Source organism: Saimiri boliviensis, chromosome 15 (assembly GCF_048565385.1).
Source record: "Saimiri boliviensis isolate mSaiBol1 chromosome 15, mSaiBol1.pri, whole genome shotgun sequence".
NCBI classification, from domain to species: domain Eukaryota; kingdom Metazoa; phylum Chordata; class Mammalia; order Primates; family Cebidae; genus Saimiri; species Saimiri boliviensis.
In genome coordinates, this window is record NC_133463.1 from 45818904 (window position 1) to 45963082 (window position 144179).

General features: G+C 38.8%; 1 protein-coding gene across 2 annotated transcripts; it reads right to left on the bottom strand.

Moving 5' to 3' along the window:
- Positions 1-41348: 41348 nt before the first annotated feature.
- STMN2 (stathmin 2) lies at positions 41349-97006 on the bottom strand. Of its 2 annotated transcripts, none has more exons than XM_003940189.4 (5): positions 96808-97006; positions 71334-71429; positions 66501-66673; positions 52422-52613; positions 41349-42676 (listed from the first exon to the last, which is right to left on the bottom strand). In XM_003940189.4, the coding sequence occupies exons 1-5, from the start codon at positions 96824-96826 to the stop codon at positions 42617-42619; spliced, it is 540 nt and encodes a 179-aa protein (XP_003940238.1). In that variant the 5' UTR covers positions 96827-97006; the 3' UTR covers positions 41349-42616. The 2 variants fall into 2 exon arrangements, with proteins under 2 accessions (XP_003940238.1, XP_074243067.1); XM_074386966.1 differs by lacking the exon at positions 96808-97006 and adding an exon at positions 96587-96778 and having other exon boundaries at positions 41847-42676.
- Between the last annotated feature and the right edge of the window lie 47173 nt (positions 97007-144179).

The following is a 144179-nucleotide window of genomic DNA, read 5'->3' on the forward strand; positions in this document are numbered from 1 at the left end:
TATAATATGTTACTTTAAAACATACTTTCTGGCCAGGTGCGGTGGCTCCGCCTGTAATCCCAGCACTTTGGGAGGCTGAGGTGGGTGGATCATTTGAGGTAAGGAGTTCGAGACCAGCCTGACCAACATGGTAAAACCTTGCCTTTACTAAAAATGCAATAATTAGCCAGACATGGTGGTGCATGCCTGTAGTCCCTGCTACTCAGGAGGCTGAGGCAAGAGAATCACTTGAACTCAGGAGGTGGAGGTTGCAGTGAGCCAAGATCGCACCAATGTATTCCAGCTTGGGTGACAGAGTGAGACTCTGTCTCAAAGAACAAAAACAAAAACAAAAACAAAACATAAACAAACAAATAGATAAACAAAAACACACCATAGTTTCTAATGGCTGTATAGTAGTTAGTCTTTCAGTAAATCATAATTTTGGAATATTTAGGATGTTTATGTATTTTGGTACTATAAAGAATGTGGAGGCAAACATTCTTGCTCACATTATTCTTTGAATCTCTCATTATTTTTTGAAATAGAATACTAGGAGTATTTGACGGGGTAAGTGGTATGGACCATGCCAAAAGTTTTCAATGCATAGCATTGCATTGGTTTTTGTAAAAAGTTTACTATTATATTTCTACCTGTAGAATAAGTGTTAATATTTGAACAGATCTTTACTAATCTGATATGCAGGAATAGCATATCTCTGCCCATAAGTGGACTTCCTTCCATCTGATAGCCTCTGTCTTGTTCTGATTCTGCAGTAAACCTTCCTGTGAAAGGCTAGATCCAATCCTTTCCTGTCTTTTTTGGCCTCACACTGTACGTACACAGGGGATGTTTCATTAAGGGAACATTTCAGGTTACTTATAGTAAATAACTTGGCTTTTCTAGCCATTTCCAAAGTGAGAGACAAAAAGAATCTTTTTCCTAGAGAAAAGTGTGTTGGTTACTCTTTCCTGTTGCGGGTGAGATGGACTGTTTTGTGTTTCAACTTGATCAGGCTATAGTACCCAGTTTTCCAATCAAACACTAAGCTAGGTGTTGCTGTGGGTAGATGTGATGAACATCAAACCTTTGGCTCAAAGAGGTAGTCATCTCTTTCTGCCACATTTGAGTGAGCTTGCATTTACTTATAGGTACTCCTCACAGTCCGTGAGTCCTTGAAGGAAGCCAGCTTGAGATGAGGGAAATTTACAGAGCATGGCAGAACCAAGACCAATTATAGAGAAATTGAGTCTGATCCCTGATAGAACTGTGCCTTGGTCTCTTCTATCTCCAGATTTTTACATGAAGCAATGTATCTATTTTACTGTTTAACCCAGTTTGAACTTTGAAACAAACTTTCTAAATAATACACTAAAAGAATCAAACCCCTAATTATGACTTTTTTCTGATTTGAAACTTTTCAATATCTCCTATTGTGCTCAAGATAAAGTCCAGGACACTGCCTCTCCAGCCGTGTCCCACACTGCAGCCTCTAGTTGCACCTTACCTTTAACTACTTAGAAATCTATTTATTTCCCAGGTTGTGTTATGCTGTCTGTCATTTTCAGATCTTTGCACATGTTGCTTTCTTTGCTTGTAATACCTACACATTTTTCCTGACTGATAGCTCTTTTTCTGTGGCAGACATTGTTGATGCTTAAAGTCACCATCTCCGCTTGCCATTTCCCACTCCGGAAGTTAAATTATTTAATGTTTATACTCCCAAGTTTCCCTTGTGGCTAAGGGAAGTCATGTACTCTTATTATGAGCTATGGATCATATCAAAACATTTATTGGGTGGGGGGTGCTTCTGGGAAAGATTTTCATTAACCTGATGAAAATGGGACAGATATAGCTGCCTCAGTTCTTTCCCGTGCTTCCTTGGTGTGATGCCTGGAGCTGGGGCAGCCTTTCTCGACCATGGGGCAAAAAACATTAAAAAAAGGTCAAGAAACACACAAGATAGCTTGCAACTCATTGTCAACCTCTCACCAAATGTAGCAGCTACTTACCTCCAGACTTCTTACTATTTGTTAAAGTTGCTGTAAGTTAAAGTTTCTGTTACTTGCAGCTGAAAGCATTCCTAACTTCAGTTTACCTGCTTACATGCCATTTCCTCTTCCCAGGGCCCCAAGATGGGTTTAGGAATCTTTTCTGAGCTCTTATAGCAAGCTCTGCCCACTTCCACCTTACCACTCAATTGTTTACTTGTTCGTTTTTCTCTCAACAGCTCATAAAGTCCCCGGAGATAAGAGTTGTGTTTAATACACACTTACATCTTCAGCACTTACACAGTAGATGCTCTGTGATAGTTATTACACAAGTTAACAAATGTTTCTTATCAACTTATTCCCTAGAGAAAAGGTAAAGCAAAAGTTTGAAGGTATCTCTTTTTATATTCCTTCCCTCTAGCCACACTCTCCTTCTTTACAGCTTATTTATTAAGGAAGTACCCTTTGAAAGGGAGACCACAACTTTCATGGGCCCTTGAGTAAACAAGTCCACCTTTGCTCTCGAGAGCTCTGTTCACAAACATCTTTGTATCCAGTGGCCTAAATTGACCTGGAATTTTTTCACGTAATTTAAATCTTGCTTCAAAATTTTATTGAGTCCAAGTCTGCAATCTCATCAGTGAGGTGGATCTCGCTTTTAAAGTACTCAGCTGTTCTGCATCTCAACCCCAACCCTGAATACTAAAACTCCCATTGCTGCCTTTTTTTGATTACTAGTGCACCATTTGATATAATGTATTTGCATCTGTTATGCAATATTACATGAGTATTGGGAAGCATAATCTTTATCTACAAAACCCATGTTAACTATGAATTAAGATAACTTAAAAGGGAAAATACAAAATGCTTTCTTGTTTTAAGCTTTATTTTATTCCATTCTGTTGTAAGTAATGTGCAGAGGAGTAAAAAGAGGAAATAGAATGTTGCTGACAATTCTGTGAGCAATGAGTGACATGCTGTGTCACCAGGGAGAAGAGAATTTGCAAAGTAATGTGTCACTTCTGGGGGCTTATTGGGCGTTGCTACTCTGCCTTGGACATCACTGACCGGACAGCATTATTTGACCCATTTTCTAATAACCCATATTTTCCTTAAATAATCCATTCTGTCATCTTTCAGTGGAAAACATTCTGCTATAGAATCAAGACATGCGTTAGTTTCAATTGCGAGAGGGCAACACCTTAAGTATTTCTGCAGTTTCTGGTCTGGTAAATGTGTCATGCAGTTTATTTTTCAAAAAGCGACACATAAAACACTTAATTCAATTTAACAACAAAGTTTGGCTTCTAGGCAGTTTCTTGTATGTGACTTCAACAGGTTTTCTTCAGTTGACTAGAGGCATTTCTGAGGGGTATTGCATGAATTAACAATGGTTACACAGAGAAAATTAAGTGTTACTTTGCTATTTATACTGCTATATCCCTTGGTGCAAATCCCAATGGAAGACCTGCTTCTCCATGAGCTATTCCTAGCAGAATACCTTTCCAGTTCCATGATACTGGAGACAGAACTTAAAACATATGGAGGGAAAATGCACACTTGGGCTTTTCATTCTTTATTTTCTCGGTGGAGTGGTCATGCACTCCTTTTTCCAAAGCCATAAAGCTTTTGCTGCAGTGAAAATCCTTCCTGCTAGGTTGCTCAGTAACAGCTGCACTTCAGTAAATGAGGACTATTTCATGCTGGTTACAGAAAAAAATCCTGTGTAGAATGGGATGGTGCACTTAAGAATCCTCGATTTCTTGTGTCTTTTCAGATTAGTAGCTTCAACGTGGCCCTGGCTTATTGGGAGGCAGGAGGCCTTGGTGTATGCAGCTAAGGCCTTGGTGTTGCCTGATCTCTAGCTCTGACTTGATTGAGGTGGGACATACGTGGGAGCTTGGTCAGTGCTGCCGTAGAAGCAAAACTGCGAAGTGGGCTGAATTTGTTTTCAGATCCGATCTGTTTTAATTTGTGATCTCATCTCAAAATTAATTTTAAATTACACAGTAGCACCCAAATACATTCTTCTTATGAAAATGGACTGTTAGGAAGAGTCTGAGGTCCCCTTGATCATTCTTCCCAGTTCTGCCCACTCCCAAAGGTCACTGTTATCATCTGTGCATTGAGGATCCTTCTGAGAACATTTTGTGTTCATTTACTTACCTGCACGTGAACTTTGGGACATCACTTGTGTGTATGTACTTGTGTTTCTTTTGCAAAAAGGAAGATTATCTGTTTTGTTTGGCAACTTGCTTCTTTCAATCAATGATATTTCCTGGAAATACATGTATATAATTTGTATGTATTCATTCCTTCCTTTTAAACGATTGTGTTATTTTCTTGGTGTGGTGTATACTCAATGGTTGACTTAGCCCTTCTGGCTTTGATGAACAGGTATGTTGTTTCTAGTTTCATTTCTCTCTCCTGCCTCCTGAAGTTGGTGATTTCCTTCTAACCCCTGTGATTCTGGTATCCACACATTGTCCCTGCAATGCCGTAAAGGACTAAATGAGCCCACCCAGGCCACCTCTTTCCACCCAAGGAAGGAAAACATCAGGTTAAACTAACTTATTATGGGGTCTTCCTCCATTTCAGAACTTGGGATGGCTTTCTGATTTCTGCAGTAGTGGTTCTCAATCTTTATTAAATGTAAACGTTGTCTGAGATGCTTATTAAAATACAGATTCCCAGGCTTTACATCCAGGAGGTCTGGAGTGAGGCCCAGGAATCGGCATTTTAACACATACCTCAGGTGATTCTGTTGCAGGTGGCACCTACATTTTGAGAGCTAATGTCCAATTACAATTTCTTCTTGCTTCCTGCACTCTCCCACCAGGCCTACCCTGTCCCTCTCCTCTGCTCACAAATCCAACTCCTCTCCCCACAAATCCGACTCCTCTCCCCGGTCTGTGGATGAGCTTATGCTCCTGAACTTTACTTACTTTGTTTCCTCTGCTTGTATTTCTCTTTTCATTCCCCCATTCTCAGTTCCACTTGGTAAATTTCTACTCATCCCCCAAGGTCCAATTTAAACGTCACTTTTTCTACAAAGTCTCCTTCATTCTTTCCCAGTGCTCCCCTTTCCCTTGGTTCTTTATTCTGTTGCTAATAAAATGTGAGATTGTGCACATGCATGCATTTTAAATGTACAGTTATATAAGGGCCCCTTATGTGGCTGTTAAAGCTGGGCACTGCACAAGTCTGGGGAGCAACATTCATACAAATAATTATTGGACATTTATTTTGAAAATTTCTGGCAAATGACAGTAAAGTGTCTTAGTCAATAATAACTTAATTGTACATTTAAAAATAACCAAAAGAGTGTAATTGGATTGTTGTAACAAAAAGGATAAATGCTTGAGGGGATAGATACCCCATTCTCCATGGTGTGATTATTACACATTACATGCCCATATCAAAACATCTTATGATCCCCATATATATATATATATATATATATATATATATATATGTATATATATACACACATATACACACACACACACACACACACACACACACACACTGATTACATACTCACAAATATTAAACATTTTTTAAAAAGTGTCTTGAGAGAGGGGTAGCTTTTTCAGATCTGCACAGTGCATGATGTGGGGTGGCCCCAAAGCTGGTTATAGAGTCTGTTGTCTTCCTAGACTGTGAGCCCTTCAGGAGAAGAACTAGGCTGGCATAACAATCTGTGAAGATCTGTGAAGAATTAGGCTGGCATAGCCATTGGCACACAAATAAAATAGCACTTACTGAACATATACTATGAGTTAAACATGTTCTAAGGACTTTTCACTGTTTAATTTATTAAAGTTATTTAATTCTCATAACAGCCATATAAGACTGCTGTAATTGTCATCCCATTTTAGAGAGAGCAAAACCGAAGCACAGAGAGGTTAAGTGACTTGTCTGAGGTCACACAGCTGGGATTTAACCTAAGAAGCCTGATTCCTTTTCTAAGCTCTTGACTATTCAAATACATTTATTTGAATTGTTGTTTCTGACTTCAAGACAACTTATTTACTTTTAGAAGGTAATACATTTAGGCATTCCACTGCCTTGGCATCCTAAGGCATGGTGGAGGAAAAGTTAAATTAATACTAACTGATATGTCTATAACCTTGTATACAGTTACAAGATATATTTACATACATGGCATGGCTCTGTGTTCCCACCCAAATCTCATCTCGAATTGTGATCCCCGTGTGTCAGGGGAGAGACCTGGTGAGAGGCAATTGGATCATGGGGGCAGATTCTCCTCCTTCTGTTCTCATGATGACGAGTTCTCATTAGATCTGATGGGTTAAAACTGTGGCACTTTCCCACATTACTCTTTCTCTCCTGCCACCATGTAAGATGTGCCTTGCTTCCGCTTCATCTTCCACCATGATTGTAAGTTCCCTGAGGCCTCCCCAGCCATGTGGAACTATGAGTCAATTAAACCTCTTTCCTTTATAAATTACCCAGTCTCAAGTAGTTCTTCATAGCATTGTGAAAATGGACTAATACAATGACAAAAATAACAATGGTGTCCATTTGCTAAGTGCCTCCTATATGCTAGGTATCTCCCTACAAGAGTCCTTATATGTGTTCATCATTCCATTCAAAAATCACAATTACATGCAAAAATAGATAATATTAGTATCTCTGAAGAGTGAAGGAAACTGAGGCTTGGCGAGTCTAAGTGATTTGCCTAAGGCTACCAAGTGCAAGCTGCTTGTGAACCAAAGCTTCCTGACTGACCACCTTTAATTCACATTACCCATATGAGAGAGGCAGAAACTGAAGCTCACAGCCACTGAGAGCCTTATCTGTGTCTTACGGTTCAAAAGCCTATATACTTTGCACTATATTATGTTGACTCTTAGACTGGCTTATTATTGAAACCAAACTGCTCCAATTGCTGTATTTTTTTTTTTTTGAGATGGAGTTTCGCTCTTGTTACCCAGGTTGGAGTGCAATGGCACGATCTCGGCTCACCGCAGCCTCCGCCTCCTGGGTTCAGGCAATTCTCCTGCCTCAGCCTCCTGAGTAGCTGGGATTACAGGCATGCACCACCATGCCCAGTTAACTTTTTGTATTTTTAGTAGAGACGGGGTTTCACCATGTTGACCAAATGGTCTCGATCTCTTGACCTCGTGATCCGCCCGCCTCGGCCTCCCAAAGTGCTGGGATTACAGGCTTGAGCCACCGCGCCCGGCCTCTGAAAGCATTTCTTAACTATTGATATGATTGTTCTGATGAACTAAAGAATATAATCCATGGTAGGAAACTTCCTATGGGCTTTTGCTACTAAAATTACCTAAGTTATCCCTGACTCCTCTGTTGGGAAATGTGTTGTCAACTCAGTGAAAATCTTATGTCATAGGCAGTTAGGCAGTTTGTTTCCACTGTTTTATCATGGGCAGAGACCAATTTGGAGATACATATGTTTGAGGCACAAAGAGCTTTCCCAGCATAAGTTATTTATGCTCAAATTCCTCAATGTCTAATAACAAAGATGTCTTTTCCCATTAGGAATGTCAGAAACAAAGAGTTTTCCCCAGGAGTCTAAATAAAATCATACATTTGGATTGGGAGTTAAAGAAAATTGTCAAGATACGCCTACGTAGTCAGAAGTTTAGCATAACACAAACATCAAGAGCCAGCTTTACCTCTCCAGTCACAGTTATTCCTGTTCCTTTGTAGAGAAATTATTTTATGCTATTACAAGGTAGAAACTCCAATTGTGAAGATGAATTCTGAACGATTAAGCCTTCGAGACTTCATTCTGTAAGAGTTAATTCTAGAGAGTTCTTGATGATCAGGTTGCAGAGCAATGCATTCAAAAGTCATCAAGTGAATATTCATATGGCCTGGCTATACCCAGGATCAATTATTCACAATATTGGGAGAGACTGCTATATCAGTAATTTTGTAAAAATTCATTGAGTGACTTCATCATGAAACTGAGACTGAGACTCATTGGCATCTAAACCATGTTACATGTGTGTTGGGATATTGATCTTCTCAGCTCTTAGGGGGCTACAGCCCCTGCACAGCAGCAGGTCACCTCTGGCCCTCAGTCCTGCTTATCTGGGGTTGGGAAGAAATATGATTATTTTCTATGTGAAATAGGCTGAGAGCACCTGGTGGTTTCAAATCAACCCTTACATTTATAGAAAGTGCTATGGTCTGAATGTGTCTCCAAACTCATGTGTCGGAAATTTAATTTCCAGGGCAACAGTATTAAGTGGTGGGGCTTTTTGGGAGATGTGTAAGCTAGCAGGTTCTGCCCTCATGAATGAATTAATGCTGATGTAATAAGGGCTTGCAGGAGTGGAATCACTCTCTCTTGCCCCTTCTACCTTCTGCCATTTGAGGACACAGCAAGAAGACCCTCATCAGATGCTGGCACCTTGATCTTGGACTTCCTTGACCCTAGAACTGGGAGAATTAAATTTCTGTTGTTTATGAGTTACCTAGTCTCAGGTCTTTTGTTACAGTGGTACAAAACTGAGTAAGTGGGTCGTCAGCCTGAGTGCCATGAAGTCAGCATAGGCAGCCATTAGGTCCATCAGGTGAACTGTCAGCTTCCAACAGAGGGTGCCTATTATTGATATGCTTTGTCTCTCTCTCTCTCCAGCCCCCCATCACCTTTCGTTTCCTTTGTCTAGTGGCCTACTTACCTGTTAATCAGTTTACTTACTTATATTATTTTGCCAACAGTTTTCAGAGGAGAGCCTTAGGAAAACATCATTATAAATCTTTAATAAGTGTAAGTCCCTTAATCTGTAATTCCCTTTTTCACACACTTTCTTGTGTCTTGAGATTTGCTTACTTGATCTCTCACTGGAATCCCCTATCTATATTTCCCCATATACACACCTTTCCCATACATCATGGCTCACTACAAATACTGTCTTCTCTGCACACCCCTGCAATCAGAAATATAATCGTTTGCATTTTTGAACTGTTGCAGCACTTTGCATGCTTTTTAATTTTATTATTATTTTAAACTGACAAAACTATATATATATAAATGGTGTATAACATGATGTTTTGACATATTTCTGTATTGTAAAATGGCTAAATCAAGGTAATTAACCTAAGCATTACTTTTCATACTTAGATTTTTGTGGTTACATCTTATCCCTTAAAGCACCTATCACTTTGTACAGCATGCAGGTCGGTGTTTGTATACAGGACTCATCACTGTTGTTGAATATTATTGGTGGTCTATCAAGCTCCCATTTTCCTTGTGGCAGATTTCATTTTCCAAAAGAAGTTGCAACAATAATTCTAGTGTACGTATTCTTCCAGAACCTTGACACCAAGCCATCAATATGTGGAATTTATGTTTCCTTCCCTTGGCCCTGGGTGGGCCTTTGTGACTGCTTCTAGAAATATATGTATTGAAAGTGAAGCCAAGTTAGAAAAAGCAAGACAGCAGCACTCCCCTGAGTGTCTTGGGACATGTGCCTCCAGAGCCCTGAGCTGCCATGGGAGAAGTCTGGTGACTCTGAAGCCACCAGGCTGGAAAGGCCACAGAGAGACCACATAGAGACATAGAGTGAGGCATGAGGAGCCCCTGCACTGATCATCGAGCAACCCATCTTTCCTAGCTCATGCTGTGTAGAACAGAGATGGTTGCCCCTGTCCAAATTGCAGAACTGTAAGCTAAATAAGTTGTTGTTTTTAGGCCACCACGTTTTGTGTGGTTTGTTAGGCTGATCATTACTTTTCCTCTTTTCTATCACAATTTCAGATTTGCTCAGCCATCTGGCCCTCTTTCACCAGCTTATAAGCTTATAAGGAATTTCTATGAGTGGTTCTATTTGGTCAAAGGGTAATCCTGTCCACTTGCTACTGATGGTTTCAGGATTCGATTCAGGCTCAAATACAAGAGGAGAGGTTTGTTGGGGAGTCCTTAGTTTGTCTTCTGTTTTCTGGGAAAACTTTTGGAAGCAACATTTACCCTCTTCTTTTAGACTTTGTCATGTGCAGACATGGGGTCTAGAACCACTACACCTATATCACTACCAGCCTGAGATGAGTCTTGCTCATGGAGGAGAGCAGAGGCCAAGAGTATTGCAGAGGGAGCTACAGTCACTAGAGCACATTATTTTCAAAGCCCACCCTACCGCAGGACTTCCCATCAGGTGAATGTATCATTAGGGCCAGGCTTCCCTGTGAGTTGTGCAGACAGACCTAAAACAACCATAACAATGACATAAGTGGGATAGATCCTTAATTCTTTTTCATGTAAAAGTCTGGAGGAACTGAGGGCAGGGCTGGTGTGGCAGCTCCACTTGGTAAAGTCCTCATAGACTCTGAATTCTTCCAAATCATCACTCCACCATCCCTAGGGTATGACCTTTATCCTCAGGTCCAAGATAATGGCCTCTTTTCCAGGCAGCTGGAAAGAGGAAGACATAAGAAAGAAGAAGGTGAAGTGTATGTGTACTTTGTCTCTTGAGGAAGATTCTTAGAAGCTGCCAAATAGACTTCTATTCATATCATATTGGCTAAAACTTAGTGTGAAAGAGGCTTGGAAAAGTAGTTTTTATTCTAAGTGGCCAAATGCCCAGGTAATAATTAGGAGTTACATGATTATGAGATATTGCGGGACAGCTCAGTCTCTGACATGGTGAAGCAATAAATTTCTTTCTCATTTAAAACAAGTGTATATTGGACTTTCTATTAACTTGTAGCCAAAGAGGTCTTGACTAACACACCCTCTACCTAGCACATAATCTAGAATACTTTTATTCTTCCAGTTTGTTGACCTAGAAGTTCAAGTCCTGGATCCTGGAATTTATAGACAGTATAGACAGATTATAATAGCACGAGACAGTCTAAGTCAGGGATGGGAAAACTTTTGTATTAAATGCCAGCCTCATTTCACAAACCCTCCAGGAGGGTAGGGACCAAATTCTATATTGTCTACTGCTACAACGCAGCACCTATGATGATGCCTGGCACATAGTAAGAGAGCAATAAATATTTGCTGAGCAAATGAATGACTAGATAAACTCTGATTGATTTGCGTAGGTTTCCTAAGGAGTTGTGTTGGGGAGGATTCCAGGGCTTTGTTTGGGCTGAGCCATGATCCATTCCTGATATCTGCTGTGAGCTCAGTGTGGGGAATGTCAGGTATTTGCTGGTGCTTGAGACGGAGAAATACCGCTGGTGATTCTTTATAGTAGGTCTGTTCTATGCATCTTACACCTTGTATATAGACTTATATTTCAATTAACAACCATCTTTTCCCATGAAATTACATTTTTTTCCACATAAGAAACCTGCCATAACAACTTGCACGTGGTAGAATCAATAAATATTGAGTCTCAATCGTGTTTTTCAAAAACAGCACTCTGTGTTCACTGAGCAATCAATGAACTGGCCAGATGTGTTTTAATTAAATATTTCTACAGATGCCTTCATACATATTTACTCCAATCAGTGCCTTTTAATTCTCAAAAAAGAAATATAATCAGTACATCACAACTTGTTGGTAATGCTAAATTGAAGGAGAAGCAAATACTAGTCAAGGACTTGAACCAACCAAAACTCATGTGAAGAGGGTTTTTGTTTGTTTTCAAGGAAAGTAATTCAAAGTATGTATTAAGCCTCTAGGAGCAATGACAAGAACAGAAATGTCAAAATAATCATGGTGAACGGAATGCTAATGAGACCCACGTGTGAAATGTGATTTCCCGGTGGGAAACGGCAGGGCTATTTTGGCTGGAATGTCTCATGGAGGAGGGAGGGCCAGTCTTTCTCTTGAGTCTTTTAGGTGCTGTTGCATAGAGAATGCCAGGTCCAGTCTTTAGACTAATTTGTCCCGATCCTCAAAAGATGCTCATATGGGTGGAATAAAGAGAAATGCACATAGATATATAATAGTTAATAATAGTTGATAATGGTAGAGGTCTTCGTATGTCATGCCTACCACACTACATACTTTTCATTTATGCTGAATTTCGTCCTCACTGCAAACCCTTGAGGTACTGCTAATACTTTAGGGAATTAGGGATTGATTTATCATGAGAAATATAAGGCGAGAATCATGCATAGTTCAGCTGGGAAGAAGCAAGAAAGATGTCAGCAATAAGACCAAGCCAGGAGGCACTTGTATTTGACCTAGAACATGAAGAGAAGAGATGTATTTCAGAAAAGGACCTCAGGCTGCATGCTGACACAACACTTTTGTGGTAGTAGGATAGCTGAGATTGGGCCACAGGGTCATCCCCTTTTGAGATGCTGGACTGTATCGACATGGAAGGGATGCCCAGCTCCGTGGGTGTTGCCTCCTTCTTCAGTAGCAGTCACACACAAGACATGGGCCTTTGGGTAGGAAGATGGCAGAAGACATGTAAGTACAAGTGTGATGTTCTTTGAGGAGATACTTTTGATACTTTTTTGTTTTTTTTTGAGATAGTGTCTCTCTCTGTCACCCAGGGTGGAGTGCCGTAGTGCTATCTCGGCTCACTGCAACCTCGGCCTCCAGGGTTCAAGTGATTCTCATGCCTCAGCCTCTCAGCCTCCCAAGCAGCTGGGATTACAAGCATGTGTCACCATACCTGGCTAATTTTTTTTTTTTTTTTTTTTTTTGTATTTTTAGTAGAGACGGGGTTTCATCAGTTGGCCAGACTGGTCTCAAATTCTTGGCCTCAAGCGAACCACCTGCCTTGGCCTCCCAAAGTATTAGGATCACAGGTGTGAGCCCCTGCGCTCAGCTGAGGAGATACTCTACGCTCATTCTGAAACTTAGAGGTTATAAATATGTAGATTAGGAAATATCCAACTCTGGATATTTTAAAAAGATATCTCCATCTCTTTTTTTTCTTTTTTTCCACTATAGTTTCTTCCTTGAAAAGAATTACATTACAAGGCCAAATGTGATAGCTCATACTTGTAATCCCAGCACTACAGAGGCTGGGGCAGGAGGATTGCTTGGGCTCAGCCTAGGCAACATAGCAAGACACCATCTCCACACAAAAAATACAAAATTAGCCAGGCATCTGTAGTCCCAGCTATCCAGGAGGCTGAGGTGAGAGAATTGTTTGAGCTCAGGAGATCGAAGCTGCAGTGAGCTGAGATCACACCACTGCGTGAGACCCTGTCTCAAAAAAATAAAAAAAGAAAGAAAGGAAAAGAGAAAAAAAGAAAAAGAAGACAGGAAGAAAGAAAAAGAAAGAAAGAGAGAAGAAAGAAAGAGAAAGAAAAAAAATTAGGGCCAGGCATGATGGCTCACTTCTGTAATCCCAGCAATTTGGGAGGCTGAGGTGGGTGGATCACTTGAGGTCAGGAATTCAAGACCATTCTGGCTGACATGGTAAAACCCCATCTCTACTAAAAATACAAAAATTAATTGGGCATGGTGGCGGGTGCCTGTAATCCCAACTACATGGGAGGCTGAGGCAGGAGAATCGCTTGAACCCAGGAGGCAGAGGTTGCAGTGAGTGGAGATTGTGCCACTGCACTCCAGACTGGGCGACAGAGTGAGACTCTGTCTCAAAAAACAAAAACAAAAACAAAAAAAGAAAGAGAGAAAGAAAAAGAATTAGATTAGTGCTGTGCACAGCAATGGAGAAAAGAGCATGTCAGGCAGATGTGCTATGGCTGTTTTATAATTTTTTGTGGCCTAAGAGTTACTGGGAAGGGCCAGAATGTTGGAGAGTTCACTGTAACTTTGTCTTGGTCATGGTGATGAAGGGGAGAGAGTAAATAGTTGAAAGAGTCTCATAAATCCCCTCATGAATAGTTGCTCATTCATCGCCTCCAGACCCCATACGCCTGGTCATCTTGTCATCTGTCTGCCTGGAAACTTGATGGGGAACTCAGAATATATAATGAGCAAAGCTATAATACCGAACTCTGTGCTGGAGTACTTCTGCCCAACAACCTGGGAAAATTCCTAACATGACTGTAAGTGGGGCAAGACTTACAAGGTTTGTGTCATCAGAGTTGAGCTGTGATTAAAGGCAGGGTAGGGGTGCTGTTTGAAGCCCAGTTGCCTTTCCCAGGGTGGCTCTGGGTTACTCTAGGCCAAAGTCTGCAAGTCATTTAAGGATATCTAGTTTAGTGCTGCCCACGGTATGTTAGATTATGGAGGAAACTTTGGAGAGCAATTTCAATGGTGGAAGAAAACAAAGCATATATAATGAGGAGTAGAGGAATCACATAATATTGAGGAAGTAGAGCATGGGGTAAGAAGTTAAACTGACTGGACACAGTGGCTCACTCCTGTAATCCTAGCACTTTGGGAAGCCAAGGCAAGAGGCGCGCCTGAGCCCTGGAGCTCGAGACCAGCCTTCATAACATAAGGAGACACTATCTGTACCAAACAAAAACAGAATTAGCCAGGAGTGGTGCCACGTGCCCACAGTCCCAGCTACTTGGGAGGCTGAGGCAGGAGGATTGCTTGAGTTCCAGGAGTTTGAGGCTGCAGTGAGCTATGATTGTGCCACTATACTCCAGCTTGGGCAATAGGGCAAAATCTTGTCTCAAAAAACCAAAAGAAAAGAAAAGAAAAGAAAAGAAAAGAAAAGAAATAATAATAATGAAAAAATAAAAAAAAAAAGAACTTAAATTCTACTTCATCCTTGGCTATTTCTCTTCAGTGTCATAGCGCCTGCTAAACTCACCTGACCAAATAAGGGATTTGGGTCCCTCTCATATTAAGAACTGATGGTTTTCACTTGCAGAGATATTAAAAAAAAACCAATAATGTGGTATTTGCTCTATACTCTCATAGGTATTTGAACTAAAATTTCTAGAAAATGAGAGTGGTTGAATGATTCATGCTTTATGGGATTCCTAAATAGTTAGATTGAGGCTAACAGGAGGTGGTAACACAGAGTGGTGGAAGCTGGAGCCGAGGCGGTAGCAGTACCTCCCGCCGCGTCACGTGAACTCAGGAACCCTGTGAGAAAACAACTGGGTGCTTACAAGGTTTGCCAGCCACCAAACACACATTGGGATCTCTTCCCCCTCTGCCTTTAGGACCCTAATTATTCAAGATCAATATTTCCAAAGAAAACAAAATCATTCACTGACATTTAGGACTCTGTGGCTCTCTGATCACTAGTGGTACGGTCACCAGAGACTAACAGTGATCTTTGGCGATTGGTCAAGACTGTGATGAGCTCCTGTGCTTCAGGTGCCCATCTGCAAACCTACATGCTCTGAGGGCAAGAATTCAGGAGTTAGAATGGCCAAGGGATTCAATTTGTCAATGAAAATGCTTCCATTTCCTGGAGTTTTTACTCTGGAGTTCCTGTATATTTCAGCAGACTTTTTTGTGACTTGGACATTGGGAATGAAATCAGCTCTTGAGATCGGCAGTATCGTGCCCAGAGATCTCAGTCCTATGCCTGCCTCTTCATTCTTTCTCTCGTCCCTCCTTTATCTTCAGGGCCAGGGTGACACAGGCATTTTAGTTTTAGGAATACTTAGCCTGCCTAAACTGGACTGATGTGTGAAGTGTCAGGGTGCCCAGGAGAACGAAGTGCTGACTGACAGCAGCTTGCAGCCCAAGCTGCAGCCTGACCCTGCAGCAGCCTTCATTAACAGAAGCTTCTTTGAAGAGCCAGCTGTGCTCACTTCCAGATTGTCCCTTAGGCCCAGCTATGGTTCTTCAAAGTCTAAATGTCAGGGCTTGTTCTGCCTCTAGCCACATGCTAGAAATGTTTTCTGTTTTCCTCAGTCGGTTTTGTCTCTGGTGCTATGGAAATCCTCAACACATTCAACCAGGAATTTAGTTTCCCATCCTTTTTTAGTCATATGGTCAGTAACTTTCAAACAGGATTAATACAGTCTCTGAGTTTCACCAGGTTTCCGGATTGAAATCTGACACTGATTCCATCACACAGGTACAGAAGCAAGGGATGGGAGGCCGCTTCTGTGAACAAATTCAGGGGCAGAGAGAAGTAATAATGAGTTTGGGGACTGGGGCTCTTCTCGTGGAAGGAAGGAGCTTGTGAATCCAGCAACAAAACCATTGTGGCTCCAAAATAAGCAGAAAGATGATCCAGTGACTTCATTTCTTCTAAGAATCAATATAATTTTTTAAAGAAAGAATTGATCCAGTTTTCAAAACAATAGAAAGATTTTTCTATTGTTTTCTTTCTTTTTTCTTCCCTCCTCTGCTGCCTGTCTTTCTTCTTCTTTTTTTTTAAATTTTGGTTCTCATGTCCTAGAAAAGATACAAGGGAAGTTATTTCTTCATTGAAAAGTAGGAGGTCTGCACAAATTATTCATTATACTGTATGATGCCCAAGTGCTCTGTTTACACTGCATTGCTCTTTTGTGATGTGTATCAAGGATTATCGATCTGGGGATTAGGAAAAATGGTGTTTGGCTTTTATTCATTTCATAGCTGTGTCATCCATTGCCTTGGCTGGTGCATTTGGTAGGCAAGAAATAAAACTTGGAAAGGTGTGGTGTACCAGGTATTTAAAACTAAATTTAACCATCCATGGAGACCCTAAAGCAGAGGCTTTGCTTAATACACTTTCATGACCCAGGGGCTCATATAGTGTCTTACATAGAGTGGATGCTCATTCAACTTTCACAGTGGACATACAAGATATTAGTTTCAGTGACTTGTCTCCTTCACCCTTCTGTGACCTCCTGGAAGAAAGGAACTTGTGTTTTAGAAAAGCAAACAATCCTGAAACCAACAAACAAGCAACCCCTCCAAAACACGCTAGGTCCCACGTAGTCAAATAATTAACCCACAGTACATGTCTTGGGCTCAATAAGTAATGAGAAGGTTGATTTCTATGTGTATAAACACCTCTGGATTGCTTTTGAGTGTGTATATAATTAGAGAGGCATAGAATGTCAGGTAATCAATTTATGTTACTAATTTTTTTTTTTAAAGTAAGGACCCTTACTGTGCTTGGGCTGTAATCATCTAAATGTGTGCTACCAGTGTGGGTAGCATTTTAGCTATAATCCATATGTTATAATTCAGTGTCTGCCACTTGTCGGTTTTCTTCTGTAGAATGTCCAAGAAATCTTTCAACCGTGAACACCTAGCATCAGAATGTCAGTGTTGAATGAACTTCTGTGTGCAAAGCCCTGCCTCAGACACCATGTGTGAGGAGTGGGCAGGGCAGGAGGAAGAGCAGACACCAGACACCACATAGACCATCATAAGAAAGGTCTTTAGGTTTCAGGGGCTTACTGTCTTGGTGGCTGAATAGGAAATACACACAAACTCTTCATCTCTCAACACCTATGATACCATGTATGGTTGTTTACTCATTCTTAGCTTTTCAGTAACCCCAAAGAAGGTGTTTTGAGGCTGTTACTATTTGTTTTCCGGAATCAAGGAAAGATAAATGAAGTTTCCCAAATGGAACTAGTATCCATCTGCATGACTGTATTTTATACACACACACACACACACACACACACACACACACACACACACACACAGTTTTCTTTGGTTAAGGTGGGTCGCCTTTGGCCTTGGCCTTGGTTTGTCACAGTCTTTCACACAAATGGTGACTACTAAAGATAATGGGTTTTTCTGACAGCTTCTGGAACTCAGCAGCTTTCAGCAGGCATGCTTTCAATTTATATTTAGTCTCTCAGACGCCCTTAGCAGGCTCATTTGCACCGTGAGGTGAATGAGGGTGGAATGGCCAGGCCGTAAATCATCTTCCTAAACGTGTTCTCGAGGAGTCTCTTCTAAAGGAGCAGGATCAGGCAACCCGTGTAATACTTTCTACTAACAAGTTCAAAGCTCTTGTAGACAAAGGCCAATTGATCTCAGCACACTGTCTCTTAGGAGGAAGACAGGGTATTCCATTTAGAGAGAGAGAAACTGAGACACAGAGGTGAAGTTACTTTCCTGAGGTCATGGGGAGCTTGTGGCAGAAAGGAATAGAAGCTCCAGCCGGCTGCCTTCTCCGTTACAGCCCCCTGCCTCAGCTTGAGTACAGTGAAGCTAGTTTTGATTCAGATCAGATTCCCCTGATCGAATCTTTATCCAGCAATGGAAATGAGCTTTTCTTATTCCAGCCTGCTTCCCTTGGTGTCCAGAAAGAACGTTTGCACTTTGGGGCTTCTGCTAAATGGAATACAGAGGTTTGATCCAGGAGAGCTGATTGATGGGTCAGCGTGGGCTCTCAGCAGCTGTGTGTCTTGGGAATGTCACTGTATTGTCTGTCATTTGATTTTCCTATGTGTAAAATGGGAAGGCAATCCTGACGACAGGGCCAGGTTCCTGTGAGGGCCAAACGGGATAGCGTGCCGGAAAGCCTTTTGAAGCTTTTAACAAATTATTGTGTACGGTTTATTTATTTTTATTTTTATTTGTTTGTGAAATCTGCCACAAAGCATGTTTTTATTTTTGTAAATTGGAAAACTTTATGCAAACAGAAATATATATATACTAAGTATTCAACCCCCATGGAAATATTAACTTTCTGTAAGAATCTATCTGCTACTCACTTCTTTTGGAATATTTTGAAGCCAGGATCCTTCCTGCTGTCTGCTTCACCTACTGAACCTTACTCTCCTAAGGAGCTTCCTAAAGAACTTTGTCTCCCTAATGCTATGGCCGGTGACTTTGTCTTTGTGTCGAAACTGCTTTTACAAGGATTATGACAGTGAGAGAAGGCTAGCATGGCTGACTCCATCTTGCTTCTAGCCTCACAGGCTGGCTGTCCTTGCTCATTCCTGGGCCTAGGCCAAGCTAACCGTGGGAGGAATTTAGTTAATAGTTCAACTGGAAAACAAGAATGATAATAGTTCCTCTCTAAAACTAACTTTCTTCTTTCTCAGGGACCCAAATTGCCTTTATAAAACTAACAAAAGGCCATGAGATTATTGAAGGGGCCCGAATTTTACTACACCATAGGTATAGTCTCTCTAATTCCTTACTGCTCAGGTCACAAGATTTGTGACTTCCTCAGTTGCTCCTATAGATAACATCAGTATTGTAGAAGCTAAGATTGGTCTTTTGAGATGTTTTTCAGGCAGATTTCATCTGGACTCATGACTCATGACTCAACTGGTCCCATGGTCAGTCCCCCACCCAGAGGTGGACTCAGTGCATGAGGATGGTTTTCCACACCCTGTGACTGCATCCCCAGTCCATCAGCTGCACCATTCCCTAGTCCCCTGCCCACCAAATTGTCCTAACCTCTGAGCCTTCAGAAAGACTGATTGGAGTAGTAACTCCATCTTCCATGTGGCCGACCGTGAATTGATAAAACTCTTTCTCTACTGCAATAGCACAGTGAATTGATTTTGTCTGTACAATGCACAAGAACCTGTCTGGCCATTATAGTGTGCATCCTTCTAGTAGAATGTGGCCTCTGATACTTTTCACGTCTTCTTGATTGCAGTTATTTGGATTTTACCAAAAACTCCACAAAATATATGTACATGGTGACAGATCAAACTGTATCCAGAAGTGTACAAAGAAAAAGTTAATCTGGTTTCCTTTCCCTCCAATCCTGTCCAACTTCAGTAATCAATGTTATTAGTTTGGTGGTATGCATCTGCTCTTTTCTCTGTGCTCATGCAAACGCTTTTAACTATGCATGCATACCTATGGGTTTCTCTCCCTTATTTTTTACAGAAAGGGAATCATATTATAAATACTACTTTGCAATTTACATTTTGCTTTAAAAATATAGCACATCCTTTCAGGACAAAACATATATTATTTTTTAATGGATACACAGTATTTCATAGTATGGATATACCATAAATTATGCGATTATTTTCTTGTCTGGATTCATTGTTTCAAGTTATTCCCTCCACTCTCCACTAACAAAAAATGTTGTGACCAACATTCAAATACAAGTATCTTTAAATATATTGGTGCTTTTATTTCTACGTGACAGTTTTTCAAAGTTGAGGTGCATCATTGGGTCAATGCATTTTGGAATGTATTAGGTGCCACAAGAAAACTGTTAAAAAGATGGCAGCCATTTCCACTCCCACCTGCAACATATTAAGGAGCCTGGCTCCTCACACCCTGGCTGCCACAGATGCTGTCAATGCTTTTGACAGGTTTTAATTTACATTTCCTTGATTACTGAAGGTTATGAGTATTTTTTCAGACATAAACTGGCTGTTTTCAGTTCTATTCCTGTGAATTATTGTTCATATTCTTTGGTCTTTTTCTATGGCAGATTTTTTTCATATTAATAGTAACTCATCTACTATATGTAGTTTAGATGTGTTATGGTCTGAATATTGGTGTCCCTTCCCTCCAAATTCATATGCTGAAACCTAATCCTCAGTGCAATAGTATTTATACTATAAGAGGTGGGGACTTCAGAAGGTGATTAAGGCATGAGAGCTTTGCCCTCGTGAGTGAGACTAATTCTCTAAAACAGGCCCAAGGGAGCATGTTTACCTTCCACCATGGGAGGACACATAGAAGGCACAATGAACAGACCCTCACCAGACACCGAAGCTGCTGGCGCCTTGGTCTTGGACTTCCCAGCCTCCAGAACAGTGAGCAATAAAGTTCTGTTATTCATACATTATCCAGTCTAAGGTATTTTGACATTGTCCAGTCTAAGGTATTTTGTTATAGCAGCTCAATAGGACTAATTCAAGATGTCTTCTCCTAGTCTATTGTTTATCTTCTATTATTTATGGCATCCCTTGCCACATGGGAATTTTTGTCACTCACTCTCTTTTCAGAAATCTTTTAATTATCTGTGCTGCTTCAATATTTCTGTTTCCCCCCTCTTTCCTTCACTCTTCCTTTATCATTTATCTCCTGGTTTCTTCTTCTTCTTCTTTTTTTTTTTTTTTTTTCATTTTATCTAGTAGCTATGAGTTCTGCATGCTTGGTATTTTTTTTTCTTCTCACAAAATGTGGACCAGTCCTTTGTCATTTCTCACCTTGATGCTGACGACATCCTGATCTGTAACTCTAGCACCAAACTCTAGTCCTAGGTGTCCAGTTCCCCATGGGGCATCTGCACTTGGATCTTTCTCCTTCACCTCGCAGATGACTTGGGTAAGAACAAATTCTGTTTAACCTCCGCTCAAAGTACTTTTTCCCACCAACTTATCTGACTTTCACAATATAATTAGTTCTCTGTCACCTGGACTTGCGATTTTGGGTTCTTCAACTCTTGTCCAACTCAATAAGGTTTTTCAAACCCAGTTCTTATCTCTGCCCATCGCCTCCTCCCTGGTCTAACACCTGGCACTTTGGGAGAAAATACTTCCATTTTTAAGGTGTGCAATTCCTTCTCCATGGACACAATGTTTGATGCAGTGTATTAGGAAATGCTCTGGTACTTGGAAGAGTTAAAAACGTGGTTCAGGGTGAGAGTTGTGGGCATGGGGATCCTGGACAGGAAAGCTCACTGGAAGAATGAGGTAATGTGTGATGCCAACCACTTGGTGAGCGGGTGAGTCCTAGGTACGTCCAGGGAAATGAGAAAGAACTTCTGCTAAGAAGGAACTTCTCTAAGTTAGATATCCAGGTAGTTGCTCCCATTTTGCATTTTTAAAGATGGTTTTACCACATGAAAAAGGCCAGAAGGTGAGGGTATCAGGCAAGAAGCATTCAGGAATATCAGTCCTTGGAGTGAGTACAGTGTTCTGAGACCATAAGGAACAGGGTAAGCGAGCTAGAAAAGGAGTAGAGATTTGTGTTCCATAAGTCAAATTTGTTTTCTTAATATTCTTCCTGTGTTTTCACCTTATTCTCATTTATGAGGTTTTTTTTTTGTTTTGTTTTGTTTTGTTTTTTCTTTTTTGAGACCAAGTTTCTCTGTTGTCCAGGCTGGAGTGCAGTGATATGGCCTTGGCTCATTGCAACCTCTGCCTACCTGGCTGAAGCAATTCTCCTACCTCAGCCTACTGAGTAGCTGAGATTATAGATGCCTGCCACCACGTCTGGCGAATTCTTTGTATTTTTAGTAGAGATGGGGTTTCACCATGTTGGCCGGGCTGGTCTCGAACTCCTGACCTCATGATCTGCCCGCCTTGGCCTCCCAAAGTGCTGGCATTACAGGTGTGAGCCACTGCACCCCACTGTTTTTTTTTTTTTAAACAAGTTTTGGCTTGTTTCAGCACTGCTAAGGGGACAGGGCAGCCGACCACTACTGAAATCAGCGTGGTAGTGTCAGCAAACATGCTGATGGATGAGCTCAAGAAAAAAGGGAGGTATTACCTGAGAGAGCGAAATCCTTGGGAGGCAATGCAGCGAAGCTGTGGAGGATGCGGGCTGTGTGGCTAGACTCCAGCTCCACCACTTGCTAGCTGTGTAACTGACATGGTTTGGTTGTGTTTCTACCCAAATCTCATCTTGAATTGTAGCTCCCATAATTCCCACATGTGGTAGGAGTGACTATGTGGGAGATAATTGAATCATGGGGTGGTTTCTCCCATTCTGTTCTCATGGTAGTAGGTACGTCTCACGAGAGCTGATGGTTTTATAAGGGGTTTCTGCTTTCGCTTGGCTCTCATTCTTTCTTGCCTGCTGCCATCTAAGACATGCCTTCCACCATGATTGTGAGGCCTCCCTAGCCAGGTGGAACGGTAAATCCAGTAAACCTCCTTTTTTTTTTTTTATTTAAATAAATTACCCAGTCTTGGGTATGTCTTTATCAGCAGTGTGAAATGTGAAAATGGACTAAAACAGTAACCTTCAGCCGGTCACTGAACACTTCTGTTCCTTAGTTTTCTAATCCATAGTTGACAGTAATAATAATATCCACTTCATGGTTCCTGGGAAAATTAAATGAATTAGTATGTCAAGTCCTTAAAACACAGTGACCAGCATATAGTAAATATTAGCAAGTATCATTATTGTATCGCCTCTCCTTTGTAACAGAAGACTATGCTTTGGGTACTAAATTTTGGAGACTCTGCAGTTGACTTTGATAGGGAAGATGACATTCTTTTCTATCCTTTGTGCCCTGAAAAATATACTAACCTCCCTCCTATTTATCACCCTCATCTAGATTTTCTAGGCTTTAAACCAAGCTTGTCCAACCTGACTTATTTTGTTGCCATTGTTTTGTTTTGCTTTGGGCTTTTAGCAGCCCGGAGCCATGGTTTATAGTTTCTGTCTCTAGTGATAAGCAGAAAAGAGGGATGAGGAAGGGGCTTTATTGGCCAAACCGGAAACAGAAACTAAGAACCCACGACTGTGTTCTCTTCCTTAGACACCCCTGCATCTTATCACCAGAATATCCTTCCGCAGAGTGTACTATATCGTGACTCTGGATTCCTTCTATCTGCGAACATCATCTTTTTCCTCACAATTGGCTTTGTTGGGGTTGGTCTCATATGCTATTTTTGTTGCTATCTCTTTGACTTCCTTAAGAATACAGGACTATTCCCTTACCTGAAATGTTCTCCTTTGCCAGCCGCCCTCCACCTCCACCCTTGCACCTCCCTCTACAACCTCTGCCTAGTCTTCTGGACCTGGTGTAATCCAAACTTTTCCAGCAAGTCTTCCATGGCTACCTTAGTTTTCAACTAGGGGGTCATCTCTACTAGATGTTTCACATGCACCTTGAGCTTGACGTATTTAAATCTGAGGACTTTACCCTCCACTTTTCCATTCATTTTCCTATAGTTTTCGCCTGTTGAGGCCAGCCAGGGTGCGAGTTGAAGATGGCACCCAATCACGATCCAGTAGAAATTAAGACCCAATAGAGATACATTGTCCTTGGCACTCTCATTCCATATTCTCAACATTAATTGGCTACCATGTCATCTTGGTTCTACATCCGAAGTAATTATTCCATCCCTCTCATTGGCTTTTGTTTGGTCTATGGAATTACTTCCTAATTATTTCCTTTCCTATAATCATGTTCCACTGCAAACAATCCTTCCTGCGGCGCTTACAATAATTTTTTGAAGATGCAGATCTGATTGTCCTGGTCTCTTCTTTTGATATTCAAAGGCTTCTTATTGTGTAAAGCTGAAACCCCCTCCTTTTTGCTATCTGGTCTCTACCCACTACTGTGATTATGTCCCATGATTGCTCAGCTTTGACTGTGGTTCAGCGATGACTGAAGCGCGATGCCGTTTCCTTACTTTGTATTTTGCACACTAGTTCTTTCTACCTAGAAGACCTTCACTCATGAGTCTGCTTGGAAGATACCTTCAACGCCCTCTTCAAATGTCACCTTTTTGTGATATTTCTCCTAGTTCTCATGCCCACCCTAATGACTATCATCTATCTATCTACCTACTTGCCTACCTATCTATAAACAGATAGTCCAGTGTTCACTCTTGTTAAAATATACGTATTTATTTTTTTCACCTCGTCTACTTCCCTGTAAAAATATATGTATATATGACTACACACACACACACACACACACACACACACACACACACACTGCATTGAAAGTAAATGATTTGGGTTGGGCATGGTGTCTCGTGCCTGTAATTGCACCACTTTGAGAGGCTGAGGTGGGTGGGTCACCTGAGGTCAAGAGTTCGAGACCAGCCCAGTCAACATGATGAAACCCCATCTCTATTAAAACCACAAAAATTGGCCAGGCATGGTGGCTTGTGCCTGTAGTCCCAGCTACTCAGGAGGCTGAGTCAGGAGAACCGCTCAAACCTGGGAGGCAGAGCTTGCAGTGAGCTGAGATTTAACCATTGCATTCTAGCCTGGGCCGCAGAACAAGACTCCATCCCCAAAATAAATTAAAAAATGAAAGAAAGTAAACAATTTGTTGGCCGGGTTTGGTGGCTCACACCTATTATCTCAGCATTTTTAGAGGTTGAGTGGGAGGATCACCTGAGGTCAGGAGTTTGAGACCAGACTGGCTGACATGGTGAAACCCCATCCCTACTAAAAATGCAAAACATTAGCGTAGCATTGTGGCATGCACCTGTAATCTCAGCTACTCGAGAGGCTGAGGCAGGAAAATCATTTGAACCCAGGAGGCAGAGGTTGCAGTGAGCCGAGATTGAGATCGTGCCACTGCACTCCAGCCTGAGTGACACAGCAAGAATCTGTCTCAAAAAAAAAGAAGAAAAGAAAAGAAAGTAAATGATATGTTTATAGGTCTACCCTGCCAGTCCCCAACCAGACCATGAGTTCTTGTGGGTAATTGTGGGTTATTCATATTCTTCTTATCTAGCATGTGCTTTACATGTTGTAGGTGGTTCATTGATATTCATTGAATAAGTTAATAAACAGAACAAACATAGTCTTTACAACTGGAGTATAAAGTCTGCAACGACAACCACAGTGCCTTTTCTATATTCTTTCGTCTCACTCATGCTTTACACTTAGCAGGTGATCAATAAATATTTATTGACAATCTCTGTAAAATTCTGCCACACAGAAAGTACTTTATATTATTATTTGCAAATGTTTTAATGCATATATGCCATGCTTTCATAATTAGATTTACATTCTTTCAGGATAGGAGCAATTTATATATATGAGTGAGATGGAGTCTTGCTGTGTTGCCCAGGCTGGAGTACAGTGACACAATCTCGGCTCACTACAACCTCCACCTCCTGAGTTCAAGCGATTCTCCTTCCTCAGCCTCCCATGTAGGTGGGATTACAGGCACATTAGCACACCTGGCTAATTTTTGTGTTTTTGGTAGGGACGGGGTTTCACTATATAGGTCAGGCTGGTCTTGAACTCTTTGTCTCAAGCGATCCGCCTGACTCAGCTTCCCAAAGTGCCGGGATTACAGGAGCGAGCACTACACCTGGCCAAGAGCAATCTTTAATACATTGCTATCCCCACAGTGACTCATGCAGTGCAGCTGAATGAATGGCCACTGATTGAATAACCAGGTAGCAAAGCTTGGATTCTTTCCTTTCAACTTTTATGGCATTTTACTTCCTGGAACAGTATCTGGCCTCTCCTATTGATGGTTTCTGGTGAAAACGTTGCCAAGCCCTCTGGGAACACTCCTCTTTGGGCCAAACACAGGCTCTAAGCTCTTTATACAGGTCACGATGTGCTCTGACAGGAGTAACATCTCTGTGTCTCAAATATCACTGACAGCACCCTTGACTTTTGCCAAGAAATGGCAGTGCTCCAGGGCTTGCTCACTCTGGCTGGTGGTGAATCAAAGGAACTCCCAGGGAGCCTGTCAAACCTGGGTGGCCGTGTTCAATTCTGCCTTAACCAGCAGAGCGCTCCTTGGTGTTTCCTTATCTGCCAAACCAAAATTATAATTGCCTCTTATCTATCTGAATGAGTTATGATGAAGCTAAACAAGACTATTCAATATGAAGGAAGCACAGGTTGGAAGTGCTTGAACAGCATAAGTACTGAATAAAAACAGGAAAATTCCTTCTCATCCAGTATTAATACCTGCTGTGACCTATAGCTGAGTGATGGAAATTATAAATGATTAGGAAGTGGAGATTTGTTCCATTAGATAAGGATACTTATACAATGATGAAACGCCTTTTATTCTTCCATTTTAATTCATTTAAATCCAAACACAGTGTTTGTCGTCTTCGAGGATTGTGTGTTTGTTAGTAATGTAAAAGAAATGAATAATATTTTAGGTCTGAGTCCTCTATTTCCTTAACGCAAGAGTGCCTCCTTACAAAGTGATTGTTGAGTAAAACGTGTAGTTGTCACCTGTGATCAGACATTGCCCCCTGGTGGTCTAAAGTGACCTCACATTTTTCTCAAGAGAGAACGAATCCAAAGGAAACAGACCAATCTCTCTCTTTTTCTCCCTCTCTCCTCTCTTTCTCTGTCCCAGCACAACTTCGTTTCCTACTTATTGTTCTTCCTCTATCCACCGTGTTCTTTTACACCATCATATCTGCCATGTACTTCTGTCATTCATTCCTGTATAGACTTATTTGTTTAGTTTATAGGTAAGGAAACATTTATTGAGTACATGAAAACTTAAGAGTCCAGCACAACAATTTACAAATATTCTGGATTTTGTAAAACTCTTAAGGAATGATCTGTTTTTATCGAGGTTTTTTATGTTCTTAAGTGTATTGAATTCTTCATTGATGTCACAGTGAGAGGAGCCTGGTGTGAGGCTTGAAAAGAAGTCTGATTTGAATGTAGACGCCAAAGAGTTTCTCTTCATGAAAATATTTTTTTGGGTAGCATTTAAATAAATTTCAAGTAGTTATGGCCTTTAAAAAGGCCAGGTGTGGTGGCTCATGTCTGTAATCCCAGTATTTTGGGAGGCCAAGGTGGGTGTATTGTTTAAGCTCAGGAGTTTGAGACCAGCTTGGGCAACATAGAGAAACCCTGTCTCTACTAAAAAAATACAAAAATTGGGCCAGGCACAGTGGCTCACACCTGTAATCCCAGCACTTTGGGAGGTCGAGGTGGGTGGATCATGAGGTCAAGAGATTGAGACCACCCTGGCCAAGATGGTGAAACCCCATCTCTACTAAAATACAAAAATTAGCTGGGTGTGGTGGTGCATGCCTGTGGTCCCAGCTACTCGGGAGGCTGAGGCAGGAGAATTGCTTGAACCCAGGAGGCAGAGGTTGCAGCGATCTGAGATCGCACTACTGCACTCCAGCCTGGTGCCCGGTGACAGAGTGAGACTCTGTCTCAAAGATAAAACAACAACGACAAAAAAAAAAACCCAAAATTAGCTGCGTATGGTGGGGGGCACCTGTAGTCCCGGCTACTTGGGAGGCTGAGGTGGAAGGATTGCTTGAGCCCAGGAGGTAGAGGTTGACGGAGTGAGACCCTGTCTCAGAAAAAAAAAAAAAAAAGAAAAGAAAAGAAAAAAAGAACTATTAGCAATAATAATAATGTCAGAAAGTATGCTAATTATGTCAAACAGAAAGAGATTAGAAGAAATTAGGTGCTTTACCAGAACTTTGAAAGTGCCGAAAGGGTGAACATCAGAAGGCAACCACTTTAACTGTGATCCAGAAAATCAGGAAGTTCCTGCTGCCACCCAGGAACCAGGAGATGGTAGGAAAGGCCACTACCAGGGCACCATCATCCTAAAATGACAGATTGTCAGGGAAACAATTACCTAAAACAAGCTTGGTCCAACTTGTGGCCATGGGCTGCATACAGCCCAGGACAGCTTTGAATGCAGCTCAACACAAATTCATAAACTGTCTTAAAACATTGAGTTTTTTGGTAATTTTTTAAAAGCTCAGCAGCTATCTTTAGTGTTAGTCTCTTTTATGTGTGGTCCAAGACAATTCTTCTTTCAATAAAACCCAGGGAAGCCAAAATATTGGACATCTCTGACCTAAAAGACCATGTTTGCTGAAATCCATACATACACTGCCAATTACAGAGAAAGGCCTCTGCTTCCCTTCCATCTTCCAAATCTGACCCAGGTACATGTCATCGTAAGAATCTGTAGAGTGTCTGAAACTGCAGTAGCAAAGAAGACAAGGAAATGCAGTTCACAGACTTTTAGTCCCTGGGAAGACTATGGGAGGAAATGAGAATGCTGCTGAATGCCATTACATAATATCTGGCATATTCATCAATAATAATTAAAATAGTTATAAATCTTACATATTTTTATATTGACAGAGTATATCCTTGGCTAATTTTTCGGAAATTGAAAAATAACTTTTATGAATTCTTATATTTTTAAAAATATCTTTATTTTGAACTCACATATGATTGATTATTTGGTTGCATACAGGATCTTAGATTCAAAATTATTTTTTCAAGACTTTAAAGATACTGCTCCATTATCTTTTAGCTTTCAGAGTTGCCAAAAGAAGTTCAGAGGCAATTTGATTTTTATTACTTTGTAAGTAAGTTATTTTTACCTCTGGTGGCATGTAAAGGATTTGAAGCTTCAGACGTCAGCATTTGTATCGGTATAGTCTTTCTTCGGTTCATCTGTTTGGCACATGGTTGGTTCTTTCTATTTGCTGACTCACGTTGCACTAGTACTAGACCATTTTCTTCTGTTATTTCTTTATTTTGTATACGAACTTCCCCTCTCCCATCTAAGTAATCTGGAAGAGCTTTTAGTTGAATGCTGGAGCCCTCCACCCGTCCTTCTTTCTTCTTAACTTTTCTTTTAATGGGAGTGATACGTTCTGTTCTCCATTTGAGGATATTAGCTATTCTTATTTCAAAGCCCTCTGTTTTCTCCATTAAGCCAATCTCAACTTTTCTGTTCATTTGTTTTTGTTTCTGTTTGTTTTATTTTAGTGTCTCTATTTTATGGCATTTGTTTTTCTCAAACATTGTGATTCTCTGTGGCATGCTCTTCTTTATTTCTGAGTTTTTGTTTGCCAGCATTTGAATGCTATTTCTATTTAGCATAAACTTCGTGTGGTGAATATAGAGAGGGGAATGGTAGACTATGTAGAGAGAGGGTTTGTTTTTGGGTATGTGGACTCCTATCCTTTGGTGTGAGTGGCTATCTGAGGTGCCACTTTGCCTCTGTGTCCTTGGGACTTACACTCTTAGGACTGCTTTAGTGTGAGTCCAAAGAGTGATCACTGCCCAATGCTCAGCAAAACCTGGAAAGGAGAAAGGAGTCAGCTGGGCAGGATGCTCAAGAAACATGCTCTCAATTAAATATGTACTCTGAGATCTGATTGCTATAGCATCTGCTACCTCTTGACTCTGGGCTTAGGGCTCCCCCAAATCGGATATACCTGTGCAATACATGGCTTCCTCCAGCTGGGTTTCCCTATAGATCTGAGTCCATCTCTCTTTCAGAGGTTGCTCAAAATTTCTGGCCTGGTTATAGAACTTTTGTTTTCCATTACTGCAATAGAATTATTTTATCTTTAAATATCTTTAATGCCATTTCCCAGGTATTGAGCGGAGGCAGTGATAGATGAGTATATCCAACCTTACATCTTGATCCAACTGGTGACTTCTCGATTGTGATTTTTAAATTTATTTTCCTTAAATCATTTACAGTCTCACTGAAATGAAAGAAACTCACCACCGACTTTTAAAATTTTAATTAAACAATTAGATTTTAAAACATGTATATACAAAATTAACATCCTTGGCTTATAGCACCAAAAATACAAAGTTATTATTCTATCTGCATTTGTGTGTTACAAGGTGCAGACCTGCCCAGTGACTAAAAATCAACTTGTGAATCTGTTGCGATTACTTTTGAATCTGGGTTTTTGATTGTTTTGTTTTTTACTACCCAGACATTTAAAAAAAATCTGTCATTGGCTATGGTTGTGGGCTACAGCCATGAAAAGAAAAGATGCATATCAAAATCATTAAAAAAATTTATGTATTCCCTTTATTTTATCCATTCATTCATTCACTCCATAAGTATTTATAAGGCTCCTGTTATAAACTAGGCACTTCGTTAAATGTTAGGAATAGCAAATCATAGTATTTTCCAGAAATTCAAGGAAATGAAGCTGCTGTATAGGTTACGAGGCTCTAACTGGTAAGAGATGAAAGCAGTGAGATCACAAGTTTGTAAATTATGCCAGGGAATTTAGATTATCTTAAGGGCAATGAGAATTTCCCAAGATATTTTAAGTGGAGAAGTGACACAATCAGATTTCAATTTTAGACACCTCCCTCCCTCCCTCCTTGGCTAGAGAGTGTAGAACAGATTGGAGGTGGGTAAATTTTTTTTCCCCCAAAATACTGCCTTGTTTCTAGCACCTTTTTCTTGCTCTTCTCTTACATTTGGTGTTAGCATCTTTTTACAAAAATGAAAACCTAGCCAAAAAACATAGACCAGTTTAATTAAGAAGGTTACATTTGATTCTGTAATACATATTCTGTAACAGTAGACATTGCTCATGTTTAATAGATATTTTCCCATCTCTTTTGTGGTAATATATAACTATGCTTGGTTTATAGCCTTGTAGTAGAAATTATGTTTCTTTCTCCTGTAACCATTAATTTTATACTGAATGTATTAACATTAACAGTTTCCAAGATAGATATTACTCAAGATGTGAAACTTTGGGAGAATTGTTGAGTCAGTCTGTTACTCCCACTGTTTCCGTAGAGTATATAATTTGCCATTAGTTGTTCATCTTCCAGTTGATAATGAAAGAACTATAGAAGCAAAATATTGCTTCTGAGTGAGTGCTTGTTAGTGAGTAAATAAATGAATTACACAGTAGAAAGTTGTTGACAACAGCTCGAAGTTGTAACTGATTCTTATGTTTTGTTGGGTGATGTAGTCCTTCATCAGAGTAAAAGTATGTGACTAATATGTTTTCTCTTTGTGGTTGCAAAAACTGTAAGAAGACATATATTTACTTATACCCTACTTATGTTCCAAAAATAGTCCTGGATATATGTATATAAATATAGGTTCTCATTGCAGGTGAATATATGTTTGAAAATTAAATCTCTAATAAAACTTCTAAGACAATGTAAGTTGTCCAGGTACAACTAAAAAAATTCTTTTGAATAGCTATTTGGAATGAATTTAATATAAAGTTCATGAAAGAAAAGCTTATATGTCAGCACTATTCATGTCAAGCTACCAATGTCATTTTTCACATAATTAGAAAAAACTTTTCTAAAATTCATATGGAAACAAAAATACCCTGAATAGCCAAAGCAATCTGAATCAGAAAGAACAAAGCTAAAGGAATCATGCTAGTCAACTTCAAATTATACTATAAAGCTATGATAACCAAAACAGCATGGTACTGATACAAAAACAGATATGTAGATCAATGCGACAGAAGAGACAACCCAGAAATAAACTACACACCTACAGCCACCTGATCTTTGACAAAGTCAACAAAAATAAGCAACGGAGAAAGGACTTTCTATTCATTAAATGGTGTTGGGATGGCTGGCTTTCCAGATGCAGAATGAAGCTGGATCTCTACCTTTCATCATACACAAAAATTAATTCAAGATTGATAAAAGACTTAAATGTAAGACTTCAAACTATAAGACTCCTAAAAGGAAACCCAGGAAACACCATTCTGGACATCAGTTGTGGGAAAGAATTAATGACTAATCTTCAAAAGCAATTGAAACGAAAACAAAAATTGACAAGTAGGGACCTAATTAAACCAAAGAGCTTCTGCACAGACAAATAAACTATCAACAGATTAAACAGACAACCTACAGAATAGGAGATAATATTCACAAACCATGCATTTGACAAAGGTCTGATATCCAGAATCTATAGGAAACTTGAACAATTGAACAGGTAAAAAACAAACCCATGAAAAATGAGCACAAGACATGAACAGATAGTTCTCAAAAGAAGACACACAAGTGGCCAAAAAACGTGAAAAAATGCTCAGCATCACTAATCATCAGTGAAATGCAAATTAAAACCACAATAAGATGCCGTCTCACACCAGTTAAAATGGCTATTTTAAAAAAGACAAAAAATAGCAGATGCTGGTGAGGCTGCAGAGGAGAGGAAACACTTACGTACTGTTGGACTTATGTACTATTGGTGGGAATGTAAATAAGTTTATCCACTGTGGAAAGCAGTTTAGAAATTCTTCAAAAAACTTAATACAGAGCTACAATTCAACCCAGCAATCCCATTACTGGGTATACATCCAAAGAAAAATAAATTCTTCTGCCAAAATGCTGAGTGTGGTGGCTCATGCCTGTAATCCCGGCACTTTGGGAGGCTGAGGTGGGAGGATCACTTGAGCCCAGGAGTTCAAGATTAACATGATCAACATAGTGAGAGTCCATCTCTACGAAATAAAAAAAAAAATCATCTGGGCATGGTGGCACACCCTTGTAGTCCCAGCTACTTGGGAGGTTCAGGTGGGAGAATGGCTTGAACCCAGGAGTTTGAGGTTGCAGTGAGCTGTGATTGTGCCACTGTACTCAGCCTGGTCAGCAGATTGAGACTCTGTCTCAAAAGAAAAGCAAAACAAAAACAAACAAACAAAAAAACAAACAACCCCCCCCCGCCCACCTTGTAATAGTCCATTCTCACACTGCTGTAAAGGACTGCCTCAGAGTGGGTAATTTATAAAGAAAAAAAGGTTTAATGGACTCACAGTTCCATGTGGCTGGGGAGGCCTCACAATCATGGCAGAAGGCAAAGGAGGAGCAAAGTCATGTTCTTACATGCTGTCAGGCAAGAGCGTGTGCAGGGGAACTCCCATATAAAACCATCAGATCTTGTGAGACTTATTCACTACCATGAAAATAGTATCAAATCTTGTGAGACTTATTCACTACCATGAAAATACTATTGGATCTCATGAGACTTATTCACTACCATGAGAACCATGGGGGAAACAACCCCCATGATTCAGTTATCTCCACCTGGCCCCACCCTTGACACTTGGGGATTATTACAATTCAAGGTGAGATGTTGGTGGAGACACAGCCAAACCGTATCACCTTCCCCAAACCCAAAAAGACACATGCACTCGCATGTTCATCACGGTACTATTCATAATAGCAAAAACAGGAAATCAACCTAGGTGCCCATCAGTGGTGGACTAGATAAAGAAAATGTGGTACACATGCAACGTGGATACTATGCAATCGTAAAAAATAATGAAATCATGTATTTTGCAGCAACATGAATGTAGCTGGAGGCCATAATCCCAAGCAAATTAATGCAGAATCAGAAAACCAAATGCCACATATTCTTAATTATAAGTGGGAGCTAAACCTTAGGTACTCATGGACATAAAGATGGCAGCAGTGGACACCAGGGACTAGTCAGAAGGGGATAGAAGGGAGGGGGGAAAGGCCTGAAAAACGAAATATTGGGTAGTATGTGTGACGGGATCATTTGTACCTCAAACCTCAGCATCTTGTAGTATATCCATGTTACAAACCTGCACATGTACCCCTGAATCTGAAACAAAGTTGAAATTCTATTAAAAAGCTTATATCACAGTTCCTTTTAGATAAAAATAACAAAAATAATGAATACTTTACACTTTGTAAGTATAATAGTATGTATGACTCACTAAGGAACAGACATTGCTTTTAGTCCTTAAAGTTGCGAATACATTTAATTCTCAATAAATGTTACGAGGTTGGTACTGTTATTATCCCCTAATTTATATGTGAGGAAACAGAGGCCAAAGGGGTTAATCTATAGGTTTATTGTCACATGACTGCTAAGTAACAAAGGTCAGTTTTGAATCCAGCATTTTGTTCAAAAGTCCAAATTATTGTCTAGCACATCATGCTGCTTCCAAATAGCTATCTCAATAATTCAAACAAAAGATAATGGTAGATCAGACAGAGGCAATAGGGTCTGTATCTATATGCATATCTCCATCTGGATAGGCAGATTTTGAGAACAGAGGTGACAGAATCTTCTTATGTTTGTCTGTGGGGAATGTGGAGAATAAAGGGAATCAAAGACACTACAGGAATTTTGGCTGAGCAATTAGAAGAATGAAAATGCGAAATACTGGGAGGGAATACTGGGAGGGAATGTTGGAATATTGTTTTGGATGTGTTTTGAGATGCCACTTATGTATACAAAAGAAAATGTTTAGTAGTCAGTTGGTCACATGAGATGGGAGTTCAGGTAGGTGACAAATCTGGAAAAATGAGTTTAGGAACTAGCAGCATATATGTGATGTCTGAACTGTAGGAGGGATGTGGATCACCCAAGGAAGTAAGAGTAAGCATGGATACAGAAAAGAAGGAGATCAAAGACTGATCCCTGGGGCATGCCAACATGCAGAGTTTGGGTGGAAGAAGAGGCAGCAAAGGAGATGGAGAAGCAGCAACACTGAGATGAGAGGAAGGCCAGGAAAGTGTGGGGTAGGGAAAGCCAAGTGAGGAAAGATCTAAAAAAGGAGACTCCTCAGTTATGTCACATAACTGGTAGAGTAAGATGAGGGCTGAGAACTTACCGTTGGATCTAGCCCCATGGAGATCACTGGTCACCTGACAAGAATAGTGTAACGGCAGAGGAATGACGGTAAAAGCCTTGTTGGAGAGGGTTTATGAGAGAAGGAGAGGCAATAAATGAAAGACAACGAGTGGAGACAATGCTTCTGGAGGTTTGCCGGAAAGTGAACCAGAGAAGTATGTCAATAGTGGCTGGGAAATTGGAACCCAAAAGTTTTTTTAAGGTGAAAAAAACGCAGCGTATTTTATGTTGAATTTGTAGAAAGAGAAATGATGAAATGCGAGGGAGAAAAGATAATTTCTGCAGCAATATATCTGAGCTGGTGAGAGGAGATGGGATCTCGGGAGCAAAAGGGAGGACCGGCTTTAGATAGCTCGTCTGTAGTAGTAGTTGAACGGCAGAGCATAAGTGCGGTAGGTGGGTAGATGTGTTGGAAGCAGTCTATGGAAACTATCTTCTAATTGCTTCATTTTCTCAGTGAAGTAGGAAGAAAAGTCATTAGCTGAGGATAGGAGAGGAGGTGTTGGAAGTTTGAGGAGGTTTAAGAGAGTATAAGACTAGGGACACATGGTGTGATTGCCAGGAAAAATTAAGGGCTCACTTGAGGTTCCTGTTCATGAATTTAAAGAGACATCAGTCAGCATAGCTATTTGATTTCTACAGTTATGTTCATCTGTATGGGTGCAGGCATGGATTAGGTAGAGAGCTAATTTAGCTAGCAGCATGGGTTTGACCTAAAAAGAACACATTAAGAGAGGGAGTTACGGAGTTATATAAGAGAGATTATAATAATTGAATGACTGGAATTTAATCTGAGTAAGGAGGGAAGACTAAGGATAAGGGATGTGGAAAGCTTCTATAAATGGATGGGAATCCCAGTGATGTTGAAGGATAGGAGTCAAGCTACTGAAGAAATTTAGCTGGAAAGACAGGAGATGGTGGTCAGAAAGTGGCATGCATGGAATGGAGCTAATGAAAGGATTGTGATACTTAGTAGTGAACACCAGCAAGGAAGAGAGTAGTTGAATAGACTGGGGACATGAGCTTCAAGAGTAGGTGTCTTAGAAAGAACTTAGAATTACCTAGAAGTCACAAATGAGAGCAAGGAAGATACTCAGCATAACTCCTTGAGAAGACTGCAGAGGAGACAGTGTCCTCAGGGGAGAGAGAAGAAACTAATTCTGTGCCTCTGGATTCTCTCTCTGCTTCTCGTCATCCTGCTCGGCCTTAGAGGCTGAGTTCTATACACAGGATAAGTGGGCTCCCTGCTCTGTAATTTCTGGTTGGATTTGGCCAATATGAAACCTTGTCTCGAGATTGAAGGGTGAGGGAAGAAAGACATTCAGATATTTATTCCCAAATCCTTCCTTGCTAGGCTGCATTTGTTAGAGGCTGAGTTCCTCTCCTAAAGGTCATAGCTTCTGGTCAGGCAGTGCTTCATCATCCTCTGTTGATTTCTCTTAATCTGCCCACACCCTGATATAGTTTGGATGTTTGTCCCCTCCAAATCTCATGTTAAAATGTGATCCCCAGTGTTCGAGATAGGGCCTGGCAGAAGGTGCTTGGGTCAGCAGGGATCCCTCATGAATGGCTTGGTGCCCTCTCCATGGTGATGAGAGCGTTCTTGCTCTAATAGTTCATGTGCTAACCGGTTGTTTAAAAGAGCCTGGCAGCTCTCTCTTGCTCTTTCTCTCACCATGTAACAAGCCTGCTCCCCCTTTGCCTTCTGCCATGAGTGAAAGCTTCCTGAGGCCCCATCTCAAACTGAGCAGATGCTGGTACCATGCTTGTATAGCCTGAAGAACTGTGTGCCAAATACATTTCTTTTTTTTCAGAAGTTACTCAGTCTCAAATATTCCTTTATAGCAACACAAAATGTACTAAAACATACCCTTTTAATATAATTGTCATAAAATCCTCTTTGTTTACTCTTTTGTACTATGCCTTCTGTTTCCTGCTAGAATCTGACCCAACACGGTGATCAGTGAAAACCTAATGACTTTCGGGTCGTCAAGTCTGGTGGGCAGCAAGCAGGCCAAGAAATCTGCTTCCAAGGAGATTCAAATTCCAAGGAGGCATATTTCTCAATGTCCTTGCAGATATGACCAAGGAGAACAAAGAAACAGGAAGATTTACTTAGAGAACAGCCAAGAGCCATGAAGAACATAGGACTGAGGAGCTCCTTTCTGGGAGCATAATGGAGACAGTCAAGGAATGTGTTCTATCTCAAGGGTAAAGGGGCCTCACAATGTCTGGCCAGTAGAATGCCAGAATTTATACAATCAGTAAATGTGGTGTTGCTCCCATTCTTACCCTTTAGAATGAGCATGTTTGTTGTGATTATACTGTCCCATTTTGCCATATTGAATATTCTTAATTTATTTGTTTCTCAGGTCACAAGAACCCATGTCTAAGAGTGTATGTGTGTATGTGTGTGTGTGTGTGTGTGTGTGAGAGAGAGAGAGAGAGAGAGAGAGAGAGAGAGAGAGAGAGAACTGTGCATCATCCAAGACATTGACCTTGAACTTGATGCCATGATCAAATGATACTTTGAGGTTTATATCTTGTGGACAATGCGAGTGTACTTTACATGGAGGAAGGAGAGTGAGCTGAATATTTAGTCATCAGCAGGGTGACAGTCATTGGTATGACTCATCAAATAAATATTTCTGGCTTTCCTCCTGAGCTTATGATGAGAGTGCACTTTTGTGCCCATTACAAGTTAAATGAGGTCATATCACTTGCTTTGGCCAATGAGATGTGCTGTGTACTTCTGGGTAGAAGCTTTAAGAGGGCCAGTGCATGATTTGCCACGTGCACATTTGTTCCCTCTTCCATAGAGACCAGTAACGTTCCAGATAGAGGCAGCTCCATCGCCTTTGGCTCCAGAGTGAGGCCCAACATAGAGGAGAATCCACAGTGAGCAGGATGAACATGTAGCAGGAGTAGAAAATAAACCTTTCTGCTTTTAATTTACTGAGATTTGGGGGTTCTATGACAGCCTGACTTAGCCTTTCCTGTTGTACTGTAGTAAGATAATTCCATACCGAGTAAAGTGTGTGTGTGGAAGCCATTGGCATGTCAGAGTGAATAGTTTGGGGTTCAATGAGAGTAGTGTTTGTTTTATTTTTTTTTTTTTTTGAGACAGGGTCCCTTTGTGTTGCCCAGGCTGAAGTGCTGTGGCACAATCACGTCTCACTACAGCCTCGACAACCTGGGCCCAAGCAATCTTCCTGCCTCAGCCTCTCAAGTAGCTGGGACTGCAGGTGCATGCCACCATGACCAGCTAATTAAAAAAAAAAATTAATAGTCATGGGGTTTCACCATGTTGCTCAGGTTGGTCTCCAAATCCTGAGCTCAGATGATCCACTTGCTTCGGCCTCCCACAATGCTGGAATTACAGGTGTGAGCCACCACACCTGGCCAGCTAATTTTTTAATTTTTTGTAAAGACAAGTTTTTGCTGTGTTGCTCAGGCTAGTCTCGAACTCTTGGGCTCAAGTGGTTTTCCCACCTCAGCCTCTCAGAACTCTGAGATTATAAGTGTGAGCCACTGTGCCTGGCCAAGAGTAGTGTTCCTGAGGAAAGAGAGATGGTGGAACACTTTAATGTCATGTAGAGGAGTGCAGATTGCATTCTACAGATAGAGGGGAGGGGCAGTAGAGTCCTAGAGAGACTTGATCACTATGTGTGGGCGCTGTGAACTAGAGCAAAGGAGACTTGTCAGAAGGCTGTTGCAAGCGTCTACCAGGACCCAAACTAGGTGGTGGTTCTGGAAGTAGAAAAGAAGCAAGACTGTGGAACAGTGTGGAGGTCAATATACCATTTAATATTTAACTGGAGGTGGGTGGTGGGGGACAGTGAGGAATCCAAGACGACTCAGGTAATCTGGGGGACCTTAGAGGCCTTAGCTTTGCTCTGGGCTCTGTGCTTGTCTTAGCAGTTTCAGCAAATGGCCTGATGTCTTGTCCAGGAGTTGAGAACAGAGGGATGACGAGTTATTTGGCTGCTAAAGCCACAGAGGTCATGCCTTCCGCTTCTCGTCCTCTCCTTCAGTAGGAGGAGGGTAGGTGGGACAGAATACACCTATTGGCACTTTTTTCCCATTGCTTTCTCAAGTGTTGTGAAGGCTGATGAAGAGCACAAAGGTGGGACTCTTGCTAGAAAAGAGAAGGACCTTTGTCAACTTTCAGTTGTTCTGTACATTTTTGGGTGTAGAAGAGATAGGAGAAGAGGATGAGTCATCAAACCAAGGGAACGTTGTGAATTTTCACAGAACATTTCAAAGGCATTTATGCAATTTAAACACAGTACTGAAGAAGCCAAGCCTCTGTAAAAAAAAAAAAAAAAAAAAAAAAAAAAAAAATCTGTAAATGGAACCAGGCTAACAAACTGGGCAATTTACAGAATGGCAAATCCTCGCAAAAAGCACTCAGTTCATCTGTTAAAGGGTGGGGAGCGTCTTCAGATTTTTGAGCCTTACTGAAATCAAGTACCGGGTCATTGGTACTCTAATTCCACCTTAGCTCTATCCCAGCCCCTGGGTGCCCGATTGCTTCCATTGTTTCACTATCCTGCAAGCCACAGCTGTTCATCTTGCTTTTTTCTGGATTCCTTTACATCCTCCCACCCCCGAACTTTTTTGAATAAGAGTGAATGAGTTTCTTTTCATGCCCTGCCTCCAACCGAACATGCCCTGATTGAAACAGATGCTCTCTGTGGCAGCCACAGAGAACGCACACACCTGGGTCAGTTGCACTGTCGATAGCAGGACTTCTCAAGTGAGAGCTGCAGACAAGCAGTATTAGCATCTTCTGGGAATATGTTAGAAATACACATTTTCAGGCTTCCAGAGACCTCAGGAATCCAAAGCTCTGGAGGTGGGACCCAGCAATCTGTTTTTAACAAGCCCTTCATGTAACGCGGAAGCATACTAACATTTGAGGCCCCCTGCTCTAAGGAAGCTTCCTAGACATCATCCACCCTCACTGGTGTGGAAGGCTTGGAGGTGTTCTTTTTCTCCCCACTGTGAATTATGCTCTTTTATTTATTTTTCTTTAAAAAAATTTTTTTTTAACTTTTTATTTCCATAGGTTTTTGGGGAACAGGTGATATTTGGTTACATGAGTAAGTACTTTAGTGGTTATTTGTGAGAGTTTGATATATATATCCATCACCCAAGCAGTATACACTGCCCCTAATTTGGAGATGTTCTTCTGAGGAGCCTCAAATAAGGGGAGAAGTCATGAGATGTGGGCACTGTGGTCTGGAGCTGAGCACCCACTTTGCCCTCCTGCTTTTCACTTTCTTTCTTTCTTTTTTTTTTTTTTTTTTTTTGAGACAGGGTCTCATTCTGTCACCCAGGCTGGAGTACACTGGTGCCATCTCAGCTCACTGCAGCCTTGATCTCCCTAGGCTCAGGGGGCGGTTTTCCTATCTCAGCCTTTCAAGTAGCTGAGACTATAGGTGCTCACCACCATGCCTAGCTACTTTTTGTATTTTTTTTGTAGAAATGGCATTTCACCATGTTTCCTAGGCTGGTCTTGGACTCCTGCCTTCAAGTGATTGGCCTGCCTCAGCCTCCCAGAGTGCTAGGATTACAGGCATGAACCACCACACCCAGCCTGCTTCTTCATCTTTGAGATTAGGCAGTTGGACTGGTCAGCAGTTTCAGTTCTCATACAAAGTACTATGAAGCTTATTAACTATTTCTAATACTTTAAAACCTTCTTATAAAAGATTTATTTCCCCCAGTATGCTGCAGAGGCTGACCAACATATCGTGTTTGCTGTTTGGGGGCCCAAATAAGCTACTGGACTATGAGCTTCTTGTGGTCATTCATGTTCATGTTTCCAGGGCTTATTCTGATCCAATGAATAATTCAGGTAATGTTTTCCAAACTAAGTTATATAAAACGAGTATGAAGAGACAGCTCATTTCTTGCTAATTGGAAGCTCATGTGTATCACATCAAGCATGGGTGTCATCTATTGCAGTGTTAGATTCCCACAAATATTAAAGGATATTCAAAATAGAGGCCAGGTGGCCTGAACCCTAAACTTGGCTTGTTAGAGCTCCTGTGGACCATAGCTCACTGTACTTATTCATAAATCTGTGTGGTTTCAATTATTTATGATTTTCTGCTAAAACTGGATGTGGTTCCTTTGGTCCTGTAAGATCCATCTGGGTCACTGGCGGGACCCTGCTGCATCCATGTGTGCCGTGTGTTTATTGGCAGTAGAAAATTCGGCAGTGCGGCAGGGAATCACATCTTAACAGACGGCCTAGGCTCGGGGAGGCATTCTGTGGCCACAGGGGAGAACTTGAGATGATGCCAGGAACCTTCAGTGTTTTGAAAAGGGCTCTCTTCCTCAGAGTTATCAGTCTGATAACTCTTGTTCAGTCCTGCATGTTTTTAAGGGGAACAGATTGAAGACCTCTCCCACTGTGTTGGCCCATCGGAGGGCAAGAGAAGAGAGATGCAGCCTGCTGCTCCCAAAGGGAAATGGCTCAGTAGGGCACTGGCTTCCTTCAAACCCTCATTATTATCTCTTTGCTTATGAGATTGTCTCATTCAGTGGCCGCCTTTTTAAAATCTGTACTCCAGGGTCAGACACACGAGGTGGCAAGAGAACAGACCAAACCTTTATTAGTTCACAGAACTCCAATTCTTTATTAATCACAGCTTGCTCACAATGACATACAGGAAAATAGCACTAATGAAGAGTAAATATGCAGGCAGCAACCTTCAGGAGTTGGGAGTTGGGGAGAAATGACTTCAAAACTGCGATAGGTACTTATGGTGGGTATCTGGTGATTCTTAGTTGGCACAAATGCCCTGCCTAGCCCCCTTAACTGCATCAGCTTCACAGATGGAGTGTTTTGTTGTTGTTGTTAATAGGCAGGATTGCCTCACACTGGGGAAGAAAGACCAGCTTGAGTGAAAGTCCGCAGTGTTTTTGATTTTGTTTGTATGTGTGTTTTAATGCAACAACCAGCTCACAGTTTCCAAGTGGAAAAATATTCAGTAGCATCATGTACTATAGGTAAGAGCTTAAAATGAACATCATCAATCATGGCATCCACAAATAAGCCACCTGACACATTAATTAATTCATTCCATCAAAAGAACTTAAACTAGAGAATTAAGCCCACTTTATGAAGAGCGATTTCATGGCTGCTTGAACCATTCAAATTTGGATTTGTGTTGAGCGCTTTAAAAGGTTCAGCTTTTTGCCTCTACCCAGATTGGTTTCCGATCTGTCTTCTCATCCATCCCTTTCTAAAGCCAAAGCACATTTGTAGCACATAATCCAGGAGAAGAAGTAAATGCTATGACTGGTGGTATTTCTTAGCCTGGTTTTGTAGTTTCTTTTAGGCAGTAAGTAGATTATGAGCAAACAAATGTGAAGGTTCATGTGGAGTCATAATACCTGTGATCTAGGTATGGTCTTAGTCAAGCTCAGAGATAACAAAGCCTTGTAGGTCATTAGGCAATGGTGGGTTTCTAGCACCATAGACTGTCTACTGACCTCATTTTTCTTTTGGAATGGAGTTAGACATGGGGAGCTTCAAAAAGAACAGACCTAGCAAATTCATTTGAGTGGAAAGACACAACATCAAAAGCCTGTTACAGGACATGTAAGATTATGAAATAACTTGCATAATGCAATACTTGTATTTTTTAACAAAAATGTAAGTATTTACAAAATAAGATCCAAGGTTTTTTTTAAACATCAAGCAAAACATTCTGCAAAGAGACCGCATTGATTTTTTTAAATTTTTGATTTTTTTTTTTATAATGAGTTCTTTTTAAACCATGTCATACATTCCCCATCCTGATATCGCATGATCCATTATAATATAGGCAGGGGGATTCACTATTGGTGGGGCGTGCCAGACCCTCCCTTGCTTCAGCCAGACAGTTCAACCTGGAGTTCCTTGTTCCTGCGCACCTCCGCAGCATGCCTCTCCTGAAAAACACAAAGGAAGAAGAAATGTCACAGGCCCTTGTTGTCTGGTTCTTTGTGTACCATGCGCTTGACTAGAAGTAACCCAGTTTGGTGTTTTCTACCTTCAGGAATTTTTCTCATTTCAGCAGAGAGGAAAACATGGGCCCCAAGAAGTGTCATGTTAGAAGAGACCTTACAAGACTTACCATGCTTTAAAAAATATTTTTTACACTGTTTTTGTTTAAAACTGTGACCAAAAGTTCATGTTATTAAGATAATTTTGAATATTAGGACTACAGTGTAACTCCAGAGAAAGGCAATAAAACATCACATTATTGTTTCTCTTGTCATTTCTAATGATGTCCTTCCTTTTCACTAATATTTTAGGGACTTCGTAATCCTGATGGACACTTCAGGAGGGTTAGATCTAGGAAGAAGATTTTGTATATTGCTTCTTAAGCTCTTGACCTATTTGTCAAGTCCTTTCGTAACTGCAGTCCAAGTGACTTTTCCAGTCATAACCCCCATCTTTTTCTATGAACACTTGATGTTTCAGTTTAATGGAATTGTCTGATGCAGTTTTCACTGCTTGATAATCCTCGTCTTTCATCTCCACTGGTCAGGATTGTAAACTTACTCTTTAAGCCCTGTGACTGTTGTCCTTTTCTTTACAAAGATTTTTATGAGACTGCAAAGGCGAATCTGCAAACCTATCTCACTTTCCATTTGAACACCTGCATGCCTCTTTCCTTTTATTTGGCAGCTGTTTTATTCCAGCTTGTATTATGAGCCTCTCTGTTCTTGTCTCCTCTGTTGTATTTGACTGTAAGCTCATTGAGGGCCTGGACTGTATTTTCTCATTTTTCTTCGATTTGCAGAGCCTAGCAGAGTGCTTTGCAGGTAGCATGTGATTGGTGGATGTTTATTTACATGAGGAACCAAGGTACTGGCCTTGGGTTGTGAACTGACTTTCCTGAGGAGAGAACTGATGGAGGAAATGTGGCCCCAGTATTTTTTAGTACATGGTTATACATCAGATAGCCAGAATCACATTGTTTTGTATATATCATAGATGTTCATTGAACTGAAATTTTAAGATGTGAATTATTATTAGTATTATTTATATTTCTATTTAGAATGTTGCTTATATGGCTTCTCTCCCTCCCTTGAAGCCCCAGAAATTATTTGAGGCTCTATAGATTGTTCTAGTTCAGTTGCTTACAGCCATTATTGGATAGTGAAAAAACAAAGAAACAAAAACAACAACAACAACAAAAAACCAAAAAAGAAAAAAAAAATTTCTTTTAGTTTAGGAGAAATAAACTTGACCAGCTATAAAGTAAATCTTTTCATTAAACTCTATTAATAATCTCAAGGAGTCTATACTAATAGGATTTTTTATATTCTAATACTGAATATTTATTAGGCACTTAATATGCACCAGGCCCGTATCAGTACAGGTTTTAGCTCTATTAATTCTGGTAATCCTCACAATAATCCCACAGTAGACATTCTATTATTGTCCCCTCTTTGCAGATGAAGAAACTGAAACACAGGAAGGCTAAGTAACTTGCCCACATTCATGACACTAACAAGCGGGATTCAAACTCAGGGAACCTGGCTCTATAGCTCGCTCTCTGAATCACTGCTATACAATTTCAATGTTGAGTGAGGAGAACATATTATAGTTGTGTGGAAAAAATGTGTCTTTTCAAGTATGGGTTCTGAAAGAAAAGGCTTAGACCACCCTACACTTTTTTCAAAGATACAGAGTTAGAGTAAGCAGGAAGTTGACTCTATAGAAAGAGATTAAAAACAATTTTATTTAATTTATTTAAATTAGCTTTTGTGTATGTTCAAAAACCATGAAGAGAAGGAAAAAGGCATGCATAGAGAAATCAAATCCTGTTTGGAAATGTCACAGGGGAAATTAGCATGGATGCAGCTGATCCTTCTTTTCGTTCTGCTGTTACGAGGAAAAAGATGAAGCAAAATCTTTTTCTCATGCAGAAAGAAACTAATTAGTGAGAGCTGAGCTCTGGCAAAAATTGAGAAAAAGCCCAGACCATCACTATGCTAGGAAAAAAAGCCCTCAAGTCTAAGGATTCACATAAACTCAAATTTATAACATAGCAGGAAACATTATAATTAGTATTATTAGGCTACTTTGGAGTACACTTCTTGGTCAACTCAAAATTAGTGTTAACAAAATGGATTTTGCCATAGGAAAGAATAAATAGAATTTGTGAGCTTGAGATATTGTGGAAAAAGATAAAATGAATTATTATGAGTTTCTAAATAAAAATTATTTCTTTTCAGGCATTTTAGTCACTCTATTATTTGAACACTTTACATTCACATGATCAAATATCTACTCATGAAATGTTATTGTGACTTTATATCAAAACGTGGAGGAACCAAAGGAAGTTCATGCAGGAAGCATATAATTTCCCACACAGTCTGTTTTTCTTATCAGCTCTCTGTTTGCAATTATAAGACTGTGAGTCTGGAGGTTCCTAAGGCAGTTGAGATACTCAGAGAAGGTTCATCAGGAGACTACTCTTTGATGATTTTTATTTCATTATTGAGCTCCTGATATTTGCTAGACACTGCCAGAGGCCCAAGCATATCTAAATTTACAATGTTTTCTGCAATTTACCCCCTTCCTCCCAAGGAAATGTAATACAGTGTTTTAGCCTTGTATGCAACTATGACTTTTATATGAAAAAAATGTATGAAAGCTGATTTTAGGAAAAATTCTGGTTCTCTACTTCTTTCCTCTGATTTCATAGAAAGATTTCTCCACTGGAAGGTAAGAAATATGGGATATTTTCTTTCTTTACATTTTACTGTCCTTTTAATCTCACTAGGTATCCAATAGAAATGAGGGCTTGGACTACTATGACCTGGGATGTCAATTCCATCTATGGAATTCTGTCATATAAGCCTAATTAAATTCAAGATGAAGTCAATATCATCAAAATTCCTTCTTTTTACTAATGACTATGCACTCGCAATATAAAAGAGGGGTTAGAGTGAGTTGTGGGAGCTAAGAAAGCACATGTTCATACATTGAGATGATAGTGATCAGGGGTGATGGGCAGCTAGTAAAAAGGTTTGGCGTCAGAGACTTGCATTCATATCTAGCCTCTGTGGCCTATTTGTGATCCTGGCCAAGTGACTTAACCTTTCTAAAGACCAGGTTCCTTAGATATGAAATGGGGATAATCGCAGTATTTTATTTTAGGGTTGTTGTTTGGGTGAAATGTGATAGTACGTAGAAAAATGCCTGGCTTATAGCAAAGAATTAATAAAGGCTAGTTTTAATCCTGTTTCCTATTTCATTATTCATTCATCAGACATGTTCAATAGCAAATGGTTGCACAAATGCTATTTGTGAATCAGAATGACAAGAAAAGAAAAGATGAAAAGAATAGACATAAATTGATAATAGTTGAAATTATAACTAAAGGGTTAAGTATTATCAACATCAGGGAAATGCACATTAAAACCACAATGAAATACCATCTTATTCCTGCAAGAATGGCCATAATTAAAAAGTCAAAAAACAATAGGTGTTGGCATGGATGTGTCGAAAAGTAAACAGTTTTACACTGCTGATGAGAATGTAAATTAGTATGTATGACCACTATGAAAAACATGAAGAACTAAAAGCAAAACTATTATTTGATCCAGCAATCCCTCTACTGGGTATCCACCCAAAGGAAAGAAGTCATTATATGAAAAAGACAGTGCCATGCCTTCTTATAGCAGCAGCACAACTGGAAATTGCAAAGATATGGAACCAAAAGTGTCCATTGACCAACAAGTGGATAAATAAAATGTGGCATATATACACCATGGAATACTACTCAGCCATAAGAAGGAATGAAATAATGTCTCTTGCAGCAACTTGGTGGAGCTGGAGGCCATTATTCTAAGTGAAGTAACTCAGGAATGGAGCACTAAACATCATATGTTCTCACTTATAAGTGGGAGTTAAGCTATGAGGATGCAAAGATATAAGAGTGATATAAGGGACTTTGGAGATTTGCAGGGGAAGTTTGGGAGTGGGGGTGAGGGATAAAAGACTACACATTGGGTACAGTATAAACTGCTTGGGTGTCAGATGCACTAAAGTCCCAGAAATCACCACTAAGGAACTTATCCATGTAACCAAACACCACCTGTACCCCCAAAACTATTGATGTTTACAAAAGAGTTACATATTACCAAAATTACCTCTTAGGGAAAGAATCACAGAATCTTATTCTCTGAAAACATTTTTATCATTTTAAGTTACATCATATTATGTGCTGCTATTGCCACTAAAATAATAGCTATGTTTTCATTTAATATTTTCTAGATATCAGAAGTGAAATGATAAATTACAGTGAAATGATTTCTTTTATTTCCTAAGCACTGTACCGCATGGTTGGATAGGGTAAAGCAGCTGTCAGGTGTGTCTGGGTTACTTAACTTCTCTCACTTCTCTCCTTTCTGAACCTTACTGAAAGCTCCTTTGGTATTTGTTACCATGTTACGAGCTCGGAAGTCTTGGCATTGACTAAGATGATACAGTAGAATTACAAAAGAAAGAAGACACAAAACAATCTGGATTAAGTGGGGAATTCAACAAGGTTCAGTAGAAGTCCTCTTCAGTGACTTGCCATGTTGACCCTCTCTATTCCTTCCATTGTCCCGCTGTCTGACGGCTCCTAAATGCTGAGTTGTTTGAGAGGAGAAGGCTCTTCCCTAGTATTGCCACATACTTTCCCCCTCATCCGTTGTGTTATATGCTTGATTATAGCCAATGGTATTTCCACAACTGTTTAGCAATTTGCATTTGAAAATTTAACTATCTAATTTAATTCAATACTACATTAATGGAAAATTGTGAGGGTGGAGAGAACCTTTGGAAATACTCGAGAAAGTGAAATATTTAGTAGATATTGGGAGAATCAACTATAAAAGCTATGGAAAAGTTGTAAAAAGTCTATGTCCAGGTTATTTTGCAGGTGTCTTTAGTCCCTACTCGATTTTAAAGAAATTAAAACTGTAAATCATAGCTTATATGAATAGGCGTGAATAATGACAAGAAAAGAAATTCCCATGGAACTCCCATTAACCTATCAATTTTTTGAAAAGGTATTGGGCCCAACTACATCAGAGATTGGTCAATAAGTTTACATTTACATATTTGACATTAAAATTATATGTTTAGTGAATAGATGTACTGTTGTTAAAATGATTATATCTGCTTTAACTGATTTTTCGAAACTGTCTCACTGCAATTCCTGATTGGGTCTCAAAGGGTCAAGTGGTGGATTTTCTGCAGGATGCTGTGTAGTGCGTTAGGAAGAAAGGGATGTGTCAGGGGAGGAAGGAAGTGTGTCTTCTATCACTGTATGGCAAGAACAGGTGTTTCCCCCCCTTTCCCTTCTCTCCTCTTCCTTTCTTCCTCTCTCCTCCCCTTCTTTGTTTCTCTTTCTACTTCTCATACCACTCCAAGAATAAGAACATTTTGAATTTCACTAGTGTGTCAGTCATAATCCACAGACTCCTTGTTTGAGTCCTGGGTATGACATAAATAGATCAGCCTAATGCAGGGCTTTGTGGCATGGGCATCCCTTCTCCCACATCCTTTTCCACATTTGATTCTTTTCTAGATAATAGCCTGGAGTGTTAAGATGAGGTGTTATGAAAACAGGAAACCGAAATAAAAAGTAAGTGTAACGTTCTTTTTTGGAGGAAGAAAGAACACTTATGCAACAAAGACAAAAAATACTAAAATATAATTTATAATGACATAACAAAGTATACTTAAGCAACCTTTAGCATAGTGGTTCTCAACAATGGCTAAATATTAGAGCCTATTAGTGATACAAGGTTCTTGGCCCTATTCCAGACAATTAAATCAGAATCCCTTAAAGAGCCGTCCAGTAGATTCTGAAATGCAGCCAGGGCTGCTTTTGCTTTAGGCTTTCAGTTTTAGTTAGAGGCTTTGAGATAACATGGCTGGGGCTCTGAGGGCTTTCTGGGAATTTATCAGTCAGCGACATTGAAGATACCATTATGGGCATCATGGTGAAAATACGCTTGAATGCTCAGTTCTCTTAATTGAAGGGAAGAGGGACTGAGGGCTGAACGGTAGGCAGATAGTGGAAAAGCTTGCACAGAGTTGTATCATGTCTCTTGCCTAGTTGATAGGGGCAGTGAGGGTTGTCAAAAGGGTGGGTGCATGGTGTAGTGAATTTACTTTTACCGATATTATTCAGCGTCTTTGTATTTATTGTCTATATTGGACCGTACTACATGTTGTCTTATTCTCTAATTGTTGGTGCTATATTATTTATTGCTGAATTTTGTATTGCCTGTATTGGGAATGACATGGTTGGTAAATACCTTTCATATTACATCCCCTTCTAGGTTCCTAAGCATATAGCAGGGACTCAATAGATATTCATCGAATGATTGACTCATTAATAGGTGTCATTTCAGAAGTCGTCATCTTTTTTTTCTCTTTTTGTTTTAGAGACAGGGTCTCACTCTGTTTCCCAGGTTGGGGTGCAGTGGCATGATATTAGCTCACTGTGGCCTCGAACTCCTTGGCCCAAGCAATCCTTCCACCTCAGCCTCCTGAGTAGCTAGGACTACAGGCCTGTGCCACCAGTCCTGGCTAATTCTTAAATTTTTGTTTGAGACAAGGTCTCGTTCTATTTCCCAGGCTGGTCTTGAACTCCTGGCTTCAAGCAATTCTCTTGCCTTGGCTTCCCGAAGTGCTGGGATTATAGGTGTGAGCCACCATGTCCAGCATAATCATCTTTTTATATGGTAGATTTCAGGACAGCTTATGTTACCTTGGCAGTTTCATGCCTTTCACCTTTACTGTTATTACTGACCGTCTTTTAAATTTCTAATTTTATAGGAGTAACTTCATTCAAACAAAAGGCTAAATATTGATTACAATGTAAAATTTTGTCTTATTTTAGGAAAAAGCAAAGCAGTTTTAGTATACACAAACACATGCACAATATGTAAACAATTTTGTACTAAATCTATGTGATAGACATCAAATCAAAGTAAATTTGGTATTTCCTCTTTTTTGAGGAGATAAAAGATCTTGACTGACACTGCCAAAGATCGTATTAGATTTGAAAAGCACCTCATTAGCTATGAAACACCAGAAAAAAATGTGGTCCTAGAAATTATCTGGGCTGCATTATTTGACATGGCATAGAATGCTGACAGCTGAGATTTAAATCAGAACAGGCAACAAACCACTAGCTCTCAAATCTGGCTGCATATTGGAATCGTACAGAGACTTTTCAAAACGTATGGTTGCTGGGTCCCATCCTTGGAAATTCTGCGGGTTGATGCCAGGAATTTTAAGCACTCTTTAGGTTCATTATTTCCAGGAAAAGTGGTGTGCAGGTATGCATGTATGTATGTATGGGGGAAGTCACTAAAGTTGGGTGGGAGTGGAAAGAGTGCAAAAAGGAGCTGAGCATGGCTGGGCTGGGTGAAGAGAAAAAAACACAGAGAAAAAAATGGCCTATTAAAAGCTAGCTAGCACTTCTGGAAATACTAGATAAAATATGCAAATTTTATGAACTATTTTACAATTGAAATCAAGAAGGAAATCAATTGGGATATGGTGGCTCACACCTGTAATCCCAACACTTTGGGAGGCCGGGGTGTGTGGATCACTTGAGGTCAGGAGTTTGAGACCAGCTTGGCCAACACGGCAAAACCCTGTCTCTACTAAAAATACAAAAATTAGCTGGGTGTGGTGGTGTATGCCTGTAATCTCAGCTACTCGGGAGACTGAGGCACGAGAATCACTTGAACCTAGGAGGCAGAGGCTGCAGTGAGCTGAGATTGCACCACAGCACAACAGCCTGAGCAACAGAGTGAGACTCTGTCTCAACAACAACAAAAAAGGAGGATATGCCTTATGTGTGTGTATGTGTAATTTGAAAAATAAAAATGCTCTGGGACTGCCAATGATATAAATCTTGCATTGGAAGCTAAAGGCCTAATTGAGGATGTTGCAATAAGATCAGCATGTACCGTTGTTAGCAACTTCACTTGTTTTTTTTAGGGTATAGGATGTGAGATGCAGGTTGAGTCACAGTGATCTCAAAGAGAACACACAGTGTCCCTCTGCTGTCCATGTTATGAGCACTGGTCAAGCGGGAAAGTTCTTAGTTCTCTAGAGAAGTGCAAAATAGGGACAGATGGAGGAAGACTGACTGGTTCAATGTCTGGGGAGTAAACTTTAGCAAATGGAACTTTGCTCTGAGTAAAACATGTGTTCCTATACTGCCATAAGTCACCTGCAAATTCTGTTGCTGCTTCCAAACCCTGACTTGATTCATTTGGGTGAAACGCAATGGCATTGTTCTGAGGTATGGAAACACCATCGTATAAATACAAATTTAATCTGAACTTTCAAGTTTTGGATAAGGCATCAGGTGGCTATTCCAGCTCTTGCCCAGGTCAGCAATACTCATCCACGTACCTCTGAGAGCCTCAGTGTCTTACTGCTGCATCAGATCCCAGACACCCCTCCCCAGCAATGCTTTTAAAAATTCCTTAAGAGCACAAATGAAATCTTCATGCAATTATACCTTTAAAGGATTTCATGCCTGATTTTTTTTTGTTGTTTTGTTTCTCGCTGGATAGTTGCAGTCAGAGACTAAGAATGTAAACAGAATCATCAGAACTTCAAGATAAGGTTGTCTGAAACTTAGATGAGATGGGCCATCTCTAATAGAAGACATGACACTCTGAGAAATAGTCAGAAAACAGGAGGCTCATCTGACTAAACTCTCAGGGCTCTGATGACAGGCACAGTCCGTTTTACTCTGCATCTGCAATGTCTATCACACAAAGGCGCTCACTGTTGGTGGGAAGGGTGACTGACTGCTCAGAAAAGGATTGAGGCATCTTCCTCAAACATCCGATTTTCAATGCTTAATCCAGTTTCTGGAAATGGATACAGATAAACTATTCACAGCTAAACTGTATATTTTCAAAGGAAATAGGTGGGAGACAGCATAGAAAGTGCAAAAGTGAAGGAGAGCGTTTTTCAAAGGACCTCCAGCACAGTGCCTCCTGACTCATGGGAATGAGTGTGTGTTTAGGTTGTTGAGGAGAAGGGCATCAGGATACTAGAACTGGACAAAACATCCTCTATGAGCTAATCTTTGCTATGGTCCTATGTGATGTTATTACACCCTAGTTTTCCAAGTAGAATTTCTATATGGAAAGAATGGGTTTTCCAGTGTTCATAAATATCCTGGCAAATATATTTTCCTAATATTTTAATTAAATATATATTTAATGCCACATATTAATTATTAAGTCAAATGTTATTTATATTTTATAGCAATATAATATATTAATATTAGTATTTCCAATGTAACATTTTTCCAGTAGATTGCCTCTTGCGGTTTGTATAGAAGTTACACATTTCAAAAGCATGAATCGGCCTCCCTGAATCCACTCACCATGGGAAAACCTGACAAAATTCCAGCTGTAGTGTTAGATTCCCATTCCTATACTATGTTGCACCTCCTGCTAAGTCAATGCTACACTATGAGACCCTGCCCATGGGAGTTAGTTGTCCTCACACCTGCAGCAAATTTTGACTTAGTCTCTGGCGCTTAGGCATATGAGAATTCACCCAGCTGTGTTGCATATGAATATATCCATCTTGCATATGAATATATCCATCTGCACAGGACTCTGCTGAGATTACCTTTTCCTGCAGACGTTCAATAATAGCAGCTAGATTAGCCTCACGGTTTTCCTTAATTTGTTCCATTTTCAGGATCAGCTTTTCCTCCGCCATCTTGCTGAAGTTGTTGTTCTCCTCCAAAGCCTTCTGAAGGACTTCTCGCTCGTGTTCCCTCTTCTCTGCCAATTGTTTCAGCACCTGGGCCTCCTGAGACTGGGGAAGAAAAACATAGCCATCTTACAATTATCCAAACACAAACCTAGCAGAATAATGGCCCACCAATTGGAGGGAGCGTTCTTTTCAGATGAATAGTACTTCCAGCCTTGAGCACTATTGTCAAGTCTGTATTCATCTGCATGGCTTAGAGTTTTCTACAGAATGTGGCTAGTTGGGAAATGCGGTTAGCTGAATTTTCAGCTGTGAATATATTTCAGACTGTCTTAGAAGAAGAAGCATTTAATCCTCATTGAGGTGGTAAAAAAGTTTTTTTAAAAGAAGTTTCTGCTAAACATCTATGCAACAGAAAATGCTATAATGAATTACTGGATGGCAATATTTCATTGAAGCCTGAGAAAAATGGTTGAGGATTGAGGCAAGTTCTGATCTTTCTGACCTATTTTTTTTTTTTTTTTTTTTTTTTTATAAAATCAACGGTAGGCTGGGCCCTACAATGAGCTTTTCAGCTTTCATCAATCAAATCATCAAATTCACTTTCTCCTTTTATTTCACACGCCCTTCCCCACCATCCCATCCTCCATACACGAAAGTCTCTTTGAAGATCTGAGAACAGTGCAAACTTAGTGTCCACTTGGCCACAGAGAGCAGAAAGTCCTTGTCTTGACCCTCTCTTGAAACCCTATGGTTGCTCAGTGATTAGAGCCAGATGTACACCCTGCCCTGCACTTTGAACACTGTAATTTTCTTCCGGTGTCAGGAAGTTGTATGGCTCTGAACAGTGGATAATCATTGGAGCACTTGACAACAATGCAGGTGCCTGGGTATCTACCTCCAGGGATTCTAATTTCAAGGTTCTTTGGTGAGGCCCAGTGATAAGCATCACCAGTGATTCAAATGCAGGTAGTCCAGTCTACCTTTTGTAAGTCATACTGGCATGGGCTTTGATGTCAGGCCTGTGTTCAAGTCTTACCTCTGTTTGTGACTCAGGATGTGTTACATAAGTTATTTCCACATTCATTTTATTCTCATTATGCATCTAAGAAAAATCCTACCCAATACTGACCTATCCAGGTTTAAGACTAAATTATTACACACTCATGGCTCCTGGATAATTCCTTAGGATCCGCTGATGCCCCGAGGCATTCCTTCACAAAAGTAATTATAAATGGGGACATCTAAACAATGATTGATTCAAAAATATTGCTAAGTGCCTATTAAATACTGATTACCATTGAAAGCATTAGTGGGGAAACAGTTGATGGTAGTAGTTGCAGGCATTTACTGGAAGGGCCTTGATGTATAAATAATATGGGGCCTGGAGAAACAGGAAACTTATCTTCAAATAAAATTCTACAGAAATGGTAAGGTCAGACAGCCTTACACATCTTTATTGATGTGTTTATTTTGAAGTTGATCAGAAATAGGTCTGTGGCTCACTGGAGGTTAAGCAGAAAATCCTGCGAACCAGCTTTGCCTCTTGCTTTAACCTCATAATGGTTTCAGAACATTTTGTTATTTATTTGTTTATTTTTTTAAACAGAGTCTCGTTCTGTCACCCAGGCAGGAGTGCAGTGGCGTGATCTCTGCTCACTGCAACCTCCACCTCCTGGGTTCAAGTGATTCTCATGTCTCGGCCTCCCAAATAGCTGGGATTACAGGTAGGTATGTGTCGCCACACCCTGATAATTTTTGTATTTTTAGTAGAGACAAGGTTTCATCATGTTGAACTCCTGGCTCAAGCGATCCACCTGCATCGGCCTCCCAAAGTGCTGGGATTATAGGTGTCAGCCACTGTGCCTGGCCGATTTCAGGGCATTTTTAGTGGACCAAACACATTCTTACTTTGTGTTAGTTTCAGGAAAACTAACACAAAAATAATAAGAAAATTATAACATAAACTGAGTTTAAACTCCAAAGGAGCCTTTCTGGAAGAAATATGAATAAAATATTTTCTAGCTGGTTCACTCTCCTGCCTCTAGGTGGGACTGTTGTTAAAGCATCCTACATAGATTTTGCTCATTTACTGTTACCGGGACTGCTGAATTGTTACAGGGAGAGAGGTGTGTATGTAAATATTTCTCTCTCTGGGAAAAGTCTTCATGAAATTAATTTTTTTTTGTATGTGGATAGGAATAGTACCTATCTCATGTGGTTGTCAGGATCAAATGAAATACTGTTTGCAAGTTATTTAATGCAGTGTATAATATTAAGTCAGTCAGTACTGAATGAATGGTAGTCATCAACAAAAGCAAAACAAACTTAGGACAGTTGTGACAAGGAGATGATGGCAACTGGACTTACTGGTACAACTCAAATGTAAAATTTTGGCAGTTTCATGTGTGTGAAGTATTTGTTTACACTTCTTTGATTACGGACTGTTAGTGGATTTGGGGATCCTGAGGGTTGATGAGAGTCCAAGTCCTTCCTAACTTCCTCATCCCCACCTCACACCTGTCTACTGACTTGGGCTATATGGATAAGAAATCTCACAGTGAAGTGGGCACCATAAAGAAATAAGAGGAGACAGCTTTGCACCTTCATTTCGGAAAAGTCCACACATGTAACCTCCAGTGCAGAAAGCCATCTAGAGGAAGAAGGCTGGGTTATCACAACACAAGGGTGCAATGGGTCCAAGAATTAGGAATTGGATTGGAGCCCTAGGTTTCTCTTGTAATGAGCAGAAATCTGTGGGGCATGCTCCAGGAAGCAAAGCCAAGTCAAAAAAATCAAAATAAAGCAAAATAAAACTTCAACATCCTCTAAATGCAGTGCTTTAAAATCAGTTTTCTATCTTACCACACAGTTAGATAATGCTTTTCTGAGCAATTCGTGCCCGTCAGCCACAGCTGCTAAAGGCAGGTAGCAATGGAACATTGCTGCTCATTGGTTTAACAGTTCCTTCCTGCTCCTTCCCTCATAGATCAGTGTTTCCAGCACTGCCCTAGATAGGATCCACCTGGATTTTTAATGGCCACTTTTTCCAAGTAGCCTTTCTACAGAGATTTCTGTGGCACAGTGACACGAGCCCCAGCCTGGTATTCGGAAAGCCTGGGTTTGCATCCTGCTTTGCTGACCCTGGCACCTTGAGATGGACTTCACGGCCGGGGGCCGTGGCCGCTGCTCTTCACACAGGGTCCCCTTACAGAGAGTTACTGTGCAGTATTGTCAAGAGGCCACTGTTAACTGCCAAATGTTTCATTTTCAAATGCTCCAATTAACTTTGGCACTTTGTTCAGTTGTGCTTTAACTTAATGTTTATATTTGCATTCTTAATTTGCCTTTGTGAAAGAACGAGTCAGGAGGAAACAGCAGTGAAATAGGATTCAGACGGGAAGGCTTTGAAATGCCAAGGTAACACAGCAACACACACTTTTCCAAATTTCTTGCCTTGGTGGGACACATTTGATCTGCATGAACAAACTCCTACTGTTCCCATTATGAATAATGGAGAATTCCCATTATAACCAATGCCTACTATATTTACTGGAGTGCAACGTTTGGCTCAGTTTGAAATGCTTCAATTTAATGGGGTTAGTACTTTTGTAGCTATTGGGGCTAAATGAGATTACACAGCATAGGTGTCAAGTGCATTTCTTTGGCACAGTTAATGGGGTGAAACAGAAACAGAAGGCAGTACAGAGCGTGGTGGTGTGAGTCTGCTGCTAACTCACAGAGACCTGCCAAACGGGGCCAGGCTGTGCTTTAGGGCTGCTCGCTGCTGTGGTGCCTTTTCTTACACCCTGGAAGGGAATGTTACATCCGCTATTATCTCAACTCATACATCTGCAGGACCTAATACTTGTCTGAGTTTCAAATATTTAAAGCTGAAGTCCACACATACAAATAAAGGATGTGAAGTCAATTATGGTGGAAAGCATTCTACACCAAGGAAATACTTATGGCTTCCTATATTTGTGTCTGTTCATAAGCACTCAATTTTAAAATAAATTTAGTGACAGGGCCTTGCTTTGTTGCCCAGGCTGGAGTACAGTGGTGAGATCTTAGTTTACTACAGCCTCAGATTCCTGGCCTTAAGCGATCCTCTTGCTTCAGAATCCCGGGTAGTTGGGACTACAGGCGTGTGCCTGACACCCTGCCAGCATTCAGTTTTCGAGCAAATTATTCTGTGGTGTTAATAACTATGGGGAATCTACCTCAGTTCCTAAGGTCTCTGCCACTTCATTGGGGCAGAAAGGCATAACCCCTCTTCCTTTTTCACAGTGTAGAATCCAGCTAGATACTGCTGCTTATAATTCCCCTAACTCAATTCCTAGGCACAAATTGATTCTCACGTGAACAGCGTTTAATCTTCTAGTCATACACTCAAGGAAGAAAATTGGTTCTAATTCCAATGAGCAAATAAGCAGTTTAATCAATGAAAAAATAAGCAGTTCGTTCAGAAAACTGCACTAAAACATGATGAGAAATGAGTGAGGCTGTAGGATAAACACATATGCTATACAAAAGTGGAAGCATTTTTCTTCATTTTTGGCAGAGAAGTAAAAGTTCTCACTACATGTTCAAACAGGCATTCTTACTTTATATCTTGACTGTGCAGATTAGCAGAAAGGAATTGTGATTGCGTGGACTGATAGGGAGGGTGGTGAAGTGAGATATTTGCTAAAAGTTGTTAAAAATAAATTGGTCAAGGAAAAAGTATCTGGCCTTGGCAGAACACTTCTAAATAACCTGTACCTAACATAGAAGGTCACTGAAATATTAAAATGGAAAATTAGGGCAAGACAATGATCAGCTGATATAATGCAAATGTCAAGGCAAAATATAGAACTGAGATGTTCAACGTGACATTCTGGAGACTAAAGAATCTTCTCCATCTTGCTATTATGGGAACCGAGGCGCATTATTGGTGAGCAGCTTTTCTAAAACCTCCTCTCACTGAACTCAATATCACTGAAATAATTACATGAGTGATATGCAAAGGGAAAAGCAATGAGAAGGGAAGGTGACTTATTGTGCATTTAGGAGCACCTTAACATTTTGCAAAGAGGTTAATTACCATTTTTTTGTATTACTGAGTATAACAGTTTAATTACTGTCCAAATGGAGTGTAAGATAAATTTGAGTAACTGGTATATAAAACTCATTTTACTTTATGTACACAGATGAGACTTAAGACTACATTTTAGATGGCACTAATTTTCCATTTATTTCTGAAGTAAACATATTTATTTTCTTGTTACTTTTCATTATTTGGGGGATATATTACTTGCTATCCAAGACCATTGATCAGACACTAAATTTCCTAGTACCAAAATGTCTTTACACTAGTAGGTTAGATGATGTGTCTGTAATTACTGGCTTTACTGCTAACAATGAAAAAACATTATCGACCCATCTAAAGTCACAAATAATGTCCTGTTGAAATATGACAATTGAATATAATTATGTAAAGCCAAAGAGTGCAATATTCGCTTTGTGTTGAGGAGCCTGAAGCATAATAGGAAATTTAAAATGATTAAAATCCAAAGACCTTCAGAATGAGCTCTTCTGCTGAAGTGTGTAATGGGTTTACTGTGGTTAGCTCCTAGGAAAAGAGATGTGGGAGTGTTCTTCCCCAAGAAGGCAGCACACAGGAAGATGCTGTGGCCCATGTGCCAAATTCTGTAAGGAGCAGAATGTTTCCTGAATGTCAAGTTGTGAATAATCCAGTACTTTATTTCATAATCCACTGCTATACAAACCACCCCCTTTCCCTGGATTCTATTTTAATTGCCATCACCGATGTGAGATGCCAACAAATGGAAAAGGCAAGTCTATCATGTTTGGTGACTAACGTTCTACTTTTATGCCATTTTATTAAGAATAAGCAACACCTCTTCCTTTCAGAGCCTTAGTGACTTTGAAGCTGATTATACCAGTAATGAGAGCATGCTAATGAATGAAATCTCACTGGACTGGTTGGAGTAGGGTGCTTTTTAATTGAATCTCTTTTAGGGTGAGATTTTTATCAATGTCATTAAGATCCTTTTGTTTTCACAATATTAATTGTTTTAAGACACTTTCAGTTGTCTTGATCTATTTATGTATCTATTACCTATCAAACTGTTTTTTCTTCTATGCAATTTGATAAAGAATATTTTATAATATTAAAAAATATTGGCTGGAGGGCTGGATGCGGTGGCTCAAGCCTGTAAAACCAGCACTTTGGGAGGCCGAGGTGGGTGGATCACGAGGTCAAGAGATCGAGACCATCCTGGTCAACATGGTGAAACCCCGTCTCTACTAAAAATACAAAAAATTAGCTGGGCATGGTGGCACATGCCTGTAATCCCAGCTACTCAGGAGGCTGAGGCAGGAGAATTGCCTGAACCCAGGAGGTGGAGGTTGCGGTGAGCCGAGATCGCGCCATTGCACTCCAGCCTGGGTAACAAGAGCGAAACTCCGTCTCCAAAAAAAAAAAAAAGAAAGAAAAATATTGGCTGGGCATGGTGGCTCATGCCTGTAATCCCAGCACTTTGGAAGGCCAAGGTGGGTGGATCACCTGAGGCCAGGAGTTTGAGACCAGCCTGGCCAACATGAAAAAACCTTGTCTCTACTAAAAGTACGAAAATTAGCTGGGTGTGGTGGTGGGTGCCTGTAATCCCAGCTACTTGGGAAGCTGAGGCAGGAGAATTGCTTGAACCTGGGAGGTGGAAGTTGCAGTTAGCCAAGATGGCACCATTGTACTCCAGCCTGAGCAATATAGACTCCATCTCAAAAACAAAACAACAACAACAACAACAACAACAAAAACCCAAAAAAACAAAACAATATATTGTATGGTAGCATTTCAGTCTCTGTTAATGAGAAACATCTTTTCTTTATACAATCATGAGTTTCCTAGATAATCTCTGTAAGGTCAAAAACTGGATGCATCTTCACATAGTAATTGCCAACCCTTTTACCATGCCTGTTGTATGTCTTTATGTAGAGTAACCTTCCAATACTCACAATAACTTCATGACATAAGTTCTATTACTAGTCTCATTTTACAGATCATCAAAAGAAGACAGAGGATAAGGTGAGTTGCTTGACGTCACACAGCTTTTAAGCAGTGGAACCAGAATTTGAAATTTGAATACTGACATTCTCTTAACCATATGTTCTTTTTTTTTTTTTTTTTGAGACAGAGTCTCACTCTTTCGCTAGGCACCAGGCTGGAGTGCAGTGGCACAATCTCGGCTCACTGCAACCTCCGCCTCCTGGGTTCAAGCAATTCTTCCGCCTCAGCCTCCCAAGTAGCTGGGACTACAGGCGCACACCACCATGCCCAGCTAATTTTTGTATTTTTAGTAGAGATGGGGTTTCACCATGTTGGCCAGGATGGTCTCGATCTCTTGACCTCGTGATCTGCCCACCTCGGCCTCCCAAAGTGCTGGGATTACAGGCTTGAGCCGCCGCGCCCGGCCCAACCATATGTTCTTAAACACAATGTTTTAAAGATGCTTTTAAACACTGGGCCCTGCTAAGAATGACCATGTAATTGATTGTCCAAACTGGAACACTTATTAGAGTAAAAGAGAAATAATTAATAATGGTATCAAAACAACCGGAGTTAGCTGGAGTTGACCTGGGCCAACTGATAGTTAGGCCAGCTCTGCTGCATCTTGCTAAATAGGTATTTGTCGAATGAATGAATAAATGATAAATGGATGGTTATTCATGTCACTTCATCCTTGTGGGTCAGTTGCATTACAGAAACTTTGATTTCAAGAGATGAGCTTCAAGCTGACCACATGAGATTGATACAGCCTCATAGAGGTGATCACTGACTACCAGTGATAATCAAAGAATGGAGAAAAAGCAGGGAAAGGGCTTATTCTTTTTATGACAAGCTGCTTCTGCTAGCCAATCACTGGAGCATTAATTCTGGTTCAAAGAAGCCTGAGGGAGTATCCTCCAACCTAGTAACCAGATGGTCGGTGCTGCGATAGTGTCAACAGATGGAGTGGGGAAGTGGGGAAATGGCCAAAACATCGAACACCAAGTGAATCTGAGCCTAAATGGAGATGCCTCTGTGGCAGCCTTCCAGCTATAAATCCAGGAAGTCCCCCAAACACAGCCTAGGTCATCAGTTCCTTGAAGGGGTCCCTGAAGTCCCGGAAAGAGGCTTTCAAGGTATTAAGGGTAGGGGGAGGGAGGAGAATGCATAAGCATTTTATGTTTAAAAAGCCCTAAGAGAAATCATATTTCACATCTATATCCACATCTATCTTTATTTTTACTTTGAGTTAGAATTATGTCAATTTGGTGCAAAAATGCTTATCTTATAATAATTAGAAATAATAGGCAATTACATATTACTTTGATTATAATCATCGTAAGATAATTTATTAATACTTATTTAAAAGTAATATGTTTGCTAGGTAGAATCTTAAGAAACCTGCAACTTACAGGAAAGGAAATGGGTCCAGGGCAATGAAAATGTTGCAGACCCCTGGGCCAGGCAGAACATGCATGTATTTTTGGAGAGTCTGTAGTGACTGTTTACTGCTTATATAATGGAGTTTTCATACTAACCAGGCATTCACAGACCTCCCTAATCTCACCTCGCTACACTCCAACTCCCTATCCAAATCCACTAGTCCAAACCATTGGTCTACTACCCACTGCCCTAAAACACATACTTTCTGCATTCTCACCTCTGTGGATTCTTAGTTCTGGAATCACTGTCTTAGTCTAAAACGTTTTCATGTTTTCTCTATTTATCTAACACTATTTATTTTTCTAGTCATCTCCCCCTTTAAAAAAAATGGATACTTCTTTAAAAAGATGCTACGATTCACATAAAGTAGTGAAATGGCTTTATTATCCTCAATGATATCTCATTTCAGGTGAAGTCAAAGTCCTTAATTGCTACCTCTGACTTCAGTTGCTACGATTCTCCCCCTGCTCTCTCAGCTTCAGCCACGCTGGCCTCCATGTTATTTCTCAAACATTCAAAGCAATGAGATTAGCAGGGCCTGTGTACCTGCTAATCTCATTACTTTGAATGTTTAGAACCCAGAGAAGAGCTGCCTGCCTCACTCCCTTGCTACCTTTGTGCTTCTTTTCAAATGTTCTCTTATTCAAGAGGTTTTTTCTCCTGATTATCCAACAGTTGTATTATTATATAGTAATAATAATATATGACATTATACTATAGCTTCTCTCACCCCCGCTCCCCGGTTCTCTTTGTCCTGCTATATTTTGTATCATCTAATATACTGCATATATATTTATTAGCTATTTCTTCCCCACTGGAATGTAAGGTTGATGGGGATCTCCTCTGTGCCTAGAACAGGGCCTGCCAAATAGTAAGTGCTTGATAAATATCTGTTGATTTAGTGATTTTGCCTAGACTAGGAATTCCTTAGCACAGTTTCAGATATCATTTGGAAACTTAGTGACTACAATTGTTTTAGGATGGGAAGATGGGATAAAAAATCCAAACGAACTATATATTGCCACTTTCTCATTTGGTCCTGAAAGTTATTATTCATCTATTCACTTAAAAACATTTGTAATACTCAGACGATGATTAGCAGGAGTTGAATAAGAAAGAAAATAATTTTTGTAGTACTAACTGTTGCCAAGTACTATATACAAAAGGCAAGTTCTATCTTCATGGAGTTGATAATCTAGTGGGAGATACAGGGCGAAAAAAATAAATATTCATATAAATACTAAAATGTCAATAAATATTAATTACTTACTAATTGTGCTAGGTGCTACAAACGAAAACCTCGTTACTGTGAAAGACAGTAAGAAATGAAACCTGGGTTCAGAGAAGTTCCCTCCCCACGGTGAGGAATTGACATAGAAACTGAGAGTAGGCACCTAAAGAAAAGGGCGTGAGATTTAGAAGGTCCTGTTACTTAAGCACATCTTAAACCTCACACTTGCCTTAGTTCTGATAATGTAGAGATTAAAATCATAGAATGGAAATTTCTTTTGAACTTTGAGTTCCTATATCAATGTAATTTTTAAAGAATACATATATAAAAGTAAAGCTGAATCTGAAGTTATCTGTTATCAGTTTTAAAAACTTAGGCCTAAAGTTTCCCCGTTGTTCATTAGATGTTTTTTGGTTTAATATCTGTGTCTGTACTACTGGCTGCCTTTGGCTACTAGGCACTGGGAATATGTCTAGTCTGAATTGAAGTGAGTTGTAAATGTAAAATAAACACTGGATTTCAAATACTTAGTATGAATAAAAGAATGTGAAACAGCTCATTAATACTTCTATATTGATTACATGCATATTGAAATAATGTTTTGACTATATTGGGTAAAGAATATATTATTAAAATTAATTTCACATTTCTTTTATTTAAAAAATGTGGTTTCTAGAAAATTTAAAAATACACATATGGCTCACATTATATTTCTTTCTTTTTTTTTGAGACGGAGTCTTCCTCTGTCACCCAGGCTGGAGTGCAATGGCACCATCTCTGCTCACTGCAACCTCTGCCTTCTGGGTTCAAGCAATTCTTTTGCCTCAGCCTCCTGAGTAGCTGGGATTACAGGTGCCCACCACCACACCCAGCTAATTTTTGTATTTTTAGTAGAGATGGGGTTTTGCCATGTTGGCCAGGCTGGTCTTGAACTCCTGACCTTAGGTGATCCACCTGCCTTGGCATCCCAACGTTCTGGGATTATAGTGGTGAGCCACTCCATCTGGCATGGCTCACGTTATATTTCTGCCAGACAGTATTGTTTCATGGAGCTGCTTAGACTGATAATTTTTATTCTATCGATAATAAATTAATCGCAGCAGGGCAACAGGAGAGTTACACATTGAATAGTGTATGGACTAAATAATTATTCTAATTGTTATAGTAACACCAAACATTTGTAGACAAAAAAATGTGGACATCTATAGATTTGTTTACTTAAGATACATTATTTTTTCCTCTTGTGAGAACACCTCGATTTGTTTCTGGGAAACTACCCCTCCGCAATTCTCACCCCAGGGATCCTATCTAAACTCCTTTGCAGGTCAGTGGTGGGCATGTGATTCAGGCTAGCAAATCAAAGTATTACATCCTTTTGGCCACAACGATTGATTCTGGGTTGAGCATGTGATCCAGGTCAGCCCACTGAGACTCAATTTCAAGACTTTTGTTAAACTATTGGGAAAAAGAAGCTCTGTTTCTGCTGAAGCCTCTAAGTTGTGAGAAAAATAATTTGGAACTGACTACTGAAATTAGACTTCCTTGGTAATGAGACCAATTAAATGCAGGAAGATGTGGCAGGCATTGAAAGAACGTTTTCTGATAATTCTGTGACCCTTGGATCCAGCTGTTCCTGATGCTATAGCCACTCCTAGACTTTTTGGTTACATATTCACTCTTTGTTTTAGCTTGTTGAGTTTGGTTTTGGTTATAGGCATGTCCTTACTAAGATAATTACTGAGATATATGCACTTGCTAAAGGCTCTTTAAAGAGAATTAATAGTTCTTTAAATTAGTGCTAATTAAGTCAGTATAACCCAATAGAATAAAATAAATTAGTGATTTTTTAACGTTGGCACTTTCTTTAATTAGTTGTATTTTCTTTTAATTAAAATTCTGCCATTAACAAAAAAATAAAAAAAAAAAAAGGACAAAAATAAAACCCTACCACTGGGACATAATCTATGTGATGATTTTTGCATTACAAAATTTTAGCAAATAACTGGAAAGGTGATGAAATATGGCTTTTAAAGGGTTCCAAGGAATATTCTTTTCTGGGCATTGTAATACTGGATGATTACATTTCTAAATGTCTTTTAGCCATGTGGTCAGTTTCTAGTTCAATTCAGTTGTTTAAATGTACAATCATTGACAATTTCTTGCTGTCAGGGTGCAGGAGCTTTATCAAATTCATTAATTAGTAACCTCAGGGAGTTTTATAGGAACACCTAGTTAATTTTGATCATCTTAGTTCTTTTTTTTATCCTCAATAATTTCCTTCAAATTAAGCGTATTACCTAGAAACACCAGCAACATCTTAAATCAGGATGTTGAATTTTGGTTTCTTAGTTTTAATTTCACCTCAGTCACTGATTGTATTCTAATCAAGTCATAGCATCTCAATATATGTCAACCTATGACTCATATCTCTACCTATTACCTATAAGATGACAATGCTTGGGTCAGAACTTAAACTGCTTTGGGTGCAACATGCTCTCCACTGTTTTAGATATTGCTTATATCTGTTGGCAGCAAAGTTTTGATAACTTTGAATAATTTATTTTAGATTCACCATGAGAATAAAGCTATAAATAACACAAAAAAGCCAATAGAAGTGCTTTAAAGCAGCTTCCTGTAGTTACCTTAGTTGAGTTAGTAGCTCAGGTTCATGCTTTCTAAATCTAGAACAATTATAGCTAGTATCATATATATATCTATATATATATACACACACCCACAATATTAATATATAATTATGGTATATATATATATACCAACATTAATATGTAATTATGGCACATATAATATTAATATATAATTATGGTATACACATATACACATCACATATATACCAATTACCATTGTTATGTCTATATCTATAGTTGGTATATGTAATATGTAGAGGTAGCTATATATAATATGTCTGTAATATGGATATCTCTATATACCAATTACCATTGTAATTACATATATAAAAATTTATGTATGTATATGAAATACTCATCAGGCATTTGGAGAACATCACTCTTAGGTGAAAATTAAGATCAGTATGTTAGATATCATAGGAGGATTTTTTTTTAACCACAAAGATTGGTATTTTCTGGTTCAGAAAATTCAATCTAAGGATTTCTAATGTTTGAACCTCATTATTTGATAATACACATATCTGTGTAAATATATGTGTGTATAAATGCATATATATTATACACACATATTTGTTTTTGTTCCACATTCCCTCTTGGAGAATTCAATCTTTAAGAGGACTGTCTTCATTCTGTTTTTAATTATCCAACATAGACGTGTCTAAAGTGTTGGCTGACTTTTTATAGACAACATCATAAAATTGTGCAGGGAACATGTTCTTAGTGACTACCTAATTCTAAAAATATATCGTTAAAAGTAATGGAAAATACAACGTAGGGATGAATTACCTGAAAGCATTTCATTTTTGGATGATCAAGAATACCTTGATGGGATTAACTACCATAACCACATGGCTGGAACAGACACATTCAAATGACTTCTGTCTGTGTATAGAGTCCCTAGGATTTCTGAATGTTCTCAAATAATACCCTTGGCTCTTCTTAGGCATGTGATTATAGAAGATCAAAGATCTGGCAAAAGGAAAGCTCTTTAATACAATCAGGGACCAATGGCAAAAAGAGAACAAAATCCCATCAAGGCTTAGAAAAAGATAAAGAACATACTCAAAGATCTCAGTGAAGGTCCTGATGTTGGAAGGACCTTCTCAGGAGGGAAGGGGCAAGCTCTTGGCCCTTGCCCTTGCGGAGGACAGCATCTGGGCAGGAAAGATCTTGGAAGGAAGATCTTGTAATTTATAATTCCAAGGAAAACCCCTCTGACACTGGGGGTGACACAAATCCTCAGAGAGAGGTATCAGCACTCCTTCCCCTCCCCGCCACTGGAGTTGGCCAGGGCTGTGTTTTCTCTAACACAGTGCTTCTGCTTGATGGACTAGGGAAGGGAGATTTTTATAATAAGGGGATTCAATGCAGGGAAGGGACACCAGTGCATTGAAGCTCTTTTGGTTTCTGAGAGCTCTGGTTTGGCTAGCCTAAAATTAGCATTTATCTTACCATAATTGAGGCAAGATTTACCCCAACTAGCTTGGCTCTGTGTCTACTGAAAACCTATACATGTTGAGATGGTGCAGATTCAGATGTCATTGTTCTCTGTGTGTGTGCTCATATGCATTAGAGGGAGGAGCAGAAGGAGAGAGAGAAGAAAAACCTATGGAAAGAATTACCTTTCTTCTTTCCTCAGCAGCCTCCAGTTTCTTCTGGATCTCCTCCAGGGACAGGTCTTTCTTCTTTGGAGAAGCTAAAGTTCGTGGGGCTTCTGAGATAGGAGATGGTGGCTTCAAGATCAGCTCAAAAGCCTGGCCAGAGGCACGTTTGTTGATTTGCTTCACTTCCATATCTGAAAAATGAACATTTGAGAATGTTAAGCATACAAAGCTTGCAGCATGGGTTCATTTTAATAATTAGGATTCCAGCAATTGGAAGTAGTGTTGTTATTCTGGGAGATAGGAATAAAATGCTGTTTATGAGCATTTGCTCTATGTTTTTTCGAACGTATAAGACCTCTCTGTCTTTATTATAACTATGGATACATTTTAACAGAATACATATTTACAACATTGGGAAATTTGACAATATCTACAGGGAGTTGAATAATGGTAAGCGTACTTAGAAAAACAAGCCTAAATTGATTTTAAATTAAGCTTTATTTTCCTTTTGAATAAATATGAGCTTTGCATGAAAATCAAATAGCACAGATTTATGTTTTTGGAAATTATCATAGCTGTGGGTACTTTTTGGTTAGACGAGAAAAATAACGGAATTCTCCAGTTCTCACATATAATAAGATATGATTACATAGATATGTATATATATGCATACACCATTATATATATTATCACCATTCCTATGCTTAGGAATCACAGGAGCTATGGTAGAACCAATATAACTCCTGAACAGTTGGACATATTTGGCAAAGTCAATGCTGATATGCAAAGCATCCTGCTGATTTCTGTTTTGCCCTTCTTTATGTTCATTGCTTCCAGTCATCAATCATGCACAGTGTCCACTCCAGGGATGACAGCATCACTCTGTGATGGGGGTCCTTGTCTTCAAGATGCTTACAGTCTAATGGGGGGCAATAAGACAACACCCCATTGTAATGTCTTTGCTCCTATGTTGCTGCTGCTTAGAATATCCTCCTCTAGTGGACCTCAGCTGGAGCTGGGAAAGAGCCACTGTGGTGGAGGAGGGAGGAGCAACATTTATTAATCTAATTTACACACATGCAGTTGGACATGGTGGCTCACAGGCGAATCACTTGAACCCGTGAGGTGGAGTTTGCAGTGAGCTGAGATAGCGCCCCTGTACTCCAGCCTGGGCAACAGAGTGAGACTCCATCTCAAAAAAAAAAAAATGTATACACATACACATTAAAAAAAATGTATACACATACACATATAATACTATTCAGCCTTAAAAAAGCTTGGGGGAAATCCTGTCATTTTTGACAACATGGGTGAACCTGGAGGACACTATGCTAAGTGAAATAAACTAGGCACAGAAAGACAAATACCACATGATCTCACATGTGGACTATTCATAAAGTTGCACTCACAGAAGCAGAGTAGAATTGTGGTTATCAAGGGCTAGGGGTGGAGACTGAGGAGATATTGGTCAAAGAATACAAAATTTCAGTTAAACAGGAAGAATAAATGCAAAAGATTAATTGTACAACATGCTTACTGTTGTTAATAACAATGTACTGTGTTCTTGAAAATCACTGAAAGAGTAGAATTTTTGTTCTCACCACAGATAAATGGTGTGTGAGGTAATGCATATGTGAATTTGCTTGACTTAGGCATTCCCTAATGTATACATTTTGAAACATGCTGTACACTACAAATAGATATAATTTTTATTTGCCAATTAAACAAAAGAACTGAAGAATGGTTAGCCATTTTCTTCTATCAGTGGCTTATGTATTAAAGATAAGCAGATTATCAGGCCCTTATGTTTTAGGCTTGCAGAACATAAATTATACTATGAAATAGTATAATTTATAATAGAAAAGATGATAGCTAGCACCTGCTAGGGCATTTATAATAGATAGAACTCACAATTTAGTAAAATGTAATGATTTTTAAAAGAACGTCATTGGTCAGCCCTTGATTTCAGATGAGCATTCTTTGAGCTCCGAACTCCGTCTCTCTGGTTTTAGCCCACTGATCCTTGTTTGAAACCTGGAAACACCCACGATTAGGCCATTCTCTGCGGTGCACCACCATCTTTCAAGTATTTGAAAACAGTTTGGTTCCATTTCAAGTTTTTCCCCTGGGCTAAACATCTTCAAGTGCCCTAGAATAACGCTGTTTCTACATCTTTACCACCATATTATTTCTTAACCTCTAAGTGCTCCCTAATTTATTACTGTCTTTTTAAAATTGTGGCAACCAAGACAGCCAGGTCTCCAGGCTCTTGATGCGCAGGTTACGCTCCCATTAATGTTCTTTTAGCAGCTCGGTTAGAGGCTGTAGTCAAGTAAAATCCCAGGCTGGAGGGATTGACCTCATATCCTTGGCTGCTAATAGATAGTCTAGATAAAACTAATTCAGTAAGTACATTGGAAATAATGTGGGGTTTTTCTTCATAAATGTAAAAATGTTTTTCATTTTCCTGATGGCATCCAAGAATATACTTAAATTTTAAATACAATTCTATAAACATTTTGTTAGCCTTTGGCAAAGGATTATAAAAGAACACAGGCAAATAAAAACAGTTTATTTGATAAGGTGATGGGGTTTTAAATGGCTTAGGTTAGAGGTTCTGGAATTAGACCGGCCTATGCTTGCATCCAAATCGAGAGCATCTTTAATAGCTGTGTGACACTGGGTAAGTTAATTAACTTCTTTATGCTTTTATTTCCTCATTTAAAAGATGGAAGTAAAAAGAGTACCTTCCTCCTAAGGTGGTTGTAAAGATTAAAAGATAAATGATGCTGAATGCAAAGCACAAACCATAATACTTAGGGCTTACAAATAATTAATAATAATAATTTCTTGTTAAAATGTTTGCCTACAATAAATAAGTCACATTATTATCTAACATAGAAATATCAAGTCAAGTTAAAGACTTCAGAGACTTGAGATTCTCTATGGAATCCTTGATGCACAGTTTACAAGCAGTCTTGAATTGTCTATTCAACTTCAACTTTAAATACAACTTAATAAAAATTATGGAAGCCTGTAGAAAAGGATTGTAAGAGAACACAGGCAAATAAAAACGGCTTTTTGCAAGACTCAGGTCACATATAACTTCGCATTTTTTTCTTCCCCTTTTTTCAATCCCTAACCCAGCAAAAACCATCCCGGCCTCCTTTGTACTAACCACTCTGTTTTCTACTGGTCATTCACATAAGACTCTTTTACTAAGCCCTGAATTCTTTGTAGGTGAGAACTCTGCCGTATTGAAACCTGGATCCTTAGGGACAACTTGTAGTTCGACGTTAGAGTCCTGTAAGAAACATAGCTGGATCCTTCGTCACAGCTACATCTAGCAAATAATAAAGATCTAATTTATTTGTTGCTGAATGAATTTGTACGAAGTAGGCATTGGCCCTGCATTCTAATGAGTATTGCATTTGGAAACACAAATCCTTTCACATGGAAGATATTTCCTTATGAAACAGTTAATTAGCATTTATGATGCTTGTGCCGTGATGGAATAACGTTAGAAGGAAAATGCCTTTGAGTCCTCAAATAGGTTTTAAAGGCACAGAATGGGTTAACTGCCACAGAGTCTTTTGTCTTGTCTTTAATGTCTTTCTTTACATATGTGGAAAGGAAAGATAACAGTGAGTCTGAGAGTTAGCAAAATATGCCTTAGGGATATCCAGGATACATATAACTGTATGAACTATTTTAGTTAAGTTGACTGAATTAGGTAAGGATGACGATAATGAAGGCTATCATTGTAGAGTGATATAATGAGCTAGGCTTGGTTTTGAGTATTTGACTTATATTAAACCATTGAAACCTCACAACAACCCCGGGAGGAAGATGCTAGAGTTAAATGAGACTCAGAAAATCCAAGTATCCATTTGCCGAAGGTCATGTGAATTGTGGCCCAGCCAAAGTAAGCAAAATGAATCAGGATAAATCAAACCTAAAAAGTCGCACTTTGATAATGTTAATTGTCATGCTAATTCTTTTTTTTTTTTTTTTTGAGACGGAGTTTCGCTCTTGTTACCCAGGCTGGAGTGCAATGGCACGATCTCGGCTCACCGCAACCTCCGCCTCCTGGGTTCAGGCAATTCTCCTGCCTCAGCCTCCTGAGTAGCTGAGATTGCAGGCACGCGCCACCATGCCCAGCTAATTTTTTTGTATTTTTAGTAGAGACGGGGTTTCACCATGTTGACCAGGATGGTCTCAATCTCTTGACCTTGTGATCCACCCGCCTCAGCCTCCCAAAGTGCTGAGATTACAAGCTTGAGCCACCGCGCCCGGCTATGCTAATTCTTTAGGCTTTTCTTTTCAGACCCTCTTTATCTAGGGCGACAGTCGTTAAGTCCGTTTTATTTGTTGAGTAAATTATTATTGTTATTATCATTAGCTTGTTGACTAGTATGTACAAAATACAGAAACTTTATAAAGACTACAATAAAGCAAAAACAGTGATGGTTGTTGATACTTTCCCTTGAGTTTTCTAAGTTTAAAGCATTTTCTTACAAATTTTGATCTGTTCTAATTATGGCTTAGCTTATTATGTTATTTGCAAAGAAAGGCCTTAGGCATATTGTGGATGTTGATATGCTGGCTGTAGCTGTTAATAAGAGTGCATCCACATTTCTTTAACAGACATTAATGTGTTGTTATTAGCACCAAATTCAAACTGTTTTGAGCAATAGATAATCAATTGGACACAATAGGTAGACACAGCACGTCAATAGTGAGATCTACAAAATATTGATTTAATTACATTGGAAGCTGTGAGAAGCAAACGTACATCAAGCTTTCCAAATGATCTAGCTGGCAGGGGCAGGTCTATCGTAGGTAACTCACCATCATAAGTATAGATGTTGATGTTGCGAGGTTCTGGGTAAAAGCAAGAGCAGATCAGTGACAGCATGGACAGCTCCTTCATTTTTTCCTTGTAGGCTGAAATGAAAAGCTGAAGATTAGTATATTTCATTTTTTTTTTCTGAATTTCCCTTTACTGCTTTCTTTATGTTCAATAATAATTATACCCTCCTTTAGAGTGAATATTGGCAGGTAGACTCCTTTGCCTTCTTTCTCTAAATATAAATGAATGCAAGATGTCAACAGAACTCTGAAGTGCATATTCCTTATTGCAGAGGACACGAATTGCATAGTATAGCAGGTTAAATAACAAGGGAAAGAAAGGGAGTTAGAAAAACAAGGGAAGGTCAAAGGAATTAAGATCCAGCAGGATAGGAGGGAGAGAGAGGAAACAGATGGAATTAGTGGAAACAGACATGATTACCAGAGAGGAAGAGGCTCATTCTAGTAAATACGCATGCATAGCTATTGTACGTAAGTAAGATTCCAGAGGGCTCCTCTATTGGTTCAGCCTGAATTGCCATGTACTCATTTGGGGATAGTCAGAGAACTCATCAGGATAGTTATTAAGCAGATGCATTATCCAGGGTCCTATGCTGCTGCTTTCTCTTAATCTCCAAGTGCATTTTCTTATCTGCCCCTCTTTTCTTCTCTTTTTTCCCCTCTCTCTCACTCTCTCCTCTTACCCCTCTCTCAGACAGAGTTGCTCACCCAGGCTGTAGTACAGTGGCGTGATCTCAGCTCACTACAACCTCCACCTCCTGGGCTCAAGTGATCTTCCCCTCTCAGCCTCCCTAGTAGCTGGGACTAAGGTGTGGTCCACCATGCCTGGCTAATTTCTGTATTTTTTGTAGAGACAGAGTTTCTCCAGGTTGCTCAGGCTGATCTCGAATTCCTGGACTCAAACAATCCATCTACCTTAGCCACCCAAAGTGCTGGGATTACAGGTGTGAGCCTCCATGCCCAGCACCCCCACCTTTTTTTTTAAATTTCAACTTTTATTTTAGATACAAGGGGTATATGTGCAGTCTTTTTACATGGGAATATCATACGATGCTGATGTTTGGGGTACAGATCTCGTCACCTGGAGACTGAGCATAGTACCTGATAGGTAGTTTTATAAACCTCTTTCCTTCCTCCCTCTACCAGTCTGCAGTGTTTATTGTTCTCATGTTTCTGCCCATGTGTGTTCAGTGTTTAGCTCCCACTTATAAGTGAGAACAGGCTGTATTTGGTTTTCTACTCCTGCATTAATTCACTTAAGATTATGGATCCCGGCTGCATCCATGTTGCAGCAAAGGTCATGATTTTATTTTTTCTTAAGGCCGTGTTGTATGGCATGCTGTATATTTACCACATTTTCTTTGCCCAGTCTACCACTGATGGGCACCTAGTTTGATTTCATGTCTTAGCTATTGTGAATAGTGCTGCCATGAACGTACTAATGCATGTGTCTTTTTAGTAAAATAATTTATTATATACCAAATAATGGGATTGCAGGGTCAAATGGCAGCCTCTGTTTTAAGTTCTTTGTCTCTCTCTTTCTACACACACCAAAGCCCTGGATCTGAGATCTGATTAAACTGATAAGGATCTCCTTCCCTCCCTTGCAACTCATCTTTGGTGCCAACCTTGCCAAACAGTTGCAGGAGTCCAGCTTGCCACCTCCTTAGTCCTTCACTCCCCTTTCCCATTTCATTTTCTCATTTTTCCTCTAGGAGGCCTCCTGCCCAGGTAAACTTGGTGAATATCTCATCACTGTCAGTTATCATCAGGCCAAATATCTCCAAACTACCAGGTGGGGTAAGGAGGTGAAATCTTGTTACTTTTGCTGATTATTCAATTAGTAAAATTAATAAATTAAGGAAAGTAGAAGAAAATGATAGATATACTGTGCACTAACTTGTGAGAAAGTATAAACAGATGGTTGTGGCCTAAAATATAGACTTCACAGTTTAACAGTTGCCTCTTAGCAGGAGCTTCCAATCATTACTATAATATAACCCAGGGGAGAGTGGGTATCTCAGGAAAGAGCATTCTCACAAGATGAGTTTGGGCATTATTGACAGGTGCAAGTTTTTTTGGCCAGAAAGAAACATATTCAACACTTGGATGCTTTAGATTCACAGATACTGAATTATTCTATTTTTTTTTTTTTTTTTTTTTTTTTTTTTTTGATGTGGAGTTTCACTCTTGTTACCCAGGCTGGAGTGCAATGGCGCGATCTCGGCTCACCGCAACCTCCGCCTCCTGGGTTCAGGCAATTCTCCTGCCTCAGCCTCTTGAGCAGCTGGGATTACAGGCACGCGCCACCATGCCCAGCTAATTTTTTGTATTTTTAGTAGAGACGGGGTTTCACCTTGTTGACCAGGATGGTCTCGATCTCTTGACCTCGTGATCCACCTGCCTCAGCCTCCCAAAGTGCTGGGATTACAGGCTTGAGCCACCGCGCCTGGCCAGATATTGAATTATTCTAAGAGATTTTTTAGTTAACTGTCCACATATCTCACCACCAATTTTACAAATGAAGATATAGCCCCACAGAGGTGAAAGTCACATGTAGCCAGTGAAAATGGTGAAGCTTCTGAGTAAACTGCCATAAATCAATGTATTTTAAAACTGCCAGAAGGCTTTCTTCTAGCTCTACTTTTTAAGGATGAGGTTCAATGTGTTAACAGGTGCAAAGATCAAATATCATTTGCCTGTGATTCAACCTGACACATCCTGAGGCTCTGCTAAAAGAATCTCCTCACTATTTAGCTTGTTTTCTTAAAATAGGCAATACATTTTGTCCTGTGCCATAAAAGTCCTGGAACACCCATTCTGAGACATTTTATTGAACACCTTTGGAATTTTACAAGGCTAAACCAAAATTCTTTGTATCATTTGTTTACTCGGTTAATGAAATCGTGTCACTTATAAAGGCCCAAGCAGATGTAGATTCATATGGATGTTCAGTGAGAATCATTATTTCTGCCAGAGGATAAAACATTTGGTGTTTTAATAGATTTAATTCCATGAACTAATTGAAAACAATAACAGCAAGGCTTTGTAGGCTGGTACCTTTTTTGGAAGAGAAATGCAATCTGGTGTCCAAAATATTTTGCAAAATTAGCACATATTAGAGGCACATGAAGCATATTACATGCTGACTTTATTAAGAAGGGTCATTCCAAACATAAAAATAAAATAAAAGATTTTCCATCTCACAAAGTAGTAACAGATGAAAGCTGTAGGAGAACATGAATTTTTAGTGAAGAAAAAACTCCTCAACATCTGTCCTTAGGAAATGAAATTCAATAATTTTCAGTAAGGCCACTTCCCTAATTATGCTTGACAAGCTAATAAAGAGAGGTGAGTGTAAACATTGTCAGACACCAGCACATTTAGAGTCCCATGCGTAATTAATAATTATTACTATTATGGACTAAATATTTGTGTCCCCCCACAATTTGTATTTGAAATCTAATTCCCAACGTGATAGTATTTGGAGGTGGGATTTCTGGAGAGTAATTAGTTCATGTAGGTGAAGCCTTCATGAATGGGATTAGTGTCCTTATAAGAAGAGACCAGAGAGCTGTATCAATCCCTTTCTGCAGCATTAAAATGCAACTAGAAGCTGGCAGTCTGGAAACCCAAAAAGATTCCTAACTAGTATCTTATTATCCTGGCAGCCTGATCATGGACTTCCAGTATACAAAACTGAGAAAAACAAATTTCTGTTGTTTATAAGCCACCTGGTCTATGGTACTTTGTTATATCAGCTAAAACTAAGAAAATGATGATAAAGATGTTCTTTCCTGTTCGAGGTGGTCTGGGGACAAAACCTAGTTAACCTCTGTGGGTGATTCCTTTAATAACATTCTTGTTTTTAGTGTTATTTGTATCAAAGGCTATGACTCCACATAGCAGGACTCTACCCAGTGACAGCCATTGCATAAGTTCTCATTGATAAATTGCTTGCATTCTAGGGAGATCCTTAAAAGCCAGCTGCAACCACAGCCCAGGCAAACCCCGATTGCTTCCCTGCAGCAAAGGAACACTCTCTTGTGAAGAAGGGTTTCTTCCTAACGTGGTGAAGTTGCCCAAACTCCCCAGATGGCATTGCTGGAAAGATATGTTATCAGGAAGCAAACGTAAGACACAAATGCATAAAGCACAGCAGGTTATGTGATCTGGCTAAGGGAAATGGTAGTGCAAAGAGAAAAAAAGGGAAGAGACATAATGAAAGAAGAACTGATAGGAAACAGTAACTGAATTTCAAGCCACTGAACCCTTTGAAAGGTGGGATTAACTCATGAAAGACTGACTCTTAGATTTTTTCTGGCTTGTGTGGGAATAATGAATATGAATTTAAACACTTATCATTTTGTTATTTAATTTGGAATTGATAGTACAGTATCATAAAAATTACTTCTGTTTATTCATCCTAGGCAAAATTTTATTTGACACCTTAGTTTTGGCTAATGCTGTGGGTAAAAGAATTGGCAGTATGTATTAGACTTCCTGATCACATATAAAAGATAGTAAAGAATGCTCTGGAAATGTCATTAATATACTACTTTGGGAGAAAATGTGTCATAATCCCTGACAGGAATACTTGTTTGTGTCCCGACCCACTGGTGTTCTTAATGACCACAAAGAAAACGTCATTCACAGGACCAGATGGCTGACCATGGTCTTGTGTTCAGGACGGCTCTGCTGACGAGTGCCCGGGGTCTGTTACCACATTCCCTTGCCACTTTTCTTTTCTCTGCAATCACGTTAGTCTAGTGGGAGGTTTTCTTGGCATGTCCTAAATACTCCATTTAAATTCAACCTCATTTTTTCCTTTTGAAAAGTGCCCGGGGATAAAGTAAAGGATAAAATCAGATGTTATAGAATGCAGGATAGATGTCTCTTGGCCTTGGTTTTACAGCAATTTGATTTGCATGGTTTCTGATAGACAGAAAGGACAAAAACACTTTATTTGAAGCTTACCCATTTATATATTCAGTGGCAGAAAGCACCTCTTTCCTCAGGAAAACAAACAAACAACCAAAAAAAAAAAAAAAAAAAAAACCTGTCATTTCCAGGCAGTGGCGTCTTTAACACCTGGTAAACTGGGGCACTAGCTATGGACCCTGCAGTCCTCAGAGCTGATGCCAGGATTTAAAAGGACAGCAGTTAATGGGAGAAATACGGGTCTCTGCTAATGGGTTCTAGAAAGACCTGAGTGTTGCACCCACGATTGTTAAACACTGCTCCTTCCCTAACTCTGTCCTCCCTTTTCTCTTTCTCCCATTACCTAGGTCTTAACAGAGACAGAAATAGCTACCTTGTAGTTCATTTTTGGTTCTTTTTTTCTTTTTCATAAGGAAAAACATTTCCTTTTTAATTTTAGGAATTAAGCCCCTGATGATAATTTTAACTCAATTCTGATCATATTGTGTGTATTTGGACGTTTGCTTACTTTGGAGCACTATAACTCAAGGTCAGATTATTTTTTTAAGAGGCAGATCTGTAATCCCATTTAAAAATCCTTTTGGGAGGTCCATCCCTGTGATATTCTTCTTTTAAGACAAAATAGACTAACACAATTTCATTTCAAACACTTCTTACATACTACATTGGCCCAAATTTGGAGCATAAAATATTTAGGTTGATGAATATGTAATTAATGATGCAACATTTAAAAAGAAAAAGAAATAACTCAGATTTTTAAAGACCCTTTTAACATCTCAGAAGATCACTGACATGAGATAATGTTCTAGATATTTCTGCTGTGATGATGTAATGCTAATTGCTTTAGAATAAAATTAGATTCCGTTCACATTTTACCCATCTCTGTCTACAAAAATTATGGTTTCCGAAGCCAGGGGGGTTTTGAAAGATTAATATTTTGACCAACCAAAGCATCATAGTTTTCCTATAGGAATAGATAAGAAATCAAATAAAGGGACATTTAAGAAGGTCAAAGCAGTACAACCCATCACTGGGTTATACAGAAACATATGAGGGTCTTAAATTTCAATTTGATATATTCTTGGCACCAGTGATAGTGACAAGGAAAAGAAACTAGATGATATGAATCAGTCCTTGTGATGAAAACTGTAATAGAAGCAATAAATTGTTCCAACCTGGGACCTCAACTTCCTCCTGATTCCAGTTAAAGCTCCTGCTGTGTTTAATGAGAGATCTGCTACATCATGTAGTCTCTTGTCCTTCTTTTCTTTCCCCTGATGGAAGAAATTTTTACAGTCCTTGATGGAGACCAAATGGCTGTGGTTTAAAGGAGTAATGAAAGCCCTTTATTCTGTGTATGTGTCACGATTTTTATCACTAAGTATAATTCTGAGTATTGAGGGTTTTTTTTTCCCCTAAGCCCCTGTATACTACCAGGTAGTAAAAACCTAAAATGATAGCTAGATTGATTGGGACTTACATGAGACAAAGCTAGGGTAAAAAAAATAGAGAGTCTGTTCATCTGGTTAAGGACAGTGAATGACTGTGCTCTTCCCTTCCTGCAGTCTTCTGAGATGGGATGCTCCTGGGCAGCAATTTGAGGCTGCCAGGACGTTCTCTGAATTGTTTCTCCAAAATGGCTCAATGTAGCACCCAAGTGGTGTAAATTTCTCCCTATTACTTTTTAATTCTTGGCTGAAGTGTAGAAAAATATTTTGCATCCATTTTTAATTAGCAAAACTCACTTTCTATGCAGAATGATTATTGCATTTGTGAGGCTGATGTCCAGAGTCACAAATGTTTTGGTCGTCAGCGATAAGGATTCTGGCTTCACTGTTCACTGTGTTGTAATGTGTGGCTTTTCTCCAGAAAATAAACCCTGGCTTTTATCTCACATAGGTTTTGAATTTAGCCTGACTATGACTTTGTATATAAGACTACATAAGGGTGGATTGGCTATTATGTTCTCAGTGAAAGTAGGAACTTTCAGAAATAAAAAGTGCAAGACTTTTATCACACTGCAAAATAAGAAAAAAAATCAGATGACTTTATTTCAGTTCATGGGCCTGTTGACTTTTCTGTTTGAATTAACCAGAAGTTTGGAGACTGAAAATATAGATTTAATGAACTCAAAAGGAATCTTAGAGCTATCACTATGGGACGGGGTTGACTGTCTTCAGATAATGAAATATGCTAATTTATATTGAGCATTGGGAAGACACAGTCAGATTAAGCAGCAGCAATTTGTATCACAAACCTATTAGTTATATCATGATTTAATTCCTCTAACAATCTGAGAAGTTAAAAGTTCAGAGCATATTTCTTGAAGAGTTTGCATCAAAACCTCGACTTCTTTGGGCTGGTGTGAAGTTTCAGTGTATTTGAAGAGCTCCATATTGCTGTTTTAGATCTGAGTATGTTTTATAAAATTCACTTTATGTGTAATAGTTATTAACATCAACTGTGAAATAAATATTTTAACTTGGTGTTATTGCCAATTACTATTTACTAATGTTCGACCAACACAGAATTCTTATCTGTGTAGTGTACAAATTGTACTTAAGGCAGTCTCCCTGAATGTTGCCTTAGGGAATGAATGATATCTAAATAATTAATGGAAGATAACTATTTCAGGCGAAAGTCACAAAAGCTGCATATAGGAGCCAACATTTTGCTTTCTTCCATAATACTAAAAAGAATAGCCAAGTGTCCTTCAACAAAATTGTGTAAAATACGCAGTGTGTAGCATTACTTAATTGTGTAAAATCCTAAAGGCTGGATTTTTCAAATCACATTCATTAGAGTTTTATTTTAGCCACTCATTCAAGAACTGTGCATTGCTTGCACAGTTTGCAGCATGAGTTTGGCTTATGTAAATGGTGGCAGTGAACAAAAACCAACAGTCAGTTAAGAGTTTCCACCTGAATGACAACAAGCCCCATGACTTTGCTAGTCATACTTAAGTAATATGTCCTATGGTCACGTTGTGTCAAAGAGAACAGAATCAATATATTCTATTTTATATTTATAAAGTATGTTGGCTGGGCGTGGTGGCTCACACCTGTAATCCCAGCACCTTGGGAGGCTGAGAGGGGCGGATCACGAGGTCAAGAGGTTGAGACTATCTTGGCCAACATGGTGAAACCCCATCTCTACTAAAAATACAAAAATTAGCTGGGCGTGGTGGCGCACGCCTGTAGTTCCAGCTACTCAGGAGGCTGAGGCAGAAGAATCGCTTGAACTCAGGAGGTGGAGGTTGCAGTGAGCCAAGATCACGTCACTGCATTCCAGCCTGGCGACAAAGCAAGACTCTGTCTCAAAAAAAATGTTATATTTTATACTTACAAAATATAAAATCTACTATATATAAATAGAAAATAATACTGTCAAGGTTTAAAACGACCTGATGTTACACAAAAGGTTACAGTGATTTTGTTTTGGAGTAGCTCTGGCAGTATGTGAGAATAACAGAGCCTGTGAGATGTGTGTGAAGCATCGTACTATTGTTTCCATGGTGTAATTATCTTCAACATCCATCTTAGAGGCAGCTAAATAGGGTGAAAGAAATCTTTAGGGTTAACCTAGATATGAAACTGAAAATTGCTTTTTTGTTTTGGAACTCAAATGTTACTTCCTCAAGCTTTGCAATGTAGACTCATTTTCTGAAATTGGTTTTATCAAATCATATCCTTGATAATTAGTATAATTTTCTGCAAAGAACCTAAGCAATATACAATGCAAGCAAGTAATCCTTCTGAAGCTTTTGCATTCCAGTCACTTTTGTGTCATGCAGTTTATGTCACAAACTGGGTCAAAATATAAAAGACAATTTAGTCTACGATAAATTTTCCTTTTTTTTCCCCTGGATACTTTGAAATAAAAGCTCCTCTAAGAAGTGGATATTTTCTCCTGAATACACAGTCCTCAAAGGAAGACATATAAATGACCAGTAGTTATATGAAAAAAGGCACAAGATCACTAATCATCAGGGAAATGCAAATCAAAACCACAATTAGATATCATCTCACACCTGTTGAAATGTCTTTTTGCAAAAAGACAGGAGATTGGTTAGCCAGAATGTGGAGAAAAGAATCCTTGTGCACTGCTGGTAGAATGTAAACTCGTAGAGCCATTATGGAAAGGGGTATGGAGGCTTCTCAAAAAATTAAAAAGAGAAGTACTAGGCCAGGCGCATTGGCTTATGCCTGTAACCCCAGCACTTTGGGAGGCTGAGGTGGATGAATCACTTGAGATCAGGAGTTCAAGACCAGCCTGGCCAATGTGTTGAAACTTGTCTCTACTAAAAATACAAAATACAGCCAGACATGGTGTTGCATGCCTGTAATCCCAGCTACTCAGGAGGCTGAGGCAGGAAAATCACTTGAACCCAGAAGGCAGATGTTGCAGTGAGCCGAGATGGTGCCACTGCCCTCCAGCCTGGGTGACAGAACAGGGCTCTGTCTCAAAAAAATAAAAAATAAAAATAAAAAAGTAGAACTACTAGATGATCCAGCAGTCCCACTACTAGGTACGTATCCAAAAAAAGTGGAATCAGTATATCAAAAAGATATCTGCACTCCTATGTTCACTAAATCATTATTTACAATAGCCAAGATATGGAATCAATCTGAGTGTCCATCAACAGATGAGTTAATAAAGAAAATGTGCTACATATTCACAATAGAATACTATTCAGCCTGAAGAAGGAAATTCTGTCATTTGTGACAACATGGATAGGCCTGAAGGACATTATGTCAAGTGAAATAAGCCAGAAACAGAAAGACATATACTGTATGATTTCACTAAAAGTAGAACTCATAGAAGTAAAGAGTAGAATGGTGGTTTCCGGGGGCGAGCGTGGAGGTGGGAGAATGGATATTGGTAAAGGATACAAAGACTCAGACAGAATGAATACTTTCTTTGTATTTCATAATAACTATCTATATGATAGATATAAAATACTATACGTGAAGTGACAAATGCTCCGTAAAGCAATTAATGTATTGAATTTCGAATTGTTAAACTATCAGGACAATTTCTACTCTTCTACATACTACGCGCAAGATCTATTTTTGGCTTCAAATAGTCTTTTTCTACTGTTAGGCAGAATAAGTGAAGCATAAAGTATAAGCTTTTTGGATGCCATCTGGAACTCCCTTTGAATTCCTGATACTCATTCTTAAGCCATGAGAAGGACTGCATGTTGACATGACTGGCTGAGTCTGATTGGAATAACCTGTGTATTTTATCTGCCACAGAAAATAGCATATGACTTGGTCATAAACATACCCAATAAAAAATGAAGGCAAAAATAGAATCAAGTGTTTGATCTGCATAGATAAATATAACTTGGAATTTGGCATGATAAATTGCTGAAAAACCAAACTCACAACTTAGAGATACGTAATACATAAAGGCAGAACGCTGGCTCTCCTTTATGTCCTATTTTCTCTGGTTTGCTCAGCTTAAATATCACTTGTAAAAAAAGTGGGATTCATGGTTTTAAACATTGCTCATATCTTCAAATATTTTGCCAAATAATAATAGGAAGAGCCAGACTGAGGATATATAGACTAGAATGTGGTGACAATTCCTAAATGTCTCTAGTGGTTGTGGCCCTGAGGTTATTAAGACTGGATTTGTATCTTCCTAAACACAGAAGCGAAGCGAACTTAGCGGTTTCCATCACAAGGGACTTGGAGTGTCTTTTCTTTTCTTTCTTTCTTCTTCTTCTTCTTCTTCTTCTTTTTTTTTCAAGAACAAGGTTATTTTCAGGCTTGTTTCACAGACCTAAGCCCTTACTCCTCTATGGCTTTGTTTTCTGCGAATCATTTCTTTGCAACTATACTTAAGTTTCTTGAGGGCAATGGGAGGCATTTCCTTTAAAATTTGCTGTATTTTCCCTTGGACATAGGAGTATGTGTTGCAGTTAGCAGGTGTTCCATAAATGCTGCTAAGCAGGGAGGGGCTGTCCCTTAGGTGCAAATGGTAGCTGCTGAATCTTCCAGTGGCCCCGTTGGCTTCCCCATGAAGAAGTATAGGGTAGAGGTTCAGAGCCAAGATGTTGGAGCCAGATTGTGGTCAACTCTCCTCTCCACTAAACTTCTTTATATTATGCTACAAACTGGTATTTCTATGCACTTTGGAGAGGTCTTCTTCTCTTTCTTGGCCCTTACCGCATAGCTGCACTGATAGTTTGAAAATGGCAGTACTTGGTGGTACCACTGTAATTTCTTGGTGTAGAGACAAAATTTAGATCACGCCATTGCACTCCAGCCTGGGTAACAAGAGCGAAACTCCGTCTCAAAAAAAAAAAAAAAAAGTGAGGCTGATAATCCTCCTATAAGATATTTGGCACAGTCACAGTACTTGACCCACTAAGTACCCAATACACGTTGGCCAATACTGCAGTGATCCAAAGAAAGACAAAGTAAGTGAAACAAGTTTCTAACCTAAAAGAAGTCATCAGCATAGTTGGGTATAAGAGAAAAAAAAAGTCTACAGTGCAAAAAATAAAAAAAATAGTTCAAAATGAGGATTCTGAAGTGCAGTGGAGAGAGCACTAGATTTGAAACTTGGCCCTTCCCTGGCCAACCTTTGTGATCAGGAGCAAGTCATTCAACTTTCCATGGCTCCGTATTTCTTTCCTGTTAAGTAGGAATAATGAAACATGTCTCAAAGTGCTATAAAAATTAAATGGGAAAAAGTACATGGGACATGTGACTTGTAGGTGGCTCAAGCAGAGTAGTTGAAGGATAAATAATAAGGGAAAAGGTAACAGATACCGCTACAAGATGATATGTGGCTAATTGCCAAATTCATTGTTAGACAGTAAACTTGTGAGAGTGCACGAGAAGAAAAGATCAAGGAAAGCTATTTGTTTTGTGGAGACCATGATCCTTCCAAACAGCAAATCTGAGAAATCCTCTTTGACTTCTTAGCTGGCTATCCTCACCCTATGTATTCATAGTTCACTTCAAAAATTTATCAAAAGGGATAAAATGCATAATTTTCTGTATAGAATAACTTCACGGCCCTTCGGTATTTGTAGGAGTGATTTTGCAGTGAGTTAAAGTGGACAGGTTTTTATTCTTTTCAGCTATACAAGCTGAACACAAAGTCCAGTATTCTTTTCAAGTGGCTTTTTCCCTTATTTCTCATCTTGGGTAAGTTGTAATATAGCTTGCCACAATCCATAACCAATACACACTGTAGCTGTGTACACTGTCTTTTAAAAAATGTCCATTCTCAGAAAAATTTCAACAAATGGAATCGGATTCTTCAAAGCTGCTTAATTCAATATTTCTTCAATGTTGTTACTGAAGTTAGACAAACTTTTCATCCTAAATACTGAATTTCATTTATCTTTATTTGTTCTACCACAAAACCTTTTTTTTTCTTTTTTAAAATCATAAACCAAGGCTCTGGTTCAGAAGACATACAATTCTTTTATCTCCACCTTTATGCCTTGGCTCGGCATTCTAGAACCTCATTTAGATTTTTTTTTTTAAATAAGTAAGGGAAATGTCTACTTTTTTTTTGAAGATACACTCTCCTGCTCAGTGCAATATATTATGACCTTGTGAAAGTTTAAATTGTAATAGTGCTTTGCTATTCCGTGTTTATGAGAAAGTAGATGTGTATTTTATGGCTTATAAATGTGAAAAAATATTGAGTATTTTTATATGCAGATTATCATCAACAGCATCTGATATGAAAAGAACTATACTATACTTGTAAAAATAAGCACATATTTCTCTTAATATGTCTGTAGCTATGTCATAAATATAATTCCTAGTTTATGTACCATACATTTACATGATTTGATATTTTGGAGGCAAAACAAAATGCTTAAAATGCTTTGGTATTGGTAGTTATCCTCCCTTAAACCTTTATAAACTCAGATGCTAGATGAATGTTAATTTGATTTTACAAGATACCTTTGTTACTCTAGTAATTACATTTTACTGACACCTTATAGATTTAAAAAATAGCAATAACAGATTATTGATTGGTACCAGAAACACTATTGATTGTAAAGGTGTTGCTTTCATGTGTGACTGAGAGAACAGTGCTAAACTCTAAGTATCTGTATCTTTTTTCCTCACCACACTTTTCCAAGGAATGTTGTTTGTATTATTGACTCTAGTGTCCTTGTCATGTTCATCCTCTAATGGGTGGAGAGAAGGAAGAAATTGATCCAGATAAGAAAGTAACTGGAGAATCCCTGAAAGAAAAGATCTAGCTGAAGGAAGGGGGTTGAAAGTGGAAGCAGGAGAGCAGGAGGGTGCCAGGCAGGGAGGAGACTGGGAAGTGGCGATGAAATATTGTGCCCAGTCAGGTGATGTGGGGAAGGAGTGAAACTGATGGGTTGATAAGATGTCAAGAAAGAACAAGAGGCTCTGTGTGTGTGTGTGCGTGCATGCACGCATGCATGTGTGTGTGTGATATAATTTTCTTTTACCTGCATTCAAGAGACCTCAGCATAGACTTTTATACTTTAACACTTCTAAACTCATCTTTTCTTCCTACTGAATGATGTACCTTCCTGGGTAAGCAAGAAGGCTCAGTTTTATTGGAGGTATATATGTAATTGAAGTAGGATGAGATAAAATATGATAGGGAAACATGAGATGAGAAATATATGCAAGAAAAATATATTTTTATTTTAATTATCCATCTTGTTTGTTGTGCTATGACCTAGAAAAAATGCTTAACTATTAAATTCTGGCATTATGCAGAATGGATTTTTCCTTGGAGATAATATATTGGCTGCTGTCTCATAAATATGATACCGTCTCTCCCTCTACCATGAAGAATTATTGAGCAGTAATAATTTCCTCAATTCCAAGTAATTTCTAGTATATTTGTAATACCTGTAGAAATTAACGAAGTATAAGAATTGAGATGTTTACTTTAAATTTTTATTTAGTATTTTCATCATTCATTTAGGGAATCAGGGAAGGGGATTAATATTTTTGATTACCAAATGCTTAACAACCAATTCCGTACTTAACACCCATAACAATCATGTGATTTAGGCATTACTTTCCCATTTCATAACTGAGAAAATTGTAATATAAAAATGATTAATATATTTGCTTAAGAATTCTCAGTGAGTAGTGGAGCAGGGTTCAAATCCATGTCCACTGGATACCCACACCCACCTTTAATCCATGAGAGCTCTTACCTGTAACAGGAACAGTTACTGACCTAAGCATTTTTTGGGGGAACTTGTGGTACTGCTTTTTAATATTCATAGGATTTTACATTCTTTTGAGTTCCAAGACAAGCTGATTTTTTACTTTAATTGCACAGGGCTTTATGCTTTGGTTTTAACTTTTGAAGGCAGCTTTAAATCAAGCTTTAACACTTTTGGACATGGGCTCCTTTGTCTAAGCAGAGCTTGCACCAACTCAGGAAGGCAGACTCAGAGGGTAGGGTGTGTCAAGGTGGTGCCAGCGAAGGGTAGATAGGAACCAGAAGCAAAGTGAGTACTGAGTTTTATCTCTGGCTTATCAGGCCTCTCGCTTTTCGGGGTGCTTACTGGGGGTACCCCTGCTTCCAGAGATTCTCTAAGTTTAATGGCTGCCATCTTGGGCCACCACTTACCACCCTTCCCTTAAGGCAGATTGAGTTGGGGAAAGGTTGGGTGTGGACTGACTGTAATAAAATGCTGGGTGAGTTAATTTCTTCTTCTGAGCCAACCCTCATTTAAGAAGAAGGCTCTTCTTTAGGGGGGAGAAGGGCTGGCCAGGTGGGTTAAAATCACAAGAACTGCAAAATGTCTGATGCTGTTGTCAGAGGGACTCAATTAACATTTTATTTCACTTTCATTACTTAGAAAGTATTTTTCAAACAGCAAATGACTCAGTTTCTGATTGTGCTCCTTGTTCCCTCTTCACTAATTCTAAATGCGTGCACATAGATATTTATATTCTATTTAATGATAATTTAAAAACTCAACTCCTTGCATTTATATACTACTTGACAGACACTAATCATTTTTCACATTTGTTTCCTTGAGTCTGACAAAGACCTTCTGTTAGGGACAAAGCAGTTCACATGGCTCTTTTACAGGTGCTGAATTAGGAGAACAGAGAGGAAAACTGACCTGACCAAGGTGAGTCAGCCAGAATAAAGACTAAAACTCAGAATCCCGTGGGTGCTCTTCCTTCTACGCAGCACGAGCAGCGCTGGTGGAGAGGGCAGAGCTGTTGGGGACTTAGGCTCTGACCTCTTGACGCTCCGTTGCAGAGCTCCGCAGGGGAGGTAACTCACATGCTGTCCTGGCCTGCTGCTTGGGGACCCTACAGGTCACTGCTGTTTTAGGTTTACTCCAAGTGCGGTTCTGGATCAGCCTCATCAGCACTACCTGGGAGCTTGTTAGAAATGCAAACCCATGGGACCCGCTTCAGACTCACAGAGTAAGAACCTCTGGGGGTGAGTTCTAGCTCCTCAAATGCTGCTGATTGTCAGTAAAATTTGGGAAGCATTTTAATTAAAGAATTCACTGGATAGATTGGTTGATGAATTCATTAAATATTTAAAATTTTCAGCCTTTTGGTGGATCTTAGTACTTCCCAGTTGATGTTGCTAGTGTATCATTATGTATTATCTTGTAATATTGTAGAGCAGTATAATAAAATTGTTAAAATGGTGAAATAGTAAAATGGCGAGTTCCATTTATAGTTCTAAATTACCATTATTACTATTGAACTTTTTTGATATGTACAAGATCATTTTTTCTCCAAGAGACTAAATCAACAAGGGTAAGGAACATTTTTATTTTTGTTCTCATAATACCTAGCACAGGCTTCAGAACAAAGTTGGAGTTCAAATCTATTTTAATTTAGTTAGTGACATTAATAATCAATGACTTTAAACTGAAGACAAATATGCCTAGTGTGTAGTTTTTCCCACTGTGCCTATTATATTACAGATTAGCAGAGGGAATGCTAAACCTTATTTTGTGTGAATATGCATATATGTATGAAATGGGCACATACATGATATAACATATTTATATATTACATATAAATATTATATAATAGGTAAATAATATACACAACTTTATTATATGTAATACATATATGTTATAATAGATATAATGTATATTAGACCTGTGTTCTGAGCCTGTCTCTGAAGCTTGCCACTGAATAAATTCTTTGAGCTTAAATTTACCAATCTTTGAATAAGACAACTTGTATACTATGCCCATCTCAGAGGGATTATATGAAAATTAAAAAGGATGAAGCAGGTGAATGTTTTCTGAAAACGACAAGCTTCCAGATAGATCTTGTGATCTAATTTTTCTTTTGAACATTTTTTAGTCTTTTATGCTTGCCTGCCCGTTTTTAAAAACTATATATGAAAAAAACTATCAGAAGTAGAATGACAAAATAATTCTTAAAGTGACAAGAGTGTAGGATCATGTAATACATCATCAAAAGATGAGAACAACTTTGGTAATTTTTCATGTGTTTGAATAATTACTACTGGAATTTCTTAGATAAGGCTGTTAAGACTTAAATTAATAACAACAGATATTTGTGTTCAAAATAAAAAAGAACTCTGCAGTAGTAAAAATAATTATGTTCTGAAGCAGGGTTCCCAGGGAGGCTGCAATAAGTTTACCCTAACAGTGTCTGAGATGATTGATATTCTTCCCCTGAGAGTCTGGAAATGATAACAGTACTGTCATGATGGGATTTTCTCGTCTCAGTTTTGTAACAGTCAATATATTATAAGTTGGGGTTGTTTCATGTGAGTTAGGTTACTACTCAGTAGGAATCCCAAACTGGAAAACTATTATTATAATAGGTTTACTGTGAGCAGCTTCATTAATGGAAGTTAAACTTTATGGCTGCATTTCACAGGGAAAAAAATCTTCCAAAAGACAGAGTAGAATGCTAATAAAAATTTAATTTACACTTTAACATGCTCTCTTTTAAAAGTATTTGTGGGACTAGGTTTAGATAAATTTCATTCAGTTCTCTTTATTCTGATATAAAGATACACAACTAAAAGACAGACAGATTCCTTATCCTGATGATCTATTGTTATATTAGATACTTGTACTAATGGATAATGTACAAACTCCAACTTTCAAAATACAATTATTACAGAAGAAGAACTGCTAAATGGGCACTCCTGCAGGCATTGCTTTACACTCTTTGTAAAAAAAAAAAAATTCAGTCCTAGGCAATATTCTTGCTCTATAAAAATAAATTATTTTTAATGTGCTCTATGAGAACTGTAATTATCTATTTCTTGCCATAAAATAAATTTTGAAACCTATAATTTTCCAGAGTATTAAATATTTTACTCTGGAGGTCAACAACAAGTGAGAAAAAACTGAAAATATTTTTGTTATGATCTTATGGTATGATAGGTGGCTTCTTCTCTAAGTACAATTCCTAGAGAAGCCATATTTCCAGATGACTAGGAAAATGATTGCTGAAATGCATTAATTAACCTTTACATTCACATAAAAGTGTTTTGTGAGAACAAATGTATACAAAATGTTGTCTTTAATCATGACTAATAAAAATGGTTATTGTAAACACAGGTTTTACTACTACAAATGTCTCCTTGAAAAATGACAGGGCCTGATTCCTTTATTAAAAGATAATTAAAAGTGTTTCACAAGGGACTCAGAACCTTCCTACAGTTCTCTCTCTGCCTGCCTGCCTGCTTTGGAGGTAATAAGATGAAGAGAATCTTGACATAATATCCAATAGTTACATTAAATGTGGATGTGTAAATTTATTTCATTCAACAAAATTTTAAAACTAAATATCCCCAGTCAATGGACGTAGTTAAGGAGCCATTTTGAAATGTGCTAACCATGATGGGACTGATGAGATTAAGTCAATGTTATTTCAGGAATTGATCTTCAGAGTGTGTTCACACCAGAAGTCGATGCTGGGCCAAGCCTGCAGAGCACCATGTGTCTCAGACGTTACAACCCACACGGCCTCATAGCTCTGTTTCTCCCAAAGCCTGAATCATGACAATTATTTGAATAAGCCCCAGGTAAGCTATTAAAACTAGTCATCAATGTGGAAGTATTCTCTCTTCAAGGTGAGTCTGTGATCAGAAAGGAGACCATCTCAGGTCTGGTTAAATGAAATGGTGGTATCACAGGTGTGACCTCCACAGTGGAAGCACCTCTAACATGGAACAGATATGAGACTAACAGGAATTGGTAAAACACAGATTCCAAAGCCACATGGCCTGGCCCAAATTCTGGATCTGACTAACTGTACGACCTTGAGTAAGATACTTCAACTTTCCCTGCCTCCGTTTCCTTATCTGCAATAGAACCTACTTCTCAGGATTATTGCCAAGTTAATATATGGAAAGTTCTTATAACTTTGTTCTTAGAACAATGCCTTGCATGTTATATGTGCTATACAAGGGTTAAATCAATCAATAACAGTTACTTCCCATAGAGAATCTGGAATTTATGAATACAGCAGAAAAGCTGTTGAAAGAAATCACCATTGGAGGACAATTGTGTTAGGAAGAGCTGGAGGCCCTCTAGTTTAGATTTTTGTCATCTCCAAATGAGGTTATACAGAGAACCACACCTGACTGCCAGAGTTAAACATTTAAAACATGAATTACTTTTGTAATGCTGTCTTAGTGTGTCTTCCTTTCCTTCAATGTACAAGAAATTGCAAAAATGGAAAGTTTCCCAGCTTCTGAGAGACCCTGAAATGAAGTATTAACAGCAACTGAATGGCTTACTTTCAGGCTTAATCCAACTTAATGTTGAGTAACAGTATATTCTGCAAACTCTGAAGCTACTTTTATCTGGGATCTTGTTTTTAGTGCCTTATAGGGGAAATGCCATATTTTTAATTTGAGACATTTTGTGTTTTGTATCGTTTTGCAGCATAACATTTCCAGAAGAGTGGTAATGGCACGGTCAATAGCTGCCAATCTTTGCATGGGAGACCTGACTAATTAGATCTTTGATGCTATTCCTTGAAGATCCCTTTTTTTATCTGTAGGTTGACTTTCTTAGAAAGTGAGGCCAGGCGCGGTGGCTCAAGCCTGTAATCCCAGCACTTTCGGAGGCTGAGGCGGGTGGGTCACGAGGTCAAGAGATCGAGACCATACTGGTCAACATGGTGAAACCCCGTCTCTCCTAAAAATACAAAACATTAGCTGGGCATGGTGGCACATGCCTGTAATCCCAGCTACTCAGGAGGCTGAGGCAGGAGAATTGCCTGAACCCAGGAGGCGGAGGTTGCGGTGAGCCGAGATCGCGCCATTGCACTCCAGCCCGGGTAACAAGAGCGAAACTCCGTCTCAAAAAAAAAAAAAAAAAAAAAAAAGAAAAGAAAAAAAAGAAAGTTAGAATTGAATAATGAAGGTCCTTTGTTGGCTTAAGTCAGCAGAAGAAAACACTCATACTCTTTTCAAATATACAGTAATACTCAATAAATTCTTAAGAATTTTCTCACATGGTATTCAGGAAGAAATACTCTTAGAATAATTTGGTAGATAATAAATATAGGATATATTGAGACAGCAGTCTTTTGTTTAAATTTCTTCATATGTTGAATATTTGGGATGGATTAGTTGTATGATAAATGAGGTCACACATTGCACATTATCTCACATATTAATGTTTCTGGGTTGAAACGTTAAAACTTTAAAGTTTTTGTTCTTCACACTGTTTTCAAATAATAGTACGCTTACATTATTGATTTATTATCCTTGTCAGCTGTGCCACAAGCTGCATTCACAATTCGCATTCATTTCTTCTTAGGCAGACTCTCTCTCTCTCTCTCTCTCTCTCTCTCACACACACACACACACACACACACACACACGATCACACAGAGAGCCAAATTCTTATTTTCTACATTTCTCTTGAAGGTCTTCTGCTGAATCCTGCAATATAAATATAATTTTAAAAATCCAATTAAGAGAGAGTGATGATGCAGAACACATAATCCCCAGAGTAATAAAATTCCTAGGTATATGAGTTCAGAAATGAAGTATTTTGTAAAGATTGTCATGGATTTTAAAATGTTAAGACATGAGACCAGACCTTACTAAGAGGGGTATCTGTATATTACAACTTTATATCCCTAAAGCTGATGTGTTTGGTGGTCAGAATCAGCATCATCTGGGAGCTTGTTAGGAAGACAGAATGTCTGCCTCAAGCCAGATCTATTGAATCATAATTTGCATTTTAATCCAAATTAAAGGTAATTCACATGCACATCAGAATTTAAGGACCACAGTAATGTGACAATACTATTTTACAGATGGAGTAGAGTTACATAAAATATAATAGAGAAATAATTCTATAAATGCATACATTAAAAAGTCCACTTTTGATGATACCCAAAGTAGTTTATATTTATATATTTCTTCTTCATTAAAATTACATTGATTTTATAATAAACAGAAAACTACTACAAGGAGTCGCTCAATAATTGTTAAAATCTGATAAAATTAGATTGAAATCACTTTGGATTTGATTTAAAAATGTATCTTTAAATGGAAAAGAAAAATAGACTTAGAAGATGAGAAAAATAATAGCAGTCAATTTTTGGTACACCTCCTCAGTATCACATACCTGCCTGTTTTCCTCACTAACCTGCATGTTCCCTGCATGTGGAGATTCTGATATTCAGATGTGCTCTGAACACGAGGCACATTTCAAATCGATGAAGAAGTAAACAATGATTTTCTTTAATTTATCCTTTTATTTTTAAGCATTAAAATATTCTGCTGCTAAATAATTTTGCTGTGACTATTGACATTTTCCTACCTTTCATCCACTACAAAATCCCCAAAGTAACATAAATGGTGTTATAATAACAATGTAATAAAAGTAGGAAGTAAAATCATCAGGGAATAATTAACCAGGGCATGTATCTACTTTCTGATTATGACCACTCATTTCATCCTTTCTCCTTAAAAATTGCGCAAGCTCTTTTCATACATTAGGGTAAAGCATGGCATCAGCTTATTAAATAAACACTTGAATATTTTTGGTAAAAGAAAAGATTTTATTAAAGAGTTAAAATTTGGAACTAGGTTTACAGCAATCATCTACTTCTTTAGAGAACATGATTGCCCTCTAGTGTGGTGAAAAGCTAATGCAGACACCGAGGTTTTCCAATTGACAGAACCAGTCTAGGTTCTGAAAACATTTAGGTCACTGGCTAATTCAGTATATATTTTTTTAAATGAAAAATTTCTTGCATTTTTTTCATATAAGGTCACAGATCTTGTGACAACAGAATAATATGTGTTTTTCTTTCCACGACCAAAAAAGAAACTGGTGTGAGCTGGGCATAGCTATCAGCAGCTCTGGGTGGCCACGCCCAGGCCTAGGTTTGTGCTGTGAGCTTCCTCCTGCTCTGAGGCCAGCTTCCTTCAGCCTCCTGTGAGCAATGCGCTACCAAGGTGGCCTGAGCATATATCAATCACACTCATTTAAAGTAAAAAAAAAAAAAAAAAGGTGATTGATAAATCAGGAATTTTCCTAAAGATGGTTGGAATTTATCAATGACAAAATCTTCCATTCAATGTGTAATCGATTCATCTTCCATTTCATTGCTAGTTGCACAGAGTTAACTTTAAAATTCTGTTTGATAGCGACTGCTAGGTATTCACAGAACTAAGTAACTATTTGATCCTAAATTACAGAGAGGAAAAGTATTTTATTATATGAATCAGCCTTATGGCACTCCAAAAGGACATTTCCTGAATCTGAGTAAAATGTAGGCTCTTGTAGCATTTTTATCACTGAGAATGAGCTATTTGATGGAAGCCATATTGCGCCAAATGATCAAATACTTATTCCACAATCTATCCATTAATAATTTGAAAACTAAAAACCAAAAGTAATTAAAACTGCTTTCAATGCAACAAATAAAACTTTACTAAAAATATTAAAGAGGTTAATAGCTCTAACAATAAAAACCCTCATTTCTCTTTTAGAATAGAATTTACTTCGAATCTGTAAATCATATTATTGTAAAAAAAAACCATTGTGAATTATGACTAAAATTCTAGATTTTAATAGCACAAATTGTCCAATCTTAACTATCATTTTAAAAGATGCTTTTTCTCAGAGAATTTCAACCTGCATAGACAAACACCACCAGGTCTATAAATTTATCCTCTCATTCTAGCTACATGCAACGTGCTACACGGGGTCAGAGAGTGTTTACTGCAGGCTCAGCTTACTCACCTGGTATAGACTAAATACGTGAGATTAATTAATAAATCACTGCCGTTTCTTTCAGTTTTATTCTGAAATCCTGACCAAATCCTCAGCTTTCCTTTTCTAGTTATTTATATATCCATTCAGAAGGTGCCCACTTCATTTGAAAAGATAATGGGGAATATTATATGCACCTCTTACAATCATGCTGAATACCTAATTGTTTAATGAAACAGAAAAAAACACTCGCCCTGGTAATGAATTAATTATTTTTGCAATTGGAATTTCAAAATCTGTTATTTTAATACTGCAGAAGTAGTGTTCTTTTCATGATTTGCAAATGCAGTTAAATTATGGCCAGAAAGGATCCTTGCGTTTGTCATATTTGAGGTGGGATTTTTATTGGGATGGCGGCTACCATTTCACGATCCATGTCTGTGTAGAATTGAGGCTGTTTCAAGAATCAGCAGTTGGAAGAACAGTTTCGGAAGAAACAAACTTAAAATATGCATAACCTATATTAATATATTTATAGATATAATCTTATGTTGAAGATCGTAACATCTCAATTATATATGTGGATTCTCACCCATTGCAGCCACAAACAATTCTCTGCAGAGAATTTTCCAGCAATCGTTGGCACACAAACCCTGCTCTTAGCAAGCACCTGTACATATATCCTAGTCACCTGAACACACATAATCCTGACAGGAAGCAAAAACGTATTTGCGTTATAACTTAAAATGATAAACTGGAGACAAAATTTCATTTTTTGGGGAGAAAGGGATGAGGCCAATTAGATGAAAAAAAGTGAACGTAACAAGGGTTAATCCTTAACGAAGAGAAACCCACGTCCCTTTTGAACAAATGAGAACAAATAAGGCTACTGAGTCATTAAATAATAATAATGATTTGAAATGATAATGATTTGAACTGATGATGACGATGAGTTTGCCCGCAGTGGAAACCTTTCTGAGGGGTGCAGAAAGCGAAGCGAGATCGCCCCCACCATCCAGTCTCAGAATCTTTCTGGACGTGCGGGTGAACTGCAAATTGTGGAAAGCGAGGGTAGTTCAGGACACTGCGCAGAAACCAGCCTCCCGGGCTGCACCGCGGGGGCGAGCGCCCAGCTCCGGGGAGGGGAGCGCAGGGCGCGGCGCGGGGCTCTGCAGGGCTGGCTGCGCTCCACTCGCCCAATCGCCATGTGCGCCCCCACCCGGCCAGCGGTAGGCGGCTCTCGGTCCCAGATGGGAGGGGTGGGGCCGAGCCGCGCCCCGCTAAAGGAGCGAGGGTCTCCCTTATATAAGCCCCTCGCGAGGTCTCCATTCTGGAAAATCAAAGAAAATAATAGATTACAGAGGGTGGGTGGTGCGTTTGAGCTGGGGGAAAAAAAGCCCCGAGTTCCGCGGACCATGGGTGGGCGAGAAGAGAGAGCCCTCCTTGAATGCCTGGGAAGGGGTCACCTCTGCGGTCTCGCGCCAGGGCTGGGTGGGGCCGCGCCTTTGTGTGGCCGGGTGGGGCTGGAGCCAGCTTTTCTGCCGAGCCACCCGCCTGGCTGGGAGGGGCTCGGCGCTGAGGCTGAGAGCCACGCTGGGGGTCTGCGCGCGTCAAGGGGCGCTTCGGCCGCTGTGGACTGAGGGGCTGAAAAAAGAGGTTTCAGGACTGCATACAGGTCAACTGCCCCTCCCATAGTCCTCTTCCCAGCCAGTCTTGGAGCCTGAGGTCTCCCCAGCTCCTCGGAGAGGGTGGGGCAGGGCGGAGCCGCGCAGAGCGAGCCCTTTCCGCAGCTTTCCCAGTCTCGGGATCCTGCTACCAGGTCCCAGGGGACGCGTGCTTCCAGCTGCCACAGGACCCCAGGCCCCACCCTTCCTGTCCATCCTGGGGCTATGGAGCACCAGAGGAAGCATGGGCACTCAAGACACAAGACTTCTTGCGGATGAAGGCCCTGAATCCAGATTCTTTTTCGGTCATTTTGTGTCCCTATAGCCTGTCTCTGAGCCTATGAAATAGCCGATATTTGGCACTGCCTGACCCACAAAACGGAAATTTCGCGTGGCTCAACTTAAGACTGACCTCTTTTGCTTGACATTACAGTTTCATGCCATCTCTGTTATTACACATACACATGTCTAGGTTCCAGAAGCTTTTCCCGCAAACGATCGAAGGTCTTCAAAAAACCCCTTATTTTTGTCTATGTCTAAACACCCTATGTAATGTGGTTTCGAAAGAAAATTGTTAACCTACTTTTCCCACCTCTCTCTAAAGCAGAACAATGAGGCCAGCGTGGGGAGGGCGGGGTCAGTGGTCAGGTCTCTCTTGGAAGCCGCGGCGGGGAGTCGGGAGCGCGGAGCGCGGGGCGTGGCGCCGCTGTCCCCGCAGGCTGGGCTCCTGGGTGTCACGCTGCGCTCCCCACCCTACCGACCCCTTTCGAATGAAGATGCAGCACCAGGCAGGGGGCGGGGCTGCGCGGTTCCGCACTGGGTGGGGCTGTCCGCATTGTGCGCCCCGCGCTGCAGGTGCCTCCCCCCGGGACCGCTGGTCCGCACACAAAGAAACCCCACCCCAGCGCCTTCGAAGCTGCTGTCCCTCCACCCCTCCCTATCGCGCGCTTCCCCGCCCCTGCAGCTGCCCACCCGCGCCCTCCACGCCCTCCGCGACTTCCTCTCTCCTTCCCCTCCCTTGCCCTAAAACAAAGGAGCCGAGGTCCTACACCCTCCTCCCGTCCCCCGTCGTCTTACCTCCCTGCACCGCATCCCAGGACTAGCGGTTTCTCCGAGGAGACAATATCGTAAAATGTGCCCCATTCTCTCCATCCCCTCCCCCCGTCTCCACCCATCTTTCAAACAGCGGGATGGGACAGCTTTGACTTTCCAATTTTCTTTTTCTTTTTTCCCACCTTCCCTTTTCTCCTCTATTTTCTTTTTAAACTAGAGGAGAAATAAAAAAGGTCGTTATAAAGCACTTTCCAAAATGTCCCTTAAGCCCATTTAAGGCAAACAGTTAAGGGTAGCTTCCTCCCCTCACGATTGAGTCCTAATTTTAAATATGGAAACAGAATAAATTCCCTACCCACAGGAGAGCAACTTACCTGCTTCTGTCTTTTAAAAGAAATTCTTCGCTTTAGATTTCCATAGACCTCTTCTCTGCCCTCCCACCTCCCCCAAGAACTGCTCCTGTCCTTCCTGGTCTTGTGTTACCATTAACGTCTTTTTCTTTATAAAATGTCTCTGAATGCTTTTAGAGCTCAAGAGTGGAGGTGAGAGGTGGGCTCCAGGTAGAGCCGACGGAGAACGAGGCGCAGTGTCTTACCCATTGCTGTTTTAGCCATTGTAGGGATGTGCAGACGCTGAGCGGTGGCGAAGGCAAAGGGTCCGGCTACAGCAGCGGAGAGAGCGAGAGAGAAGACTGAATAAGGCACTGAGTCTGCAGAGTGGGACCGTGCTAGAGAAAGAGCAAGAGGCAGGAGCCCATGAATAATTATCACTCAGAAGCTCAAGCAGATTGGCTCCCAAGGTCCCCTGACATGACTCCCGCAGAGTCAGAATCTCCAAGCATTAAATATTGATCGGCCAATAGTGCTGGAGTACAAAGTACCAGAATGCAGTTTGAAATGGAAATCAGTCCTTCCCTGGCGGCTCCCCCCATTTTGGGGTCCTGATAGTACAGTCCAAGTAGAGTGGCGCTTTAAGCCCTGAAGCTTCCTAGGAGCTAAGAACTGGGCTGTACCTACCTGGGAGCCAGGAGGCTTGACTTTGCTCATACATGTGCCATTGCACGATTCAATGGAAAAGGATTCAGAGGCTTGAGAAGTCCTCAGCATATGCAGGCTGTTGGAAAATTCTGTTTAAACACTGTGTTTTCACTTTTTCATATTTTCTTTCACCCTTGGCTCTGCCCTTGGTCCTAGTCTTTCAGGGCTACCCCATGTCTGGCTATGGTGGCAGCTCAGAGCAGACTGCATTATTGTCCTTTATCATCTTACAGCTAGTCTTAGATCTCTCTAAACTTTTAAAGGTCTCTTAGGAGAGGGAGGCATGGTGTTTTCTCCCCTTGGCACAGAGGAAGGGGCTACCTGGTTTTTTGGGAGTAGGGATGCTATTTATGGTCCACCTGGAGACATGGGGAAAGAGGAGGAACCTCTGGCACCTGTGTCCTGTCCATCTGCTAACAGGGCAGAACCAGGTTGGCTGGCTAGTTTGGTGATTGAGGAAACCACAGGTGAATGCCATGTTGCCCCGAAGGTGCAGAATTAAGTGGATCAAAATTTTAGCAACCTTTACAGGGCTCGAAGGAGAATGCTTTACATGGAAAACTTACAAGAGATGAAAGATGTGTTCTGGGGCATTATTTTTGTAAGATCCGGAGAGACAACACTTATGTAGGCCCAGGAAAGATGTGTCCAAGTTTCGGATTGAGCAATGTGGTATGTGAAGATCTTTGAGACCAGTTGTAAAAAGTTACTTTGATTACAAACAAGGCATTCATTAGTTCCTCTATTTTACTTAATAGGTGTCAGTCATTAATTTGTTCTTTTTCACTTGACTCAAATATGTATTGAGCAATTTACCTTGTGCACAGCTCTCAAAACACAATGGCGAGAAAAAATTTAGGAGTTGCTGCATGAAGCTTTTAAATACTGCTAACTTAACACTTCTGTTACTTTATTGAGCCAGTCTAATTCCATGCAGAAATTGGTTTTAATATTAGAAAAATAGGCAAAGAATTGCATATTTGAAAGCTGAAAGAAGAGCACATTGTTGCAATCATGAACAGGTATGAAACCCTGGGAAGTTTTTAATTTCAGAAAAATGAATAGAATATTTCTTCTTATTAAAATAGACTTTTAGCAGCTTTCTGTCCAATCACATTTCAGTTTTATTTCTTTCCTCAGGAATAATACACAGTTTCAAATACATAAAACCATTTGGAACTAGCAGGGCACTCTCCTTGGTGCTGAAATAAATTTCTTTCACCTCCTATTAACTCGTAAGACGTTTTAACCTCATGGACATTTTGCTGAATGATAGGAAGTTACTGGAACTGGGACAATTTTGACCTGCTGAATCATGGGGGAAAATAAAAGATGAAGGGCAGATCAATAAAATTATTTCTTGAACAGGAAGATTAGAAATTATAGTTCCTGTCTTTATACAGGTCTGTGACCATGACACAGCAAGAGAGTGATATGGAAGTTGGCAGGGTCTGGAAATAAGTAACCATTTTCTCTCTCTCTATAGGCATTTCCCATTTTAAATGTAAGACCTAATTACCTCTCACTGGAGTAGTTATCGCTCATGAGATGAAGGATCTTCTGCATGTCTGTGTGACTAATATCTTCAAAGTATTTCTCTTCTCCCCACCACACCCTTTCCCCTCAGGCTGTGTGTCATCTTTACACATTCTTCAACTTCCTTGGAGAACAAGGGCCCTAAGTCATGGCATTAATTTCTTTAATAACTGCAGTTGGCTGTTGAACGAAATCGATTGCACTTTTGATCACTATAAGGAAAACAAAACACTCATTCTACTGCCCTAAGTGTCAGATGTGTAACTCTTTTATGTTTCTGACTTTCTAGCTATTAGCCACCTAACTTCAGTTATGAATGATGTTCAAATAATGTCAGGCAGGGAAGGGGGTTGGTTAATATGACTTACCATAGAATAAAAAGATAGCAAGCAAAATTGTCAATCAGCTAAGAAAACCAAATAAATTCAATGGGCTGTGCCATTATCAAATTGTTTTTTGTTTTCTTTTACCATTACAGTATGCTATCATGCATAGTCACATGGCAAAATAAGAGCAAAATATGAATAGAAAAGTTATTTCATATTCAATATGTTATTCACTTATTCATTTTTTTCAATTAATTTATTCAACAAATATTTATTTGAAGAAGTTTCAGGCTTTTGTGATGCTAGCCAAGCTTCTCCTTAATGTCTAAAAAATAGAAAGTGAAGAAAATATAACACCCATCTCTTTAAGAAAATATTAATTTTGGGGAGTAAATATTATCTTATGTATTTTGAATCACCTTTTGTTGCAAAATATAGAAAAAATAACCCAAACTGGCTCTAATGATAAATGTGCATTTGCTGTTTCATCTAACCGTAGAGTTGGCCATAGAGATCTGGAGATGAGATCAGCTTTCCCTGAAGCAAATGGTTTTGATTGAAATGGGTGCACACTCAAATTAAAGAATAGGTACTACATCTGCACAATGTAAACTGAGGACAACTAGTACCTGTCTTGCATGGATTTTGGTAGACTGAAGTGTTGTCATGTATAAGCTGCCTAAGCCACCATGGATATTTAGTAATTTTAAGCACTATGATTATATTTAGGGTTTCCAATACATTCAAACCTTTGAAGGGTGGAGAATGAGTAGTGTGTATCTTTATACCCTTCCTAGTGGTTGGTTTCATGATTCATATGGTAGATAGTTAAAGATAATTTGTGAAATAATAAATAATACACTGTTGAACATGATTCCAGATGGCTGAATCCAGTGAAACCATATTGATACTTCTAACCTTGCTTAGCTTGTGTTGGGAGCAGGTATTAGGCTGTTTACCAGTGTTTGTTTATTTATATCTTGCCCTATTCCCAAAGAACCTAAATGAGTAGAGCTCACATCAATAGAGGATTCTTGCAGATTTTTGTTATCTTTAACAGAAATCACCTGGAGCTATGGAAATCAAAGACGTGCTAACAGAAACTTTAATTATTGTGGGCTATAGCCTATTGTGTATTATCTCTGTGAGGAGGCCTGAGGTGTTGATTTCTTTCCAAACCAGAGAGGAACAGTTGCTTTGGAGGATTAGCTGATTCCATCTAACACAGTCATATGATTTTCTGCTATTAATAATCCAGTGTCTGGGAAAGAATCCTCAAGTAATTATTAAAATTTAGTGAGATACAAGAAACATTGTTAAGGTCAAATTAGTTGTTTTAATCTGACCTCAGTTGATTACAAAAGCAGTTTGAGAGATAAAAGCCACAGAATTTTTTTAAAGATTTTTTTTTTTTAGAAATTTAGGATATAAAGTAGTTACAGCTCAAGATATTTAGAGATGCATCTAAAATAATCACACATGAAAAAATAGATGACTTATTAACATTTTGATTATTTTGCCATGTTTAAATTCTTATAAATTAATGAAAAATGAAAAGAATCATATGTCCTGAAATAGAACCGTCTAGCATGGTTATTGAAAAAGTCATTCCAAGGAGGGAGAGCTAGTGTTCTTTATTTGCAGTGAGCTCTGTATTGCTCAGGAATTTACCAGTGTGTTAGAGTTATTCCCGAAATGCGGAACAAACATACCTTATTTTTTTTTGTAAATTAGGTATTTAAAAATGAACAATGATTAGTTAATTATTATTTTCTTTTCTCTACCTAGGGTTTTCTTCATATCCAAATGGGACATGTATGAATGAATAATTTGTATAATTCACCCTGAAGCAAAATGACATACTGAAATTAGTAAACCCTATTGATAGTTTTACGATTGAACTTTTCTAGAAATGAACTTGTTCTAATCATAAGAGGGGCTTGATATACACTTAATGAGCTGAATCTTTACATTAAATTGATAATGTTGAAAAACTACTTTATATCTTGGCAGCAATTACTGTAACTTTTTCCTTCTCTCCATGAGTTGATTTACAGCTTGAGTCCAGGGAGAACATTAGTTAGACCCCATTGAAACTGGGAAGTTGGTTCCCCTTGAGATTTCACTCAATGTCTTAGTTTACAACAACCCTCAAGTGAGAAAACAGTGGAGACAACACTGAAGTGCTTGGAAGAGAAATCTAGGAGAAGTGTGACTCACTCTATTTATCCCACAAGCCTCAATTTATTTTATTTTTTTAAACAGAACCCCTACTGTAGCATTGGATTATACATACAATAACATTAGTTGCCTAAGGACTTTATTTTTCTAGATCAAGCTAAAAAGAGAAGGAGAGGATTTAGGGAAAAGAAAAGCAAAAGCATTGTTTTATACTGCCTTCCTGGGAGATTTTCCCATTAGTCATTTGTTAACTAATTCAATGACCATGTAAACTTCTCCCACACCCATCCTGCTGTGTTATCAAATGAATTAATGGATGTAGGTAGTATTCTGGAAAATCAATTTCATCAAAAATTTAATTTGACAATAATGTTAGACTTGAACTCAACTATAGACAACAGAACCTCATTCCACTCTTTTTTTTTTTTTCTCTCTCTTCACATATTTAATGGCTTTTTCTGTTTTTGGTTTGATTGCTTCCTGAACTACACCTATATTTGTAGTTCAGTTCAGCAAAAACAGAGTGATGTGCAGTTAGGCAGCAAATGCTGCCTATTGTGGCAGAAAAGAAATTGCCCAGAGATTTGCAGATGTGTTATTTGGGTTGATTTAGAATGTGCAGGAAATGTCCTCTTTTGGAAAGAGGATTTCAATAACTTAAATATTTACATCAAAACATAAAACTATTGTACTTATATTTTTGTCACAAACTATTTCTAATGGACATGAGAACAAGTAAAAAACTTGTATTAGTCAAGTTAAGAAGTTACCAAAATTTTATTGCTTCTGTTTCTTTTTCCTTTTTCACCTTTGCTTAAAGCTTTAAAAGGAAGTTTCAACCATCATTTAAATTCACTCTTACATAGTTAGGTATGTATCTCTAAAAAATATGAACCTTTTATATATAAATAGAATTCTATTACTATATTAACAATTATTCATTGGTATCATCTAATACTTCATCAATAATCACATTTTCATGATTGTCTCAAAAATATAGTTGCTTTGTTTAAAACAGGACCCAAATATGGTCCACATATTCTACTCACTTTTATGTTTCTTAGACTCTTTTAATCTGGTGCACTCCTCCCTTGATTTTTAAAATTTCCACCATTGACTTTTTGTAGAAACTGGGTCAATTGTCCTACGAACTTTCTTACATGTTGGATGTGACTTTTTGCTTCCAATGTGGTCACTTAACTTGTTACTGTCCTCTGTAAATGAAAGCCAATTTTGGAGCTTGATTAAATTCAGGATAATCTCACCAAAGAATAACTCAGATGTCCAGTTTAATTAAAAGCACAGCTGATATTTATTCACATGTGCTGGATCAGTCATGAAACCAAGGCAAGGCGGTGTTTATAAAAACAAAACCTCCAGCAGCCTGAGGAACACTGAAATACTATTTTTTGTCCATGGGTAAGCTGATTAATTAAAACCTATTAGGGATAGCATTTTCCCCCAAAGCAGACTGGTATTTATCAGAGAAGGCAACTTTATTTATGAGATTTTGGAGAAATCTTGTTACTGAAAGTGACAGAAAGTGATATGTTTTATATCTGGGTGTGGCTGCTGTTGAACTCTGTTGGACTTCTGCTGAGCCCTTCACCTTAGTTAAGCTAGGAGTGTCCCATTTCTCTACTATAATAACGTTTCTCTTTTTGTCCAAGAATGCTGAGTGAGCTGTAATAGCTTCAGTCTTTTTGATACAGAATTGAAATGAACTGAATATTTATGTCCACCCTCAAATTCATATGTTGAAATCCTAATCTCCAAGATGATGGTCCTAGGAGATGGCACCTTTGGGAGGTGATAAGGTCATGAGCATGGGCGCCTCATGAATGAGATTAGTGACCTTATAAAAAAGGCCCCAGAGAACTGCCTTGGCCACTTCCACAGGTGAGGATACAGCTAGAAGATGCCATTTATGAGACAGAAGACAAGCCCTTGCCAGAAATCAAATCTGCTAGCACCTTGATCTTGGAGTTCTCAGCCTTCAGAACTGTGAGAAATAAACTGCTGTTGTCTAAAAGCTGTCAAGTTTATGGTATTTTTGTTATAGCAGCCTATATGGATTAAGATATAGCTGAGTGTCAGCCTAGCATAAGTGATAGTGCAGTAATTTTTAGCAATTGCATCTCATTCAGAAGAAAATGCAAAAGATATGAAGATAATCATAAATGTCAAAAGAAACATTTGAAATCCTGTATTATATTTAATTTTAAATCGGCTTATTACCAACCAGGAGAACAAGTCCCATGGATCAGTTTGAGAAATGTTTTATAACTGTGTTTTTTTTTTTTTTTTCCAAATTAATGGGTCCACTTTTCCTGAAGTGTTTATTCAGGTATTGGTAACTGCATTGACTCAATAGATGGTAGGGAAAATTTTATTAGCTGGAAATGTCTAGCCAATAAATTCATGCTGGTTGGTTGGACTTCTCAAACTTGAGCTGCTTTATTTGTATTTGGTCCTAGGTATAAAATGTGGATTACATATTTCAGTCTAAGGAATAAATGCTAGTAATATTTAATGTCTTACATATTTTCTGGTAAGTTACCATGTCAGGCTCTCCATAAAATCTGAGAAATAGAATTGTTTTTCAGTCCTTACAAGACAAGATGATCTTGACAAAGAATAGGTCACATTTCAATGTCATTAGCATGAGAGGCCTATCTAATTAAGTAGGAAAAATAATCTTTAGGGGACATAAAGATGATCAGTTGATATCAGTTGCCGTCTGAATGTATTTTGTCTAATTGCAAAGAACAAATATTCTAGATAAATTTAAATGAGTCATGTGAAGTTTCTGAATTAATTCATGACAAGACAGTTGCATTATTAGTCACCTGTTCCTTGCTATCCTGACATCCCATAGGTGACTTTGAAGCTCTGGATATATAAGTAACAATAGCAACTGTGAGGGACCTAGAGTTAAGTGGAGGCATATGGAATAGACGTGTGTGAGTTAATACTTTTTAGAAGAGTCTGAGCCGTATAAGAAATTCTGCAATTGGCAGTGTTGGCAGCAGGGGCAACTGTCTGTATCAATAATCTACTTCTGTAAGTTTCTTACTTTTGGAGGCCTTTTAGTGAGGTTAGGGTTAGATCTCCAGTGGGGGTGGATATTCATGTTGTAAGATAGTTAATATGTTTGCATTAAGAAGTGTAAGTCCATAAGTCATATGTTCTGGAGTTTAAAGCAGCAGCAGTGACTTGAAACACTTGAAATGGCCTTTTTCAATATAGTTCTAAGGCTGACTCTCACTGATGTCTTTCCCAATATAAAGTCTACTTGTTGTGTATTCTATAGGGGTGTATCCACTGGTGTCTCTTTAGGAAATGCAGTTCGTACCTGTTGGATATGACTCTGTGAATAACATTAGATTTTGAAAATACCCAACAAGATCAGAATGTAATAAGGTCAGCATAGAAGTGAGAATTTATGGGATTTTTTTGATGTAGATTACATTATCGTCAAGGCCAGGGTGGAACTTTGGACAAGATATATTGAATTCTTCTGTGAATATTAATAGTTATGATTTTAAATATTATTAGTTTATACTTTTAAACAGTGCTTTGCTATATACTTTTAAAGACAGAAAAACCTGCAAAAAATCTTGAATACTCTTTAATAGTTTCTTGTGTGTATTGTATGGCTGTGGAAATTTTAGAAATATTTTATATATCTAGTAGGATGAAGAAAATGGTAAACATAATCTCATTGTTGGGAGCCAATGTTCTCACTGGGGAAGAAGGAAGATATATATATGGAATTGGGGAAGTAGGAAAGAATCTTGTGGCATTAGATTGGAGTGAGAGATAGAATAATACACACACATATACTTCTTAATAATAAATATATTTCTTAATTCATGATTTAAAGGATACCTTATTTAATATAAAGATCTGTATTTCTTAACTCTATTCACTGAATTAGCTTAAAAGCAATTACACCTTGGTATAATGAGCACAGCTGGCACTCAGATTTTGTTTTTGAAATACCATTCTCATCTAAAAGAAACTAGGGCAAGATAAATGCTGGAAAGGCAGGATGATCTTGTCAAAGTATAGGTCACATTTTCTTTTTTTTTTTTTTTAATTTTTAAAAATTTTTTATTTTATTTTATTTTATTATTTTTTTATTGCATTTTAGGTTTTGGGGTACATGTGAAGAACATGCAAGATTGTTGCATAGGTACACACATGGCAGTGTGGTTTGCTGCCTTCCGTCTCCTCACCTGTATCTGTCATTTTTCCCCATGCTATCTCTTCCCACCTCCCCACCCCCCCACCCCTCCCCCATTCCCCCCCAACGGACCCCAGTGTGTAGTGCTCCCCTCCCTGTGTCCATGTGTTCTCATTGTTCAACACCCGCCTATGAGTGAGAATATATGGTGTTTGATTTTCTGCTCTTGTGTCAGTTTGCTGAGAATGACGGTTTCCAGGTTCATCCATGTCCCTACAAAGGACGTGAACTCATCGTTTTTGATGGCCGCATAATATTCCATGGTGTATATGTACCACATTTTCCCTATCCAGTCTATCATCGTTGGGCATTTGGGTTGGTTCCAGGTCTTTGCTATTGTAAACAGTGCTGCAATGAACATTCGTGTGCACGTGTCCTTGTAGTAGAATGATTTATAATCCTTTGGATATATACCCAGTAATGGGATTGCTGGGTCAAATGGAATTTCTATTTTTAGGTCCTTGAGGAATCGCCACACTGTCTTCCACAATGGTTGAATTAATTTACATTCCCACCAACAGTGTAAAAGTGTTCCTACTTCTCCACATCCTCTCCAGCATCTGTTGTTTCCCAATTTTTTAATGATCGCCATTCTAACTGGTGTGAGATGGTATCTCAATGTGGTTTTGATTTGCATTTCTCTGATGACCAGTGATGATGAGCATTTTTTCATATGTTTGTTGGCCTCCTGTATGTCTTCTTTTGTAAAGTATCTGTTCATATCCTTCGCCCATTTTTGAATGGGCTTGTTTGTTTTTTTCTTGTAGATCTGCTTTAGTTCTTTGTAAATTCTGGATATCAGCCCCTTGTCAGATGGGTAGGCTGCCAAAATTTTTTCCCATTCTGTTGGTTGCCGATTCACTCTACTGACCGTTTCTTTTGCCGTGCAGAAGCTGTGGAGTTTGATTAGGTCCCATTTGTCTATTTTGGCTTTTGTTGCCATTGCTTTTGGCGTTTTGGTCATGAAGTCCTTGCCTACACCTATGTCCTGAATGGTTTTGCCTAGATTTTCTTCTAAGGTTTTTATGGTATTAGGTCTGATGTTTAAGTCTTTAATCCATCTGGAGTTAATTTTGGTGTAAGGTGTCAGGAAGGGGTCCTGTTTCTGCTTTCTGCACATGGCTAGCCAGTTTTCCCAACACCATTTATTAAATAGGGAGTCCTTTCCCCATTGCTTGTTTTTGTCAGGTTTGTCGAAGATCAGATGGTTGTAGGTATGTTGTATTTCCTCTGAGGCTTCTGTTCTGTTCCATTGGTCTATATCTCTGTTTTGGTACCAGTACCATGCTGTTTTGATTACTGTAGCCTTGTAGTGTAGTTTGAAGTCCGGTAGTGTGATGCCTCCTGCTTTGTTCTTTTTGCTTAGAATTGACTTGGCTATGCGGGCTCTCTTTTAGTTCCATATGAAGTTTAAGGTGTTTTTTTCCAGTTCTGTGAAGAAGGTCATTGGTAGCTTGATGGGAATAGCGTTGAATCTGTAAATGACTTTGGGCAGTATGGTCATTTTCACGATGTTCATTCTTCCTAACCATGAACATGGAATGTTTCTCCATCTATTTGTATCCTCTCTTATTTCATTGAGCAGTGGCTTGTAGTTCTCCTTGAAGAGGTCCTTTACGTTCCTTGTTAGTTGTATTCCTAGGTACTTTATTCTCTTTGTAGCAATTGTGAATGGCAGTTCGTTCTTGATTTGGCTCTCTTGAAGTCTATTACTGGTGTATAGGAATGCTTGTGATTTTTGCACGTTGATTTTGTATCCTGAGACTTTGCTGAAGTTGTTTATCAGTTTCAGGAGATTTTGGGCTGAGATGATGGGGTCTTCCAGATATACAATCATGTCATCTGCAAATAGAGACAATTTGATTTCCTCCTTTCCAATTTGGATACCCTTTATTTCTTTTTCTTGCCTGATTGCTCTGGCTAGAACTTCCAGTACTATATTGAATAGGAGTGGTGAGAGAGGGCATCCTTGTCTAGTGCCAGATTTCAAAGGGAATGCTTCCAGTTTTTGCCCATTCAGTATGATATTGGCTGTTGGTTTGTCATAAATAGCTTTTATTGTTTTGAGATAACGTTCCGTCAATACCTAGTTTATTGAGGGTTTTTAGCATAAAGGGTTGTTGAATTTTGTCAAAAGCCTTCTCTGCATCAATCGAGATAATCATGTGGTTTTTGTCTTTGGTTGTGTTTATGTGGTGAATTACGTTTATGGACTTGCGTTTGTTGAACCAGCCTTGCATCCCCGGGATGAATCCTACTTGATCATGGTGGATGAGCTTTTTGATATGCTGTTGCAATCGGTTTGCCAGTATTTTATTGAAGATTTTTGCATCTATGTTCATCATGGATATTGGCCTGAAATTTTCTTTTCTTGTTGAGTCTCTGCCGGGTTTTGGTATCAGGATGATGTTTGTCTCGTAAAATGATTTGGGAAGGATTCCCTCTTTTTGGACTGTCTGGAATAGTTTCAGAAGGAATGGTATCAGCTCCTCTTTGTATGTCTGGTAGATTCAGCTGTGAACCCATCTGGACCTGGGCTTTTTTTGGGTGGTAGGCTCTTTATTGCTGCGTCGACTTCAGACCATGTTATTGGTCTATTCAGGGTTTCGGCTTCTTCCAGGTTTAGGCTTGGGAGGATGCAGGTGTCCAGGAATTTATCCATTTCTTCCAGGTTTACTAGTTTATGTGCATAGAGTTGTTTGTAATAATCTCTGATGATGGTTTGGATTTCTGTGGAATCTGTGGTGATATCCCCTTTATCGTTTTTTATTGCATCAATTTGGTTATTCTCTCTTTTCTTTTTTATTAATCTGGCTAGTGGTCTGTCTATTTTGTTGATCTTTTCAAAAAACCAGCTCCTGGATTTATTGATTTTTTGAAGAGTTTTTTGTGTCTCTATTTCCTTCAGTTCTGCTCTGATCTTAGTTATTTCCTGTCTTCTGCTAGGTTTTGAGTTTTTTTGATCTTGCTCCTCTAGCTCTTTCAATTTTGATGATAGGGTGTCAATTTTCGATCTCTCCTTTCTTCTCATGTGGGCACTCATTGCTATATATTTTCCTCTAGAGACTGCTTTAAATGTGTCCCAGAGATTCTGGTATGTTGTGTCTTCGTTCTCATTGGTTTCGAAGAACATCTTTATTTCTGCCTTCATTTCATTGTTTATCCAGTCAACATTCAAGAGCAAGTTGTTCAGTTTCCATGAAGCTGTGCGGTTCTGAGTTAGTTTCTGCATTCTGAGTTCTAACTCGATTGCACTGTGGTCTGAGAGACTGTTTGTTATAATTTCTGTTCTTTTGCATTTGCTGAGGAGTGATTTATTGCCAATTATGTGGTCAATTTTAGAGTAGATGTGATGTGGTGCTGAGAAGAATGTATATTCTGTGGATTTGGGGTGGAGAGTTCTGTAAATGTCTATTAGGTTTGCTTGTTCCAGGTCTGTATTCAGGTCCTGGATATCCTTGTTGATTTTCTGTCTGGTTGATCTGTCTAATATTGACAATGGGGTGTTAAAGTCTCCCACTATTATTGTGTGGGAGTCTAAGTCTCTTTGTAAGTCATTAAGAACTTGCCTTATGTATCTGGGTGCTCCTGTATTGGGTGCGTATATATTTAGGATCGTCAGCTCTTCTTGTTGCAGTAATGCTTTTACCATTATGTAATGTCCTTCTTTGTCTCTTTTGATCTTTGTTGCTTTAAAGTCTATTTTATCAGAGATGAGAATTGCAACTCCTGCCTTTTTTTGCTCTCCATTTGCTTGGTAGATCTTCCTCCATCCCTTTATTTTGAGCCTTTATGTATCCTTGCATGTAAGATGGGTTTCCTGGATACAGCACACTGATGGGTTTTGGCTTTTTATCCAATTTGCCAGTCTGTGTCTTTTGATTGGGGCATTTAGTCCATTGACATTTAGGGATAGTATTGTTATGTGTGAATTTGATACTGTCATTTTGATGCTACCTGGCTGTTTTGTTGGTTAGTTGATGCAGATTCTTGATTGTGTTGATGCTCTTTTACCATTTGGTGTGTTTTTGGAGTGGCTGGTACTGGTTGTTCCTTTATATGTGTAGAGCCTCTTTCAGGAGTTCTTGTAGAGCAGGTTTGGTGGTGATGAAATCTCTGAGTGCTTGCTTGTTCACAAAGGATTTTATTTTTCCTTCACTTATGAAGCTTAGTTTGGCTGGATAGGAGATCCTGGGTTGAAAGTTCTTTTCTTTAAGGATGTTGAATATTGGCCCCCAATCTCTTCTGGCTTGTAGGGTTTCTGCTGAGAGATCTGCTGTGAGTCTAATGGGCTTCCCTTTGTTGGTAACCCGACCTTTCTCTCTGGCTGCCCTTAGCATTTTCTCTTTCATTTCAACCCTGGTGAATCTGACGATTATGTGCCTTGGGGTTGCTCTTCTTGAGGAATATCTTTGTGGTGTTCTCTGTATTTCCTGGATTTGAATATTGGTCTGCCTTGCTAGGTTGGGTAAGTTTTCCTGGATAATATCCTGAAGAGTATTTTCCAGCTTGGATTCATTCTCTTCATCACATTCAGGTACGCCTATCAGACGTAGATTAGGTCTTTTCACATAGTCCCACATTTCTTGAAGATTTCGTTCATTCCTTTTTGCTCTTTTTTCTCTGTTCTTGCCTTCTCTTTTTATTTCATTGAGTTGATCTTCGACCTCTGATATCCTTTCTTCTGCTTGGTCAATTAGGCTGTTGAAGCTTGTGCATGCTTCACGAAGTTCTCGTGTTGCGTTTTTCAGCTCCATCAATTCACTTATACTCCTCTCTATGCTGTCCATTCTCGTCAGCAGTTCGTCCAATCTTTTTTCAAGGTTCCTATTTTCTTTGCATTTGGTTAGAACATGTTCTTTTAGCTCACTGTAGTTTCTTACTACCCACCTTCTGAAGTCTGATTCTGTCATTTCATCACCCTCCTTCTCCATCCGGTCTGGTTCCCTTGCTGGTGAGGAGTTGTGATCCCTTTTAGGAGGAGAGGTGTTCTGGTTTCGGGAGTTTTCATCCTTTTTGCGCTGGTTTCTTCCCATTTTTGTGGGTTTATCCACCTGTTGTCTATCTCTGTCCCAGGGAGTTGGAGCTTTATGAGTTTCCGTTGCACTACTGCCTTTTTTGATTTTTCTTTCAGGTCTGACCCGCCCAGCTAGCAGCACGCCTAGCCACTGCCTGCCGCAGGGGCTTTGCTGAGCTGCTGTGGGCTCTGCCCAGCTGCCCTGAGCTCTTCCCTGTAGTCCTTTCTACATGGGTGTAGTTATAACTGTCTCGGCAACGGTGGCCCCGCCTCTGTTATGGCGGACTCTCTCTGTGGTGGCAGGTTGCCACGGCAACGGCGGGTTGCCTTGGCAACGGCGGCCTGCCTCCGTAGCGGTGGAGAGTCTCAGTAATGGCGGAAGCCCCTCCCCCACCGAGCCGGACCGTCCCGGTTCAGCTGTGCTTGGTTTGGAGAGCTCAACCCAGAGGGTTTCCAATTACTGTTTTTGTTTTGGTTGTTGTTGGGGGTGGAGGGGTGGGACCAACGGAGGCTGATCACCTGGCTCCCTGACTCAGAGTCTTTTCTTTTAAGTTGAACGACCCCGTGTTCCGGTCGCTTGTTGAAAAGGTGCCGGGATCTCCCGTGCTCCGACTCACGGAGTCGGCTCGAACCGCGGCGCCGGCTCCTGGCGGATTTTTTGCCTAGGAATCTCCTGGTCTGACTCGCTATTTCAGATGAATGGGCAACTCTGCCGTCTCAGGGCTCTGCTCGCCAGCTAAGAGGGCTCCCAGACCAGTGGCTTTTGTAAGGAGAACTGCAGCAACAGGGAGTGGTCACAGCAGCCACGCGGGCGGAATCAGCCCCACAGGGGCCAAAACAGCCACACCGGCTGGGACTGCGACGCTGGCGACCCCTCTGCCTGGGTATCTCCTGGTCTGTGGGCAATAAGAGTTCGTCTGGAAATGCGGCGTCCACTCACCCTCTGCACTTTCACTGGGAGCTGAAGTCCTGAGCTCTTCTTAGGCGGCCATCTTCCCAGCATTCCCCAGGTATAATTTTATAAAATGTTTATCTTGTACTAGTGGCTTAATATATTCATATTTGTAATTTTTACATTTGGTTTAATTGTCATGTCAACCTATGAGATAGGCACTGCTGTTCCCATTTAATATTCATAGGTGAATATTTAATATTAATAAGTGAATATTAATAGATAATATTAGTAGGTGAAACCTTAGGGCTTGGGAGAGTCTAATAACTTGTGCAAAGTAACAAAAATACTAAGGTTTGGACCTAGGATTGTCTGATTCTAAAGTACATGCTTTAGTAACTATGCATTATTTATAGAGAAGCATAAAAAGTATTTAGATTTGGAAATTTATTTTAGACTAAAAATGTATGCTAGAAATTTGATATGGTGTCTTGGAGAAAAATGAGAAGTTATGACCAGTGATTTGAGGAATGGATGCCAGTTCCTGTGGTGTACTATACGGATAGATGCATATTTATCTAGGTGTCTGTGAATGAAAGAATGGACTATTACATTGTTGGCTGAGAAATTAGTATTTATATATACACAGATATAGACATATCTATGAATTCCTCAAGTAATTGATGGGAGTTTTGCATGCTGTAAGTTGGTTATCAGGAACTCAATACACAATTTCCTATAGAATCAATGTTATACATCATGCTTGTGTATTAAAAGCAATATGTAAAACATTCACAGTCTTATTTGTTTGCTTCTGGTCATATCCCCAGACTCATGAGTGGTGTCTGGAATGCAGAAGACCATCAAACATTTTGTTAAATAAATAAATAAAATGAGTGAAAGAAACTGAAGAACAATACAAATCACATTAAATATCTAATTTTTATTTATATTTTTACTTCTATTGAAAAATTACATTTGGAATTCTAACTTGGGATGTCAGTAACTAACTTCTCCTCTTTGCTTGCCTGAATACATGAAGGTATGAGTGGAAACTCTTCATTGGGCTACTAGTTTATTTTTCACCATTTAGGAAGTGGTGTCCTGCAAGCCAGAAATTATTGTACTGGTATGAAGGGTTGAGAAGGGGATCCTGCAGTGTGGGAGTAGAGTTTCTAGGAAGAGGACCTTGGAAAGGTGCAGTAGTATGGTGTGGAAATGTGGAACAGATGAGTGAATGCAAGGAAGGGAGGTACAGAAATCTTTACCGATCATGAGCTAGAATCTAGAAGAACTTGTGCAGCCTGGCTGGGGTAGCCTTCAGCACATTAGAATTGTATGTAAATAACTGTGTGTGTGTGTGTGTGTGTGTGTGTGTGTGTGTGTGTATGTAATGGAAAGATTGCTTTTTTATTGTAGGTAATAGAAGTCACTCTCACCATTTTCTAGCCACAGCTCTGGCATGTGCACTCAGACTTCATATCGCAGTCCATTCACTAGAAGCAGTCTTCAAAAGAGAAGCAAGATTCATCTACACTAGACTAACTGGATTGGTGAGTTAGGCAATTTCATTGAACATAAAACTGAAGAAAATACAGCTCTTAATCTATTTCTGATTCATGTATATTCCTTTAGAAGAGCTCTATAGAAGAAAATGATGACTGTGAGGTGAAACAGTCCAAAGAAACAGAGTGCGGGTGAGACTGCTTAGAGGTAGGCTCAGATTTTTTTTTTTTTATTATCAGTATTGACACTAATATATATAGAATCTTTGGAAGAAATAGAAAGTGTTTTCTTCCTCTCAGTTGACATGTGTTTCCAAGAAGACTTAAGCTCTCCAAAATTTGTACTAATATTTTTCTCCTGTTACATCAACAGCATCCAGGTACTGCAGTCTTTGTTAGAATCCTCTTTTAGGACCAATACCCAATTCATTTCTTAGTAGAAAGCTTGATAATGAAAGAAACTCTTTAATCCTTTCAGTCCACCAAGATACAATCTTGTGCATTACTGTAGCACTGCTTACAGAAAAATGTTCCAGACAGCCTTTCAGAAAGCGCACAGGTCTAAATCTCAAACTACTGAAGTGTACTCAATAACCCTCACAGTAGATTCATTTCTATCCAGGGTATTATGAGAACAACTTCAATCTAAGGTTGCCCTTGTGGGTTCTTCTGAAGCAAATAAATTAGAACATGGATCTTTGAGTTTCTCACAACTTTTCTTAGTAATCCCTTTCTTTTGGAATATGTTTTTGTTCTAATCAACAATCATTTGATTGTCACTTACCAAAATCCACTCAAATAATTTAAGCAAAAATGAAAATATGCTGCAAGGTACAGTGACCCAGTGAGAGAAGTGAAGTCAGAGCTTACAGAGAGCTGGAAGCAGAAGTGGGAGGTTGTTCTGCTCTGCTACAGCCTCCCTGTCTGTCTCTCTCCCTCTGAGCACATATGGTGTTTCTGCTCTCACGTGCTCTCTCTCATTCTCTCTCTATGCTCCTTCATTTTTCTCTCTCTCAGCAGTTTCAAGTACTTGTACACATATTAGAAATGGTTTCTCGTTATATATTTATTTTTTGTTTGTGTGAGTATGGCATACTGGCATCTCTTAAAAGATGTTTTTTGATGTATTTATGCTGAAACATACTAAAGGTAACTTATCTGACTTTCATGGCTGCAAGGCCTCATGCTGATATGAATAGAGAACGGAATAGAAAGAAAATAGAAGAGGTGGAGGGACAAGTATTTGACCATTGATCAAATTATAAATATTGGCAATTAGAATAAAAATGCAAACTGCATTGTGTGTGTGCACATGTATGTGTGTGAGAGAGAATAATAAATTTTTAATTTTTTAAAAAATTATTCATTTTACATTGATAAATAATTGTACATATTTATGGAGTATGATGTGATGTTTTTTATGTATATATTGTAGAAAGATTCACTCAAGTGATTATCAGAGGCTGGGGATGGGGAGAGGAAAATATGGGGGAAAAGGAAAATAATGATTTTTGAAAAATCATTCAGAACTGCAAAGCTGAGGTTTCCATTGATGGTGATTCATCACCATACTAGGTTGTCTATATGTGATTTCTAATAGGAATTCAGAAATGTTGTTCTCCCAAATATTCATACTCAAAAGCATAACAAATGAACCTATTTGTAGACTTATTTTCTCTGTAGTTTATGCAAAGCCCTTTGCAGTGTTGTTCGCCTATTCTTTAATCTCCTGTTAGAAAACACCTATATGTCTTCATCTTTCCAGTGTCTTAAATTCCTCTTATTCAGTTATTGACTTCAGATGTACAAAAGTTTCTTTTTTATGAAGTTTATATTCTTTTCTATTTTAATTTATTTGGGCAATTTCACTTTTAATTCTTTAAAAATGCCTGGTCATCTACCCAATATGTAACACCTTGGTTCAAGTCCAGGTAATGTCACTCATTCACAATATGACTTTCAACAACCTTCTTAACTACTCTGTGTCTTAATTTCCCCATCCACTAATACGCAACTGGGCTAATGGTACCTATCTTAAAGAATGGTTTCTTTTCGATACAGAGTCTAGCTTTGTCACCCAGGCTGGAGTACTATGGCAGTCTAGGCTCACTGCACCCTCTGCCTTCCGGATTCAAGTAATTCTCGTGCCTCAGCCTCCCTAGTAGGTGCGTGCCACCACACTTGGCTAATTTTTGTATTTTAAGTAGAAATGAGGTTTCACCATGTTGGCCAGGGTGGTCTCAAACCCCTGACCTCGTGATTTGCCTGCCTTGACCTCCCAAAGTGCTGGGATTACAGGCGTGAGCCACCACATGCTTGGTCTTAAAGAATGCATTGAGAATTAAATAGCATAATACAGAGTAAAACTCATGGACCAGTAGCACCTCGTATGTTTAAGTGCTTGATAGATATTACTTATTATTTTCATTAAACAGGTAAAATTTGGGTATATTTAAGCATCTATTTTGATATAAAATTGTTCAACTTAGAAAAGAGGTAATCATCTGAGTATTCTTATACAGGATTCAATATTTTCAAGGTCTGTTGGGTCAGAATTTTGTCCCAAATTACCCTAACTTTCTCAGCCCCTCTCAGGATACCACATTGCCATGCTTTATTTCTGTTTTCATGTAGGTAAGTTCCCATTCTTATCTGCATTCTTACCTATCTCTGTAAGTCTGGATTTCTCTGAAATTCTTTTATAGTAATAAGGAGGTCTACATATGGAAATGCTAAAGATCCTAGCAAGAAGTTTGCAAAGGACTGTAGATTGTATCTTCACTGGTGTGCATGTCACTGAAAGTGACAACTAAGCTGCCACTTGGAAGCAGCTTTTCTTCAAAAGCAATGGCAACAAAAGCCAAAATAGACAAACGAGACCTAATTAAACTTAAGAACTTCTGCACAGCAAAAGAAACTATCATTAGAGTGAACTGGCAACCAACAGAAATGGAAAAGGACTAATAACCAGAATCTGCGAAGAACCTAAACAAATTTACAAGAAAAAAAAACAAACAACCCCATCAAAAAGTGAGTGAAGGATAACAACAGACACTTCTCAAAAGAAGACATTTATTATGCAGCCAACAAACACATAAAAAAACCTCATCATCACTGGTCATTAGAGAAATGCAAATCAAAACCACATTGAGATACCATCTCATGCCAGTTAGAATGGCAATCATTAAAAAATCAGGAGACAGATGCTGGAGAGAATGTGGAGAAATAGGAACGCTTTTACACTGTTGGTGGGAGTGTAAATTAGCTCAACCATTGTGGAAGACAGTGTGGCAATTCTTCAAGGATCTAGAAGTAGAAATACCATTTGACCCAGCAACTCCCTTGCTGGGTATATGCCTAAAGGATTATAAAACATTCAGTTATAAAGATACATGCACACATATGTTTATTGTGACACTGTTTACAATAGCGAAGACTTGAAACCAACCCAAATGACCATCAAGGATAGACTGGATAAAGAAAATGTGACACATGTACACCGTGAAATACTATGCAGTCATAAAAATGATGAGTTCTTTGCAGGGACATGGATGAAGCTGGAAACCATCATTTTAAGGAAACTGACACAAGAACAGAAAACCAAACACTGCATGTTCTCACTCATAAGTGGGTGTTGAACAATGAGAACACATGGACACAAGGAGGGGAACATCACACACCAGGACCTGTCGGGACTGAGGTGGGTAGGGGAGGGATGGGAGGGGGTGGGGGGATTGAGGAGGGTTAATATAAGGAGAAATGCCTAATGTATATGACAGGGGGATGGATGCAGCAAACCACCATGGCACATATATATGTAACAAACCTGCACATTCTGCACTTGTACCCCAGAACTTAAAGTATAATTAAAAAAAGAAAAAAATATATTTAAAAATGTGGACTATAACATAGTTTTCTTACAGGACAGAAACATATTGAGGAATAAAATAAACAGCTTTTGAGTATGGTACACTGGGGAGAGGGAAATTGAACTTGAGGTCAGAAGATGTGGATTATAGTCAGGGTCCATACTCATATACATGAGCATGTCACTGACAAATGGGCACCATAACTCTGTTAGTCCATTTGTGTTGCTATAAAGGAATACCCAAGACTGAGTAATTTATAAGAGGTTGAATTGGCTCATGATTTTTCAGGCTGTATATGAAACATAATGCTGGTATCTACTTCTGATGAGGGCCTCAGGAAGCTAACAATCATAGCAGCAGAAGAAGGGGAGCCAGTGTGTCTTTTGGTGCGAGTGGCAACAAGAAAGAGAAGAAGAGGTGCTAGCTCATTTAAACAACCAGATCTCACATGAACTCATTACTGCAGGGAAGACATCCAGTCATTCATGGGAAATCTGCCCCCATGACCCAAACATCTCCCACCAGACCCTACTTCTGACACGAGATTACATTTTCATATGAGATTTGGAAGGAACAAACATCCAAACTATATCAATAACTTTACTCTATTTTGAGGATAAAATACTGTGAAATAATTGAAAGAACTTTGTAAGCTATTGGTTAAGTCATTAGAAGTTGTGTAGATCATTTTGATTCTTGAATACTTACCATTTGCTCATATATAAGTCATTTACTTTTTATACATAGCTTGACTTTAAATATTTACAAATACTTATTGTTAAATATTTGGCAGTGTTGACAATGTATAAGTCCAAGCTTACATGCAAATGAGTTTGTAATTACTATTTTAAGAAGAAACGTCCTTAAAAAAAATTGGAGTAGGTGACACCAGAGGCATCCTGTTCTAAAGTCTTATCCTTTGGAAAAATATTGCATCTCTCTGCAAAAGACAGTAGTTCTAATTTGTTTGATCAAATACATGCAATTTGTGCCTTTTACCATAGGGGATTATAGCCTACAGGCATACACATAGCATCACTGAAGGAAAATGACTCCCTGATTATGTCCTGAAAAACTAATGAAAGCATGTCAAAAGAAAAAAAAAAAAAGAGAAAAGCCATTCCCTTCTGCAGAATAAAAGGGATTAGTCATAGAATTAGAAAGGAATGAATTTGGACCTTTGAAGAAATTGACTCCGTGATAAGAATGCAAGTCAGAGAACTGAGCAGGTCATGAAGGCCCCCTGCAATCCAAGGCAGCACACAGCTGAGTGCGCATCTTTGTCAGGATTGTTTTATTTTTTTAAAGCAAGTTCGCTACTTAAATCAAACATTGAGATTCCAGCTTTCAGGAAAAACAGTAGCAATTGCTCCCAAACAGAATTATTGGGTAAGAGAACTTGGGAAATGCCAGTCTAATTTGTGCTTAGAGGAAAAAAGTCTCTTTTTGTTAAGGACAGGGGCACGTTCTACGAGAGACTATTGTTTGGATAACTTCTGGTTGGGGATCTAAGGTGGCAGCAGGATCTATCTCAATATGGCTATGCAGATGTAGTGAGTCATCTTAGAGAGAAAACAGCCTGGGAAAGTGAGACGGCTGATCCGACTCCCTCTCCAGTTCCCACAGCAGAAGCTACTAGGTGGGAGAACACAGGCTTACACATCCCTCAGGCTCTCGGGTCATTTCTGTTTCTAGTAGGCTGCATGGGGCTTTAAGAAACCTAGTCCTGGCTGGGCATGATGACTCATGCCTGTAATCCCAGCACTTTGGGAGGCCGAGGCGAGCGGATCACTTGAAGTGAGGAGTTCGAGACCAGCCTGGCCAACATGGCAAAACTCCGTCTTTACTAAAAATACAAAAACTAGCTGAGCCTGGTGGTGGGTGCCTGTAATCCCAGTTACTCAGGAGGCTGAGGCAGGGAGAATTACTTGAACCTGCAGGACGGAGGTTGCAGTGAGCCGAGATGGCACCACTGGACTCCAGTCTGGGCAACAGAGCGCGACTCTGTCTCAAAACAAACCAAAAAAAAAAAAAAAAAAAAAAAGAAACCTAGTCCTGAAGACCAAGCTTACTTCACCTTCCTGATGATCAGGCCCTGATTTATTTGAAGTACCAAACTTTTGCCTACTTCCTGTGAGCAGGTCACTACCTTATTTCAGTATCTGAATCCCTGAAATATTCCCATGTGCTTTTGTCGTGATTCTCTTCCAATACTCTTCTAACCCTGCCTTGCCCCGTCTCAATGCTCCCTGGGGCTGGAGGGCAGGCTCTGGATCATAGGCACCGTGGCCATGTACTTGTTTTCCACTGGTCTGCTTGCTGATTGCAAGAGTTCTGAGGCACCATACTCCATCAAACTGGGGTGACCTCTGATGTTGCTACGTTCTAGAGGGTAAGATCTGTGAGGGCAGAGATTGTGTCTGTCTTATTCAGCATTGTGTTTTCAGGATCTTGCATGGTGCTTAGTACAGACTAGGTGCTCAATATGTTTTTATTTGTTTATTCATTAATTTTTGCAGCCAAAGTCTGCTTTAGTCATCTATGCTGTCCTGACTAATCCATCTTATCTGGTTCTGGTCATCAAAGCCTGACCCCGCCTCTGCTGATTGATTCCCAATATTCACATACATAATTTAGTTGAAGTACCATGCTAATGCTAATTATTATTCATAGAAATACTTAGCGCTTTTCAACACTGAAATGTCTTCCAAATTTAGTTAATTAATCAACCACAGATTTATGTGGAGGGGACTATAAAATCTGATGAGTGATGATAAATCATTGCAAAGTCGCATGATAGTTTTTAACAGGAAGGAGATAAATGTGAAGATCATTTCAGATTAACTGTTGTACGGAAGTCAACTGAGCAGTGGGTGTTGTCCCCCATGGTTCCTCAGATTAGCTGTGCACAATGAGTCAGGGACAAGTGAGTTCAAGCTTGACTCTACCAATTATTGCCTGAGTATCTCAAGCAGGTTTATAAACCTAAGTCACTTCAATTATCTTGTATGCGAAGTGGAAGTAATGACAGTAAGCACATCAGAGAGCTGTGACCATTAAGTGAAATAACACGTGAAACACCAAATACCATGTTCGGCATATAAAAAAAGCTTAATAAATACCCAAAAAAGAAGTAACTCTACAAAACTGCAGCTCAAATCAGAAATGTAGAATTTCCTGGAATTTGGAAGCAGTGGAATTTACTTTTTGGTGCAGTATGAAGAGAGAGAAATCTTTGAAGCCAGAAGACTTCAGCTTCCTCTTCTCATTAGATGGGTGAATGTGAAAAAGTCACCTGATATGACGAGTTTGTACAAATCCTGGATGTGTAGTTCACTTGGAATATAATGGGAATTGAGCCCCCTGGAGTGTGAGCTCATATCCTGGCATCTCAACTTTGTTACCTGTTAAATATGTGTGTTAATACTTTTCAGGGCTGTAAGAATTGAGGTGATGTTTACAAAGCTTAGTGCCTAGAATATGGTAAGTACTTGATACGTAGCTATCATTTTGGGAAAATAAAAATGTGCATAATGTTTAGTATCATATATCAAGTTAGATCTAAAGTTACGTTTAGTGAATATTGGAACGTATTATTTCTAACTTGGTTTTGAAACAAAACCATAGTGTTTACAGCTATCAATGCCTGGAGAAAATTTCCACTTTATAGAAAATGAAAAATAATCTTCAGATAAAGGACATTTTCCCCCAAGTTCTCATTATTTTTTCCTTTTCTAAGCCTTTAAAAGTCTGCTTCACACAAATCTCTCACACTGTTGGTGTACAGATTAGTTCTCTATTCTATTTTTCATCTTTCTAATGGAAAACTTTCTTTGGTAAAATCCCATTGTCTTTTAACTTGATTTCTTTCTTTACACCTGTATTTCTTCCTGATACCACTATTACCATCTTCCAAACTTTAATTTTCATTTCACTTTCCTTCTTGGTAGGAAGCCAAGGTGATCGGAGAGTTACCCCTGTGGTTACGTTAAGTTTTGTAAAACTCTGTTCTAACTGGATGGTAAAAGAAATACCCCCAATGGCCTTGAAGAAGTAAACGTCCATGTTGTGAGACACCAGATAAAAGGGCCACGTAGCAAAGAACTGTGAGCAGCCTCTAGGAACTGAGAGTACTCCCTGGCTGACAGCCTGCAGGAAAATGGAGACCTCAATCCTACAGCTGCAAGAAATGGAATTCTGCCAACACTTACACGAACTCGGAAGAGCATTCCAAGCTCCTGATGAGAATGCAGCCCAGCCAACATCTGGGTTGACTCAGCAGAAGACCCAGTTGTCAGACCTGGGTGCATGACCCACAGAAACTGTGAAATCAACAAGTGGATATTGCTTTAAAAATTTGCGGCAATTTGCAATACAGCAATAGGAAACTAACAAGCATCTCCTTCATTGGACATAGCACACAAGCAAGTCCCTGATTGCCCTCACAATGTGATGTAATAATATTCTTTAATCTTGTAGCACTTTTATTTCATTATCTATCATACTATATTGTTATTGATTATTAATTTGTCTGTTTATTGTGCTTGGTTTAATAATCCCGAGTTATTTATAAACACCTCAAAACTCATTCCAGTTCACCTTATCCACAAATTCCACCTGTAGAACACCCATACTTACACTTTAGTCTCGTGGTTTTTTTATGTAACCTTTAGTTTGCTACCAGAAACTTTCCATCATCAGACTTTTACTCTTTCAATGGAAATGTGGTTTCTTCAAAAAGTGCTGTATATATGTGTGTGTATGTATACACATATATTAAACATATATGTATATATTTGCCTTTTGCGATTTATGTCAACTCAGAAAAGCTCAGCATCTAAATGTTACTGTAGGAAATGAGAAAAAGAATAAAAAGCATATTTCAGTAATTTGTAGGGTAAAGAAATGTATGAAGGAAAAAATACTGCTTCACGAGGTTAGTAAATAATTTATTAATTATTTGAAAAATGTTCAGCATTGTCATGAAGTTATTTTAGAATGAAGGCATATAGATTTTAGCTTTGTGTATTAGAAAATATAAAAGAATTGTGAGATTTCCTCCAAATCAACATCTTCATTCTTTCTCTTGAATCTAAGTGCACAAGATTCACTTTCATATAACATTTTTGAAAGCTTGAAATGAAAAAAACATCTTTACTTCTACTGTTTAGTACTTTAAATATTCAAATGCTTTTTTTCTCTAGTGCATAAGCCCATCTTTTTTTCAGGTTTTCATTTTCATCATTATGGCCTCAATAAATGAACCTATTTCATTGCCATCAAAAGAAAAAGAACTTATTACATTCCAGAATAAAAGAAGATTATGAATAATTATTCATATAGACTAAGTCTGTAGGGAAATTTGTATCATCAGAATTTCTCCTCTGACCCTGCTATTATAGCCCTATGCTTCCAAATAGGAAGAATAGAAATAACTTGATTTCAAACGGAGATTGACAAAGAAGAGCTACTTACAAAACTCAGATATCAAGTGCACTATTTCAAGATACATCTTATTTTCACTGTTTCTCTCCATACCTGTCTCATAATTTAAGAATAAATGGGCTGGGCGTGGTGGCTCACACCTGTAATCCCAGCACTTTGGGAGGCTGAGGCGGGTGGATCACGAGGTCAAGAGATCGAGACCATCCCGGCCAACATGGTGAAACCCCGTCTCTACTAAAAATACAAAAATTAACTGAGCGTGGTGACACACACCTGTAGTCTCAGCTACTCGGGAGGCTGAGGCAGGAGAATTGCTTGAACTCGGGAGGCGGAGGTTGCAGTGAGCCGAGATTGCGCCATTGCACTCCAGCCTGGCACCTGGCAACAGAGCAAGACTGTCTGTCTCAAAAAAAAAAACAAAAAACAAAAAACAAAGAATAAATGAACCTACTGGGAGCTCTAAACCATTCTAATTTGGGGCCATTTGTTGAGGTGATCTGAGGCTAAACTGAGAAGTAGGCAATGCTTGTGTCTAGTGTCGTTCTTAGCCACCTTATTTTGTTCCATTCCACTTGAGGGGCTCCCATGGGAGTGAAATATCTAGTTCTCCTTTCCTACCTATTATCCTGCTTCAGACATTTCCTCCATCCCAATTCAAAGTTACCTGTGTCTTATTTTCTCAGCATTTTATTAGATAATAGGCTAGAATTCAAATTAGTTAGTTGGTTCTGAGAAATTACTTTTTTTTTTTTTTTTGAGAGGGAGTGTCACTCTTTCGCCCAGACTAGAGTGCAGTGGCATGATCTTGGCTCACTGCAACCTCCTCTTCCTGGGTTCAAGCAATTCTTCTGCTTCAGCCTCCCGAGTAGTTGGGATTACAGCCCTGCACCACCACGCCTGGCTATTTTTTCTTTTTTCTTTCTTTTTTTTTTTTTTTTTTAGAGACAGGGTGTTTCACCATATTGGCCAGGCTAATCTCAAACTCCTGACCTTGTGATTTGACCACCTTGGCCTCTAGAAGTGTTGGGATTACAGGCCTGAGCCACCGTGCCTGGCCAATATAATTTTTTTTTCCTGCTGAAAGATAGCAATTCTTTGTTTTAACTGGCAGTTTAGACTTTGCAGACTACTTCCCCAAGCACACCAGGAACCTAGCAAGCATATGTTTCGTTCCCTATTTTGCAGAGGAAAAAACTGAGAAGTTAAATGATTTCACTAAGGTTAAACAAAGAAGAGAGAATCCTGGTCTTTTGATTCTAGGCCTTTCCCTTATACTAAGACTGCCCTGGACATGAATAATATATTTTCGGCCAATAAGAGACTACTGTAATTTTAGGCACCATATTAGTCCAGTGGGAATTGTATTATTGGAAAGTCCTCTTATTACTCTCAAATAATATCACATTTTTAATGTTATACTGTGCATATATTGGTTATTCTTATTTAACACTGTGCATGGCTATCAACTGTGATGTTAAAATAAGCAAAATAGGTGCTAGCATTCCATCTCAGACTGAAAGTAGATAAGGAAAAAATTGGTAGTGTAAAAGTCTGCTGGTGATTATGATGTCCATCCCTGGTTAAAAATTGTTAGTACAGAGCTTGAATAGCACTTAATTTTTGCCTCATCTTGTGGCTCAGGATTAAGTGACAATCTTGTTCTAAACTCAATCTAACCCAAGGTTGAGCCATTTCCCTCAGCAACGTTTCCCAGGCGTGATGTATCACAAATGACATGGGACAGCTGCCTTGCTGTGATCAACTCAGGTATGCACCAAAGTGCTGGTCCAACACTAGGGCTTCTTCCCAGTGTTCCACTGTTACCAAATTAGAAAATGGGATTTGGCATATGGATGACTAGGAGAACAGAAGAGGTTGAACAAAACTGTTTGGAAACTACTTATTTTTACAGTTCTAAAACACTGAGATAATTTTTAGAAGATCAAGTACTGTTAGACAGGGTCATTAGTGGCATAAATTATAATTAGATGAGACTGAGAATTATAAGACATATTTTTATTTCCTCTTCTTCCTCCCAATCAAAACATTGCTTTAGTTACTACGCCCTTTCCCCTCTCTTCCTCCCTCCCCTTCGCTTCCCTTCTCCCCTTCCCTCCCTCCTCCCCATCCCTCTCTTTCTTCTCTTTCTTTCTGTCTTTTCTTTCTTTTCTTTCTTTTCTTTCTTTTCTTTTCTTTTCTTTTCTTTCTCTTTCTTTCTTTCTTTCTTTCTTTCTTTCTTTCTTTCTTTCTTTCTTTCTTTCTTTCTTTCTTTCTTTCTTTCTTTCTTTCCTCTCTCTCTCCCCACTCCTGCCCTCTCCTCCTCTCTCCATCCCTCTGCTTCCCTCCCCTTCCCTCTCCTCTCTTCTCCTCTCCTTTCTTTTCCTTTCTTTCGAGACAGGATCTTGCTCTACTGCCCAAGCTGGAGTTTGTTGTTGCTATCACAGCTCACTGCAGCCTCAAACTCCTGGGCTACAGCAATCTTCCTACCTCAGCCACCCAAGTAGCTGGGACTACAGGTGCACACCATCACACTCAGATAATTTAAACCACCCCCCACTTTTTTTTTTTTTGAGACTGGGTCTCACTGTGTTGCCCAGGCTGGTCTCAAACTCCTGTCCTTAAGTGATCCTCCTGTCATGGCCTCTGGAAGCCACTGCACCTAGTCTACCATGCCTCTTTAAATGGATGAATACCACTTATTTCAGAGTATAATAGTATGTTAGTGTATCAGTTACCTATCACCATGTAACAAATTATAAAAAAATGTATTGACATAACCGTTTTATTTGCTTATGAGTCTGTGAGTCAGCAATTTGAGCTGAGCTCAGCTGGGACATTCTTCTGATAGTTTTTCCTGGGTTCACTTGGTTGCACTCTTCTGGTGGCCTAACGGGGACTGGATTGTCTAAGATAGCCTCAAGTGAAGTGGTTAGCAGACTGTCAAGTGGTGCTCTGCTTTACTTCAAAGGATCCATTCAGTAGGTTAATTTAGGCTTGTCACCTTGTGGTCTCAAGGTTTCATTTGGAGTCAAAGACAGCAAGCTCCAATGTGCAAATATTTAAAAAAATCTTTGCTTATCTTATGCTGCTAATATTTCATTGGCCAGAGTCGGTTAAATGGCCAAACCCAAATTCAGAGTAGAGCAAAAACCTTCACTTCTTGATGGGAGGAGAGCAAAGGGGTGAGTGTATAGGAATGGGTGAGATTTAGGCCATTTCTGCAAACAACTTACCACAGATAATAAAAACCGATGGATGGTTATTTAAAATACAGACAAATTCAAGTGACAAATATCCTAAGAATAAAAATAGCACAGAGAAACTGAATAGAATAGCCTAAAATTAACGGAAATATTTATTTTAAATACTGAGCAAATACAAATTTAAGTAAACATTTTCTTAATACTGCACATTGCAATATTCAAATCTTGTTTTTTTCCAAAATAGTTTTATTCATTGGGAAAGATTATATTAAACATCATTTAAGTATTTAAGCTCTGAGGCATACCAGGATATGAATTGTATTAATTTGTGCAAAATGAAGGGTTGCATAAATGGCCAAACACAATTTCTATCCTAGAATATTTTATCACAATTACAAAATGTCGTATTAAATTATGAGTGGATTGCTTGAGTGAGTGAGAAACAAGTCACCAGGTCAGTGCTCTGACTGTGAAATGAGCAGTATTTACTCTTGAAAACTTCACTCAGGTAATGAGGCACATTTATTCTGAGCAGAGTTTCAGTTATTGCTCTGAATTTAATCTGATCTTTTAATTCTCTTCTGCTTATAAAAAATTCATGGACTAGGGTTTGATGTATCCAGTGTTTCTGGTAAGCACACACCTTGCTTCTAATTTCAGGTATATTTAAGAACAAAACAGGCAGGGAAAATGCTTGATCTTGCTCTAAAGTACAAAGTACATGACCAAAGAGCTCATTACAGTCAGAAGACACATTATGTGAAATTTTATGGGAATGTCTGCCTGACTCTACTCTTGTGACAGTCTACTGATTTTAGAATTAAAATACTGCAAGAATTACTCCTTTCTTTCATTATACTTCCCAAACTCTCACATAATTCACTTCTGTTCTCTGATTTGTCTTCCTCTCTCCTGCTTCTTCCACACCTCAGAACTCATTCCAGTTCACCTTATCCACTAATTTCACCTGTAGAACACCCATACTTACACTTTACTGTTTTTTTTTTTTATGTAACCTTTAGTTTGCTACCAGAAACTTTCCATCATCAGACTTTTACTCCTTTAATGGAAATGTGGTTTCTTCAAAAAGTGCTATATGTATGTGTGTGTGTGTGTGTGTGTGTGTGTGTGTGTGTATGTATATGCATATATTAAACATATATGTATATATTTGCCTTTTGCAATTTACATCAACTCAGAAAAGCTCAGCATCTAAATGTCTTTTGTAGTTCCATCACCTTCTGCCATTTCTTTACCTGGACATTGTGTTCATGCTACTACTCACATCATACTCTTCATATTTCTTCTTATCTTCCACTAAATTATTGGCACCTTTAAAATCCGTGTTGAGTAGGAGATACTGAATCCAAGTTCTTCACTCAACACATTGCTAGGGGCCTTAACTTCTGGTCCTTGTTACACCCATTATCACCCTCATTTCTTGAATTTTGCCATTAACAATCCTGCTCTGTCTCACAGATTGCTAACTTACTTTTATCTGACACTCACCTGTGCTTTCTTTCCATCTGCTAAATCTTGTTCCCAACTTCTTCATGAATGGGCATTTTCTCTCTTCTTTGTCCACTCTGGGCAGCTTAGTGCAGTGGGAAGAACAAGAGCAAGGAGATCAGCAAAGGCAAATGGAGAACTTTATTTTCTATTAGAAAACAAAATGCAGAGTGGGGAGACGTAGCCATTAGTGTAAAACAAAAGTGCCAAATAACGAAAGGTGAGTCTGGCTTAAATTGGGAAAATTCTTGCTCAGGTTCTCAATTTGGTTCATTTATGCAAATGAAGGATTCAAATTTGTTCAGCTCTGATTGGTCTAAGTAGAGGAGCCCTGATTGGATGGTTTCCAAGCACCCAACCAGAAGTCCCTCTCAGATATTTCTTTCTAATAGCCAGTAGTGGGTTTCCAACCACAGGCTATCCCAGGTCCCATCATGGGAAGTGTTCTGGCTCAGGGGTGTAAAGCAAGATGATGGGGAAGAGTTTTTGTCTACAAAAACCCAGGCTGTGTACCACTCCCTCCCACCCTTCTTTGGCGACATGGCTCTACTTTCAAATTTAGAGTATTTTCACCAACCACGGGAGTTCATCTCATCTAGGGAGTTTGGGGTCTTATTTTACAGTTTTATTTCTCAGGCAGAAGATCTGAATCTTAATCTTTCATTACTACATGGGAGCTGAATGACTTTCACTAGTTTCTTTGGGCCTCAGCTTCCTTTTTTGTACAATGAGAACAAAATGACAACCTATTTCAAAAGGTGAAGTAAATTCCCAAAGGACTGAGTTGAAGTTCTGGTGAACGTTATTGCACGTAATCTTACTGAAGTTATGGTTTGCTGCTATAAGAACAAAGAAACAAAGAACAAAGTATCATAATGAATAGTCCTCATGCATGCCCAGTCATACAACAACTGTAAAATGGTGACCAGTTTGTGAGCATGTGGAAAATTCTAGGAGGTCAGACTAGTGCAGGCTTCTATATAAACCATATTGAGGAGCAAATGAGTTACTGTTTGGAAAACAGTTGGGCACATGGATTTCTTTACCTCATTGCCCTCTGTAGTGCCATTTCTCAGTTTCTCAGTGCAGGATTTCCCACTAGTATCTGTTTTCGTTGCTTTTGTTTCTGGGTCACAGAGAATTGCTGAGGAAAGTCATTGAATGATGAAGTAATTTATTCCACTATACAGCAATAGTACTTAATTTCAGCTGGCCTTTTATGAGTCCTGGGTAATCTCTTCTTTCTTTTGTTTCATAAACCATTCTCCCTGAGTTGTCATTCTTTTCTCTCAAACGTCAGTCTCATCGTCCTCCCCCAGTTCATTCAGGTCAGTTTATGTGGTTCAGCTGAACTTAGTAGCTTTTTCCAAAGATAGCTACCTTTTCACCGTGGATGTCTGTTTTTAATTAACAGTGTATCATCACTTTCTCTTTCCAAGTAGATTATAGAGGCAAATTAAGAGTTTTTTGCTTTAAAATGTTTTTAAAATTGTGATAAAGTACACATATTAATCATTGTAAAGTGCAAACATTAGTATTATTAAGTACATTCACATTGTTGTGGAACCATTATCACCATCTGAAACTCCGTACTCATTAAACAATGTCAACCTTTCTTCTCCTCCCCTCAGCTCCTAAGAACCACCAGTCTATTTTCTCTATGAATTTGACTACTCATATGGTATTTTTTTTTGTGTGTGTGTGACTGGCCTATTCTACCTTACATAACGTCCATATGTTTACCCATCTTGTAGCATATGCCCAAATTCCCCCTTTTTATTTTTATTATTTATTTATTTTACTTTAAGTTCTGGGATACACATGTAGAACATACAGGTTTGTTACAAAGGTATGCATGTGCCATGGTGGTTTGCTGCACCTATCAACTCGCCATCTAAGTTTTAAGCCCCGCATGCATTAGGTATTTGTCCTAATGCTCTCGCTCCCTTTGCCCCTCACCCCCTACAGACCCCAGGGTGTGATGTTCTCCTCCCTGTGTCCATGTGTTTTCATTGTTCAGCTCCCACTTATGAGTGAGAACTTGTGGTGTTTGGTTTTCTGTTCCTGTGTTAGTTTGCTGAAAATGATGGTTTCCAGCTTGATCCATGTTCCTGCAAAGGACATGAACTCATTCTTTTTTATGGCTGCATGGTATTCCATGGTGTATATGTGCCATATATATATATATTTTTTACAGCCCCCTCCACAACCTGTGCCACATTTTCTTTATCTAGTCTATCATTGATGGGGATTTGGGTTGGTTCCAATTCTTTACTATTGTAAATAGTGCTGCAATAAACATATGTGTTCATGTGTCTTTATAGTAAAATGATTGCTAATCCTTTAGGTATATACCCAGTAAGGGGATTGCTGGGTCAAATGGTATTTTTGGTTCTAGATTCTTGAGGAATCACCACACTGTCTTCCACAATGGTCAAACTAATTTACATTCCGACCTACTGGTGTAAAAGTGTTCCTGTTTCTCCACATCCTCACCAGCATCTGTTTTTCCAGACTTTGTAATGATCACCATTCTAACTGGTGTGAGTTGGTATCTCATTGTGGTTTTGATTTACATTTCTCTAATGACTAGAGATGATGAGCTTTTCTACATATGTTTGTTGGCTGCATAAATGTCTTCTTTTGTGAAGTGTCTGTTCATATCCTTTGCCAACTTATTGATGGGGCTTTTTTTTTCTTGTAAATTTCTTTAAGTTCCTTGTAGATTCTCTATATTAGAGCTTTGTCAGTTGGGCAGATTGCAAAAATTTTCTCCCATCTGTAGGTTGCCTGTTCACTCTGATGATATTTTCTTTTGTTGAGCAGAAGCTCTTTAGTTTAAAATTCCCCCTTTTTAAAGGTTGAATACTATTTCATTGTCTGTCTGTGTGTGTGTGTGTGTGTGTGTGTGTGTGTATATATATATATATGTGTATATATATATATATATATATATATACAATTTATATATATGTAACATTTTATTATACATTCATTCATTGATGAATACTCGTGTTACTTCTACCTGTTTGCTATTGTGAATAACATTGCTATGAACCTAGGTATACGTATACCTTTTTGAGATGCTACTTTCAATTATTTTCATGTTGTTTTCCATAGCAGTTATGCCATTTTACATTTGTGCTAATGGTACACAAGTGTTCCAATTTCTCTACATCCTCACCAACATGTGCTATTTTCTATTTTTCTGATAGTAGCCATCCTAATGGGTGTAGTGTGATACCCCAGTGTGGTTTTGAGTTGCATTTCCCTAATGACTAGTAATGTTGAAATCTTTTCATGTGCATTTGGCCCTTTGTATGTCTTCCTTAATGTCCTTTAAAAAAATAAAGTTCTCATAATTTCACTTTCAGTGAATGCCCTTAATGATTTCTGTCTACTTCCTATTCAGTTTTCCTTGTCGGTTTCTCTCACTCTGTACTTTCTTCCAGATTCAGGTCTCTTGACAACACACTTTGCCTACGTCCTAAATTAAAGACACTGTTTATCCTCCGTTATTTCATAGAACTGTAAAATAACACTGAAGTTTTTATAAAACACTAGACCTACTGTGTAAGTTTTCCTGAGAAAATAACTGGCTTTGAATAAATAAGGAGGCAAGGTATGCTTTCTAAGGAACAAGAGGTATAAAATAATCTAGTTCTCAAATTTGTATGTTGGATAGTAAAATTAAATAAACAATTAAGGAATGCCTTAAGGAAAGAGATATTTGGATACAGAATTCACTTTTCCTTTTCTGGATCCTAGAGTTCAAGATTGTTTAAAGGAGGTTTTGCTTTCACCATCAAAAGTTCTCTATGAATCAGTTACTCTAACAGTTCTAATAGCAAGAAATATTGAACGCAATGGCACTGAAGATGGGCCACTTTCTGAGTGGTATGTTGCCATTAGTAACACATATTATGATTAAAGTATATATTTATTCATGCATTTTAAATTTGTTTAAAATATTTATTGCATGTCTATTACATAACAGGCAAAAAACCAATAGGTGTTAAAACCAAAATTTATATTTATTCTCTTAATTACAAAGCCCATATCTTCTGTACCACAACATGAGACACTTCCCAAAACCATAAGCATGGCCGGGTGCGGTGGCTCAAGCCTGTAATCCCAGCACTTTGGGAGGCCGAGGCGGGTGGATCACGAGGTCAAGAGATCGAGTCCGTCCTGGTCAACATGGTGAAACCCCGTCTCTACTAAAAATACAAAAATTAGCTGGGCATGGTGGCGTGTGCCTGTGGTCCCAGCTACTCAGGAGGCTGAGGCAGGAGAATTGCCTGAACTCAGGAGGCGAAGGTTGCAGTGAGCCGAGATCGCGCCATTACACTCTAGCCTGGGAAACGAGAGTGAAACTCTGTCTAAAAAAAAAAAATAAAAACCATAAGCATATGGCTGGAGTAAATACATTTTGCTCCATTCCATTGCAGAGCAACGCAACTATTCCTAAGCCATACTATAAATCAAACTAATCAGATCTGGAGAGCCCTCATATATAAAAAGAGCAAGCAGTACTTCTGATTTTCTGACAATTATGGGAAAAATAAAAAACAATGGATCATTTATCTCTATTACTGGTTAAGGCGGTTCCAGAGATATTTCCACTCCTCTATATATAGCAAAGTTTTGAAAGCTTTCATATTGATCTATGGATTGATAGATCTGATATGAAATTCTGAGACTAGGTTCAGACAAATTTTTGCTCTGTGAGTGTATAATATTGTTTCAAGTGCTTTTGAGGATACACATGCAAACAGGCCCAAATATAAGTTCTAGTCTCTGATTTCAAGGAGCTTAGAATCTGGTTGGGCACAAAAGATATAATACAAGTGAAACAACTAATAGATAATAGTACCAATACTTGGAATTAAAATAGTATGTTAATGACACAAGAGAAAATAGAGCAATAGAGGGAAATTGAATTCAGAAGTACAACAAAGTTATCAGAGGATTTAATATAAAAAAGATAGAATTTCAATCAGGGAGAAGAAAAGGGACTTGTCTCTAATTAAATTATGTTGGGGTACTGACTAATTGTTTGAAAAATATATAATTAAAAATTATTTTAGAGTATGTTAGGATAGCCTGAATAAGGGCACATATGCATACACACACACACACACACACACACACACACAGTAAAATCCACTAAAACACTAAAATTGAAAGACAAGATAGAAAAAATACTTTTGACATGTATGACAAGGCTTTAATATTTTTATAAAACAGAAAATTCTAGTCAATAAAAAGAAAAGACCAGTAAACCATTAAAAATGAAACTATATGATTAGGTAATGCAGAAAAGAAAAAAATAAAAGAGAGAGGAGAGAGGGGATCAGGAAAAATAACTAAAGGGCACTGGGCTTAATGCCAGGGTAACAAAATAATCTGTACAACAAACCCCATGACACAAGTTTACCTTTATAACAAACTGCACATGTACCCCTGAACTTAAAATAAAAGTTAAAAACAAAACAAAACAAAACAAAAAGTGGCATGTAAGCATATATAAAGATGTTCAATTTAATAATGAGAGGAGCAAATAAAAAATTGAGTATTACTTTTAAGTTCTTAGATTGAAAACCATGGAAAATATTTATGCTATTAATTCATATTTAGTGTGAGAAATTTATTTAAGCAAAATGAAAGGCTGTATGTTGACAAATCAGTATTTCTAATGGTCGTGCCATTGACTTGGTGATTTCATTTCTAAAAATATATTCTTAGAGGGTATTTAAAAATGAATAATGATTTCCGTGCAAAAAGGCAGAATTTTTAGTAATTAGGAAAAAAAATCGATAGTGAGCAGTGGTGAAGAGTTGTTATGCTGTCGATGTTTTAGTCAAGCTACATGAATTAAAATTTTGTCTCCATTTCTTCTGTTTGTTTGAAATAGACAAATTACCTAAGCTCTCTGGATGTCAATTTTGCCATTTACAAAATTGGGCTTTAAAGATTTCAAAACACCTGCCTTGAAGAGTGGTAGAAGGAGGATGGTAGAATAGGACGTCTCAGCCCTTGTCTTCCTGTAGAAATGAATTTAACAGTGATTTATGCACCACAATATCTTTATGAAAGGTCTAGAATTCAGTTACAAAGTTGTAATACCCCAGTTGAGCAAAAGACCAAGAACAGCCACACTGAAACAGGTATGAAGAGCAATTTTACTTTACCTGTGTCAGCTCCTGCTCAACCTAGCACATTCGCCACTGAGAGAGATTGCCCCAGCCCATGATTTCTCCCTTGTGGGGAAGAGAGAGCAGAGTGAGCATCCATGTCTCAGACTTTTCAGTGTGTTTCCCTAGGGCTGTTTTTTGTCTTGCCTCACATGAAGTATGAACAGAACTGGCATATTAGATACCTGGAGTAAACTAAGAGTAAAGAAAAGTGGTTGGTAGTTTATTGCTGCTGACATGGCTCTGTAAGATTGAGAGAAGGCACACAGCCCTCTGACTTTTCCCTCGAAAGGGAGGAAGAGGAGTGGAGTGTGTTTTCAGCGTCTCGGACTTTCAATATACTGCCTGAGGGACTGGTTTCTGTCTCACTTTACCCAGAGTGTTGACAGAAGTATCTTAGTTTGGTAGGGACAGCTAAGAACACAGGAAAGGGTGCTGGTTGCTTACTATGCCAAGAGTGGCTTTGCAAGACAGGGAGAAAGCATAGAACTCATGGCTTTTCCATAGGAAAAGAGGGAGAGGAGTGAAGTGTGCCTGTAAGTCCTGACCCTAATATAGCAGTCAGATACCAGAGGAAGCAAGATACTATGGGCTCTTAAAAAAAAAGAAATTGGTAAATCCTTTTATTTAAGAATTTATATGCCCAAATAAAGAGAAGACACAGTTATAGAAAAGGTTTAAGCTGCTTCCAGAATCTCTAGCTAGGTTAAATGGTGAAGATCTTTCCCTGTCAAAGCCAGTCCATACAGATTGGGAGAAGTGGCTCCATTTCTTCAGATTTGCAGCCACCAATACAACAGTACAAGGAACGGCACCTGAGACACATTATCATTAAGTTGTCAAAAGACAATGACAAAGAATTTTGGGAGCATCAAGGGTAAAATAACTTGTCACATACAAGGGAGCTTTCATAGGACTGTTTACTTTTTCTCAGCAGAAAATTTTGAAGGCCAGAAGTGAGTGGAATGGTACATTCAAAGTTCCAAAAGAGAAAAACCCTGCCAGCCAAGAATACGACTAATGGCAAATCTGTCCTTCAGAATGTGTTGAGGGTACCAGAAAAGAGAAAGAAAAAAAAAGGGAAAAATTTATTTTAATAATTAAGCTTCACCACTAGACCTGTCTTAAAAGAAATGCTAATGTTGTTTCAGTAAATCCTTCAAGTTGAATGAAAGGCAAGTTGAAATGAAACAGCAACATACACACAAAATAATCACTGATAAAGGTAAATAAATAGATAATTACAGAATATTGTCATGCTGAAATGATGATGTGTAAATCACTTTTAGCTCTAGTATAAAAGTTAAAAGCAAAATTTTATTTTTTATTTTATTTTTAAAATATAGTTTTAAATTTCAGTAGCTTTGGGATACTAGCAGTTTTTGGTTACATGAATGAATTGTACAGTGGTGAATTTTGAGATTTGGTGCATCTGTCACCTGAGTGGTGTATCTTGTGCCTAATATGTAGTTTTTTTATTTCTCACCTCCCTTCCACCCCTCCATTTCTGAGTCTCCAAAGTCCATTATATTACTCTGTATACCTTTATGTACTCAGAGCTTAGCTCTCACTTACAAGCGAGGCCATATGCTATTTCCTTTTCCATTCCTGAGTTAATTCATTTAGATTAATGGTCTCCAGATCCATCCCGGTTGCTGCAATAATACTATCTTGTTTCTTTTTATGGCCAAGTATTATTACACAGTGTATATGTACCATATTTTTTAATCCATTCATTGGTCAATGAGCTCTTAGATTGGTTGCATGTCTTTGCAATTGTGAATTGTGCTGCAATAAACATACATGTTCATGTGTCTAATATTGGCAGTGGGGTGTTAAAGTCTCCCACTATTATTGTGTAAGTCTAAATTTCTTTGTTAGTCTCTCAGAACTTGCTTTATGAATCTGGGTGCTCCTGCATTGGGTGCATATATATTTAGGATAGTTCGCTTTTCTTGGTGCATTGATCCCTTTACCATTAAAGACCTGCAACCAACCCAAATACCCGTCAGTGATAGACTGGACAAAGAAAATGTGGCACATATATACTGTGAAATACTATGCAGCCATGAAAAAGGATGAGTTCATCTCCTTTGTAGGGACATGGATGAATCTGGAAACCATCATTCTCAGCAAACTGACACAAGAACAGAAAACCAAACACCACACGTTCTCACTCACAGGCAGGTGTTGAACAACAAGAAAACATGGGCACAGGGAGAGGAACGTCACACACTGGGGTCTGTTGGCAGTGGGGGGCAAGGGTAGGGACGGCGAGAGGTGGAGAGGTTGGGGAGGGATAACACTGGGAGAAATGCCTGATGTAGGTGATGGAAGAATGGAGACAGCAAACCACCATGGCATGTGTGTATCTGTGCAACAATGCTGCAAGATCTGGACATGTACCCTAGAACTTAAAGTACAATTTAAAAAAGTGGACAAAAAGCATGAATAGACATTTTTCAAAAAGAAGACATTTAAATGGTGAACAAGCACTGGAGAAAATGCTCATTATCACTAATCATCAGAGAAATGCAAATCAAAACCACAATGAGTTATCATGTTATACTAATTAGAATGGCTATTACTAAAAAAAAACAAAAGTAGCAGATGTTGATGAGGATGCAGAGGAAAGAAATGCTTGTACACTGTTGGTAGGAATGCAGATTAGTACAACATCTATGGAAAACAGTGTGGAGAGTTCTCAAAGAACTGCAAATAGAACTACTATTTGATCCAGCAATCCCACTTCTGGGTATCTATCCAAAGAAAAATAAATCATTATGTAAAAAGGATACCTGCACTTTAATGCTTATTGCAGAAACCAAAGATAAAGTGTCAATCTAAGTGTCCATCAAAGGATCATTAGATAAGGCAAATATGATATATATACCCAATCAATTACTATATTGCCATAAAAAAGAGTAAAATCATGTCTTTTGCAGCCACATGGATGAAATCAGAGGTCATTATCTTCAGTGTAACAACTCAAACACATAAAGTCAAATACCACAGGTTCTCACTTATAAGTGGGAGCTAAAATAATGTGTACACATGGACATAGAGTGTGGAATGACAGAAGCTGGCAACTCAGAAGGGTAGTGGGAGGTGGGAGAGACTGAATAACAAGAAATTACTTAATGGGTACTGTCTACATTATTCTAGAGATAGATACACTAAGAGCTCCAACTTTATCACTATGCTATCTAACCATGTAACAAAATTATACTTGAGTGACAGAAAAGGAGTACTGGATAAAAACTGACAAGGGAAAGGCCAGTTACAGATGGAAAATTTATAGCAATTTTGTGTCTGATCCAGATCTGTGTAGAGTCACTGGCATCTTTTGTGCTTGCCCAGGATTGCTGGTCTTTGACAGAACATCTGGATCTATTCCCTGGAAGGAGCGATTATTTTGTGTTGATTTGTTCTTAGAAGATCACCATCTTATGTCATCATATTTTGGCTGTTGGAATAATGAAAGGTACATTTTTTTGTGCTTCTGCATTATTTTCCCTTCAGGGGGTAGGCATGAGTTTTATATTTCCTTATAATTACAGGGCATGAAGCTGAAATTAGCAGTTTACATATTACAAATGAATCTTATGTAGCATTTTAATCACCTAATTAATATCTCAAGGCAATGTTTTATTATACCGTATCACATTCCAGAGTTTTTGCAAATTGAGATTTGGTAAAGATGCTATCATAAAATCTGTCATATAAATCACACGGGAAGACCCAAGATGCAACTTACTAAAATTATTTTTAATAAGGAAGCTATTGTTGCATAAGAATAATTGCAATAAGATGACAGCTAATACATGTATACTAACTAATATATACAATCTTTTATCTTTTTAATAGATCCTCAGGGTAGGGAATATAGCTGTAATTTTAAAACAAATTACAGGCTGTTAGAAGAAAAGATAAAGACTGAGTTTTCACTGTACCTATTAAAAGGATGACTGACCAAAATTGACACCGTTATTACTAATGTACATGCTAAAGAAATACTGGACTATAGTCTAGGGATAGATGGAAAGGGGAAGAATGAAGGAAAGTCCTTATTTTGGGATGGTGAAATAAGGCTACATACAAGAAGTAAAAATTTTAGAAACTGACTTTTACAATGTTCCAGTTGACAAAAAAAAAGAACTATGCTAGTTTTGATTTCCTCAGACAAGGAATAGAAAGAAAGTACAGCTAGTTTGAGCTAATAATAATAATAAAATAAAACTAAGCATATAATACAGGTTATAGATTACAGAACTATATTTTAAAAAAGTTAAATAAGATCAAATTATATCAGCAGCATCATTTAATAGGAACCTTCAGAGAAAATATTTTAATAAACACTATATTAACAAACAGATAAAACTATATTATATTTATCAGGTAATTTTTATGTAAATGAGACTTTAGAAACTCTTATGTTGTATTATCGTACACTGTTGTTTATTCTACACACCTACACAAACTACTAGATGCTTAAAAATGCTTAGTTTTTGAGAGAAATTAATATATTTATTCATAGTTTTTTATTAGTATTCTTTTCATCCAAAAAGTTTACAATGAGTATTTTCTGCATCTACCTCTGTGGCAGGTACTTTGGAGATGTAAAATAAGGATTTTAGAGATGGCACATGTATACCTATGTTACAAACATGCATGTTCTGCACATATCCCAGAACTTAAATTATAATAAAAAAATATAATAACCTTACAGGTAAGTCAGATGATTTTTAACAGCTTTATTGAGGTGTAGTTGACATAAAATGTTCTACTTGATAAATTTTTACATATGTATATTGATGTGAAACTTATCACCTCAATCAAGATAACAGTCCATCACTCCCAAAAGTTTCCTTGTGTGCTTTCATGCTTCTTACTTCTGTTTCTCTTCCTCCTGTCTCTAGTCAGTCACCCATCTGTTTTTTCCCCCACCATGGACTACTTTTCATTATCTAGAATTGGAGATATATGGAATCATACATTATGTACTCTTTTTTGATTTGGCTTCTTTCACTCAGCATAATTATTTCCACATGCAAATTCAAATTGTTGTGTATCAGCTGTACAGTTTTTCTATTGCTATGTAGTATTCCATGGTATGGATATATCACAATTCATTTATTCACCTGTTGATAGACATTTGGGCTGTTTCCAGTTTTGGCTGAGTACAACTGCATTTTTGCTTGGATGTATGCTGTTATTTATTTACTTATTTATTTTTTCTACAAATACGTAGTGATTTAGTTAAGTTGCTAATGAGACAATTAGCAGGATGACACACCTCGTTCAAAAGAGGATACAATGAAATGTATATATTTATATGGTGAATGGTTAAGTCCTTTCTCCCTTCCTTCCACCATTAATATGTTGAAATCCTAACCTCTTTATTTCAGAATGTTACATTATTTAGAAATAGGATTGTTGGCAGATGTAAATCGTGAATGTGAAGTCATACAAAGTAGAGTGGACCCCCTAATCCAATATGATTGTTGTCCTTATAAATATGGAAAATTCTGACACACACACACACACACACACACACACACACACACACACACGGGGTGAAACACCATGTAAAGAATATAGTTGTTCTGCCACAGGCCAAAGAACTACAAGAATCTAGGAGCGAGGCCTGGAAAAGATCCTGCGCTGGTGTATTTTTAACTTCACAAGAAATGGCCAAATTGTTTTCTAGAGAAACAGTGTCGTTTTGCATTCCTGCCAGCGCTGTACCAGAATTCCAGTTGCTCTAAGTTCTCACCAGCGTTGTATTGTCATCTTAAATTTTATTTTAGCCATTTTGATGCCTGACTAGTGGCATTTCTTATTTTGGTAAATCTACATTTTCCTAATGAATAATAGTGTTAAACATTTAAAATGTATTGTTTGTCATCTATATGTTTTCTCTGGTGAACTTCCTGTTCAAACCATTTATTGACGTAATTCTTAGTGTTGAATTTTGAGAGTTCTCCATATTTTCTGAATATAAGGTCATTGTCAGGTATGTGATCTGCAAATATTTTCTCCCAGTCTGTGGCTTATCTTTCATTCTTTTATCAGTAACTTTTGCACAGCAAGCATTTTCCATTTAGGTGAAGTTATTAATTTTTTTCTTTTAATGATTATGCTTTTTGTGTCATATCAAAGAACACTTGGTCTAATCCAAGGTTATGAAGATTTACCGCTACGTTTTGTTCTAGACATTTTATAAATTTTATAAATTTATATTATCCATTTGCAGTTAATTTTTAATATGGTTAAAAGTCTTGGTCAGTTCTTCCAGCACTAGTTGTTGAAAGGACTATGTTTTTTCCATTGAATGGTCTTTTGATGTTTGAGAAAAATCAATGAACTCTTTCAGTAAATGGTGCTGGAACAATTGAACATCCACATTAAAAAAAAAAAAGAATCTGGACACAGATCGTACACTTTTCACAAAAATAAACCCAAAATGGATTATAGAACTAAACGTAAAAGACAAAACTAAAAAAATTCCTAGAATATAACAGGAGAAAATCCAGATGACCTTGGACTTGGTGATACCTTTTTAGATGAAACACCAAAAATACAATCCATGAAAAAAATAAATTTGACTTCATTAAAATTTAAAACTTCTGCTCCATAAGAGACACTTAGAAGAGTTAAGCGACAAGCCACAGACTGTTAGAAAATATTTGCAAAACACATATTTGATGAGGTACTTGTATCTAAAATATACAAAGAACTCTTAAAACTCACCAACAAGAAAACAAAAAAACTATTGAAAAATGGGCAAAAGATCTGGACAGCCACCTCACCAAAGAAGATATACAAATGGGAAATAAGCATATGAAAAGATGCTAAGCATCATTTGCTATTAAGGAATTGCAAATTAAAACAACAAGGAGATCCCACTACACATCTGCTAGAATGGCTAAACTACAAAGCCCTGACGTCACTAACGGTGGTGAGAATGTGGAGCAACAGAAACTCTCACTGATTGCTGGTGGTAATCAATGAGATTATCATTGATAATCTGATTATGATAATCAATGGGATTATTGATAATCAATGAGTGGCAAAACAGTACAGTCACTTTGGAAGACATTTTGGCAGTTTCTTATAAAATTAAACATACTGTTATTGTAATATTCAGCAATTGCCTCCCATGGTGTATACTCAAATGAGTTCAAACCTTAAGTTCACACAAAAACCTGAACGTGAATGTTTACAGCAACTTTATTCGTAATAGCCAAAACTTGGAAGTAACCAGGATATCCTTCAATAGGGGAATAGATAAACAAACTGTTGTACAGTTCGTTTTTACATTTGAAAACTTAAAAAAAGTTTTAAAAAAATCTCAATTTTCAGATGACATGATACATCACAAGTAGTCTGGTAAACTTATTAAAGGTCAGTCAGCTCCTTTGGAAATTACAGTGGAATGCTCAGACAGACAGATGTACAAGCCTAGTTGGTTATTCTCCTGGTTCTTTGACTAGTTTCTTTTGTTGGCACTTGGGGTAGAGTATAACATATCATTTGTGTAAGTGGGAGGTATCAGAAATCATTAGTCTATGTAGTATTTCTAAAATATCACAGAATAATCATCTGTGAAATCACAAAATTGAACCCTTAAATTATTCCCACATGTAGTACTGAACTTCAGAATTTATGTGATGCTGCTTATAAAACTCTAGGTGATATACTTCTAAGTTACAAACATCATACTAATTAGCCTGTGTAATGCCTGGCATGCTTTCTCTATTTTGTATCTTCCATCTTGTTTATTGACAGGGGATTCATATTCTCTAAGATTGACAAGTTACGTTTCAGTTACTGAGCAAAATAATTAAAACCTAACTTTACGTGTCATCACTTTCAAAGCGATGTCAGTGTGTGCATTGCTCAGGACACCAGGCAGTCCTCCACAGGCAACACTTCTTGCATCCATATGGTTAGCTGTCATTTAAGATAATAACAACATCATTGTGGTGATTATCAGTGCAAATTATTTATCTTAGTGACAGAAGCATGAGAAGTGCATGAAGAAACAACTGTCTAAATGGAACATAGTGCAGAATGTATGGGTACATTTAGTCTTACTTGGATACCTTTTCTTTCAGCCTGATTGGAAGTTTAGTTCTAGTCTTTGGAATGATATCCGTTCACCTCAGTTGAGTGCAGACGACAGTGCCCAAGTGGCAAATAAATGACTTTCCCTCCAGGGATCTCAAGGATAGCTGATCACATTCTCACCTATTATCATCAACATAATCATGATTGTATTAGTCCATTCTCACACTGCTATGAAGAAATACCCCAGACTGGGTAATTTATAAAGGAAAGAGGTTTAATGGAATTACAGTTCCACATTGCTGGAGAGTCCTTAGGAAACTTACAATTATAGCAGAAGGCAAAGGAGAAGCAAGCACCTTTTTCACAGGGCAATGGATGGAGTGAATGCCCAGCAGGGAAAATGCCAGATGCATATAAAACCATCAGATCTTGTGAGACTCCCTCATTATCTGGAGAACAGCACGGGGGAAACCAGCCCTATAATTTAATTAGCTCGACCTAGTCTGACCCTTGACATGTGGGGATTATGGGGATTACAATTCAAGGTGATATTTAGGTGGGGACACAGAGCCAAACCATATCAATGATCATTTCGAACACATGGGTATTGGGTTCCCATATGAAGCAGATGAATCTGCTTGTGGACCAGATGCTAAATAATTATCTTCTGACTTTGCTATTAAACATTTTCTCCCTCCAGACCACAAGGGATCACTGAACCTCAGTTTTTTGATCTTGAAAATGGCAGCAATAATATATCAACCTTACAGTGTTGCTGTGAGCCTTAAATGAGTTATTATATGTAAAGTGAATAGAACTGTGAGTAGCATATGGCAAGTGTCCTGCAAGCGTTGGCTGTTGTGGGACTGCTGAACATAAAAGCAACATTTACATGGGCCAAAATGGAATGTGGCATAGTTTTCTGTATGTCTTCAGATCTGACAGTCTGTGGAAGCTGCGGCACACTGTCCTCTGCCCACCCCTTGCCTCACTGCATTGCCATCTGTGGTCCGGTCCCTGTAGCCCCTGGGATTGCAGCAGCTAAAAAAGGGAATTGTGATTGGGCTATTATGTGAGGTGACAAAAAGATTTATAATTGCCACCTCCTGAAATTCAAGGAGCTTCTTTATTTGGATCAGTTTAATAATTTGCTATAGTATTTAAAGCCACTCTATATTAGTCAGTAGAAGCCAGATTATTCTTGGGTAACAAATTAAGCCCCAAATTGCTGTGGATTTGCCCAAGAATGATTCCACTGATTATTGCCAGTCGGCAACACAGGGGAAAGCACATGAACTATTTTATACCTCAGCTTAATGTGATGTGTCACTTTTGTTCATAAGCATTCTTCAGAACTAGAATACATGATTTTTACCTGACTACAAAAGGGCCGCGAAATGCAGTGGAGAAAAAGAAATTACCTTATCTGCCACGCACTCCAAATGGCTTCTGGATACTTACTGACTACAGTCCTAAGCATTTGTTATGAGCGATTGTGCCGTTTTTGCTAAGAATGAAGAGATTGGTGAAATCAGCTACTGACAATACTTCAGGCTGCATGGAAGGGTTGGTATTGACTGGGTCACTCGCTCTTTGACAGGATCACAAGTGGGCATAAGCTATAGACATCAATGCATAAAATATTGTTCAAAGAAAACATGGGATGTTTGTGTTTTGTTGAGATATTTACTCATTATTTTTCTGGATATGACTGAGAATGAAGGCTTTTTTTTCCCTCTTATTACAGAGCATAATTTAAAAATTATAGATGACTTTTGAGCTCCTGGGATATGAGCTCCTAGAATATCATTAGGAACTCGTAATGACAGTGTCAAGGCTGTGTGCATGTGTGTTTGTATGTGTGCTCATGTGCTCATCCAAGCCTTTCAAAACAGGTCCTGGGATTCCCTTACTAGGCCCGATGATTCCATTTGTTGTGTAGAAGAGATATTGAAGTTTAGAAACGTTAAACAACTTGTCCCACATCCACAGCTGGGAAAAGTGAAAGCTGGAATTTGAGCCGGGGTCTGCTTGCCTCTAAGGTGACCTCTTCTATGTCACCTTATATTGCCCCTCCCACGCTTGGCATTTTTTCCTTCATGCCTTCTTTTAGGGTTTTGGTTTGGTTGCAATATCTCTTTTGCTAGAATGTTTTATTTCCCATCCTTCATTGCCCAAGACCTAGCATATTAGTTTATATAACATAGAGACTCACTAGATATGGGCTAAAATGTTAAAAGAAGCAAATATTGAGTCTATAATTACGCCTTAAAACCTAAGGTTTTGTGTTATGATATCTGGAGGAAACCAGAGTGTGAAATTGCATGATGGAAGATATTTTATATTATATATATTCTGAAAGATTGTTTGTATGTAGAACTAACAGCGTCTATCCTGTAACATTATCTCCTGTACAACTGATTTGACCAAGAATGGACCCTTGATGTTAGAGAAGCCAGTTGATAGCCTGGCCAGAACCTCGTAAGTTGTCCTGGTATGAATATTTGGCCAGTGAAAATTTTGGGAAGCTTGCTATTTATGCAGAAAGGCAATCGGTGATTCTGTAGCAGTTTTATCATGTGACTTGGTGTCTGAAAAGAAAACAGGTAGGTCCAAGCAGATACTACGAAGGGGTGAAAGCCAACTAAAATACAGTATGAACAGTGCACAGCAGTAGGAGTAGGAAAAACAGACACCAGGAGAATGTTTGAGTCTTAAGGGTAGAGCATAAGAAAAAAAGATTAATAAATATATCCTGCTTAGGGATGGTGGGACAACCCTTTTACTGATTCTATGTTGGATTCTGAGTGGCTGTCCACTTCCTACATTATGTTCCAATTCCTTCAATAAAATCGGATAACGAGGCTTTTCCTCGACAGCACAGGCTGGTCGTGTAGCAGGCATCGCTGTCTACCTTATTTCTATGTG

What these genes read in the sequence shown, in the direction of transcription:
- STMN2 (XM_003940189.4), bottom strand. An exon ending in CTGCTGAGGAAAGAAGAAAG is followed by an intron (nt 52,614 to 66,500) that starts GTAATTCTTTCC and finishes TTTCTTCCCCAG; the next exon opens with TCTCAGGAGGCCCAGGTGCT. An exon ending in TTGAACGTCTGCAGGAAAAG is followed by an intron (nt 42,677 to 52,421) that starts GTAATCTCAGCA and finishes TGTGTTTTTCAG; the next exon opens with GAGAGGCATGCTGCGGAGGT.